This window comes from Phyllostomus hastatus, unplaced genomic scaffold, assembly GCF_019186645.2.
Source record: "Phyllostomus hastatus isolate PE091 unplaced genomic scaffold, TTU_PhHast_1.1 phas_scaffold_78, whole genome shotgun sequence".
NCBI classification, from domain to species: domain Eukaryota; kingdom Metazoa; phylum Chordata; class Mammalia; order Chiroptera; family Phyllostomidae; genus Phyllostomus; species Phyllostomus hastatus.
In genome coordinates this window covers 105081620-105203179 of record NW_025334041.1, presented here as the reverse complement: position 1 = coordinate 105203179, position 121560 = coordinate 105081620, and the positions used below count along the sequence as shown (strand labels likewise).

Genomic DNA, 121560 nt, shown 5'->3' with positions numbered 1-121560 from the left:
TGATGATATTCCTGGGCTCAATGAATTCTTCCATCTGATCTCCTGCTTCCAGGCTGACTTCGCTCAGGTGCGGTGATGGGCCTTTCGGCGCCTCTTTAGATGGAGGCCTCTCCTTGCCTCCATCTAAGAGAATTTGTTCGGTTCTTGGTTGGCCCAGGTGATCACAGCCTGGGCTTCCCCCTCTCCCAAGCTTCTTTCACTTACCCTGAAATAAGTATTTTAGGAAGAAGGTGCAGAGATTTGTTGTTATTTAGAGTATCTAAATGTACTACTTTAAGCCATAGCAATTTATGTTAGGAGAAAAGGCACAGCAATTTTCCTTTTCCACAAGATTTCCTTCTGATTGTTCACCTCACCCTTGTAACTCTCAGAATCATGGAGGGACTACACAAATTATCTCCCTTTAACAGCTGAAGATGACATGGCCCCATAGTGAATTGTTTGAGGCAGTCCGGAGAATTGGTGACAAACTTGGCATCCAGTCTCCTGTTTCCCGTTCTGGGGCTCTTTCTACCGATCTTCCTTATTCCATGTATTTGGTGTGGCAATAATATGAAAAGGTGCCCACTACACGCCATGGAAGAAACAGGTTTCTAGTCTTACCTCCCACAGCCCACCCACACAAACCATCTGTCCAGCCACACAAAAATAGCTGGTGTTTTCAGCCTCTGCACCTTTGCTCCTGTCATGTGACTTGCTTGAACTGCCTTCCTCCAATTCTCTGCTTAATGAAACTTAATCATCCTTTAAGCCTAAGCTCAACTGTCCTCTCCTATATTTCTCTCCTGATTATTGCAGCAGGAAGTAACTTCTTGCTGGGGATGAGGTTAATTTTAAAAAGGCAACTGTGATGCTCCCATGTACTGCTTGGGATTATAATATTTTGCAGGTGAATTTTATCTCCCTAAGGAAACTCTGAGCCTAAAGGGAGCAGAAACTGTTTCACACATCTCAGTGTTTCCCACAGAGTCTTGCTTAGAAGGGAAGCTCAATATTTATCAAATGAGCAGAGACACGGGGAGGCCAAGTGGCTTCTCTAAAGTCTGGCAGAACTCAGAACCCCAGGATCTGATCTCCATGTACTCTCTACTGTGCTGAAAATAACGCAGTTTCAACTGTGGTTAACCTCTTTGAAGGTCAAAAATGGTTGAAAATAGGCTTTTTCTTATAGCTCAGTCTAACACTATGCATATTGAGTGGTTCAGAAAGAACAGGATAGTTTAAATGGTTGGGCTTGAAACACTGAAATCCCTGTGCTGTTGGCTAGCGTGAAATGAGTAGCTCTCTCCCAAGGATGCCTTCTCCTTTCATAAACGTGAGTTGATTTTGACTATGAGTCAGTGTAATAATAAAGTACGGTGGTCATTAAGGCACCTTCATGGGTCAAACAAAGAAGAGAATCAGATAACCCAGTGTTATCTTCCTTCGATCATCCCTGCACTATTTCCATCAGCATTGAGGAAGCACGCTCTGTCTGCCCACACTGAGCTAGGTGTTGTGGATACAGAAGTACCACAAAATCTCTACCCTCATGGAATGCCAATATGGTGACCATGGTGACTGCTGTAGTAGTAGCAGCACTCTTCCTTTGGTTTCATCTGAAGAGTTGAATTAAGGCTGGAACTGCAGGCATCGTTCTGCACATGAAACATACACTCAGTCTGCATACTGAATGAGCAAGTATACCAAAGTGTAATGCAATAGAGATTGTTATGCTTACTAGGACCCTTCCAGGAAGTTTCTTGGGGTGGGAGACTTCTAAAAGAGTTGGTCAAGTAACAACAGAAGTCTACTCACTGCCTTTAGAGAGGGATAGGGTATAGATAACTACAGAGGTCTTCTGCTAAGCGGAGGGTACAAGTTTTGGTTGGAACTACACTGTTCAAGCCAACAGAGAAGAGACTGATCCTATCCACTTCCCCCTGTGGTTCTCAGGCTGTCTTTAAATAAATGCTAAGCACATATTTAGAGAATATGGGTTTAAGGCAATACCAAACTGACCTGTTAAGGCAGCTTGTTCTAGCCTTGTTTATTGGTGTTATTTTATTTATCAAAGGTAATGAAACATTTCTTGGGAATAGCAGAAGATGCAATGGAACTCAGGAGTTCTTAACCTAGTATCACATCCTACACATTAACATCCCATTGCTACTAGCAATTGATTCCATTTGTTTATTTATTAATGACAACTACCTGCATTGCTCAAAGGACTTCCTCATCCAATTAAATATTAAGATATTAAGTCAACAACATCAGCTTTCTGAAGGCTATACCTCTCTGAAGTACAAGAAGGATTCAATAAACCAAGCAAAGACCAATAGCCAACTTTCTACCAGGTACTGTGCTAGGTACTGGATGTCACAGTAGGTCAGACTTAGTGTGGTTCATTCGGAAGACTGCTCTGATAGACAAACCATGAAATGTTTCTGTAGAAGGGCAAAAATAACCCTAAGTACATCGTCTTTTAAAAAATTATAGGTATACCCTAAACAGCCCTAGCTCCCTTTAACAACTCATTATGTGTTCTTTATCTATGTGTTACTAATTCTTACAGCATTTATTTGTTCATGTTGCTAGCACTTCTGGTATGACAAATTTATAGCTCATCAAGTAGAATTTTCTCTTACATGTTCTAAAATTACTTCTTTCAAAGTTCAGGTGCTCCTTCTCTCCTTTAGTTGTAGTGCCGGTTAATCTGGTGACTCATTCTTGATTACTCAGTATATAAACTTCAAATTTTCATAAAATTTAATCGCACTTTTCTTCAGTCCTCTTTCCAAAGTGCTTTACCCACTGCAGCAAGCCACCAGTCCTCAAGTGGTTTCTGGGGCCTTTCTGGAACTTTTCTAGTTCTTCATGTTTGTAGTGATAAGTGTGTGCTTTCTGAAAGAGCAGGCAATAAGCATGTAAGGTATAGACTACCATCACTCTGTATATATCCAGGTTGGTGCCTACATGATTCTTTAATGATAAACAGGTCAGCATTTCACACAAGCATTTGTCACCAGTCCATGTTCTTATCCAGATGCTTCCTTGCTGTATGAACTTCCTCACTGCAATAACAAATAAGAGAGCCCTAGTGTAGCAAATACTTGCCTAGGACACGCCTTTAAAACTCCTTGCCTGGTCCTGCTGCATTCTCTTCCCTGATTTTGGTTTTCTTTACACACTTAAGCACTCATCTACATGCTCAAAATAAAGTAAAATAAAAAATGTGCAAACAAATCCCTCCTTTTCTTCTGCAAAATACTAAACAACAAACTGTCTCCTTTCCCTGTACACTTCATTTTCTCTTTAACTTTTTCTACTCCCTCACTAAATTCTATGTTCTTTTCTGGCTGCTAGGGGTTCTTTTTCATCTTTTTATCACAAAGTAAATGTTAAAAATACAACAAAAAGCAAGGACTTCTCATTCTCCAGCTATTGTGTAGCCAATGCAGCAAAGAGAAAATAGGTTTCTTAAGCCAAATAAATTTTAGCAATTAACAGTATATTCTGTTGTGGAACTTAAAAATACAGTTTTTGATACATCATACTTTAGGGATGCCAATTGGGAAACCTGCATTTAGGTAATAATCAACTGCTTTAAAACTGGACTCCAATGTTGTGGAGTAGAATTTTAAAGTAATTGATATCTTTGATGGATGGAAGGGGTTCACATGATGGACTGATGAGGAAGGGGTGGACGGTATGGGTTTTAAGTTGTTAGGGTGTAATAACCCCTTTGGGACCTTCAAAACAGTCTATGGGACAGTATTCTGTAGAATTGATACAACTAGGACAGCAATATACATCTAAATAAATGAATTAGTTCTAGAAATTGATGCTTGTTAATGTTTCATTGGAATGTCTTTTAAAAGGCAGCACTATTCCCATTCATTCAGGAAAAGCTTTTTAAAAATTGAAAAAAAAAGGCAGATGAGAATTGGTAGTACGGGTGTCCAGGGTGTCTTCGGTCTTTCCCTGATTTACCCATTCTAAGTACTTTTAGTCTAGAACCATCACTGTCCTCAAAACTTCTACTGAGCCTCTACTGAGCTTTCAACCTGAGTTTTCTAGTGGCAGGTTCAATGACAGCAGGCCTGCATGAAGATATAGTGAATCTTCATCGTTACATGATCAGGCTACTGAGTGGGTGGCATCGTATTTTGGTGAATTGGGAGTGAACATAACATTCACAAGGACAAATGTTGACCCAGGCACAAGGAAGGAGATTGCTGAGTCTAGTATTTTAAAATGGTAGAACTCTTCCACACATCAGTCTGGAAAGATACATCAAATACAGAATGTTTTCTTTCTCTACTTTAAATATCTGTACTAAATGATTAGACAATACTCTGTGGGCTGCTAATTTTAGAGGTGTTGGACTCATTTCTACCTAAATAAGAGGTCCAAAAAAAGCTAGGTGTTTTTTTTTTGAGAACCTAACTAAAAGTCCCTATCAGAAGCTGCCTGTTGTTAATGAGATGCCTGTTGAAATAGAAGAATATAATAAAAACCAACTGTCCTTCCCAGCTGACTTAATTTTTGAAGAAAGCTAAAAAAAAGACATGTGACCTGTGGTTTGAGAGATGCCAAATAAGCTCCTCCAACATATTTATATTCAAACTTGACCCTGCAGAGATCTTCAGCTTCTGCTTCAAAGATGCTATGGCTAATAGAGGGATTCATATGCATCTTGCCTCTGAATGGGTCTCTGAAAGTCAGTATGTTCCCCATCCTCCAGCTGCATTAATCATCTCAGAGCAGCCCACGAACATTCTGTGACAGTTCTACAGAATTTAAGATCCTTCCAGCTCTCGTTTACAAAGCTCTTTGATACCTATTCACAGACTTTTGGTTCAGAATAAAAATGCATAGGATGCATGGCCTCTTCCTAGAACATTCACTATTTTCCTTTTGCTGTTTATGAATAGGAGTCTATTAATTTAAAGCAAATGTCCACAGGAAGCACATAATCTTCTGGGTAGTTTGGCATCATCTACCAAATTTTTAAATTAGGAGGCGATTCTGGGAAGATGGAAGGGGTGGAAGCATAGCTGTGACTCTCCCCAGATCCCTTCATGAAAACAAAAGTAACTGGATAGTAAGACTAAAAAAACTCTTGGAATATTTACAGGAAAGCTAGATGTCAAAACATCTCCACGAACTTCAAAAAACAAGCAGAATGGGGTAGACACAGACCTGGATATTATCAGCATCCATGCAGAAAGAAGCAAAAGGAAGGAACAGTATATCCAAATGATTAAAGAACAGGAAAGCTCAAAAGCAGCCAATGGGTATTCAACAGAGAATATGGTGGGCCAATGCAATAACAGTACCTAAATCTGGAGGAATTTTGCCCTCCATTGCAGGCAAGGGCGTGGAGCTCACAGTATGAAAAACAGAAGGGCTTGAAGCTGTGTAAACCCTGTGAGCTCCTGAGACTGACCAGCCAGGGCATCTTTCCAGGACAGGGCTGCCCACCCCGAGCAGAAACTTTGGATCGTAGCATCAAAATTGATCTGGACGAGGACAATAGAGACAAGGAAGAGAAATTTCAGATAACAATGGGGAGAACAACAGAGCCAGAAAGCTGGCCACCTTGTTTTTCAGCACTTCATAAAAACAACAAAGAGGGGGACCCTGCTGGAGCTAGCTTTTCTAACTCCTGAGCCATGCTTTTTAACTAAACCATACCTTTTTCTAAAAGTTCAGAAAAACTAATCTTACGTAGAGACGAACAACAGAAAAGGATGAAGGTCAAATCCTGGGCCAACATTGTTAGAGAAAAGAGAATAAGGACTGGAATAGCATTCCTACAATGAAATTGCTCTAGTAAGGCAAGTCCTCAAGCAAGATAAAAACTAACTTACCATTTCAAAATGAAGTGAAAGACAGTAGGAAAGTTACACATGAAAGGGTAACGTAAATCAAAATTAGAACAAAACCAGAAGTAGGCAGAACTGAGGAAAAATTAGAAATAAAAAAAATTCATTTCAGAATTAAAAATGAAATCACAAGAAACACAAAAGGAAATAGATACAACAACAGTACTTTAACATAAATATAAAATAAAAGGAGGACAAAATTTTAAAATCTATATAAAATGAAGAAAGAAATAGAAAGGTTGCAGAGCAAGTGACCAGTATTGAAAATAGGCAAGCAGATTCAACATATAACGATGGGAGTCCCTAAAGAAGAAACCCAAGGCAAGGGACCAGAACAAATATTTCTTTTAAAATAATCATGAATCACGCTGGCTGGTATGGCTCAGTGGATTGAATGCTGGCCTGTGAACTAAAGGGTCACCAGTTTGATTCCCAGTCAGGGCACATGCCTGGGTTGCAGGCCAGGTCCCCAGCAGGGGGCACACAAGAGGCAACCACACATCGATGTTTCTCTCCCTCTCCTTCCCTTTTCCTCTCTGCAAAATTAAATAAATAAAATCTTTTTTGAAAAATAAATAAAATAAAATAGTTAAGAATCTTCCCTGAAATTAAAAAAAAATACATACAGAAAAAGCATGCCATGCACCTAAGAATATTGATTGATGACATAAGATGTTCTAATAAAATCACTGAATTTTAAGAAAAAAAAGGTCCTTTGGGCATATAGTTTTTAAAAGACAGTATTATAAAGGTGTTGGGAACCGCCCTGACTGGTATCAGAAGCTGAAACCCCCGCCCTAGCTAAGGCTAAGGGAACGCCCTTGGAACCGTAAGCAGGCAAGGAGACAAAAGCTTATCTCCCTGGCAGGAATGCTGCTTCTGCTGCTTTATTCATGACTGAACCCCCAAAAGCTTGGTCGGTTAGCCAAAGACGGGTAAGATTCCCCACGGGGGGAACGACCTAAGCCAGGCATGATCACTTTGGGAGGCCCCCCAAAAGAAGGACTTGGGGGGGCTGCAGCAAAATGGGGGTGATGGACCCTCACTCCTCGGCTTTGACAAAGTCTGAGTTCTCAGCGTCTGGAAGAAAATCTCCTTATCTCTCGGTGGCCTTAGTTCCCTTGCTCCACCTAAGCCTGAAACAATGACAGGGTGGTACAGCTCGGTACTCAGAAGTGCGGGTTCCCCAGGGTGATCAGGCCTAAGAAAGAACATGTAAATTACTGTGAAACCTTCTTTGTTTAGAATGCTCTCAGTTGAATGAGAAGGGTCTTAGGAGGAAGTTAGTTTGTTCCTCAGTCTTACAGCTCTTTGACCCCAACTCAATAGACCGGCAGAGTTCTTTGTTTTCTATAGTTCCTTACTTCCCCCTAATGAGTACTGTACTTTACCTGAATTATTATGCAAAATGAGCCTAATAAAAGCAGGTATGGACGGTAAATCAGCGCTCCCCCACTAGGAGGGGTGGCCATTCCGTCCCTACTTCCCCACAGAAACTAGTCTGTCTCTGTGCATGTGTTGTTTTTTCTCGCGTGTTTATCGTCGAGCCATCCACAGCGTTCCGTGGTCACTGCTGGCCGGTGACCCACGCGCAACATAAAGGAAAGAAAATTACGTTAGCATCAGATGTGTTAACAATAATACTTACATCTGAAGAAAATGGAGTAACATATTTAAGACTCTTAATTAAACTGAGAATTTTTGTATTCAGGAAAACTGACTACTGGGTACCAAGAACACAAGGGAACATGGTTCCTGTGAACCTTTCCTGTGTATCTATCAGAAAACAAGCTTCAGAGTGACTCACACCACTATCAGTAGGATTTATGAGGGTGAAAAGATATAGATACTTATACAATAAAAATAAGGGATAAAAGGGAAAGAGTATTGTATGCAATGGCTATACACTCAGAAAATGTAGATATAGTAGGAATTACTTTAAAAAATAGAAGTAAGTGTAGAGTGAAAATGAGAAAATGTAACTCTGAGCAATCATATTGGTGGTGGTGGTACTAGTATTGTTCTGAGCTTATTTTGTTTTTAAACCTATGGTTCTAAATTCAAATTAGAAATGTCAAAATTAACCTCCCAATGTATTTTATTTAAAAATATATATATATTATATATCTGCAGCACTGTTTGTAACTGCTAAAAAGTTGGGTTAGTGGTGGACATGTCTGTTAAGTGGGGACTCATTGAATAAATCATGATACATCATACATTGGAATATTACGCAGCCAAGAAAAATGAGATAGGTATCTGTCTCAGACATATCATTAAGTGAAAAAAAAAAGCAAGATGTAGAATATTATGATGATCTTCTGTGTGTATACATGTGCACACACATTGTATTTGCATAGAAAATATTTCTCAATAAAATATCCCAAACGTGAAAACACGAAGGCCAGAAAGGACTGGAGCAGGAAAAGCATGATGGGATGGCTGGCAAAAGTAAACCCCTGGTGAATTCTACCCTGAGAAAGCAGATTTCCTACTGTGTACAAATGAATCTTACTGTCTGCAAATCATATTAATTAAACAAGTTAAACTCAAGGTCATCTTACCACTGGTGGTTCCTTAGAGTCTTCAGGGTACGGTAATTCAACTTAAACTTGGAGGCCCAGTGCTGTTGGGTGGACAGGAAATTCAGCTTCAGTCAGTTCAAGCATCTTGGTACTCACTGAGGGCTCTGGCAGGGACCAGGCATCTTAAGAAGTACAAGAATATTTGGAGGCCCTTTCCATGATTGCTCCACGTGGGCACATCCCAATCTGCATGGTCCCTTGGGGTTTACTCCTCTGCTATTGTCTAGAAAAGAGAGACTCTTTGGCAAAAACACGGCCTCCCCGAGGCATACATAACAGGGGCGCTGTCAAGAAGCAGGGTGACATCCTTGCTGCTCCTGGGAGGTCAGATCTTACAGTCTGGGGAAGTTCAGCTCTCCTTGAGCCATAATTCTGTTCGAAGGGTTTATTCAGAACTAAAGCCTGGAAGTTCAGCCACAGGTTTCTCCTGAGGCAAAGACACAGAACCAGTTAGAATGGGAGAGGGAAAAGGGAAAACATACAGAGAGAGAGAGAGAGAACAGAAATCAGTATTTCTTAAAAGCCTTTCTCACCAAATTCCTTTCATTTTAGAGTTGAGGAAACTGAGATATGGGCATAATGCCCAAAGGCACACGATTAGTTACCAACAGAACTAGCTCATTCTACCATATTATAATGCCTCTTGCCTTTTTCTGATTTCCGACCTTTGTTCTACTGTAAATTACCCTTGTAAATTGGCACTTAACTTTCTGCACCTAGAGTTTTAGACATATTTGGAAACTTCTTTTAAACATGTTGATCCACTCAAGGGCAAGAACAGCTTCTCCCTGGGACACAGTCAGCAGGACAGGGGATTCAGGGATAAGTCACGTTGTGTTCTGTTCTTTCTGGCTTTTGATATTTTCATCAAGAGAAATGAGGTTCCTGAGAGAGCACAGGCCCTTTTTTTTCAAAAGGCCACCCTAAGTTGTCTGCAGAGGAAAAGGCAAAGTTCCATGGGTCCAGGATGACTGTAGGGAAATTGATTCCTCCCGTGATGATGATGCACGTGGACTGGATGACTTGGGAGAGGCAGGTGAATGAGCCTTTTGTATGTAATTGGTCCTTCTTAGTGACAGCTGGCAAGACAATGCCCTTTTTCTACTACCTCTGATAGTCGCTGTTCACCTGCTTCCGGGCAGGAAAAGGAAGAAGGGGTGGTATTGCATCTCGTTTTGAGAGTAATCACTACTGTATCAGCATACAAAGGACATGCTCCAATGGGCAGTGTATGAGAGCACAGGATGGTCTAGCTATTTTGCATATGAAGACATGGTCTAACACTTTCTTCTAATAATAAAATGAGAGAGGACAGGATGTACTGTGGTGTTTTATAATTGAGGTAAACAATATAGGTATTGGCTAACATGGTTTGACATGCTTTTTTTTTAAGCCAATCTGGCAGCAAAGCATTGGGAATTGCATTGGCCCTTCCAAACTTTTCCTGTCCAGTCCATTAATCAACAGCAGACTAGCCAAGAGACCATGTACTGTTCTGGAGGCCAAAGAGTTCTGTGGTTGTGAATGAGGTGACTGGGAACAAAGTTGTATCATTGAAATTCTGATTGATTAATGCTGGAGTCATCACTAAATAATGACTACCAGTCCCAGTTCCCACAAACCATTCAGTGGGTTAATAAGGACTGTTAGACACGCTTAGGCTTGTGAACACAGATTTTTCTTGCAGTGGAGGCAGAGGTGTGGAGATGGTGGGGAAGGGAAGAGAAAAAAACTAGATCTGACAATGAGTGAACAAGAGGGTTTGGATCCTTGTGGTGCCTGGGGCACGCCCCTTCCTGCCGCTGTTGCCCTCTCCTGTCGCTGCATTCCCCTGCTCTCTGCAGTCAGATGGCCTCTGAATGCTGCCACCACTGTCACTCCCCTCTGTCACCCTCAGCTCCCTCCTTACAGATTCCCATGACAAATCAGATGGAGTTACTGCCTCCTCAAATAGTTTAAACCTCCCCTCTCTCAACACTTTTCTATCCAAATTCTCTGACTCCCCTTACTTCTTCCCAGTTCCTTGTTTCTAGCAAAGTACATTCTATATCATTCCCCTTGTCTCTTTCCCTCTGTGTATCTTTTTTAACACTCCCTTGTCCAAGTATTCATATGCGTGAGAAGATAACATTCTAATATTGAATGCATTTCCACTAATCCTGAACAGAGCACAGGCAATATATTATAATCACAAGATTGTTTAGGATAATGTCAGATTGAAATCTTGTTTGTGGTTCATTGAGACATATCTAAACAATTCATGGGGAAAATGTTTTTAAGTTTTAGGTAAGTTCTGGTTGCTTCGGTGTCCACAGCCTCTAATGGCACTTCCTGACAGCTTTCTACTTGGTAGAAGGTACCTCCTAAGGATGCATTTATGTGAAGTCAGAATGAGCATAAACTAAGCCAAATTATGATTAAAATTCTTGCTGGCTGCTCCTTCAGCTGGTATAGTTCTGTGTTGCCACTTGTTGGAACTATATCTGCCTGTCAATGTTTGAGAATGTCGGTCCCTTTTTGAAATTACAAACACACAGTGTTTCTCTTCAAGAATGCCAGCATTCATAATGTTTGAGTCTCAAACTTTCAAGAAATGGAAGCAGTTGAATTTCTCTGCATCTTAGAGTAGAAAATGGTCATATCGTATGGATTGGTAATGACATTATATATGATTTCAAAAATGAGGTCCTTCTAAATTTATGCCTATGTATCAGTCACAAACTAATGCATTCCTTAATTTCCAACTACTTTCTTGTCCCAGAATTTCTGAATGATTACTACAGTGCTGAAATTTGAGTTGAAATGCAGTGTTTCAAAACTCAGGTAGACATAAATTATAATTTGTTAATGCGAAGAACACATTATTTGTTAATGCGAAGAATACTTATAGTTGCAATATCTCTTACAGGGAAGTTGCTAAATATTCTAGACAAATAAGACAAATAAAGATTTATGAGGTGTGATTGCACAAGTAGAAAAAGTATTTTGGTGAAAACTCCTTTTTTTGCAGGTAAAATAAGAAATCACGAGAGTATTTAGATGAACCTCCGTGGAAATCATCTGCCAACTTAACTGTGCAAATGGAATTCATTAATCTTTAAAAGTCAAACATGCATGTTTATTATTCAGTTTCTGGTGTTGAGTTCTTTCTATTTTCCTACAGAGTTGATTTGTGGGATCTAGTATTTTGAAAGCATGCTATTCTACCGTGGGTGGTCAGTAACCTGATCCTAGTAATAGGGTAGAAAAGGCATGAGGTCAGGCCCCGCAGGGCCTGGGTGTCATTGTCACTCTGTTTCTCACCGGGCTTGTGACTACAGTCTTTCTCTTTTGCCGTCTGGCCCTCCATCTTCTCCTCTCTTCAACAGGAATAAGAAATACCTGATCTCTTTGCCTCTTAAAGTTGTTGTGAGGATCAAGTAAGGTCCTAATTGTTAAATCACTTTGGAACTATAAAGTGTTATACAATATAAGGCGTTCTCATCATTATCACCTCAGAATTCCTCTCGGATTACATTGCTTCAAATGCATTATTTAGGAAAAGTGCGAACTTGAATGCCATATGGAGTCCTTGTTGACACTGCAGATGTTGGTTAATTTTAGATTCTGAAAGAACAAAAGAACAGAAGCACAACCAAGCAAATTATCCTCTTTAGCTTTTTCTTCGAAATCTCCTATTATACGAATACCAAACTAAAAATGGCAGGCTAAATATTACAGAAAATTACATCATTTGAAGCATTGAAATTCTGTATATCCAAGCTTTTTTGCAGAACAAGAGTTCATTCCCTTCAAAGCACATAGCCAATGAATTTAACCCTATCAGATAAATTATGGCTATATCTTCAAGGACCAAGTAAAAGGAATTTAATTTTCAACTTTAACTTCAAATAACACAGAGCCAAGGGAAACCTATAAGTCTCAGAAGAGTCACAAAAAGATATGCAATCCATTTTGGTGGTCATAGTTGCTCCTGAACTAATGGAAAACTGATCTAAGCTCATCTGGCCCTGGGTTCCAATTCTGAAGATCCGTACATATTTGGGAGGATTTCTTTGCAGAGCAAGTGTGGCAGACCGGCACCTACCCGTGATGACTGCTTTCACAGCCTCATCGGTTTGGGGAGACCTGTCCTGCCCACGTGGCCATCTGTAAGACATCTCTTCGTGTCTCGTCAAAAACGACTCCCTGCTCTCACATGCATAATAAACAAGATGTGTTTTTGCAAAGTATGTCGATGGCATCTGCCATTCTAGCTCTTGTTTGCACACCACTAACAACAAAATATCCTGAAACGAGCTGAGCATTTTGTGTCTTAAAATTATTTTTATAGATAATATAAATATTATATATTTATATATTAAATTATAAATAATATATTATTATCTTATATAAAATAAATATATTGCTTCATATACATATATGAAGCAATAAAACAAAGGATACTTCATATCAGAACATACCCATTAGACTACCTGAAGTAGTTTAAAAATTGTCCAGTTGATATTCTGAGCCTAGATTTTTAACGACATTTTCCTGAGAGTAGTAATCCTGTCTCAAAATTGTTTACTAAGTCTTAGTGCCTTAAGACATTGACAGAATATTACTCTAATTAGAAATAATTTTCAAACAGAGGCCATAAATATAAGACACTTGTTTCTCTAAAAGAGGTGAAAATTTCAAAAAGATGTTTCAACCTGTCTTTTAGAAATTTGGTTGATACTCTACAACATGATATTTCAAACTGTGCTCTCCTGTGGACTGGAAATATTACAAGTAAATCCAAGGGTAGATTTTATGACACTGCTTACTTTGGATGCAGTCTAGGCTGATGCTATTTTAGCATATAATAGCACTAATATAGCACTAATGCTATTTTAGCATTAAGTATAATATTAATTATCCCTCTCCTGCCTCCCTATCCTGCCCATATGCTACCTCTGTTAGCACAAAAGGCCTAATAAGACAGGTGCAACTTGATTCCATTTCACATACTTTTCTCAAACTGGAACAAAACTTTAACCCCCAAAATATTTTCCCATGTGAAGGACTTTGGATTACTGCAGATGATCACATGCCTGAACTAGAAATGGATTCAAACAAATTTCATTCACTGCTGACACTGAACTGGAACTGACCCCCAAAATAAATTGGCTTAATTCCCTGTAAGAGGAATATGAATCAGGTTGCCATCTGTTCCCTTCCTTCTTTAACATCACCAGCGGGCTGGGTTAAACATATAACTGAGGAGTCCTTGGGGGAGAGGGACGAGAACTCTGACTTGGTGCACACAGGGTCCGCTTCAATGGTAAAGTCATCCTAAGTGCAAGAAGAGAGGGGTCTGGGAATCATTTGGGGAAATCTTGCAATTTGCCAAACCATGGAAACAACATGAGTTTAATTTGCCTAATTTTGTTTGAAGGTATTGCATCAACAAAAGCTCTGTTGCTTGCCAGAGATGAAAAACGTAATCCAAACTAGCTTAATCAGAAAGGTAAATTTATTGACTCGTGTAGCTGAATAATTTAGAGTTTCTGGTTCAGGTGAAGCTTGATCCAGGGCTCAAATAGTGTGACCCAGGACCTGATTTCTCTCTCTCCATTTCTCTATTCAGCATCTTCAATACTGACTTCAGTCTTGGGCCAGCTCTCTCTTTGTGGAGCCAAAATGGATGCAAACTACTCATTGCCTCTAGATTCAAATCCAGAGACAACTTTTCTACTAGCAGGTCTAGGCTGGATTACTGGGAAGAGGATAAACTAGATGAGGGAGACTGAGGCTCATGTCCCCCCTCCCCAAGCCTGTGGACTGAGGGTAAGGGAGAATCATAGTCCCCCGCACAAAATGAGAGTGCGGTTAGCAGAAGCAACATTCTCTATAGATACTCAGGGACCAGGTGCACAAATAATTTCATCAAGTACTTATCTTAAGAAGATAATTCTGGCTATATCCTAAGGATAGTGTCCAAGTCTTACCAGCTGAGGGGGAAGAAAGGTAATGGCCAAATGAGAGACTATGACATGAGACATTTTAAAAATGAAAGATAGCTTTGACTAGAGCTGGGGCAGCTGCTCCTCAGAGAGACTGGACTGTTCTACAATTCATACATGTGGCTCCTGAGGAACAAAGCTTCAGCACTATGAGAACCTTTCTGGATAGCTATTTGCTACATCTTGTAAACCCCGTGGGTTATTTTTAAATGCTTTCTTTCCTTCTATAATTTTTTAAAAACCTCTACACATGGAACAAAACCAAAGAGAAGTACTATATGGAAAGGCAATTTTATTTTCTAATAATAATAGTAATATAGCTGAGTTATGGATTTTAAATGACAGCTCTCACTGCCACGTCACTTGCACTTATTTCTGCATCCATATATGTTATCCCAAATGTCTCATAAATTAACTGCCTTGGGATCCTTCCATCATGGTCTCATGTATCCAGAATTTTATTTATTAATAAGAAAAAGTCTTTGGGGGTCAGCTAGAGTAAAGATATAATACTCACTTTACATGACTCGGTGATAAAGCACACTTTACCAAGCCCTTAAACCTATTTTTCAAAAACAACTATGGGAAGATGAAGAATTACTAAAGAAAATGAAAAGGGGTGCTAATGAAAGGTAGCCAAGGGGCATTTGGCCCTGGGGATAGGGTAGCACTAAAGCTGTTTGGGTCACTGTACACCTTGCAAGTTCTAAACACCAAACCCATCATCCCCATGGAGACTTAATTCTTGACATGCTTCTATATATTGAATTAAGAAAACTCAAGTATTTTCTAGAGCTTGCAATTCATTAACTGGGGCAGTAATCAAACTGAATTTCATTCTGTCTTTTTTTTAACATCACGCCAACTATTTTTCAGGAATGGCAGATTAAATATGAAAAAATATTTCCTCATTGTAAAAAAATACAGACATAATTTACAGGCCAAAAGAATGAGGGCTATTCTTAATGGACTGTGAGAGTTAATCCTTGGAAAACTGAGGTGCTAATTTGGAAACTTAGTCACACTATATTAGAACATCTCTTTGGAAGATGTTACTAAGTGTTTGGGAAACTTCTGGGAATTTATCCTAATGATATACCTGCAGACATATGTGCCAGCTTATTCGTTACAGCACGGTTTGTAATAAACAGCAAAGCTTGGAAACACTTCAGGAGTTCATCGATAGGGGAATGGTTATATAAGCTAGGGCGTGTCCTGCAGTGCGGTGCTAGGCAGCTGCTTAAGAGAATAAAGAAGTTCTCTTAGTGCTGGGAGGAACGCTCTCCGAGAGGGAAGAACGAGATGCAGATTGGGGGATGTAAATATGCCACCTCTTGTGTAAGAAGGGGAAAGAGAAGAAATGTAATAATTTCTTATATTTGCATGAAGAAACCCTGGAAGCGTCTGTAGAAAAACCCATAGGTGGAGAGTTCTCTCTACCCATGAGGGTGGGTGGGCATGGACAACTGGGTGGAAGGAGCAGGGCAGGCGGTGACTATTCACTGTATGCCTTTTTCTTTTGACTTGATTTTTGAAACATGCAAATGTATCGGCTAGTCAAATATAAATAATTAAATAAATTCCAGAAAGAAAAAAAGCTTGAGAGAAGTCATTCAGGAATCCTATGGTAATTTTATTAAAGTTGCAGTTGCAATTCGAACAAACAAACAAACGAGCCTGAGTTCACCCTCCGAGGAAGGCACAGGTTGGAAGGGTTCGAGCAGGGGCTGCAACAGATGTCCAGGCCGTCCTGAGGCCTGTCCTTGTTAGCTGAGCACCTCCTCTCTTTCCTGCATCATTAGCCTCCTGGCTCTTTTTCCATATCCTCCTTTCCAGTTCTCTTAAAAAGAAATAACAGAGCAGAAAGCCCGGAAGATGCTTCTGACAACCATTATACTTTATGCATAGTTAAAGCTTTACCTAGAATATGGATTTCCGCACATATTCACCAATGCTGAGAAGGTCTTTAGTTATGTTCCTAAAAGAGTGGGTCTCCTGGTTCACTTAGCTGGACGGGGCCGGGGGCTCCTTCCTGTTGCTTTCATTGTAACCTACACGTAACTCTGTCATTGTGCTTACAGGGGTGTCCGACCTGCGGCTGCTGGGCTACCTGCGGCCCAGGATGGCTATGAACGTGGCCCTACACAAAATTGTAAATTTATTTGAAACATTATGAGATTTTTGTTTGTTTGTTTTTGTTAGTGTTTGTGTATTTAATGTATGGCCCAAGACAACTCTTCCAGTATGGCCCAGAGATGCCAAAAGGTTGGATGTCCCTGGCAGGGTAGGGGGCAGTCTTTCCCTACTAGACTGAGAGCTTTTTGAGGACAAGGACTGTGTCTTACTCATGCAGCTTTGTATTATCAGAGCCTAGCATAGCACTTCTATCTGTAAGCACTGTGTTAGCTCAGTGAGCTGAAATGTCATTCACCTGGTTGCTTAGACCATAGGCCTAAGAGTCATCTTTATCGTATTGTGTGTTCGCCACCCCAGTCAATTCTCCTTCCATAACCATTTATTCCCCACTATACCCTCCTCTACCTCCTCCTACCACACGTTCCCTTTTGTAATTACCATACTGTTGTCTGTGACATGAGGTATTTTTTTTTAATTGTTAACTTTTTTAGAGAGAAGGGAAGGAAGGGAGAAAGAAAAGAAGAGAAATGTCGACGTGAGAGAGATAAATGTGTCCTGACTGGGAATGGAACTGGTGACTTTCCCCACTGCGGGATGACACCCAACCAACTGAGCCACACTGGTCAGGGATGTTTTTTTTCCTCTTAATCCCTTGACCTTTTTAACCTGGTCCAGCAACCCCCCTCCCTCTGACAGCTGTCAGTCTGTTCTCAGTAAGCTGAAACTTATCCAGCTAATTGCTTAGACTATAGTCCTAAGAGTCAGCTTTAATGTCTTTCCCTCTCTCTCTGTCATTAAACCTACCATTTAGACATGACAGCTCTTTCTGCCAAACACACTCCAAAACCTACTACTCTTCACCAATTTCAGTACTACCTCCCTGATCCAGACCACCAACTTCTCTAGCATGGACCAAAACAACTAGTTTGCCTTCCATCCCTCTCTCCCACTGCCCCCAGAATGCATTCTTTATATGCAGTTTAGGGCCATCTTTTTAAAAACAAATCAAATCATACGGCACTCCTGCTTAAAACCCTTCAATGATTTTTATTACAATTAGAATACAATTTAAACTCTTCACCCTGAACTTCCAAGTTCTACATGATCTGATCCGGACCCTGTGTGCTTCTGTGACTTCCCCTCCTACCTCTGCCCCTCACTCCCTCCACACCACTCGGGTCTTGATCAGTTCCTCACATCTGCTTCGCCTGCTCCTGCCGCAGGGCCCCTGTCCGTGCTCTTCACCTGTGCTTCTTTCTGTGTGGCTGCCTCCTTCTCATGGCTGATGCTCAGATGCCACTTTCTCAGGGAGGCCACTCTGGCCACTGCAACTACATCAGCCTCACACTCAACATTGTTCTATTTGTAGCACCTTTAACTACATAGATCGACATCTTTATTTGCTGGCTTCTGCTTATTGTCCCTTCTATCATGTAAGTTCTATGAAGTCTCTTGTATGACCAGTGCCTAGTGCAAGGCTGGGTGTATAATGGCCCTAAAAAGTTGTTTCGAATAAATGTAGGAATTTAAAATTAATTGTGGATGGAACATTTATTTCATTTCCTTAGAAACTTTTTATTGTAATTATTTAATTATAAAGGCAATGAATAATTATAAAAAGAAATGAAGATGTCATAACTGGCTTTTGAAGAAACATTGTAGATAGTAGGCTAAAGGAGTTAATTGTGAGAATGTGATTCTAAAAAAAAAATGGTAACTTATGCCATAAGCCATTCTAGGCAACAAGGAGGCCTAGGCACTGTGTTAAGCAGAGGGATATAAAAATGGCCAGATGTTGGTTTTGAACTCCAGAAGTTCAAAACTTATCCCAAAACATAACTTTGTAATTATAATATATAGTAACTACATAATGCAAATCACATTCACATTTCTAATTGCTCCATTTGATCACCACAAGAGTCATATAAAGTGGAATATTATTATAATTGTTATTATTGCAATTTTATGTATTAAGTAATACATAAAAGAGAGGTTACATGACTTGCCTTGGATGACACAGCAAGTAACGAATGAGATTTTTAAGTTAGACCCTGATACTTTGACTGTCTCCTGTTCTACTTCACTGCTCTGTCTATTGGGTGTGGTAAATGTACGTGCAGCCTGCTACAGGAGGTCACGCATAATGAAGAGACTTCTCCCTGGAAAGCTCTGGGAAGGACTTACGGAGGGAAGATTAAATACATGGAGCTGTGAAAGGTGAGCAAGAGTTTTCAGGTGGAGAAGGAGGCATGTTGCAGACAGAGATCTGACAAAAAGGAAAGAAAGAGGAAAATGTATAGCATGCTCCGTGTGGTGGGGAGCAGAGGAGTCCCCAAGGAGAGGCTGGGGGCCAAACTGTGAAAGATTTTCAGTGCCATTTTGTGTGCAGTTGGATAATGTCTGAATGCAGAGAATTGAAACAGTCAAATCTGGGTTTTCGAAAGAAAATGAGAGTGGCAGATTGGTGGATGAATTGGAGCATGAAGAAACAAGTTAGGCATTTTTTTTTTGTGACCGTGCAAGCAAGTCTAAGTTCTGAGAGAGGATAGTGGAAATGGGAAAGAACAGATTAGAAAACGTGTTAATTTAGAATCACTTTTTAGGAAGTGGAAGGAAGGGAAAAGTAAAGATTATTTTTTAAACATTTTTAGCTTATATGACTTGGTAGATGATGATGATCTCAACCAACTTAAAGAATACAGAAAAATGATTTGAGGAGGGAGATGGGGTTTTTCTTGTAGCTCAGATTTATCTTTTACTCATTTTTGGTTTGAGGTGCCTGTTTATAAAGTCCAGTTAGATATGTTAAGCAGGTAGCTAAAATTACGAGCCTAGACCTTGGAAGCTATGTTGAAGCCAGAGATCTAGTTTTTGGAGTTATCAAATTACAAGTTGTATAAAAATTCCTATTGCAAAAGGGGCACAAGGGAACTTTTTGGCATGATGGAAATGTTCTATTTCATGGCTATGATCATGGTTACAAGGATATACATGTTTCAAAACAGATCAAACTCTACACATAAATGGGTGTAATTTATTTTATCTTATAAATCCCTTAAAAATCAAAGTGAACTGCTTTATACAACATAGTAAGTGATAAATCAATTGTTTGTTAATGGTTAATCTGTGGTTTTGGGAGAAAAAAGAGAATGGGAAATTGTTCTGCACACACTAGTTAAAAACAGCTGATTGGCAGCATGGAAAGCTGCCGTGGTTTCTGCTGCTCTGGAGCTGGTGCTCGCTGAGCCCGTTTATGGGCCACGTGGGAGCTCTCCACTCAGAACTGCATTCTTTCCCCAGCCATCCTCCTCCATCCTCAGCCCACCTTGTGCCACCTGGTTTGACTTCTCTATTTGGGAGAGGTGAGACAATAAAGGCACTTGAAGAATATATGACTCATTGCTGAACAAGAAATTTTCCCTTATTGATTGGTTTTAGGCTGAAGGCCAGTTTGGCTCTGGTATGGCACCATTCCCTCAGCATCACTTCCGAATTGTCCTTTCAGTGTTCAGCTTAAAATCTAGTTTGTACAGAAACCCATTTTTAATTTGACAGAAGGAGGTGAAGTCTGATACCTATATTCATCCACCAGTGTCGACACGCCTACCATTAGTATACAATTATCAAATTTGTATCTTTATCAGGATGTTCACATCTCAGCTCTGTTATTTACAAATTCTTTGAGACCTTGAAGAAAGCGAGGATAATAAAACCTACCTTGTGGAGGGATGTGGATTCAGTCAGAGAGCATAAGTGAAATGCTGAGTATGGCATGGAGTAGGCACTTAATGAAAGGAAGATGTCTTGTCAAGCTTGACTACACTTTCTGAATTATTTAGTCTGTATCATAAGTTTTTTGAAAGTAAAAGCACTCTTACCTGTACTCTGTACTCTCACCCTAACTAATACATCCTCAGGAGACATAAGGGAATGATGCTCAGGAAGCTGGCAGATCAAGAATAAAGTTGAAAAGGATTTACACCATACATATATAGATGAGATCATTCTGGGGAGATGGAGAAAAAGGAACTCAATGCAGAGGTGGTGGCAAAGGTCTTTCCTTACCTTTCCTCTTTCCACTTATTTAAAATGTTATCTTGCTAAAAAGAGGGCACAGAAGGACTCACCTCGATGAGCGGAGTTGCGAGCCTGTGAGGCCATCCATACACCAGAGAGTGGTTCATGCTAGCTGGGAGAGCAGCCTGGCTTCTCAGTGTTTTACTTCTGTGGTTTCCTGGGCTGGGCAGCTGGGTGTCGAATAATGATAAAACCATAATAATGCTTCATAATTATGTACTGCCCTTTGCCAGATCTTGAGTTTAATTACAATGACTATGTTGGAACTGGCAACATCTTCCTCCCTGTTGGGGTGCCATACCCAAGGGCCTGGAAATACAAAGTGGAGTGGCAACTGCAACCTTCTCTTACAGAGACTGCCCTGGCAATTCACCTGAAGTGCTCTGGGTGGGAAGCTCATCATTGGAAACAAAGATTACTTTTAAATTGTCCACATGTATTGTACTTGGCCCTGTCAAGTAAATAGCATTTATGAAGCAACTACTGGCAGACATGGGGCACAGCATCATGGAATCCCAAGCCTGGAAGGGACCAACCCAGATGACCTCATTCATTATTACTCTGACCCTGATTTGGGCCGGGGATGCTTTTGTGGCAGCGTGATTCAGGTGTCAGGGGATTCACCAATCCATTCAACACTCATTTTGTGAACTCCTATTCTGAGCCAAGGTGCTGAGGAGGCACAAAGATGTATAAACTAAGGTTATAACCCCTGCACTCAAAGTAGCTTATTTTCTAGTTGGGGGATTTGTATGCAGGCAACTGTAACATAAAGGAAAGTGCTGGGAGATGAAAGAATGAAATCAAGACTCCAGGTGAAAGGGTGTGGGGCTCCTTCTCTTTGAGAATAAGAAGAAAGGATGAGTGCTGGGGGTGTGGGGCAGACTGAGGTGAAGAGCTGGGCAACAGCTTCAGGAGGGTCTTGCAGGTGTCACTGTCTTTTGTTGTAGTGGTGGCTGGTTGTTTGATTTTTGTCTTCATAGCAATTAGCACCCCCTGAATTATCTTGTTTATTTGCTACTTTACTGATACACTGTTGTATGTGTGTCACCCCATTCAGGAATCTTGTCACTGCTGTCCATCACTATATCCTCAGCATCTCAGACAATGCCGGGTACATAGTAAAGTGCTTAGTAAATATTGGCCTAATGAATACATGGCCCAGGTGAGGCAGTGGCTGTCTAAATGGAGAGGAAAGGGCATTTAGTAATTATAATCAACAGGATAAGAATTGAAGGGGTAGGGTGTCCCATGGTCAGGGACAATATGCAGATAGGGACCTCTTGAAAGGTATACCCAGACTCCTGGCCAAGATGGAGGCATAGGTAGACACACTGTGCCTCCTTGCACAAGTAAAAGGACAACAACAATTTAAAAACAAAGAACAACCAGAACTGACAGAAAATCGAGCTGTATGGAAGTCCAACAACCAAGGAGTTAAAGAAGAAACATTCATCCACACTGGTAGGAGGGGTGGAGATGGGCAGCTGGGCAGAGAGGACTCGTGACAAGACGGTGGCTGGTGGACCCAGTGAGGCAGTGGATTGTGGAGCGGGGTGGGCAAGGCAGCAGCTGGCCAGCAAGGCAGCAGCTTGTGGACTGGGTGGTCCCACATTCATGTGCAGATAAACTGGGAGGAACAACTGGGGAGCAAGACAGACCACACAACCCAGGATCCCAGCGCTGGGAAATAAAGCCTCAAACATCTGATTGAAAACACCAGTGGGGGTTGAAGTGGCAGCAGGAGAAACTCCCAGCCTCACAGCAGAGTTCATTGGAGAGACCAACAGGATCCTAGAACTTACACAAGCCTGCCCACCCGGGAATCAGCACCAGAAGGGCCCAATTTGCTTGTGGGAAGAGGGGGAAGTGACTGAAAACCGCCAGAGAGCAAGCAAGCACCATTGTTCTCTCTTGGATCCCTGACCCACATACAGCATCACAACCCAGCGTTGTGGGTTGCCCTGCCCTGGTGAACACCTAAGGCTCCACCCCTCACTACGTAACAGGTGCACCAAGACGAGACAAAATGGCTCAAATGAAAGAACAGATCAAAGCTCCAGAAAAAATTCAACTAAGCGATGAAGAGATAGCCAACCCATCAGATGCACAGTTCAAAACACTGGTAATCAGGATGCTCACAGAACTGGTTGAATTTGGTCGCAAGTAGATGAAAAAATGAAGGCTACACTAAGTGAAATAAAGGAAAATGTACAGGGAACCAACAGTGATGGGAAGGGAACTGGGACTCAAATGAATGGTATGGACCAGAAGGAAGAAAGAAACATTCAACCAGAAAAGAATGAAGAAACAAGAATTCAAAAAAATGAGGAGAGGCTTAGAAACACCCAGGACATCTTTAAACGTTCCAACATCCAAATCATAGGGGTGCCAGAAGGAGAAGAGGAAGAGCAAGAAATTGAAAACTTATCTGAACAAATAATGAAGGAGAACTTCCCCAGTCTGGTGAAGGAAATAGACTTCCAGGAAGTCCAGGATGCTCAGAGAGTCCCTCAAAATTTCCAGTTCCATGACTGGAAAGAAGTCATGAAAGACAAGGACCTATATCCAAGATAACTCTATCCAGTAAAGCTTTCATTCAGAATGGAAGGGCAGATAAAGTGCTTCTCAGATAATGTCAAGTTAAAGAAGTTTATTATCACCAAGCCATTATTATATGAAATGTTAAAGGGATTTATCTAAGAAAAAAAGATTAAAAATGTGAACAGTAAAGTGACAGCAAACTCACAGTTATTAACAACCATGCCTAAAACAAAGACAAAAACAAACTCAGCAAGCAGCTAGAACAGGAACAGAGTCACAGAAATGGAGATCACATAGAGGGTTATCATCAAGGGCGTGGGAGGGGGAGAGGTGAGGAAAAGGTGCAGAGAATGAATAGCATGGGTGGCAGGTAGAAAATGGATAGGGGGAGGTTGAGAATAGTGTAAGAGATGTAGAAACTGAAGAACGTATATGTACGACCCATGGGCGTGAACTAAAGCAGGGGAATGCAGGTGGGAGAGGGTGTACAGGGCAGAGAGGAATAAGGAGGGGGGATTGGGACAACTGTAATAGCATAATCAATAAAATATATTAAAAAGAATAGAAAATAAAAGGTATACCTAGCCATCAAAATGGTTAGATCATGTATTACGCAACAGAATGACTATGTATTACTGAGGCTAAGGATCAAATGCTGGAACTTTCTTCAAGAGTCAACAGAGAATAGATGATTTAGTTTAACTGAAGAGAAAGACAACCTGAGAGTTTATGGTTTCAGGGAAACTGGGGTGAGGGGTACATTGGGGAGGTGAAAAAGCTTCAAGTGTATACTCCATAGAATCTACAGCAACAGAGATCAAGTAAGAACTAAAAAGTGACCCTTGAACTTGGTTACATGGATGTCACTGGTAGCTTTAAGAGGAGCACTTTTAGTGGACTACTAGGGGGTATAATTTAACCTGTACTTAAAACATGAATTAAAACAATGAGAGCTAGACATCATCTCTTAGGTAAGGGTTTTTTGTTTTTGTAGTTGTTTATGTTTGGAGGAGTTAGAACAGGATATTGAGCATGCCTAACACAGAAGTGGCCGTTAAGTTTATGAATGACAACAGGTTTCTAGAAGGCCACATGGAAAGAGTCCTGGCAGCGTCACAATGCCTCAAATATAATGCTTCCAACCTTTCGGCCATTTCTAGTGCAGGCAAAAAAGTGGGAGAGAAACACCTGACCCTCTGATGTGACTCATGTTTATGACAGCTGACAGGAGGGATAGAAATACTTGAGTTAAATGAAGTGCCCAGTTTCCAGCAGATCGTAGAATTCAGTGATTTGGAGGCCCCATGCTGGAAGCTAAGGAGACTCATTCACATTTTCCAACCCGGCGCTCACACTATTCATTCATTTTTCCTTTTCCTTTCCGTTTCCTTAACAGCGTTGAAAGAAAAGCCACGCTTTCTTCCTTCTCTTCAGGTTGACCTTCCTTCCCCAAGCCCACCGTTAGCCCTACTCCGACCACGTGACCATTCTCAGTCCCCGTGACTCGAAGCTGTCGACCCCTCCCCTCGAGCCTCAGCCCGCTTCACCCCGCCCCTCAAGCTCACGTGACCACTGCTCCCCCACTTGACTGGCTCCTCCCTATCCCCTCAGGCCGGACCGGGCCGCCGTCGCAGCTTCCCGACTCCAAAATGGCAGCCGCGCACTGCGCGCACCCGAACGACTGGACCTCCCTGACTCCCGGGCCACCCTCCTGCCGCTCCTTGCCACCCTCCTTCGGCCTTCACCTATATGCCTCCGGATTGGTCACTGGAAATCCCGCCCCTCCAGAGCCCCGCCTGCTATTGGTCACGGTAGGCTGCCCTTCAGAGAGGCGTGCCCCCACCGCCCCCCGCCCCGGGAGGTATTTTCCATTCCGGTGGGGGTTGGGGGGAGGGGGGAGGGGAAAAGGGTGTAGAGGGGGAGGTGGCCGGGGAAGGGGGTGGGGGCCTGGTGGGGGCATCCGGCGGAGCTGGGGTGTCCGCGCTCCGTCCGGAGGGAGGGAGATTGCGCTCGCTCGCTCGGGCAGTCGGAGGGGACGGGGCCGGTGGGCGGGCAGACTCGCCCTGTCGGTGACTGCACCGTCCGGGCCCATCCTGCCTGGCCGCAGGTGCCCCTGGATGAGGCCGCCCAGAGCGCCCCGACCGGTGAGTGTCCCCCCGGCCCGTGCCTAGCCTTGCCGGCACCCGCTACCCGGCCACTGTGCCGCCCTTAGCGGCTGCCTCTACGGTCCCTGGTGCCCGCGCCCGGCGCAGTCCGCCTCGGACCGGCGCTTCCACACCCGGGCGGAGGCAGCGACGTCCCTTCGGCCGGGAAGGAGATAGCTGGCGTGAGACGGCGACCCCTGTGCCGATCGTGCCGCGCGTAGTGGGAGCTTGTGCTTCGTAGGCTCTCGATACATTTCTATGGAATTATTTTCTGGTTGCAGGATCGCGGGGTGCCTAAGGGGAAGTGAGTCGCCCTGGTCTTGTAGGAGGGTGTTCGTGATTCGGGGATTCGGGTCGAGGTGGATGGGAGAGGCCACCGGGGACTGGGGCAATGCAGGCGCTGCAGGGAAGGGGGCATCCGCCAACTCGCTTGGGGCTCTAAGGCTCTGATCCGGAGGGGTCCTCAAGGTCGAAGAGAAGAGGTCCACTGGGAAATGAGAGGGAAAACTGGGGCGCTTGGATGTGGCAAGTGACTGTAGCACCTCCGGGGTTTTAACTCGAGATGGAAAGGGATGCGCAGGCGGGTGCTGGAAGACCCCTCTGCAACTGCTTGGGGTCCTAAGATTCTTGGGTGCTGGGATTTGGACATTCCAGTAGCTGAAGCTAAGTGACTTTCTGGGAGAGGGAGTTGCATTTAAAGAAGGATGCTAAGAAACAGTTTAAGTATACACCTTGGCTTGGGTCTCAACTTTGAAGGCTGGGGGATTGGAATCACGAGGTGATTTTGACATTTTCTTTTGGCATTCCCACCAAACGGTGGCTCGCAGCTAGACCTTGTCAGTTATCCTATATTTTTAAATGTACGTATGCATTTGATGGTGTTTTACCAGTTATTAGTTTTGCCGGAAATTTTCGAAACTGCACCTTGAAATGCTTGTAGCAGTCTCTCCATCTGCTTAAGATCCTTTCTTCAGGTCTCTCCATTTATAACGGTGGCTTTGTTCTCCCCAATTTAACATTTAGACTAGACTGTACTATTACAGTTTGCTACTGACTTTTCCTATGCAAAATGAATAAATACTTTGCATACTTTCATTCCCTTGCTTTTAATTGTTTCTTTACAAGGTCATGCAAAATCGAACCTCAAATTCTGTAGAAGTTTTAAGACATTTTAACTTTGTGTTGAACTGGGAAGGTGTTAGTAAGCTAGCAGTCTAGAAACCAATACTAAAATCAGTTTGAGTTTTTCTAACAGTTGTCTACTTCAATTTTAAGAATCTTGTATTTGCATAACACTCTTGAGAGTGGGTTAGGAACCTAGAAAATGCATGCCAGGGTTAGGCAGTGGCGGTCCACAGAATCCACCTCTCTGGCAGCCCATAGAGGTTTTTCATGCCACTGAGAAGCAGCAGCTAAGAACTGCACGGCTAGATTTTTAATCTTGTAAATATTTCCTTAACTATATATGTTATCTTACTAATTTCTCATAATTTATGAAATGAAAGCTTTTTTAGGGAATAAAGGTATTTGAGAAAATTGTACAGATCAGATTTTGCCTTTTAATGCAATTCATTGGTCAGAGAAAACATTTCCACAAAAAGTTAATGTTCTCAGTTGGCACCTCCTTAGTACTTGAATAATTAATGGATAATTACATTTTTTCTCCTGATTGTCCTTGAATTTTACTATTCGTCCTTAGGGAGAATGTACTGGTACACAAAACAGTAGCCTACAATTGAAATCTAACACCTTTTAACGTTATAATACCTTGTACATTTTTCACCTTGAGACTCATCTGTAGCAAACCAGTGGTGGGAAAGGCTATCCCCTATCACCTGTGTTTAGAATGGGCTGTTTTCTCCATTTGTAGAACTAAGGGAGAATGGGAAGCTTGGACAAGAGGTATATGTGTATAAGTCACATTTCTTCTAGAGCTGGAAGAGTAGACCATGGAGATGATTAATTTGCAGATCTGGAAACCAAGGCCCAGAGCCGTGGAAGGAACAAAATCGCTAATTAGTGGTGGAGCCAGGTTTGGTTGGACGGGTCTCTGGACTGTAGTCCAGGGTTTTTCTGTTTTATCATATTCACCGTGTTTATTTTGTTCTTTTTTTCCCCATTGAGACATTTTATTTGCACATATATATTATATCCCTGGAAAAAGAATCCCAGGATTTTCCCTCCTGTTTTTGTCTTTTTTTCATGGTCCGTGATGCCCGCTGAGGTTGGCAGTACAGTGAAACCAAACTGACAGGACCAGAGCAGGTTGTTCTTACACTTTCTAGGTCTTTGCACATTACATCTGGGGCTGATCCCTCCACACTTGTTTAACCTGCCCATGAGATTCACAATGATTTCCCCAGCTCTGTGATCATCAGTGACTTCAGATTTGCCAATGTAGCCATGCTTCATCATCACAGTGAGAAACCAGACGATGACTTTGGAGCACAGCCTAATAAAAACCTGGAGTTTGGGCCCTGGCCCATTGGCTTAGTCGATTAGAGTGTTGCCCTGATAGCCAAGGTTGCAGGTCGGGGCACATACAAGAAGCAACCATTGAATGAATAAATAAGTGGAATGACAAATCAGTGTTTGTCTTTCTTCCCTTTTCTCTCTCCCTCTCTCTCTCAAATCTGTAAATAAAAATTAAAAAAAAAGAACTTGGAGTTTGCCTCTCTTTTCAGCATTGTTGATGCTCTTGAGAGCATCTGCCAGTGCATTCATGCACCTCATTATGGTGGCACGGGAAGATGGTGGAAAAGCAAAATGTTATGTCTCAAGCATTCTAATGCTAACTATAAATGGTTTTTGTATTATTTGTGATGTTCTCTTCTAAAGATGGGGAAGTTTGAGTTGACTACTTTTATACATGAAATGATGTAAAACTGGATGAGTTTTACTGAAAATTTTAAAACAATATGCTGCATTGTTAGTGGAAGTGTTGATATTTCTCTTATTGGAAAGAGACAAACTATAATCCAAGTTTAAAATATTTGATAAATTTCTTAGAGTAGTCTAGTGTCCTATAATTTTAATGCTAAAAAATAATTGCTTAAAAATTTTCAGATTTCAAAAGGCTCATTTTCAAGATAAATTCTGTATTTAAGATATTTTCAGTAAGTGTGGGGGGTTTGTTATGTTAAAATGAATTCTAGTACCCTTTAAAAAAGAGCAGTAGTAGAATTACATGGTAATTATGAAAACATAATTCCTATTCTAGTTGTAACAGAGAAAAATTGGATTTGTTTTTCAGCCACTTAGTAACATAATAATCTCTGGGAAGTGATTTAACCACTGTGTACCTAGGCTTCCTCATCTGAAAAGTGAGGGTAATAAAAGAACCTGTCTCATAGGGTATTAGGATTACAAGTGCTTCCTTAGCACATGGTAAGGGTACAACACATATTAGACTTTATTCTTTATGGCTCAGTTGGTATATATAGGCATTGTATGCCCACTTCTTTCCTTGCTGTTAATGAAGTCACCTCGAGGCTACAGAAAAAATTCCTAGGTGAATGCATGATCAAATAATAATCTGCCTTAAGGGCAGTTAGTACAAATGATGCTCTCTCTTTTTTCCTCCTTCCTCTGTTCACCTTGGACCTTTAATTAGATGTGCACATTCAAGGTTGGCTGAATATGTCTGTTTTTCTGAATGGCATCAGGAAACCCTAGTTACAGTTTCATTATTCTAGAATCAAAACATAAAAATTGATTTGCAGATATTCTGCTGAGTTCTAGAGGCATACTTGATAAGCTTAGATGAGGAAGCCAGGAATTTATAAGGTCTGTTATTCATTGCAACCCCTCTCTGCCAGTGGAACCATGAGATCATTGAACCTTGCTTTCTACTAAGTGAATATTTTTATGACTTCATTCATTAAACTGTTAGGTTTTAGTGATAAAACTTGTGTGACTCCAATTTTGTAACATTTTGTTCTTTGGTTTACTCAGTGTCACCAGCGTGTGGTCTAGCAAATGCTTTTTGTGGTGACAGTGGTAGATTTCTTTTGGATCTTTGGTTCTACCTTAGGAAGTTCCTCTATTGCTTTTTTTATCAGCTCTTCTGTTTACAGTCTTTGATTCTCAAGCATCTTTGTGGTCTTTCCTTCTCACAACATCTTTACTTCCTGTAACAACAAGTAACTTCTTACCATCTGTCACGTGAGCTTATTTTTATGCCTTTTAACATTAATTTCAATTATTTTAAGTGTATTTCACATAATATTTTTTAATTGCTCTTATTTTTAGAGTTCATTAAATTGAATTTCTTTTATGGTTAGAGATTAAAATCAGAAACAAGTTATAGCTCCAAAGCCTACTCATTATGGCAATAGTAGATTCTTGATATATTGTTTTAGATCTCAGGCAGGCATTCTGTTGGTGGTACTTTGGATACATGCCCTCCCTTTAGTCTGAAATAATACTGGTGCTGGCAGGCCTAAGAGAGTTACATGGAGCCATCAAAAGTTTCCAAGGTTGTATTATTTTTTTTAACTGATAACAAAGTTTTAATGTATGAGAGTGACCAACTCCTAATCTTCTTTTGATTACCTCTTATAATAAATATTATGAAGTTATAATTTATTGTACTTTTTGGACTCGTGACATGCTTTTAGAAATTTTATAGAATTTAGACATATAGATTTTCAGGTCTGTTATCTAATTATATGAATAAAAACATTTAGTTAAGTATGGTTTCAAAAGGCATCAGAAATACCATGTTATAATAAAATGCAACCACTGATCACTTTTTTATTAAGTTGGAATTTTCTTAATATATTTTAAAAAATATGGCATTGCGAATTGCCTGTACTCATATTTAGAATTCATGCTATGTAAACTGGGTAGATATGGACCATGTAAGTTATTATACTTTCTTAGTTTCAGTGTAGGTGTTAGAGAATAACAGAAGGAAAATATGAATCATTTACCTTGCCTAACCTAATAAATTCTTCAGCTGAGTTAGCCAACTGTCCTCCTTTTAAGGGGCAAAGGGGCTTTTTGAATCTTGTTGGAGGAGAAATAATCTTGAAGGGTAAATGAGCTGTTGATTCATGTTAATATTAAGTAAATTTATATATGTTCTTTAACTGAAAAGTAGTTGCCTGGCTTTATTCTGCATGTAGGTGACAAATTCTAAGGAATGACTTGAGAGAGATCACAATTATACCATTGCCAAATACAGTATAGTGAGAATATATTTCCACAGGTTCTCTAATAGTTCGTAAGCATTTTACTTATATATTGTTTAGCACTAAAACAAATTTACCTTTACTTTGATAAAATATACAGTAATCTTTTATCAAATTAATAAGAGGAAGCAGTGATGATGATAATTTTGAAAAATTAATTTTTGAAGTGGGATTATCTGCTCTGCACAATAGGACTCTTTTTTTTTCTTAATTTGAAGACTACTATAACAGGAATACTATGCAGTCTTTTTACTCTGAGCAAGATTCTTCAGTTAGAAGTGGTAATCAAGTATATGATATGTTGTATTTCAAAGAATTGAAAAGGGTAGAAGCTTATTGAAATACTTTGCATACTTAGAATATGAAAGACAGAATGGAGATGATTTGGGAGCTGAACTTTCAGCCTACGTATATGGTGGGTAGTCAGAGGAACGGGAGCTAAGGAAGGAATTGGAGGATGGATAGAGAAAAATGTTGAGGAAAATAAGGATTTTGTGGGTGTTTAGCGCTGGCATAGATCCTGGGTTCCACAGATTAACATGTCTTTCAGGGAAACTGCTGAAGTATATTCTAAAGCTAAAGGATCAATTTACTAAACATTACATATGATCTGTTGGGAGAAGTCCAGGTGATTTCTTAAGGGTTAAAATATGCCTGTGGCCAAAGGGGAGTTGATTTATCTAATTATTTATTTAGTCTTTCACTTTGATTATTAACATGAGATATACAGTCCAGCCTCATTAACCTTCAGGTGATCAGTGCTGGGACCAACTTGATTTAACATTTCTTAACAAGTGATTAAAAAAAGACTGGCAGTAAAAGTCCCCAGATTCACAGCTGCCTCTGTGTGCTGTTCCAGGTAGTTAAAAGTCAGGCCAACAAGGAGAAGCTACAGGAAATTCTTTTGATGAGTTTTCGTGTGGAAGAGAAGAAAGTGATGCATTTGGGAGGAGATATTTCAAATTATATTTCTAGAACCTGAGTTATGACCCAGGAAGGGGATCTAGAAGTCATGGAAATAACTTCCCAGAAGGCATTTATTGTAGTTGCTGCTGGGCCAGAAAATCCAAGAACATACTAAGGGTTTTTGTGCATGGTTCTGAAAACAGAAATTATGCATATAAAAATAATCGTAAAAGGGTGACCATTTTTTGACTTTTAGGTTCCAGGCTAAGTGATTTGTAGTTATTCTTTCATTTAATTCTCTTAATAATTATGAAAGGTAGGTGGCATTATTCAATTTTATCAAAGTGGAAGTTTTTCTCAGGAAGGTTAAATGACTTTCCCAAGCCAGCCAAATATGTGGTAGAGTTGAGCTGTGGACTGAGCCTTTGATTGTTTATCCTAAATATTTTGCAGGATATTAAGAGGCATCTCTTGAAACATGTAATAGTTTAACTTAGGGTTCATGAAGTGCCGTTTTACTCCTTTGCTGTGGCAGCTTTGGATGTCATTACCACAACAGATAGTATCTAGATCTTTTCAGAGGATTTAGAGACATTCCTTAAATTCCTGATTTTTAAGGAAAGCTAGGGATGTTTTGGTATACAGTTTTACCCTTGAGATTAGTAAATCAATGCTGACTGCCCATAAAATGTTTCTCCTTTTGACTTTATAAAATTCTGAATAATTAATGGGCATAATAAAGGTAACAGTAGTTAATAAGGAAAATATTGTTTGGTAGGAAAAAAAAACACCCCAGAACAGGAGTTCAGAGACCTGTATTGTTCAGTGGTGTGAAATAGTGGTATGAAAACATTCCGATAGCATTGAAACGGGCATAACGTTCTTCCTCTGGGAGGAGCGGAAGGCAGGAGCTATGTCTTAAGAGAGGAGCAGGTGAAGAGGTGTTATGGAGTTCTAGGCAGAAGGAATAGCAGTATGTTAGATGAATCACTGAACTTTTTGAACTGCAGTTTCCTCAGATTTGAGTTAAAATGTAAGAAAAGTGTCTTACATTTTACTTACAAGGGTAGCATCTGCTGTGTATAATATTTTATAAGCACACACATATATATTTTATGTTTGTTGATTTTGAGATCCCAAAAAATGAGGCTGTAAGAACCAAGTGAGTAAGTAGATGTGAAAGTGCTTTGTGAATTTTTAAGTGCTCTGCTGTTAAAAGTGATAGAAGAATAGTACTGATGTTCTTGTGAAGGGTGGACAAAGAAGATGCAGTGAAAACTTAGCCGGAGGAGAAAAGTACAAGAGGAGAAACAGGAGTGGGGAAGAGAGGTGTTGAAGATGAAAGAAAGGAAACAGATAGACACACAGAAAATTGAATGATGTATAGTTCTATTTGTACCTGTGAATCAAAAGGAGGGCAATAAGCCTGTAACTGAAGACGTTTAACATTAAATTACAGTAAGGAAGAAACTCAGCAGGTAGTTGAAACATTCACTTGTCCATTTAGTCTATACTTACCATGTTAATAAATAAGCTGAGGGTTGGCTGTATCACCTGATTGTTACTTCAGGCATTACTGCTGTACAGGTTTAGCTAATGGCTTTAAATAGTGTAAGGGTGCACATAAAAATAAAATAAGCTGGACTGAGTTACTGTTTATTCTAGATTATTAAAAAGAAGGGGCATAGTGTGTTTAAGGAAAAGGGTAAAGTTTGATCTGCTGAAATGAGTGCAGAAAAAAAAGAAAGTCAGACTAGAACCAAGGTAAAATGGGAACAAATTATGAAGTTTTATATGCTATACTACGAGTTTGGATTTTTATTTTGCTTTGTAGGTGGGGCAGTGACACAAATATTTGGTGTTTTATAAAACTGATTATAGCAGTAGTAAAGAGAACAATCTGGAGGAGCAGAGGTGGAAAGTATTTCATCAAATAGTACTATGGCAGGGTGAGTGACTGAGGCGGTCTCTCTGGCCTCTGGTAGGTAGATCACAGTCAAGGATGTCATTTAAGGTCCTGCCCTAGTTCAGGAAAGAGATAATGATGGTCTGAATGAAGGAATTTATAGTGGGGGTAGAAATAAGAGCACTGATTTCAGAGATACTTAGGAGTTTAAGTCTTTCAGACTTGGTTAGTGTTTGTAGGAGACAGAGAAAGTTGAGAATGAGTCTAAGGTTCCTGACTTGGCAGTAGAAGAATATGTGCAAGTTTGAGAGAGGGGAGATACAGAGTTTGCTTTCAGAAAACTAGTTATGCTTTTTAGATAAGTAATGACACGATGAAGATATCATTTGGAAATAGGGGTCTAGCTCGGAGCGTAGTCAGATTTATAGGTAGGATTTGGAAGGCATACTTTCTAGTTGAAAGTTGTAGAATTAGATGAGTAGTTCCTAAGTAATAATGTATGCAGAACAAAAAGTATTGGCACTTAGTTTGAGAGCAGAGACATTTTTTGATATTTACCTTTTGTACACCTCCAGTCAAACCCCCACCCCCCAACCTTATAAAGAACCCATAGAAATTAATTTGCTGCCAGGAAGCCAGAAATATTTTAGTGTCCTTGAAACAGTGTACTGCATTCTGTCTGGCCATCCAGTACAACGCAGGGAATTCATACACAAACATAACTTCCTTATTCCTCACCTAAAGTCTCTTTTTGGAATCCTTTTTGCTTCCTGGGGCTGGAGAGGTAGCCTAAATAGGTACTGAAGCATAATGGCTTTTTTCACCTTCTTTAAAATCTGGTCCGGAGTAGACCTAATCAACCATCTCTTTGCCTTTCTTTCTGTTCTTCCGCTCCAGAGCTATAGAGTTTAAGCCTCAGGCAGATAGAATTCCAGAGAGAAAAATAAAAACAGCAAAAGAGAATGAACCTTGAAGAGGACTGTAATGTTTTTAATTCATTGAACCCAAAGGTTATACTCTCTAAGCCAGGGTATGGACTTAGTGAGTCCATCAAAACAGAAGAGATGTCCAAATTCTATAAAACAAATACATATATTAAGGCCAAGATCTTCAAGTGCTGAGAGGATTTGGAAAGTATTTGAGGTGGTTTAGCACTTAGTGGAAAAGATGACTTTTGGTTCAGTTTTAAAGGAGGTAGAAAGACAAGTCTGCAGCGAAAAGTAAGGATAACACTATGAAAGAGGTGGGAAAAACAGTACCAAGGAAGTGGAACATTAAGGAAGATAAAGCAAAGGAACTGGGGAAGAGGATTCCTTATCTATAATGCACAGTATGGGTTGGGATTAATGAGAATTTGGGGTTGTTAGTTGATTGAAGACTAAAATTTGGAATTAGAACTCCTTGAAGCACGTTAAGTAGAAAATTGAACATGAGAGGAGTATTGTAACATGATTTAAATGGCAATTAAACACTTATGGAAGATGACAACTGTTATATATAATTTAAATGACCTAAATCCCTTGTTTTCTCTTTGTTTTCTTATGTACTTCCATAACCATGATTCTCAAACTTTCCTGAGCATAAAAATTATATGAAGCTCTTGTTTAAAATACACATTCATCCATGTGTACATGTAATTTCCTTTTAGTTGCTGATGAGTCTTTAATTATATGCATATACTATAATTTGTTATTACTGCAGAAAGGGTTGATTCCAGTTTTCAACTGTTAAGACTAAATTTGCTGTGAACATTCTTGTACAAGGCTTTTTGTGACATCTGTTGTCGTGGATGAATACTAGAAGAGGAATTCCTGGGTTATAGAATATGTGTATATTTAATAGTGTGAGAAACTGACAGAACAAATTCCAAGGTGGGTTACCATTTTACATTTCTACCAGCAGTTTTCCTTCATTCTTTCTTTTCTGGAAGAATTTGGATACAATTGATGTTCTTCCTTAAACATTTGGTAGAATTCATCAATGAAGCCATCTGGGCCTATAGTTTTCTTTATGAAAATGTTCTTAATTAAGGACTCAATTTTTAAAAGAATGGGTATAGGACTATTCAGATCTTCTATTTTTTTTAAGCCTGTTTTGGTAATTTGTGTCTTTTGAGGAATCAGTCCATTTTATCTAACTTGTCAAATTTATTAGCTTGAAAATAAATCATACATTTTATGAAACAGTATTTCCTTTTTATGTTGGTAGGATCTGTATTGATGCTCCCTTTCTATTCCTGATATTGGACTCATTTTCTCCTTTTCCTCCTTGAGTAGTCTAGGGTTACCAATTTTATCAGTCCTTTACAATAACCAACTTTTGGTTTTGTTGATTTTTTTCCCCTGTGGTTTATCTGTTTTCTGTTTCATGATTTGAGCTCTCATTAATTCCTTCTTCCTTATTTTGGGTTTAATTTGCTCTACTTTTTCTAGTTTTTTAAGATAAAACCCTGATCATTGATTTAGAATTTTTTAAAATATAAATATTTGAAGCTAAATAGTTTCATTATCATTCCATTCAAAGTATTTTCTAATTTGTCTCGTTCATTTTTTTTTTTGACCCATGGATTGTTCTGAAGAGTGTTGTCAAACATTTGGGATTTTTCAGGTATCCTTTTGTATTGTGCCTTCATTTAATGCTGTTGTGGTCAGAGAACATATTCTTAGTCTAGGGTGGGGCAAAAGTAGGTTTACAGTTGTGAGTTTCTGAAACGCAGTTTTTCTTGTATTATTTAATTATTGTGTTATTTTCCATATGACAACTGTAAACCTACTTTTGCCCCACCCTGTATTTTCAATCCATTGAAGCTTTCTGTTTTATGACCCAGCATATGGTATATGCTGGTGAGTGTTCAGTCTGTGCTTGAGAAGAATGTATATTCCCCCGTTGCTGGGTGGAGCGTTCTGAAATGTCAGCTTAGGTCGGGCTTCATATATCTTCTTATATTTTTACTGATTTTCTATTGACTTGTTTTATCAATTACTGAGAGATGAGAGTCAAAGTTTTCACCTACGATTGTGGATTTGTCTGTTCTTCCTTTCAGTTCTGTCAGATTTTGTTTCATATTTCTAGCACTGTTACAGCATTTTAGATGCATGCACATTTAAGAAGGTTGTCTTGTTGATGAATTGACCCCTCTGTCTTCATGAAGTGTCCCTTTTTATCCCTGGCAGCTTCCTTTGGTCTGAAGTCTCTGTTACTGGTACTAAAATTCCTTTCAATTAATATTTGTGTAGCATATCTTGTTCTATCCTTTTACTTTTAATCTATTTATAGGATTATATTTAAAGTGGATTTATTGTAGCGAACAGAGTTGGATCTTGTTTGTTATACAGTCTTACAACATTTCCTTTAATTTGGTGTGTTTACATGGTGAGTTGGCAAACTTTGGCTGGCAGAACAAACTCTACCTACCACCTGTTTATGTAAATAAAATTTTATTGGAACATGGTTGTGCTCACTCATTTACATATTGTCTATGGCTGCTTTTGTACTACAGTGGCAAGGTTAACTAGTTGGGACAGAAACCATATGGTCCTCAAAGCCTAAAATATTTTCTGGCTCTTCACAGAACAGGTTTGCCAATCACTAGTTTAGACCATTTATATTGTTATGTTTTCACTGTTGACACGATTACAGATGTCCCCCATTTTCTCCCCTTTACCGCCCTCCACCCAGTGCCCCTCCACCCCCTGACCTTCACCACGTTGTTGTGTCCATGGGCTATGCATATATACATTTGTGTTCTTTGGCTAATCTCTTCCAGTCCCTCCCCTCACCCACGAGATCTGTTAGTGTGTTCTGTGTATCCATTCCTCTGGTTTTATTTTGTTCATTGGTTTATTTTTTCATTAGATTTCATATATGAGTGAGATCATATAGTACTTGTCTTTCTCTGACTGGTTTATTTCACTTAGCATAATAATTGTCTCCAGGTTGTTGCAAAGGTTAAGAGTTCCTTCTTATTTACTGCTGCATAGTATTCCATTGGGTAAATGTACCACATCTTTCTTACTATTCTTTTTTCTTTGTTTTCTATCTGTTTTTGGATGGTTTTTAAATTTTTTTTACTTGATATGACTATTTTATTGAGTAAGAAACAAACTTTTTTGAGAAAATGGGTTATTTTTTATGATTCCATTTTTACTTTTTATATTGGTTTATAACAGCTCTTAAAAATTTTTAGTATTGGCCCTTGTAATTAATTAATTAATAACAGTCTGCACTGAAAGTTACGTTACTTTCTGTGCAATGCAAGAATCTTACATAATAGTGTACTCCCAATCCCTCCCATCTTTTGTGCTTTGTTGTACATTTTGAATTTATGTGCGCTTTAGCCATATTGCTGTTCTTTCTGCTTTTCTCAGGCAGTTACCTTTTAGAGCAATTCAAAATAAAAAAATTAATATTTATCTTCATTTTAACCATTTTTTTCAGACTTTCATTTCTCTATGTAGATCCAAGCTTGTGTGTGGTGTTATATATCTTTTGCTGGGAAAAACTTCCTTTTATGTTTCTTATAGTGAAACATTCTCTCTCCCCCCATTTTGTCTTCTGTTTTGGAAGTTATTATTAGTGCACATAGAATTTAGGGATTCCTCCCGCTTTAGCACCTTAACAGTATTATTGCACTATCTTACTTGCATGGTTTCTAACCAGAACTCTGGCATGATTCTTACATGTTTCCCTGTGTGTAATCAGTGCTGGTTCCTTTTAGCTGCTTTTAAGATTTTTCTGCCACTTGTTTTCAGCAACTTTATGATGATGCCTCTTGGTGTGGTTTTGTTTCTGTGTATCCTTGGGGTTTATTGAGCTCCTTGGATCTGTGTATTTTCTTCATCATATTTGTAAAATTTTATTTATCTATCTTAAAATTTTTTAATTTCCAAGTATTTTCTTTCTTCTCATATTCTAGTGTTACATGTTTGACCACTTAATATTAACTCACAGATCACTGAAGCTCTGTCTAGTTTTCTTTCTCTTTTTTATTTCCTTCATTTTTAAAAGTTTCTGTTGCCCTGTCTTCAAGTTCACTGATTTTAAAATATTTCCTTTGTCTAATAATGCTGTTAGGCCCATCTAGTAAGGCTTTTTTTTAAAAAAAAATCAGTCTTTTTTTTTAGTTCTAGAATCACCATTGATGTTTTTAAAAATAATTTCCACTTCTCTGTTGAGATTTTTTTCTTATTTTCATTATATTCATCTTTTCCTTTAAGCCTTTAAATTCTTTTCTAAAAGCTATTTTAAAGTCCTTGTATTAAAGGACTTTCTTTATCCCTGCCAGTTCTGGATTTTGATGATAGGTTACCACTTCTTATTTTTTATTATGTCTGGTAGTTTTTTATAGAGTTATTATGTTGAGTTCCTGATTTTTTTTTTCTTTCTTGACTATTAAATTTTGTTTTGGCAGGCAGTTAATTTATTTGTGGATTATCTTGATCTTTTGATTTTTGTTTTCAAGTTTTTTTTTTGTTTGTGGCAGTTCTAGAATAGCTTTCAATTTAGGGTCTAGTTTCTACCTACTACTGAGGCATGCCCCTTCTGTGTCTTCCTTGATTGCCCCATTCATTCTCCCTGGCTGGAGGAAGCTAAATGATTCTGGTGCTGTGTGAACTCTTGGAGTTGTTTGACTTAGAGATCCCCAGTATTTGTTATTTTCTTGGGAGTTTGTCTAGCCTTTTAGATTGACACACCACACATGCAGATTGGTGTTTAGCCAGAAACTCGAGGAGACCCCTTTTGCAGATTTTTGGAGCATTTCTGTTTAGTTTCTTCCTTTGTAGTAATATGCCCTGAAAATTCTAGCTGTCCAGATGCCACAAACTCTGAATTGTCTCCTTAATCCAGTGGCTATATTTGGGTTCCACCTCCCTGTATTGTAGTTCCAAACAGAGCTGGGACAGTCTTGGGGATCACCTCATTTGTTTCCTTTCTCTCAGGGATTGTTTCTACTCTGCAGGTCATCCAGTGTCTGAAAATAATGGTTTCATATTTGTCTAGTTTTCTATTTATGTCAGAAGGACAATTCTGAATGTTTTTACTCCCTTTTGCCTTCATTTTTGCAGGCTATGTATTCTGGATATTGAATTTTAAGTTGACAGCTACCCCCCCCCCATGTGGTACTTTAAAATCATCTCAGTATCTTCTAGCTTAAAATTTCTTATTTATTTATTTATTTATTTATTGTTGAACTACAGTTTTTCCCATTTTCCCCCCACCTTAAATTGCTTCTGATGAAAGTAGTGGTCATTCTTACCATTGCTTTTATGATGAAATGTACCTACCTCCCTGCCACCCTCTGGCTGCATTAAAGATCTGTTTTTCCCTCTCTTTATTTTAGTTTTTTAGCAGTTTTATTTTATTCTAGGGCTAGTTTAGCCTTAATACAGAGGCATGGTCTTTCTGGGGTTTCTATCAACTACATGTAATATTCATTGAGTTCTCTCCACTCTAGCTGCCGGGAATTTGAATGACTCCCAGACCTTTGCAAGCTCAGGTAGTTAGTAGTTCAGCTCACATTTCATAGGTGTTCTTTCCCCAGCATTTATTCTTTGACTGGTCTCACTGAGCCTTGCTTCATGCATATGCAGCTTAATCTCCAGCCAAAGAATTAGGAGATCTCTCTACAGATTCCTAAAACCATTTTTCTCCACAGTTCCCTAACTGTATTCTGTCCCTTTAATTATAGGTACTTTGTAGCCTCAAACTTTGAGAGCTCTGTTTTCAAAACTCAGCAAACTCTGTGCTCTTCGGGGTTTCCCTTCCCTGCTGCACAAGCAGAAAGCCAGGAATTAATGAGTATTTGTTTTTCTTGTCTCAGAAATTACCATCCTGTGTTCCTGTTGTCTAACACCTGAAAATAGCGTTTTATGCATACTGCCCAGTTTCATAGTCATTCGCAGCAATAGTTCTAGCCCAGTATTAGTTACCCTATCACAACTGGAAACAGAAATGTAGAATTTTATTTTAATGATTCTTCTTTTAAAACTTTTTAGAGTATGGTTTCATTAAAAAATATAATATTAACTAATATTTTAGTTTTCAAGCCATACAGAGAAATTCAAAGAAGCAAATTTGGAAAAAAAAAATTCAGTATCCTAAAATGCGAAATTTACTGTGTTATCTTCATCATTTCAGACATCTTTTATTACAAATTTATACACAGAATTTTACTTTTAAAATGGATTTATGCAAATAATTACTATTTTTAGTTCCAAGCATTTAAATTTAGTAGGTGAATTTATTAAGTAAAAGTGACACTGGAAAAATTGCTCAACCACAGATAAGTATTTATTTACTTAAAGAGATATTACTTTTTTTTTAAAGATTTTATTTATTTATTTTTAGAGAGGGAAGGGAGGGAGGGGGGAGAGAGAGGGAGAGAGAGAGAGAGAGAGAGAGAAACATCAATGTGCGGTTGCTGGGGGTTATGGCCTGCAACCCAGGAATGTACCCTGGCTGGGAATTGAACCTGGGACACTTTGGTTCCCAGCCCGCGCTCAATCCACTGAGCTACGCCAGCCAGGGGTTAAGAGATACTACTTTTTAGAAGATTTTCCTCCAAGCTTATGAAATAAAATTAAGGGAAAAGCTTATAAAGCTAGAACCATTATGTTATAGATTACATGCTTTAATAGGTCTCATGTAAAAAAGAATCAAGCGTTGACAAATACTTGCTGTTGGTGGGAGTTTAAATTGGTACAACATTCTAAATAACTATCTTAGCTCTGGACTGCTATTACAGATTACCATAAATTTATGGTATTATAAACAACAGGTGGCTTATAGACAACAGAATTTATTTCTCACAGTTCTGGAGGCTAGGGTCCAAGATCAGGGTGCCACTGTGGCTGGGTTCTGATGAGGGCCCCCTCAGGGTTGTAGACTACAGACTTCTTGTGTTCTCACCTGGTAGAAGGAGAGCTGGCTAGCTCTCTGGTCTCCTCGTGAGAGCACTAATCCCATTTATGAGAGCTCCACTCTTGCCCACTTCTACATCCCTGCACATTGGGGATTAGACTCAACATATGAATTTTAGAGGGACACAAACATTCCACTACAATGGCAATTTGTCAGTATTCAGAATCTTTACAAATGTTCAAAACCCCTTTGTCCAAAATTCCATTTTTTTGGTTATTAAAAGGAAATAAGAGAGGCATACAAATTTATATGTGCATGTGTTACTTACTCATAACAATGCTATTTATAATGTTAAAAATTGGAAGCCTTCTAAATGATTAAATTATGCTATAGTCATATAACCACTACAAAACCATTAAAAATTATGTTCTTAAAATTTTTTGTTTAGTATACTGTTGATAAAAATAATTGGCAGTTGGTAAAAATCTTGAGCTTCAGGATCTTAAGAGTATATGGTATAATAAAATGTTTATAATACAATAAACTTAAAAGAATGAGACTTTTGAGTTCACTAAAAAGGAAACATTAAAAAGATAGGATAGAAAATAAAATATGCTAACTTTGAGTAATTAGATTTTTCAGTTATCTCATACAAGGTGGGGCAAAAGTAGGTTTACAGTTGTCCATATGGAAAATAATACAATAATTAATAATACTACAAGAATAAACTCTTTTGCATACTCACAACTATAAATATTGTAAACCTACTTTTGCGCCACCCTGTATACTGTTTCATATTTTTTACATTTTCTATAAAACATGTACAATGCTCATAGTCACCCAAAAAACAAATATTTTAATTTTTAAAATTCTGATAAAATGAATAACAATTGGGAGGATAAGGGAAGATGGATTTAAGTTATTTTAGTTTTTCTCATCTTAACCATGCCTCTTTTCCATTTTTGCAGATACTTTAACCTAAGCTTTATCAGTGTAGATTCAAAAAGAATCATTTGTTCTTACACTATATGTGTAATGTATCTTCTAAACTTTTTCCAAACTGAGACAGTGTCCCATGTTTCATGGTTTTCAAGTGTGGGTCTCTATCAGGTACTTCTTCATACATTTGAAGATATTTAATATTGCTTTCTTTTTTCTTTTTTTCCAGAGCAGTTTTTTAAAGAGATTTGGTCCTGGTTTCTCAGCCACTGTTACTGCCCACCTCCTTGCAGATGTGGATGTCCTTCTGTTCAAGAAAGAATGGAAGTCATAGTCTTTAGTTTTTTTAATAAAATACTGTATTTGCTGTCTCTGTCCCGGGCGTCTTAAGCATATGGACCTGGCGCTCTTCAGGAACTCACTCTAAGGTAAAATTGTTCTTTTGAAGAATTCAGTAGTGTTTGCTTTTCCTATTCAGCATTTCTAAAACAGTTTGATATTTCTAGCAGAACAAACAAAGTCCAGATAACAAATTTAATAAGCTGTTTTACTCATAGCTGACGACTTAGTAAGGCTTGTGTTCTATGGTTAATACTTCTAATTTTTAAATTTATAGATTGTGATGTTGTAAAGGACCTGATCCAATTCCCTTTCAGATAAGCTAACCAGACTGAAACTAAGCCAGACAGCTGATGCATCATAGTGTGTGTGTGTTGGGGGTGGGGAGGGGTTCCCTGGGACTGGGAGGTGCCAGTGCAGCTGGGCCCAGGACAGAGAGGCCCTTGATAGAAGAGTCTGTGCTCTGGAGGAGGTAAGGAGAGCTCCTCCTTTTGGGTGTCAGAGTCCTTTCTTTCACATGGTTGTGAGAAGGAGGTAGTGAATTCAATCAGCGAGCTTGCCATAGTCCTGAGTTGCAGGCATCCTCAGTGAGTCCCTTCTAGAAGGAGCTCCTGCCTTCCTCTCCTTCCTTGTTTAGTCAAATCCAAATTAGCAGTGAATGAACCAAATGTTCTTTTTGTGTCAGGTACCATGCCTACTAACTATGCAGTGTGGAGTAGGTGGTACTTCCCCAGGAGTTTTTAAGGGCTGAGACAGGTCTCGACACCAGTGTTCTGTGTTCACTGTATCCCAGCGCCTCTCTACATCATATGCAATTATTTTCTCTTCTCAGTTGCCATTTGACATATATGGGAAACTGGTTAAAGAATGTTTTCATGTCTGTTTAGATATTACTCTCTAATTGTTCTCCATGATACTTTCCTTGCTACAGTTTCAGTGTCTATTTCGTGGGTCTGTATTATCTCCTCAGCTAAGTCCTTAAGGACCTATACAATTTTTTAATCTTTTTTGTATGACCCTTAGGACCTAGAATATTGAAGTACTCAGTAATTAACTTGTTTAGCAGTAGGTAAATTTTTGTTCTCAATTTTTTAATTGCCCCAACTTTACATATTAACATACTTTGGGCTCTAGAAAGAGTTGGACTTGCTACTTAAAGCACATATCCTCAGAAGATTAAAGATTGAAAAGTTGTTAAAGTGCTGTTGTCATTTGAAAGGAATTGAGTGCTCCCACAGATACCTTACATTTAATGCTTTAAAAACTAGGACACATTTAGGAATGGTGAGGTTGGTTATTTACTTAAATAAATGGCTTTGGTCATCCGGTTGTGTTTTGTTTCTTAAAACCCACAATCTGAGATCTACTAAGTTTTATGGCAGCCATCCAATAATATATATAGTTGTAGAGAGTAGCTGTCTCAAATTACAGTTCTTTGTGTTTTTTGGTGAACTGGTTTATTTCTTGGGGTTAAAAAAAAAGAAATATTTCATGTCTTCTTAGGATGGCTTACAAAGTAGTGCGATTATAAGCAGTCTTAGTACTTGGTCCCGGTCAGCATTTCCTCCCCAGCTTTATTGAAGTATAATTGAGCAATAAGAATTATATACACTTAAGGTGGACAGTGTGGTGATTTGATACATACAAACATTGTGAAGTGACTATCACAGTCAAGCTAATTTACATAGCCATCACCTCACTCCCTTGTTTTGGTGAGAACATTCAAGATCTGCTGTTAGCAAATTTCAAGTATACAGGATAGTAATACTAACTGTAGTTAATGCCATATATTAGATCCTCAGAAATTATTCATCTTATAAATGAAAGTTTATACCGTTTGACCAATATCTCCCTGTCCTCCCTCACCCCCTCCCAACTCCTGGCAACCACCATTCTACTCCCTGCCTCTCTGAATTTGACTTTTATAGATTCTGCATATAAAGTGAGATCCTACAGTACTTGTCTTGCATATCTTGCTTATTTTGCCTAGCCCTATGTCCTCCAGGTTCATCTATATTGTTGTAAGTGGCAGGGCTTCCCTTTTTCTGGCTGCATAATATTCCTTTATCTAACTATGTATCCATGTTTATATATAATTTTCTCTTTTTTTGGTTTTATACTTTTATTTTTCAGTTACAGTTGATGTACAATTTTATATTTGTTGCAGGTGTATAATATAGTGATTAGACATTTATATAACTTACAACTTGATCACCCTGTATATCACATTTTATTTATCCATATAGCCAGTGTTTTTAGGGTATATTTTGTGCCAAGGAGGATCAGATGAGAAAATATGGATAAACCATGTAAATTTGTAACTACTATTAGAAAAAACAAGGAACATGTATAAAGGACACATGGACAATGCCAAAGGGGGGGGTAGGATCAAGGGTTGAAAGTGGGGATGACTGAGGTTGGGAGGAGTGGTGCAGGGAGAATGGAGACAACTGTACTTGAACAACAATAAAAAAATGTGGAAAAAAGAAATATGAAAAAAAAAAGGCATATACTGTAGTGATAATGGATAGTAATGTCATTTCTATTTGAAGGACCAAATGAATAGGAATAATGTAGAATCTTCATTTAGACTTTCTTTTGATTTGATGTACATTGGTTTTATCTCATATTTAATTTTTTTTATATAGTGATATTTGCTGATAATTAGGTATTAATGGCCTCTGTGGTTGGTTGAAAGATATAGTTTCTGAGTTTAGAATTTGTATCTATGACATATGTTCTTAGGTGATTTTTAAAAATTTAAGTCTGTTGGCTGTCTTCATGCTCTCATTTCACTGATGTACACATACACAAAGCATTTACTTTTGAGTCTTAATTTATAAAGAATTAGAAAGTTCTAAGACAGTTTATGCTATATAGTCTTGAAAGCTTAAACCTTTTAAGTTAACATACAGTAAAATTGACTTTTGGAGGGGGCACATAGCTGTATAACTTTTAACTCAAGTATTGATCTGTGTAACTGACCAAAGTCAGGCTTCACAACAGTTTCATCCCCTCCAGTGTCCCCTTGTGCTGTCCCTTCGTGTCAGTCCCCAATCCCTGACTGCCCTGTCTTCACCTCGGACAGCCACTGATACCATACACTGTACTTTTTGGACTACAAGATGCCCTCCGCTGCCCCGCCCCCAATTGGGGAGGAATAATGGTCGATAATGCTGCTGTTGAGTTCTGTTTACATTTACATTGGTGAAATACATTATTTATGTTATTAAATATTTTACCACATTTTTGCTTCAAAAATTTTTTTCCATTTTCCTCTAAAACCTAGGTGTGTCTTATGGTCTGAAAATACAGGTAAATGGAATCAGACATATGTAACCTTTTGAGACTGACTTCTTTCACTCAGCATAAAGCTTCTGAAATTCATCCAAGCTGTTGCATGTGTCAACAATTCATTTATTGCTCAATAGTATTCCATTGATAAACTGTACTACAATGTGTTTATCTAGTCAACTGTTGAAAGACATTTGGATTATTTCCAGTTTGGGGCAATTATGAATAGAACTGTTAAAACATGTACATACAAGTTTTTCTGTGAACATAAATTTTCATTTCTCTAGTATAAATATCAAGGAGTGGGATTCCCAGGTCATCTGGTAAGTATATATTTAACTCATAAGAAACTGCCAAACTGTTTTTTAGAATGGCTGTCCCAGTTTTCATCAGGCTAGCGATGTATGAAATTTGTAGTTGCGCTGCATCTTCTCCAGCCTGTGGTGTTACCACTTTTAACATTTTTTTTAGCTGTTTAATTTGGATTTCCCTGATGGCTAAAAATATTGAACATCCTTTCATATAGTCAGTTTCCTTCCCTTTATGCTCTTTGGCAAATGCCTTGTTCAAATCTTTTGCCCATTTTTAAACTGGGGTCTATGTTTTACTACTGTTGAGTTTTGAGAGTTCTTTATGTGTTCTATATACAAAGCCTCTGTCAGATATATCATTTGTAAATATTTTCTCCTGGTCTGTAGCTCTTGACATTGTCTTTTACAAAACAAAAATTTTTCATTTGAAGTCAAATTTATAACTTTTTTCTTTTTATGGATTATGCTTTTAGTATCATGTCTAAAATTCTTTTGCCTAACCCATGTCATAACAATTTTATCCTATAGGTTTAAAAAGTTCTATAGCGTTGTGTTTTATGTTTGGATCTACGATCCATTTTGAATTAATTTTTGTGTAGGATGTTAGGTTTAGATTAAGGTTCATATATTTTTGCCTATGGATGTGCTGGTGTTACAACAGTGTTTTTGATGAAAGACTGTCCTTCCTTCACTAAATTGCCTTTACATCTTTGTCGACAGTCAGTTGACCATATTTGTGTGGATGTCAACTTCATTCCATTGACTTATGTGTCTCTCCCTTCCCTGATACCATACTGTCTTAGTTACTGTAGCTTTAGAGTAAGTTTTAAAATTCACATGGTTCTTTCAGTTTTATTCTTGTTCAAAATCTTTAGGCTATTTTAGTTCCTTTGCTTTTGATTTTAGAGTAAGTTTGTCTGTATCTACAAAAAAATATCCTGGTGGCTGGTGGTTTGATTAGAATTCATTAATCTATAAATCAAATGGGAAGAATTTGTACCTTTAATAATATGTTGATATTTGATAAATGTGGTATGTCTTTCCATTATTTCAGTCTTCTTTGATTTCTCTAATAGTGGTATAGTTTTCAGCAGTTCTTTTACACGTTTTGGTAAATTTATACCTCATTATTTCAATTTTTTGGATCTATTATAATGCTATTTTTAAATTTTAGTTTTTAATTATTACTTGCTAGTACAAAAATATGATTGATTTTTGTTGACCTTGTAATTTTACTTAGTGGTTCAAGGAGATTCTGTGTAGATTTTTTGATATTTCTATGTAGCCAATCATGTTGTCTGCAAATGAAGCCTTTTTCTCTTTCTTATCTGTATGCTTTTTTCCCCTTTCCTTCCCACACTGGCAAGGACTTCAAGTACAATGTTGAATAGAAGCAGTGACAGTAGATACCATTGACTTGTTCCCAAGTAGAGGAGGAAAATATTCAGTCTTTCACTATTATAATGTTAGCTGTAAGGATGCCCTTTCTTCTACTTGATTTGAGTTTATTTTGCTCTTCCCCCACCCTTAACTTCTTAAGGTGGACATTTAGATTATTCTTTTGAGAATATTCTTCATTGCTCATATAAGTGTTTAATACTCTAGATTTTCCTCTGATTATTGCTTAACTGCATTGTACAAATTCTGATGCATTTTAATTTTCTTTCAATTAAAAATATTTTCTAGCTCTGGCCAGTTTGGCTCAGTGGATTGAGTGCTGTTCTGTGAACCAAAGGGTTGGAGGTTCAATTCCTAGTCAGGGCACATGCCTGGGTTGTGGGCCAGGTCCCCAGTTGGGGGCACGCAAGAGACAATCATACATTGATGTTTCTCTCCCTTTCTTCCTTTCTCCTGTCTCTAAAAATAAATAAATAAAAATCTTTAAAAAATATATATTTTCACCCTGGCTGGTGTAGCTCAGTGGATTGAGCATGGGCCTGGGAACCAAAAGGTCACTGGTTCAATTCCAAGTCAGGACCCATGCCTGAATTGTGGGACAGGTCTCCTGTAGGGGGCATGAGAGAGACAACCGCACATTGATGTTTCTCTCCCTCTCTTTCTTCTTCCCTTCCCCCTCTCTAAAAATAAATAAAATTTAAAAATATATATATATATTTTCTAATTTCCCTTGAGACTTCCTTGACCTGTGCATTATTTATAAGTTCATCATTTCATTTTCAAATTTTAAGAGGTTTTTCTGTTAGGTTTCTGTTACTGATTTCTAGTTTAAGTTCATTATGATGAAAGAACATAATTTGTGTTATTTTAGTTCTTTTAAGTTAAGATTCATTTTTTGACCCCCATCATATGGTCTGTGTACTTGAAAAGAAAGTGAATTGACCATTTTATCGTCAAATAAAACCCTTTTTTATGCCTGGCAATTTCTTTTCTTTGAAGTTTACTTGATATTAATATAGCCACTCCAGCTTTCTTTTGATTAGTATTTCCATGATATATCTTTTTTCATTCTCTTACTGCTAAACTATCTATATCATCATATTTGAAATAAATTTCTTTCAGGTGACATATAATTGGATCCTTTTTGTTAATTCATTCTGATAAACTTTTATATTTGTTTTATCTTTCAATTATAATTGACAATATTATATATGTCATATATATTATATTAGGTTCTGTACAACATAGTGATTAGACATTTATATAACTTTTGAAGTGATGATCCCAGTAAGTCTAGTACCCATCTGACACCACACCATACATAGTTATTACAGTTCTATTGACTGTATCCCTATGCTATACTTCTAATTGGTGTGTTTAGGTGTTTTACATTTAATATAATTACTTCTATGTTTGGATTTAGTGCTACCATTTTGTTATTTGCTTTTTGTTCTTTTGCTCCTCTTTTTCTTCTTCCTGCCTTATTTTGAGTTATTTGAACAGTTTTTAGTGTCCCATTTTAGTTTATTTCTTTTTAACTGTATCTCATTTTAGTGTCTTTGTGTGTGTAGTTGCTCAGGGATTATAACATACATGTTTAAATTTTTATAGTCTACTTAGAATGAATACTTTACACTTAAGTGGGCTGTAGAAATCTTCACTACACTTTTTTTGTTTTATTGTCTTATATATGTAGCTGCCCCATTGTATTTTCCTGAATCTCATCAACAGTCTGAAATCTCTTCCCTTTCAAAGGTGATTTTAGTTTTGGGAAAAGCCAGAAGTCACAGGGCTTCAAATGTGGACTGTATGGGGGCAGAGTCATGTGGGTTATTTGATACTTTGCCAGAAAATTCTACATGAGACGTGACACATGAGCTGGGCACATTGTTGTGATGAGGCTGCCAGTCACCATTTGCCCATAGCTTTGGCCTTCTGAATCATCTGAATAGCAGAGGAATGTTCAAGCTTGCAGAATTTGATGCATATTCACTGCTGTACCCACTCAGTCAGTTTGAATGTGATGGTCACACAGTACACATGCTCACTCAGTGGTGTCTACTGCCCCCATTAACTAGTACAGTGAAGTCATCATTGTTCATGCATGTGCATTCCAGTCCACTCTCCTTGGCTGCCAGGTTACATCGATGTCATGCAAACTATTCTCATTATATTAACAATGGCAAGACTTTTTTGGACAGCCCCTGTATGTAATGCATATACTACACACACATTATTTTAATTCATAGTATTTATATTTAAATTACTGTTATATTGATTATAGAAAAGTGTAACTTTAAAGGTATATGTTTGCAACCTCATTAAAAAAATTATTCTTAACTCAGCTTACTCCCAGGTGTCTCAAACATCAGTAAGCTACTTCAGCTTGTTATGTTAAAGTTTTGCTAAGATAAATCATACCTAGTGCTTGTGAAGTCCTAAAGCATTGAGAAGTGACATCCAAATTTAGCATGTATCAGGATAACAGAAGCTTATCAATACAAGTTACTGGGCCCCAGTCCCAGAATCCTGATTTAGTAGGTCTGAGGTAGGCCCAGAGATTTTGCATTTCTAACAAGTTCTCGTGTGATTCTGATGATAGTGTTCCCAGGACCATACTCTGGGGTCAGAAATACCTGTGTTTAAATACCAGCCTGTCAGAATGCTATGAATGTGGTGTTGTTAGAGCCAGGCCGGACCAAAGAGCCCAAGTATTAGTATTTCAAATCATCTGTGGTGGTATGTGCACCACAGAAATCAGCAAATGCTACATACACTACAGTCAGTTCTGCTGTAATGGGACTTGTACATTCCTAAAAATCACCAAGCTTAGGGGAAAATGGGATTGGACACAACACTCAGAAATTTATTCAGAAACACGTTTTTTTAAGGTAGAAACCTAATAAAAATGGTATCAATAGTTTACATGTAAAAATGGTTAAAACATAAATGTTATAATAAATAATGGTGTTTTGCCTTGAAAAAGACTCGAAGTTTGCTTGTGGAAGTAGACATGGGAAAGCTTGCCGCTTGTGAGTTACTGTGAAGTGGTGGAAGGAGGGTGTCTGAAATCTGAGGGGTGGGTGAGGCTCCCGACCAGGGGGTGAACTGAGGTGGCTGGGAGATGTTTGAGGCATACGTGTGCTGTTTATTCCTGTGCTCACAGCTAAGTGTGGCTGGGCACAGCTTTCCGTATTCATCTAGCGTTTAATGGCACATAAGCAACTGGGATTATGTTGTACTCGTGTGGTTCCCTAATGTAACAAGCACATTGAAACAAATTTGAGGTTTCAAAACAAATGTTACAGCAGAACTGACTATATTAAGGCTTTTTTATCCCCTTTCTGAAAGCTAGTTTACCAGCACACTACTGAAGAAGGAGCTCTTCTGTCGTCCTGGAGGAGTCTTGGAGAGCTTGACAGAAAAGGTGGCCATCGAACTGAGACTTGACAAGTGAATGTGTAGATTTTGCCAGGTATAGACTAAGTAGGAGGAGGACATTCCAGGTAGCAGAACAGTAGCACTGTGCAAAAGCATGCGGAGGTAAGCCTGGTGTGGCCTTACATACCACTTGAAAGAATGTACATTTCAATCCCTTGGGGCATAAAAATCACTGAAAACATTTTTTAAAAATTTTGAACAGAGAATTATAGTTTCTAACACTGACTTACTTGGCACTTCCTGGTGACAGTGTGGAGGGTAGATGAGATTGAAGGAGACCAAACCTGGAGTCTGGGAATCTAGTGAGGGGACTAGTGTGGATCTTTCATACACTTGTTGACCCCTTTGAGAGTATTATAAAGGTGTTGGTGCTCAATAGCAACCACGTCCTTTCTGTGTTCCAAGAAATCACCATAATCCTGTTTCTTGATTTCAAGGGCTAGGGCCATGAGAGTTAGTCTTCTACATGGTGGTGGGCCAGGTGAATTTATAACCAGCTTTCACAGTAGTTGGTTTCACTGTTAGCTTCATTTTTACAATGTTTAAAAATGGTGTGGTGAATCATAAATGGAGGAGTTTTATTATTGTATATTAGTTGAGAAATAATTATGTGGGTCAAAGGTCTCTGCTTACTGGATTCCTATGTCCATTATAATACTTAATAACCATTGTAAGGGATAAACATCAGGTCAAGATTCAGGGATTCAAAAAATGGCGTAATTACAATTTTCAAACAAAAATTATATTAGATTATTTGAATAACAAGTCTCAGTTAAGAAAACCATCTATCCCACCCTTTAAAAAATTAAATCTTTCCTTAGTATTCTTTAGCAAGTGTTTTGATGCCTATTAATAGAGTAGGGTACTAATAAAACTCATAATCTAGTTCAGAATACCAAAGTCACTTTCTAAAACGAATTTAAAGTGAATATTAGTATAAAACATAAAAAATCATGCCCTATAATTTTCTAGTAATAAACTCCAGTATCCCACAGGGTATTTAGGATATGATCGGCATGTTATAAATACTTGTTAAAAGGCTAAAACACAGTATTTAAATTTAGAAAGAGCTAGAGATAAGAATAATGGAAACATTTTGAGACTTCAAGAATTTCCTGATCTTTAAAATTTTAGAGAGTATAATTAGTGGATGATAGATGCACCGAGGCCATAACCCCTCTGAGTAATTTGTCTCTCATACTTGTATGAGGTAATAGTTGCTGCCATTTTTAATTTTTCTGATGGAGCATAGGTGGTTTTTTAAATTATAAAATTATAAATTTACAAAAGTAATACACGAGTTTTGCAGAAAAATAAAAGTTTACTACTTGGTTGAGTAAAAATTAAAACTCAGCCTTAAGGAGCACTGATTTTTTTTCCTTTCCTCACTCATATTTGATAGGAAAATGTATTTAATCATCAAATTCTAGGTTCCTACCATAGACTAGATGCTGTTCAGCTTTGACAGCTACTAGTGAAAGGAATCCCTGGGTATAGGTGTATAATTAAAATGTATTGTAATTAGATGCTCATAGTTATACTGTATTTCATTGATCTCAGTTTACTTTAAAGGGCAGTATTCTAATGTTTACCTCAGCCAGGCATTGCCAAATTGTACGTATGCTCTTTGCCTTGTTGTCCGGTTTCCTTTCCCTTAACTGTCTCAAGAGTACTAGTCTTTTCTTTTTGCCACATATTATTTTTTTCCAGTCTTCTGCACTTACAGAAGTATTAGTGTGCCTTTCACTTATAGAAATAAGCTTTTCTTTTTCTGCCTTGCCATACTTTTATCCATACTTTGTTTTCTGACTGAAGCATTTGGCTCTTCTAAACTATTCAGATGATCACCAGTAAATTCATAGTCATTTAATATGACCAAGTACAGGAGTAAATGCATCTTTTTTAGCATGGCACAGAAGGAGACCCTTTAGGGCCTATTTTTCCCAACCTTCACGTTGCTTTTTCTTTTACTTCCCTCCACCTGCTTTACACTTCAGCCATCTTAACCACTCCTCATCCTTTGAAAAGCCAGACCCTTTTCTGAGTCTGTGCCATTGCATTATCTCTGCCTGAAATTCCTTTCTCCACTTGGCAGGTACCTATTCATTCTGCAAAACCTAGTTCAAAATCATCTTTTCAGTGAAGCCATTCCTGACCCTTTGCATTCAGTAGGATTATGTACAGTGATGTAACTGAACCACCAAAATAACAATGACCTAAAAGCAAGAGAGAATTTATTTTTCTCCTCTAAACATTTGGAATTTGCAGTGTAAGGCTGAAATGATAGCCCTAATTCACAAATTCACTAGGGAAGTAATTTCCAGTTTACTGCTTTAGAATTTCTCGTATCCCTCAGACCTTCGTCCCTTCGGTCCACGATTAAGGTATCTTTGTTTTAAGTAGCATGAGTACGAAGGACCAAAAAAAGGGATTAAGGTCATATGTAAGCTATCTCTTAAAGTTTCCCTAAAGCTTCCACACTACATTTCTGCTTGTATCTCATTGGCCTGAAGGAAGGCTGAGGAATGTGTCTTTATTCTTGTTGACTTGGTGCCAGCTAATTATATTATTATGGAAGAAGGGGAGAACAGGAAGGGGGTGTTGTAACTCGCAGTGTGTCACACTTTTCCAGCTAGAGGCAGTTGTTTTGTGCATTGTGTTTCCGTAGCACTCTAATTAATTAGCATTTAGGTTGTGTTGTAATTTGTTTGCCTTTTCTACAGATTGTGGGCTTTTTTTTTATCTCCAGCACCTTACATAAAGTTTATCACTTAGTCTGTGGTCATAAAGTGTTGAGTGAATGGGTAAGACATTTAAGAAGATTGCAGCAAAATTATCAGAGACATAAGCAGGTAATGGTATTTTTTAAGTATTTTTTTATTGATTATGCTATTACAGTTTTCCCAATTTTTCCCTTTTTATCCCCCTGTCACCCTGTACTCCTTCCTGCTCCTCCAGCTTTTCCCCTCCTTAGTTCATGTCCATGGGTTGTACATATAAGTTCTTTGAGTTCTCTGTTTACTATACCATTTTTTATCTCTCCCAGTCTATTTTATGCCTGCTAATTATGCTGCTTCTTCCCTGTACCTTTCCCCCCCATTCCTTCCTTGCCACTCCCCACTGAACTCCCTCCACGTGATGTCCATTCCTCTGATTCTGTTCCTGTTCTGGTGGTTTTCATTGTTTTTCTTTTCTTTTAGGTTCGTTTGTTGATCGTTGTGAATTTGTTGTCATTTTATTGTTCATATTTTTTATCTTTTTCTTACATAAGTCCCTTTAACATTTCATATAATAATGGCTTGGTGATGATGAACTCCTTTAACTTGACCTTATCTGCGAAGTACTTTATCTGCCCTTCCATTCTAAATGAAATCTTTGCTGGATAGAATAATCTTGGATGTAGGTCCTTGCCTTTCATGACTTCAAATACTTCTTTCCAGCCCCTTCTTGCCTGTAAGGTTTCTTTTGAGAAATCAGCTGCTAGTCTTATGGGAACTCCTTTGTAGGTAACTCTCCTTTCCTCTTGCTGCTTTTAGGATTCTCTCTTTATCTTTAATCTTGGGTAACTTAATGATGATGTGCCTTGGTGTGTTCCTCTTGGGTCCAACTTCTTTGGAACTCTCTGGGCTCCCTCGAGTTCCTAGAAGTCTTATTTCGTTTGCCAGATTGGGGAAGTTTTCCTTCATTATTCGTTCAAGTAAGTTTTCAGTTTCTTACTGATGTTCTCCTTCTGGCACCCCTGTAATTCAGATATTGGAATGTTTCAGATTGTCCTAGAGGTTTGTAAGACTCTCCACTTTTTTGAATTCTTGTTTCTTCATTCTGTTCTGGTTGGATGTTTATTTTCCCTCAAATTGTTGCTTTGAGTGCTGGTTTCCTTCCTGTCACTGTTGGTTCCCTGAGTATTTTGCTTTATTTAATATTGGGTGTCTTTCATTTGTCTTTTCATTTTTCGACCAAGTTCAATCAGATCTGTGAGCATTTTGATTACCAGGGCTTTAAATTCTCCATCCAGATAGGTTGGCTATCTCCTCATCACTTGGTTCTCGTTCTTAAGTTTTGCTCTGTCTTTTATTTGGGCCATATTTCTTTGTTTCAGCACACCTGATATGTTGTAAGGGAGTGGGGCCCTAGGTATTCACTGGGGCAAGGCAACCTTCCTTGCTGCGCTGGCGCGGCTGTGGGAGGGGCCAGAGAGGGAACTGTGCGGCCCGCCTGCTCAGCTCTAGGGCACTTTCCACCGAACTCTCGTGAGACTGGAAGTTTCTCTCACCGCGGGAACCGCTGTAGTCCACAGCCACTTCTGAGTCTCTGTTTCGCCTTCTGCCAGCCCCTCCGGAGTGGTCCACCACCTTGCAGCCAGACCCTGGTCTGCCACCTCCCGCAGGTTCTCGCAGCCAGTGGCCTGGTATGCCTGGTTTGCCACCTCTCGCGGCTTTTCTCAGCCGTCCTGGCCTGTGAGGTGTGCCGCCTTGCCATGGGTTCTTTCTGGTCTGGTTGTTCTGGTTGACTGTTTCTTTAATTCCTTGGTTGTCAGATTTCCATGCAGCTTGATTTTCTGGCACTTCTGGTTGGTTGTTGATTTTAAATTGGTGGTTATCCTCCTTTTGGTTGTACCAGGAAGTGAAGGGTTTCTACCTACGCCTCCATCTTGGCTGAAACTTTCAGGTAATGATACTTAAATACCATGTGAACAAGGATAAGTGCTTATGTAGATGTTGATTTCTTAGACTTTAATTTTTTTCTCTATTACATGGGGAGAAATGGACACTGTCAGTAATAGAGGCTGTAGTTTCTTCTTTTCAATAATGCCTCAAAATTGACTGATCATACACGTGCAACACAAGTTATTTAAAAGGTTGTATATTCTTCCTGTGTTATACTGGCTTTTTCGTTGTGGTAAAATATACATGAAAATTACCATTTTAACCATTTTTATGTATACCTCTCTTTGGCATTAAGTGCACTCACATTATTGTTCACCAGTTACCACCACCTATCACCAGAACTTTTTTCTCTTCCTCACTGAAACTCTGCACTGTGAAATAGTAACTCCTCATTCCCTCCTGCCCCTAACCCTTCTTCCCATCTGCAAGTGAGAGTGCTCTAGGAATCTCAGTAGGAGGAGTCAGACAATATTTGTCCATTTGTGACTGGCTTACTTCATGTAGCATAATATATTTGAGGTTCTTTCTAAAGCGGAATATATTTCATTTTATATATATAAATGCATCACAGTTTATCCTTTCATCTGTCAGTGGATGCTTGGGTTGCTGTGTTACATTGTTTTCTGCAAGTATTTTCAATGCAAATAATGTCCTATTCTATTGTAATTTCTCTACCACTATGCCCAAACAGAAACCATTTAATTACATACCTTTTTGTAAGAAAATTTTTGAAAAGTACAAAGATAATAAAATCAATCATCTACACTAGGAACTTATTTTTATGGGAGGTAATCCATACCTTTCCCAATCATTAGTTTCTGAAGTATAAATTAAAAAATAAAAATGAAGTTATGAAAAACATCTTGGTGTCAAATCTGGGAAATGGGTACAAGAGAGGAATTAGAATAAGGTATGGTGGCCTTTCACAAGGAAAAATTAGATTTTGCTTCAATGGAGAATCTCTTGATTATATGGTAAAGACACAAGAGAATACATCCTGTGAATCCCTATCCTTTTGAAATATGGAGACTCTACTGTAGCTGGACAATGAGAAAGAAATTATTATAGCTGTGGGTTGGGGGTTTTGCTTTTATAAAATTTCTCTAACATTGAAGGGAAAAGGATGAAGAATGAGTGGAGCGGGGAAAATTAGACCCATTCCTATCACCTGACCACTTTTGTTACCAGATGGATGTTAGTTTAGTGACAATAATTATTGAATGTTTCATTGCCTAGTAAACTCTGAGTTTTGGCCTGTATCCCACTGGGCACATCTAAATTAGCAATCAAATTCTTTTACTATAATTTTCTCAAGCTTTAAAATAATTATTTACGTAGAATACATGCCCAGTGGCTTAAACAGAATCTCATAGACACTTTCCCATTGCAGCTAATTGTTTAGTGCATTTGGCAGGATGATGAGTCATACTTCACTAGCCAACTCACAGACCAGATATTGATTTACTTAGTTACGTGAGCTGCAATAGGACCAGAATAGAACAGAGCACCTTGGCTCTGATACCTTTTTGTCTTTTCCTAAGAAATTTGGATGTAAATTTCCATCTCTCCCCTAGGGGTACTGTTCTAAAGATAAAGTTGACGTGCCTGAAATGATCTAAAAAGAAAACAAATTGTGGTGTTAGTAGTAAACCCTTTTAGAGAAATTAGAACTTGATGTAGACATGAAAAATAGATTAGTGGAATAGATTTTCTTCAGAGTAAAGAAAATCAAGTTCAGATAAAATGGAGAGCAGTCTGTGAAAGTCAGGCACGAAATGTGTGCGCCTGTTGGATGTTGCTGAAAGGAAATGAGTTGGTGGTGTCCTGAGTCTAGGAAGAAAGGAGAGACTAAGGTGTTGTAGAAATCTAGGAATGTGGCAGTAGAAATCTGGACAAGGTTACTGGCAGTGAACGTGCAGAGAAAAGGTAAATTTGAGAGCCATTCTGGAAAAAGAAACTGTTGAACTAGGTAACATTAAATATAATGGTGTTAAGTGGAAAAGAGTAAAAGAAAGTTCTTCTAAGACATTCCATAGAAACATAGTACTGCTATTCCACTTTGGGGAAAAATCTTAAGTTTAGGTATAGTGAATATAAGGTGCAATGAAGAACAGCTAAGATTGAAAGAGATTTTTCAGGCCATTAGCAGACTGAAAAATTGGTGGAATTGTGGACTGTAAGTGTGCTTCATATACATATCCAGGTAGCAATTGGTTCTAGAAAATACCTGATTATAACTGTAAAAGCAAGACCATATGTTCTTACAGCTTCTAGATATATGTAAAAACTCTTAAAAATCAAATAAAAATTTTTACCCCCATTAGCTTCATTTCAACTGACAGGACTAGGTGTGTTAGATAGATGAAATTCATAATTATATCCAGGAAACTGAAGTTCTCACATACTAAGAAGAAAGTAGCCAAATTGCCTTACATTGGCTAGTAAGTTTCAGAATGGGGCAAAAACTTAGATTCTCTCATAAAGAACATCTTTGAGTAGAAATTGTGGCAGGAAAATATCATATGAAAGAGAATTACGTTCTTAAATAATGTAAATGTTATTAAATTAACTACTTAACATGCAGTTTAACTTCATAACATTTAAAATAAATCTGCCACTATGTAATTGAATGTTTTATGGGTCATTTTTAGTGGAACATTTAGTTGAATCTTCTGTGCCAAATGTTTACAACTTTCTCTCTTGGAATGACTCTGTGTATATAGCAACCAACATATGGAGTCAAGTAGGAAAAAAACTTGGCAAAGGAGTATTTCTCTTATAATTAGATTAGAAATTGTCTTAAGATATAATGTTACAGTAATGATAATGATAGTACAATGAAATAAATAATAATCTAGGATAGAGATGGACTGAAGATACCTGAAGTGGTTGTTAAGTAGCACTTTGCCAGTACCTACAACAAGTACTGCTTTCTGCTTTCTTTGTTCTCTCTCGTGTGTACTTTTTCTTGGTCTTTATTTCCCCTTTTTATGATGAAATCTAACATGTATAGAACAGTGAGTAAAATAATAGAGGTACAGCCCTGGCTGGTGTGGCTCAGTTGACTAGAGTGTCATCCCATAGACCGAAGGGTGGCAGGTTCCGTCCTGGTCAGGCACATGAAAGAGGCAACCAACTGATGTTTCTCTCCCTCCCTTCTCCGCTCTCTAAAATTGATAAACATAATGGGTAATTATAAGGGATATTTATATCCCTTATTGGGTATGACCCATAATGGGTCATAATGGGTAATTATAAGGCATATTTACCACCCAGATTAATAGAACATTGCCAGTATACCACAAGTGTGCGATGTGCCCTGCCCAGTCACCCCACCCATCCATCTCTACCCTATTCATTCCCCAGAAGTAACCGTATTCTTAACTTCGGTGATAATCATTTTTCCTTCACTCTAAAGTTTACCACTTATGTGTGCCTCCTAAATATGCAGTTTGCTTTAGCCTCTTTTAAACACATATATACAGACATATGTATGTATGTCAACATATAGTCTTTTGCGTCTTATTTTTGTGTCATTTCATTCATGTGGTGTATGTATATAACATTTTCATTTCTCTATCAGGAATGTCCAAACTTTTGGCATCGCTGGGCCACACTGGAAGAAAAGGAGTTGTCTTGGGCCACACATTAAATACATTGAAACACATAATCACAAAAAAATCTCATAATGTTTTCAGTAAATTTACCATTGTGTTTTGGGCTGTATTCATAGCCATTGCTGCATGGGGGCCATGGGTTGGACACCCCTGCGAGTCCATCATGCACATACTTCCCACCATATGAATGCGCCATAATATGTGTATTCTGCTTTGGTTCATAACATTGAAAAACTCAACTATGACCATGCCTCTGTGTTTTTCTTGGTGTGCATGGGTACCAGTATCTCAAGGTCTTTATTTGGGAGTGGAAATGCTGGATCATAGTAAATTTATATCTTCTAATTCAGTGAATAATGCCAAACTGTTTTCTAAAGTGGTTATAACAATTTATTCTCACCCAACAGAATAGGAACATTCCTGTTGTTTCACATTCTCCCCATCACTTAGTACTGACACACTTAAATATTTTGGGCAAGAAAATGGTCTCTCTTTTGGTTTTACTGAAGAGGATGAGCCCATGTGGATTTCTTCTTGTGAACTATCAAAGTTCTTCACCCATTTTTCTACTTGGTTATCTGGTCTTTTTAAACTCATTTTTAAGGAGTTCTTTATGTTATCTGTATATTATTAGTCTTTTAGTCTCTGAGTCAGTTTTGTGTGTTGAGAATTTTGTTTCCTACCCTGTGTTCTTGATAAATAGAGTAGTTCCTAATTCTAATGTGATGTAATTCATCATTCTTTTGTCTCACAGATCATGTTTTTTTTAATGTTCCGGTAGAAATTTGCAGATTTTTTCTTAGATTTGTCTTAGGTACTTAATAGCATTGATGTTGTTGCAAAAATAGTACATTTTTTTTACATTTCATTTTCTCTTTGTTGCTGACATACAGGACCGCAATGGATATTTTATATACTAATTTGTATCTACCAGCCTTTCCAAATTATTACTAGTTCTACTAATTTTTTTAAATCATTTTGGGTTTTTAAAATGTGCAATTATTTTATCCAGGAATAATAACTGTTTGTTCCTTAAAAAGCTACAGAAATAAAAGTTAATAGGTGCCTTTTATTTCTTCCCTTTGCCACTGACTAGGACCTGTATCACAATATAGAATAGAAGTTGTGGTAATAAGCATCCTGTCTTACTCCAAACTCAGCATTTCATTAAGGATGAAGTTAGCTGTTATTTTTTGGAAATGCTCTTTATTGAATTAGGTAATGTTTATTTCTCACTTAGTTTGCTAAACTTTTCTCCACAAATAGATGTTGAATTTTATGGAATGTTTTTTTCTACATATAATGAGATACATTTTTTGTTCTCTAACTATCAGTGTGATAAATTATATTAATTGATTTTCTAATGTTAATTCAACCTTGTATTCCTAAGCTATATGTAACTTGACTATTTTTATATAGTGTTGGATTTAGCTTGCTATTATTTTGTTTAAAGAACTTCTATCTATATTCACAAATGAGGTTGGCTTGTAACCTTTTTTCTCATAGTGCCCTTGTTAGGCCTTGGTATAAGGTTTATATTAGCGTTATATAAATCGGGGATTTATAAATAGTGTAATATATATTTATTTATAAATAGCATAATATATATTTATAAATATGTTTATAAATAGCATAATATATTACATAATAAATATATATTGCGTAATATAATAGCATAATATAAATGTTTCTCATTTCTGATCTTTGAAAGAGCTTGTTTAAAATTTAAAATTTTTGTTTTTCTTTAAATAATGATAGAATTCACCAATGAAGCCATCTAGGCCCAGGATTTTCTTTTGGGGAAGAATTTGGCTACTAATACTTTCATCTCCTGGGGACTCTTGTGTTCACTCCTGTCTTTCACGTGCTTATGTTTGTGCCTACTGCTCATTATCTTCACAATTACTTGTGGGTATTCCTTAAGTCCCGGGGTGATGTCGTCTTCCTTCAGTGAGGGTTTAATCTTTCCTTCTTGTAAAATATGTGCAGGTATCACTGACTCAGGAATATTTCAAAAGAATTTCACAGTTTGAAGTTCCCTGGATTAAGAAGTCCATGCAGACCCAGATTGCAAACACTCCCTAGGCTGCTCAGACTTCTTAGGAATCTGTAATATATCCTTGATGCTCTGCCCACCATTCTTTTTCTTCTTACTTCTGTCTGTCTAAAACAACTTTCTCTGCAGTCTCCAGGGGGTGGGATTAGAATTTAGGTTTAGTTGTCATTTACCTCTACCTGAAGTTATAGCTCATGGGATCCCAGTTTAATGTGGGAAAGAGTTCCCTTGGGCCCTCCACCTTTTGAGGAATCTGTACTTGGACATTTGTGCCCCTAATCCTGAGAGGTCATTGAAACTAAAGACCTAATTTGTTGAACTCTCTGTGCAAGTGCCCTCAGGGTCAGGGTCATTGTCTTCACAGGGTTCTTGTTGCCCCTCTGGGTTCCCAGTTGTCCCTCTAATTTGGTCTGACTGTTTCCTACTGTCTTGTCAGCTTTTTATTTTAAGGTGTTTTGGGGATTTTTTTTTGATCTAAGGATTTTTGTTTTTAGCAAGGAGGTTGGTCTGAAAAGTCCTAGTCTGTCATTACCAGAAATGGTAGTTCTCTTGATTTTTTTCCCCACATACTCTTCTATTTACCATTTTTTCTTCAGCCTCCATGTTAATGACTTAGTGTCAGAAGCATTCCTGTATTGAGCATCTAATTCACATATTGAATTAATATGTACTTTTAATGTATACTAAGCATGACATAAAACAAAGCCCCTCCTTTCTTGAAACTAACATTGTAGTAGATTCTGAACTATGGGGAAACTTGAAGCACAATAGAACAGATGTTTCCAAACTGACCCACAGAGCATTAGTGTCCTGTGAAATCTTAAAAAGGCTGCCATTGTCAAGGAATGTTGAGAAATAATGCTGAGGAGGATATCCTTTTTAGAGAACCAAGACATTAATTTATTTGAACTGAAAACTTTATTTGTAGAATACCCCTTAATATGTTGTAGCATACTAGAATTCCAGGGAACATGGTGGATGAACTGTCAGAGAAGGACTAAAGCATTAAACATCTCTTTATTATTACATGTTGTCACAGAGTAATTTCAGCTCCTGCTTCCCCATGGTCATGTCTACAGGGATCATTTGCTGAGGGAGGAAACCACGGCACCTGTGCTCCTCATTGTGCATGACCTTCCCTTACTTGGCTATAGGTGGCAGGAATGGTGTGAGCATCCACTTCAAAGATGCCAGTCATAGGTCATCCACTAGCCAACCAGGTGCACTAGCACAAAATGTTTTGTCAAATTGGGAACAGCTGAACCAATCAAGGTCTCACAGATTTCATTGGCTGGTTAAAGAAATACAGCTCTTGCTTTTAATAGTCTGTCTAGGTGTATTCAGGATTGACTAGGGGAAGTGGTGGTTACTATAAGGATATACAGTCCATGATGATAAGGACTACAAAACTCAACAAAAAGATTTGGCAGTTTAGCAGTGGAAGGAAACAGACTTTTAAAAGTTGATAAGAGAAAGAGATAGGAGGGACCTGTGAGAATTGAGAATTAGCCAAAGGTATGGCAAAGTGGCAGCTGTGTGGTAGAAAAAGAAGAGAGTGTAGGAGCAGAGAGACCAGCTGTGACCAAGTTGCTGAGTCACAGTAATGGCAGGCGCACTAGAATGGGACCCACCAACTCCTACTGTTTGGTCCCAGCAGCCTTGGAACTTGACCAGGCTCTCATTTCCAGTATCCTTGAGCCCTAAGTCCTCGTGTATTACTGATTTGTTCTTGAATTTCAGTGAGATTTCTTACTTCCCTTAATGTATTCATACTTACAACCAGTACTTCTCCCCCACTGCACACAACTGCATTTGCCAGCATGAGTGTCAGTACCCAGTAGCAAGAAGAGACTGATACATAAGGGAAGAGTTGAATACATAAAAGACTGGTATGTAAGAGTTGAATTCATATCAGAGTGCTACTTTTTGATTAACAAGTAGAAAACATTTTATAACAATGGAATGAATACCCACATTCCTGCCACTGCTTTTTCCCTTCTCTTTTTATTGCATTTTGGAAACTAAGCTTAGCTGTACTAGAAGTTTTAATGTTATAGAACCACACAATCTATTTCTGTTGGTTATCCTGTAAGTAGTATTTCCATTTGCAAAAGAATGCACATTTCTTGCTATTTGTATGTGTTCTTTTGGAAAGGGTGTTTCTTACTTCCCAATCTAATGTTACTGCTCATCCCCACTACTGTTTGAGAAGATCAGACTGGCTTTAGTGGAGATCTCTGTATTTGTTATTCCTTTCACCAATGATTGTGTTCATCAGCCCCTCTAAACCCCATTTTTGGGGGTGTCTTTTCCTTCCTCATTGTCCCCCTACCTTTTCTTAAAAAGTTTTTTAAGATACTTCATTATTTATTTCTTCTGCACTTTATACATAATTTTGGGTTTATAATATGAAAATACATTGGTCTTTTTCAAGGTCTTCCTTTTTAACTAGCATTTTCTCCCAACTAGGAAATTAATATATTTGAATGTAATGTTTTGGAAAATACCGAAAAGAAGAAAATGTAATTATAATAATCAAAAACCACCCAAGATAACCACAGTGGTGTTTCCTACCCATAATGTTTTTATTAAAGTACATGTTTGTGTGTATGTGTGTTGAGGTCAAATACATACTGTTTTAAAACCATACTCATTTAATATCATGAATATTTCCAGAAAATTAAGTACTTCCAGAAACATGGTTTTTAATGTCTTTCCATCCATTATTCCAGCATATGAAAGTACCACAATTTACTTAACCAATACTCTATTAACTGAACACTACAGTTATTGCCAATTTTTTGCTACTATAACTATGATGAATATCTCTTGTATATAAATCTTTGTGGCATCTATTTTTTTGGAATAAATTTCTAATTGTGAAATCTGGGCTCAAAAATTCATCTTTTTAAAGCTTTGATACACAATATAAAATTTCTTGAAATGTCATGTGGATTTATGTTCTCACATTAATACATGAAAATGCTAGTTTCACAATACCTGTGCTTAGATATTACCTTTAAAATGTAAAAGAAAAAAGTAAACATTGCCAAGTCGATAAGTGAAAAATCTTATATCACATTTTAATTTGGATATCTTTCATAAATTACAGGAATGACCCTTTTTTATATATATATTGGCCAAGTGTATATCTGACTTTGTGACTTTCCTGGGCATGTCCATTCCTGTTTTCTGTTGTGTTGCATTTCCTCTTTTTCTTATAAATATATAACACTTTGTTATATATTGAATATGTTTTATCTGGCTTATTAGTTGCCATTTAAATTTGTGGCATATTTTTGACATGCAACAGTTTAAAATTTTATGTCATATAAGTATTTTTTTTATCTTTGCCCAAGGATACATTTATTGATTTTAGAAAGAGGAAAGAAAGTGGGGTTGGAGGGGAGACAGAGAGAGAGACAGAGAAAGAGAAAGCGACATTGATGTGAGAGAAAACCATCGACTGGTTGCCTCTCGTCCATGCCCTGACCCAGGATCAAACCCACAACCTAGGTATGTGCCCTGACTGGGAAATGAACCCGCAACCTTTCAGTGCATGAGGTGACAGCCAACCAAGCCACACTGGCCAGGACTCATATAAGTATTTTGATTTCCTTTTGGTTTCTTTCTTCAGCATTTTCTTAAATAGGCTTTCCTTTCTCCTCTTTGGGAGGTCATATTGTTTCATATAACATATGACTTTTTAATGGTAGGTTTATCTGATTTACAATCCATTGAAATTCTCACCCAATCCTCTATAGGATATTTGAGATTATTTGATTTTAGGCTCAAAAATAGAGAGTTTTCAAGTTTCAGAAAATTTAACCATTAACTTTATTTCTATTTCCATCTATTTCCAAAGAGAAGAAGAAAAAAGATGGGTATCTTCTAGTCTATCAGAAATTTATAAACTAAGGCCTTCCATTTGGATTTCGTATTGGTAACAGCAAAAAAAGAAGAGGAACACAATGGATTATATTTCTTAATTGTCTGCTTAAAGGAAGTATATAATTTTTTTAAGAGAGAAATCTTAGCAGTAAAGTCAAATAGGAATTTTTTATGTGCCTCTTTACATGAGGAATGATGTTTTTGATACCATTTTTTGGAACGTGAAATGATCCAAAGTCATTTATTTCATAAACTCAATAAAAGTTAAGGGTAGAATATTATGATGTAATTCTGGTATAGTATATCTGTAGGGAGTCATAATAATACAAACCATATAGTTATCTTTCTGGTGGAGTAATTTGATAAGGGACAGAGAGCATAGAAAATCTTTGTGGATGGTTAGCAATTCCTTAAACTACCTTTCAACATAATAATAAAATTTTTTCAAAATCAGATTTTGATTTATATATGTTTGTGGTTTCTGGTTAGAAATAGCAATTGTGGAGGGTTTATCCACATTAGATCCAAGTGTTAACTGGAAAGTTGGACATTTTCTGAAAACTAGAGCCTGTTGTTACTTGACAAGGTGGAGAATTATCTCATAAAAGTGAGTTTCCAGGATGACCTGTGAGCAATAATAGACTGTTTTTACCTATTGCACATTTCAAACAATTGAAATATGAACTATTTAAATAAATAGTAAATCTGACAGAAGGTGTGAAAATTTTTTGAGTTTTCATGAAGCACTGCTTTCTTCATATAAAAGAATATTGAGAATTAACTGTGCTTTAAACTATGCCATTCATCTTTGAAAATATTTAAACTTACTTTTCCTCATCTGGAAAAGAGTCCTCATTTTAAAGTTGTGTTTATGGGAAGTAACTATACCTTAAACTGTGTAGGAAGTTTTTTTAGGGGGAGACAGGAAGGGGAAAGTTTGTGTTGACAGAACAGTATTGCTTTTATTAATATTTTGCAGCTGGACTAAGCTTGTAGTGTTTAGATTGAACATTAAGTTACCACCTGACTGAAACATGACTAGCTACAGAGTATAAAATATCAGACTATTTAGATCAGTGTGTCAGACCTTACAATTATACTTTAGTTTAATTAGACAGTAGTGTGGTTAGGAATCCTTAAAAGTTATAACTGCTAGCTAGACCTTTAAATGACTTGAGTCTGTTTGTAAAATGATATGCCTGTTTTTAAAAATTCTAATATTTTTTTAAATCACAGATCTTTGAGGTTAGTTAATTCAGTTTCTTGTAGAGGAAGAAGTACTGAGGCTGGCTAGAGACAGAGGGTTACTTATTCTCTTTAATGTCTTCCATGAAAGACTCCTCACAAATCTCTTATGGTTGTTTATTTACATTTTTTAACTATTTAAAATATTATTTTTTTCTAAGAGATTTTTTGTGGGGTCTTCAGAAGGATTGATGAGTGGCCAGTCAGGATTATCCTTTTTATTTTTATTATTTTAAAAATTTTATTGATTATGCTATTACAGTTGTCCTGATATTTCCCCCTTTGACGTTCCTCCATCCAACACCCCCCACTCCCTCAGACAATCCCCCCAACATTATTCATGTCCATGAGTCATGTGTGAAAGTTCTTTGGCTACTCCCTTTTCTATACTGTACTTTACATCCCCATGGCTATTTGTTAACTACCTATTTGTATTTCTTAATCCCGTCACCTCTCACCCATTCCCCTACAACCCCCTCAAATCTGACATCCATCAAAATGATCTCTGTATCCATGATTATGTCTCTGTTGTTGTTTGCTGAGTTTGTTTTTTAGATTAAATTGTCGATAGATTTTTATTTTTTTCCATTTTACTCATGGTTTTCATCTTCTTTTTCTTAAATATGTCCCTCTAACATTTCATATAATACTGGTTTGGTGATGATGAACTCCTTTAGTTTTTTCTTGTCTGCGAAGCCCTTTATCTGTCCTTCGATTCTCAATGATAGCTTTACTGGGTAGAGCAGTCTTGGCTGTAGGTGCCTGCTTTTCATGATTTTGAACATTTCTTGCCAGTCCCCTCTAACCTCCAACTTGCAGTTTCTTTTGAGAAATCAGCTGACAGTTTTATGGGAACTCCCCTTTAGGTCCCTAACTACTTTCCTCTCTTGCTTTTAAAATTCTCTTTTTATCTTTAACCTTTGGCATTTTAATTATGATGTGTCTTGGAGTGGGCCTCTTTGCATTGGGACTCTCAGTGCTTCCTGCACTTGCATGTCTATTTTCTTAGCCAAATTAGGGAAATTTTCTTTCACTATGTTTTGAAATAGATTTCCAATTTCTTGCTCTTTCTCTTCTCCTTCTGGGACCCCTGTGATGCAAGTGTTGGACCTCTTGAAGTTGTCCCAGATGGCTGCTTATACTATCCTCATTTTTTTTGGATTCTTTTTTCTTGTTGTTCTGATTTGTTGTTTTTGTTTTTGTTTTTTGCTTCCTTATGTTCCAAATAATTGATTAGATTCTTGGCTTCATCCACACCACTGTCGTTTCCCTGTAAATTGTTCTTTATTCCAATTAGTGTATCTTTCATTTCTGACTGGATTTTTTTTTATGTTCTTCAGGTCCTCACTAAGTTTGTTGCACATCCTTATAACCAGTGTTTGGAACTCTGTATGTGATAGATTGTTTATCTCTATTTCATTTAGCTCTTTTTCTGGAGTTTTGATCCATTCTTTCATTTGGGCCATATTTCTTTGTCTCCTCAATTTGGTAGCCTCCCTGTGTTTGTTTCTATGTATTAGGTAGAGCTGCTTTGACTCCATGTCTTGCTAGTGTGGCCTAATGTAGTAAGTGTCCTGTAAGGTCTGGTGGCACAGCCTCCCCATCACCCATGCTGGGTACTCGAGGTGCGCCCTCTTTGTGGGCTGAGTATACCCTCCTCTTGTAGTTGAGCCTTGGTTGCTGTTGGCAGATCAATGGGATGGATTTACCTAGGCCAGTCAGCTCAAGTATTGGCTGTAACTACTTAGCACCAACCTCTGCCCTCTGTGGAGGATCAGCTGTGCGGGGAAGGGTGGTGGTGCTCCATGTGGTTTGCAGCTGTCCACTGGATGAGCTGGCCCTAGGGTTTCCCAGGTGGTGTAGGCCAAGGTCAGCTTCCACCTGTGTTTTGCCCAGGGCCACCCTACCTGAGCTGTAAAGCAATCTGAGATGGCTGCTATTTGCACTGGGCTTGGAGATCCCAGGTAAAGCCAAGCTGTGAATCTAGTCTGGATGTTGCTAGTGCTGGGTCTGGGGCTCACTGCAGCCAGCTGTTGCTTGTTTGATGGGATTTAGGAAGTTGTGAAGCTTGAGCCAAGGTCAGCCATTCCTATGGGAAAGCAGCTTGGGTGGGCCCATAAGTTGTGTGGGGCTGAGTCTCTGGGGATCTTCAAGGTGGTCAGTGTTAGCAAGGTTGATGGATTCTCATATGGCACCAGCTTGCCAGGTCTGGGGGGAGGGAAGGGTTTAGAGAAGAGACAATGGCCTCTGCTTGCCTTGTTGCCAGATGATTCAGTTTCTCCCTGTATACCACTAGTGCCTCTCAAGCTGCTACCCAGGTGCTGGAGCTCAGTGGGAGTGAATCTGAGTAGGTGAGTCCGTGTGTGGGTTCTTGAAGAGGAATTGCTTGGGGCTCCAGCAGTTTCTTCCATCGATTCAATCCCTGCTGGTTTATGTAGACAGAAGTTATGGGGCCTTATCTTCCAGGCACTGGAACCCTGGGCTGGGGGGCCTGGTGTTGGGGGGGACTCCTCACTCTCAAATTTTTATCCACCGCACATGGATGAGGGACAAGCCTGTTGCACGTCTGCACCCCTCCTACCAGTGTGAATAGATATGGTATCTTTAATTTTGTAGTTGTCAGACTTCCATTCAGTTCAGTTTCTGACGGTTCTGAGTGATGACTGTTCTATTGATGTGGTTTTGCAAAGAGGTGAGCCATGTCTGCCTGTGCCACCATCTTGACCAGAAGTCTAGAATTATCCCTTTTAGAGAAAGATTCTGTATACACACAAACAACCATTTGGTCACCTTTTTTTCTCTAGGTGACATAATTTCAGGTATGTTATCTCTATATTCCCAAATTATAATGCTGACAATTGTTGTTTTGTTGCTCCTTTCATGCCACCAGTTTAAAGTGAAGGAAGTAGTCAAACTCAGAGTCTCTTGACTTCTTTGCGTGAAACCCTGTGATCAGTATTATGGAAGATGTTCTAGCGGGGAAGGAGAGTGCAGGAAGATGGACTTTTGAGGCAGCTGTTAGAATAACTTGGACATGTACCTGATGATGAAGACTGAACCTGGGAGAGGGGCTGTGGAGATAGGAGGGATGAACCAGATATGACTATGGAGTGGACTGTGTGTGGACCACATTTCTTACAGTACATACCCCCATCTGAATCTCATCCTTCTTGAGCATACAGAAGTTAAAACTTTTGCTGAGGGAATTATTTTCCTTGCCCTTTAAGGTCATATTCTTTATTGTATCTCTTAATTTCATTTTCCACATGTTTTATTCCACATAGATATGGTTTGACTTTTTTTATTGATCTTGTATTTTGCGACTCTGCTGAACTTACTAATTCTAGGATTTTCTTGCCTTTTTAATTTTTTTAAAGATATCTTCAAGATTTCTATGTGGATAATCATGTCATCTGACAACAGAGTTCATTTCTTCCTTTCTGATTACTATGCATTTCTTTTTTTAGATTTTATTTATTTATTTTTAGAGATAAAGGAAGGGGAGGAAGAAAGGGAGAGAAATATTAATGTGTGGTTGCCTCTCATACATTCCCTACAGGGGACCTGGCCTGCAACCCAGGCATGTGGTCTGACTGGGAATCAAACCAGCGACCCTTTGGTTCTCGGGCCAATGCTCAAATCTACTGAACTACACCAGCCAGGGAAGTTTGCATTTCCTTTTCTTGCCTTGTTGTGCTGGCTGTTGCTTCTCGTTTCACCAGCCTCTTGCTGTGACCACCAATGATAAATCATAGTCATTAAGACAAATAGACTTCTGCCTAGAACACTTGCCTGAATAGGTGCTTTTTTTGTGCAAAGATTTTAAATTATTGATTCAAAGTTTTTAAGAGTTACAGGCTATTGATTTTTTATTTCTTCTTGAGTCAGTTTTAGAAATTTATATTTTTCTAAAAACCTATTAATTTTTGAAGTTTTTTATATTTATTGGCATAAAGTTGTTCACATGGTCTCTTATCTTTTATATCTGTTTTATATATCCCTATTTCTTCTTTTTTTAATATCTTACAGTTTATGTCCATGTAGTCTGTGATCCTAGGCCATTCTGCTTTCTAAGGTTTTTGGTCTTTTCTTGTTTTGGTTAGCATACTTGCTCCCAGCATTCCTTTTCTCTCTGATTGTGCCCCAACCTCACCTTTTCTAATCTGCAGTTTCTAAACTGCTATGCACTTGGTGTCCAGAGAATAAAGTTTACTTAAACTATGAGTCATTTGAGAGTAAGTATGCATAGTGCAAGTATTAAGTGCTTTAAGTATTATCATCTAAGAACTTGAGCTTTATTATAATGTTCTCCACATGTGGTATAAGTAAATGTTAAAATGAATAAATTTTATCGTCTTTTTAGCTTGTTTCTCAGCTTTTGATAGGTGAGGTTTTATTATGTTAATAAGTGGAAGGATTTTTCATTTTTCTAATTTTTTAAAAATAAAATTATGTTATGGTAATATATAACACAAAACTGGAGTGTATTACTTAGAGTTCCTAGTCTATAATTTTGGTCAAAATGGTTCTCTTGGTATTAGTTTTTTTTTTAATAGTTAAAAGGTATCCTTATTCACCTTTACTTCTTTTAGTACCTTTCCAAAATATTCTTTTAAAGAATAGACTAATTTTGAAATACTAAATTTTCTTTTTTTGTTATGCTGGTGGAAAACCTAGATTTAAAAAAAGGGAAGTAGTCCTGATTATGTTTTCTTTATTTCCTTCCTTTTTGGATTCACTACAGGCCTAAACCTAGGCCTTTCTTCAGGCCTAAACCTTGACATAGAAGAGAGTAGTATCCTTTAGTTTGTAAAAGGATGACAAATGTATTCTAAGTAGTTTTAGATAAAAGGTAAATGGAAAGCATTGTTATAAAAATTATTTTATTTTAGTCCATAGAGTCTTTGTATTTCTTGTGCTGTGAAACTGCTGAGTGTATAAAATGGCTATCCTTAGAGAAGGAAATGGTCCAGGTTATAATTGCCTACTCACCATTGGTAACTGAGTATTCTTTATAAATTATTAGCAGGATCACAATGAGCTCATTGTTAAGCATTTCCCCAAATTAGAGACTTTTTTCTGGATTAAGGCTAGCCAGTGTAGTATCTTGATCCACTAAATTCCTTAACTGATAGTTGTTTTGCCCTTGTCAGTGTGTGTGTGTTTGAGGTTTGTGGGAGGGTTTGATGCTCTGTGCTGTAGAGAGCATGGTCCATAGAGGCCATGCCTGCAGCACTAATCACGTGCAGTTGCAGTGCTTAGTAAAGTTGCTTGATTTGCTTAACTTGAGCCTCCCTTGAAGTGGAGGATAAAGGCAGGACTAACTCACCAGTAAGCTCTCCCTAGACGTAAAACAGCTTTGATTTTTTCTGCTAGCACCAACATGTACCTTCCCCCTGCCTTGGACTGGTTATATAAGAGAAGCTACATTTTTGAGACCCTATTCACTCAGCTGTTCTTACCTCATATCACATTATCCTCTTAAAACCCTTTGTAAAAAAGGAGGCAATTTTTTCTATTTTTACATGGTAAGACTGAGACTTAGATTTATTTCACACAGCCAGTGAGTGTTTGGATTTGATTTTAGGGCCCTCAGAAGCTAATGCACATGTTCCTTATGTTCCATCCCACTGTGTCAGTAGTACTGGCCACATAAGAAGCATTTCAATGACTAGTATATTTGTTAGTATCTTCATAAGATACTTTCTCCACAGAAAAGGAAGCATAATTTATTAGGATTTATGCTTCACTAGTGTGCAATATCTCTATATGGTAAAATTTAAATTGTGGCAGTGTTTTTTTTAATAGACTAAAAAGTAATTTTGAATAAAAGAAGAAGAACAAGGATTATGTTCCTGGACCTTTCCCAGTACTATCCAGATGACCTATGCTTAGTTTAGGTTGTAGATCAGCTGTAGCTTCAACTGCCAAGGAACACTGAAACCCCCATAGTGCTTCTAGGAAATAACATAGAAGTTCAAATGATCAATAGGACCTGAAATCTGGCAGATAGTATGCATAGGACAATATTGGCATTTAGGGTATGACCCAGAAGAAATGAAAGGGAGAATTATTTTAAAGGGGAGAAAAGCTTAAAGCTTCATACTAGATAGTACAGATAACATTTTTAAAGCCACTGTCTTGAGTATATCCTATGAGCCAAAGGCTTTATTAGATACCTTTTCTAATTCTCATATCTAACCTGTGAGGCTAGATACTATATTTTACCAAGAGACAAAGTTAGGCTCAGAAATATGGAGGAATACATTCAAGTTCACAGTATTCTTAAGTGGTAAAGCTGGAATTCAGCCTCCTCCCCGGCCATGGACTGTCTTATTATGCTTGTGCCCTAAGCAAAGCTTGGGCAGTGTAAGTGATTTAGGCTTAAGAACGGGATTTTGATGGCCTGGAGTGCCTTCCTACATGACACTGGAAGTTAGAACTGTGTAAGTAAAACTGAAGAAATGGAAACATAAATTTTAGATGCTTGTTTTTATTAGAAAAAGAAATTGCCCTTAAATTGTCATTTTTGGGAGGTGTTAATGCGGGATCTGTATAATACTGTGACTCTTAGTTTGATTTTATGTCGTTTTTTTTGTTCGTTTTAAATGGACTACTATATTTTTCTTAATATGCAGAAAAACTAGAAGACCTTCTTGAGCTTTATTCCTTGAATTAAGTATAAGACTTCAAACACATTCTTAACTGACCATGTGGTTACAAGTAGTATTCAAGTAAAGAAATAAAGCTTAGTCTTATAGATCCATTAGTTGTAATAATACCAGAACATTTCTGAGCGGTATACAAGTACTCAAAGGGTGGCTTTCATAATAGATAGAGTGTAGACATCAAAATATTCACAGTAGGCTGTGAATGGAGTTTTTACTCTGGACTATTGGTCGAAGTATTGTCACACATTATAATAAAATGGAACAGTAATATTCTTTTGAGCATGCATGTACTACCTTTTCAAATTGGTATACAATTTCATCAGCTTTATTGCTCTGCAGTAGTGAAAATATATAGCAATGCTATGTTCCTTGAGGTTTTAAAGTGCTTATTAATGCTACTACTACTCAGACTTAGAGTTGTTAACATACATTTCCAAACTGATTCAAGAAGAGGTAGCAAACCTGAATAGACTAATAAGGAAAGAAACTTAAGTCCAGGTTATTATTAATTTTTAGTTGTATCAGTTTCTACATCTACAAAATTGAGATAATTTTTACTCATAGAGTTGTTGGGAGAAGTATAATGCTTGTACCAGTGCCTGGCACATGGTTAGCATTCAGTAGCTGAATTGTCGTCATAGTCATCATTATCATTATTACTCCCTTTTTCAGCTTTCCAAGGTTTGTCTGTTTTGTTGCTTACTCCAAATACTCTTGGATTTATTTATCAATTTAAAAAATATAGCTGTTAGTGGTTTTTCTCTTTTACTAGTCTGATCCCATCTCTGGCAGAGCTAACTAAAAAAAATAAGAAAAAATACTGTTCAAGAAATGAGAAGGGATATAATCACATACATGAAGATCTTTTTAATTATAAAGGAAGCTGACATACAGTTTTTTGCATGAAAGAGAAATTATGGAAAGATGTTCACCAAAATAGTAACAGTAGTTAGCTCGGGGTGGTAAGATTTCAGGTGAGGATTAGATTTTTATTTGGTACATTTCTGTAGTACTTTACATTTTAGAGTATTGTTTCCCCAAATTGTACCCTAGAATGAACATTTGTTTTAGTAAATGTAATATCAAAGGTTTTATGATGTACTTTATGAGAGGTTGGCAAACTATGGCCTATAGGCCAAATCTGGTCTGCTACTTGTTTTTGTACAGCCTCTAAGCCAAGAATGGATTTTACATTTTTAAATGGTTGAAAAAAAATCAGGAGAATACTTTGTGACAAGTGGGGATTATATGAAATTTGAATTTCATTGACCATAGTAAAGTTTTATTGACAAACATTTATGCTTACTTGGTCACAATGGCAGAGTTTGATAATTTCCAGAGAACATATGGCTTGCAAAGCCTCAGGTATTTACTTACACTGTGACCCTTTTCAGAAAAAGTTTGCTAGCCTCTGTATTACATTAGAGAAACTGGTTTAGTTTAATGTTTTTTTCTGGTGGTTCCTTTTTTTTTTTTAAACTTTGCCTGCTTTAGGGTAACTATCTAGTCTAGAATAAATGATTGCCAAGTTAAAGAGTAAAAGCATTTTGATAAATATTGCCAAATTGTCATGCAGGAAAAAATTGCAATGTATTAATATGTTATTTTCTAAATAGTCTATGATTTTCAGTTTTGGATTTCTCTTTTACCTATGAATTATGAGAGCTTTCTATTTTCCTAGTGGCTTTTTTTTGTATACTACTTGGTTATTAATTCCCACTGTGGTCAAAATGTGGTCTGTATAATTTAAAATTTTATTATGCAATATATCATGTACAGGAACAAGTGTATAAAATGTAAGTGCAGTCTAAAGAATAGTTTATAAGTAAAAACCATGTCCCCAGTACCCAGGCTAAGAAATAGAAAATCACCAGTGTTTTAAAAGCTTCCTGAGTGCCTCTCCCTAATTCTATATCCATCCTCCAAATAGGTAACCATTTCCTTTTTATATTTTTATTATATATGTATGTATACTTAAACAGTACATTTTGGGGTTTGCCAGTTTAAAAGGTAAATGAATTCATAATGTACACATCATCTGTAAGATTTATTTCTCTAAGCATTATGTTTTTGAGATTCATGTGCATAGATGCAACTACCTGAAGTTTATCATCCTTGCTGTGTAGTAATCCACTATATGAATGTACATTGAGGGACTAATGAGGCTTCACTTAGATGTCTCAGTGACAGTCTCAACTGCAGCATTTTCTAAATTGAAATTATTAACTCTCTCCAGTCCCTCACTTGCCAAATCTGCTCTGTTGTTTCCTGTCTCCAAAATAGCATCTCTAGCATCTGTTTTCTCAAGTCAGAAACTTGACATTTATTTTTGATACCTCCCTTTTTTTCATTACCCACTAGCTGTCAAACATTAATCCTGTGATTTGACTTCGTAACATTTCAAATCCATCCCTACTATCACCACCATTGTCCATGTTTCACCCACATCTCTGCGGTAGTCTCCACCACAGTGTCAGTACCCATTCCTGTTCTCTTATCAGGGGTTACAAGGCCTACCTCTTCACTTCGTCTTGGCACTCTTCCCGTCACACACTAGTCTGGGTCATTAACATCAGCTAGTATTCATGCCATGCTCATTCCTGCCGCAGAACCTTTGCAAATGCTATTCCCTAATTCATTTTTAATCATCCCTCAGGACAAAATTTTGAAATAACTACCTCACAAAGAAGTGGTTCTTGCTTACTGCTCCTTAAATTAGATCTTGCCTCCCTGTTACCAGTAGGACTTTGTATATGCTATTCCCTCTGGCAGACTATAAACTTTAATTAAATGGTTATTGAGCACGACCTCTTGTCTGATTCAGTCAGAACCAGCAGCCTACAAAGTCTAATAAGGCAAGAAATCATTAAAAGGATACATACCTTAAATATTTTATTCTAAGAATAAACCTGCATGTTCATTTGTCAGTCCTTTGATTAAGGGGCCAAAGTCTTTTTTTGGATACTAGATCCACCTGTTGCAGTTTCATATTGTTTATCTTGCAGAAACCATACCCATAATGTATGATGTAAGATTTCCAGTTTGTGTTTTTTATTTTTATTTTTTAAAGATTTTATTTATTTTTAGAAAGAGGGGAAGGGAGGGAAAAAGAGAGGGAGAGATAGAACAATGTGTGGTTGTCTCTTGTGTGCCCCCTGCTGCGGGCCTGTCCTGCAACCCAGGCATATGTTCTGACTGGGAATCAAACTGGCAACCATTTGGTTTGCAGACTGGCACTCGATCCACTGAGCCATACCAGCCAGGGCCAGTTTGAGTGTTTTACATAGAACAAGAATTTAGGCTATTCTGATGCACTCTGAGTTTAGAATTCTTATAGATCTTTGCAATACTTTTCCTAATATTTTTACTATTTCTTGCTTATACCTACTTCAGTAGCATAAGTTGCTTTTATTAAGCATTTCAAAGTCATTGAATTCAGTCTTTCCCACTCTCCCACTTTCATTTGGTTAATGAACACTTAATTAAGTCACATAATTACAATGATAAGTGTAAGTGACATGAACAGGTTTGGAAGCTAATATAACTAACTCAGTAAAAATACAACTCATCCAGTGGGAACAGAAGTGCTTGGGCATACTGGATCAGTAGGCTCCACATGTTTTGAGTGCATACATACATGGATTGGGTTGGCCAAAAAGTCCACTTAGGGTTTTCCATAAAATAAAAGGCACACTTTTCATTTTCACCAATAACTTATTGATTTGGATGTTTTGAGTATGCTGGCTATCTCCCACATAGTATAATGTTGACTGTTTTCAGTTAAAGCCTTGATTCCTGTCAACTTCAACTGGTCTACCCAACCGTGGAGCGAGAAATCTCTAGCATGAAACTCCGCAAACGACTTTTGACACGTTCAATGATAGCACTTTCTCCATATACTGCACAAATCTTTTCTTGCATTTCAGTTGCATTTTTACCTTTCTTGAAATAACAAAGCATAATATGCCAAAAATGTTGCTTATTTTCTTTCATCTTCAATATTAAAATGACTACACAAAAATTCACCAATTTTGATTAAGTTATTTTCATATGTGCCCTGATAGGACAGCTGTCGCAATACAATCTAATAGGATCGTTTCAAATGAAGTCAAAGACAAACTAAATGCTACTAGAGCCATCTTCTGGAAAAAAGAAACAACTTTATGGCCAACCTAATACATAGTCTACTGCAGTGATTTCTAATCTTTTTCATCTCATACCATACATAAACTAATTACTAAAATTTTTTAGCACATCAAAAAATATTTTGCCCATCTAACAAAATAGGTATAATTTTTATTTATTTACACCAGACAGCTATTGTTGACCAGTGTTGGCTGTTGTCATTGCTGTTGACAGCTATTGCTGTCTAGTGTTGGCTGTTGTCATTTTTAATTTGACAGTCTATGAGAAAAGAGGTCAATGCCCCTGACTAAATAGTCAGATATTGCATGTTTTAAAAATTCTTGAGGCATACCAGTTGAAAATAGTAGTTCTGTATAAATGCTATGTATGTTGTAAGAGTGGAGTTCTGAGGTTGAATTATATGACTACTTATTACCCACAAAACAGTAATTTTATATGGTTGAACATAATATTAAATAGCAACATAAAAGATAAATAGACATCCAGTTGGATAGTCACAGTAAAGTGTGTAAATAATGATTAAAAATACATATATTTTTAAACAGCCCAAGTAGTTCTTGGTTTTTTGAAGGGACATAGCAATGACAGCCACATATCCCTGAATTCTGGGTCAGAAGTATTTGACATGGTGTTATCTTTTTCTAAAACTTGTTGAAATGCCTTCAAAATATCAGTCAAAAGTTGAATCCCCTAAAATGCCTTTGTAACCTGAACTTGGCACAGAACCACTTTCTTCAATCAGTGTGTTCCAAGTTTTGTTACTGTGGCTGGAGGACTTTCTGTCGGAAGGTGCTGTCATGACTCAGTGGTCTAGATAGACTACACAGGAGAGGGGGAATTGGAGTTGTCATGTTCTTCCTTTTTAACCACTATGGCATGCTATGTAGTCTTAAAACTTGTTGAATTAATTTATTTCTAATAAAGTATGGATTAAGTCCCATTGAAATGAACTCCTGGAAACTATTTCAATTATTTTGTTTTGTGGAAATTTTGTAATAGATACAACTTGGCATTATGAGGTCCATTGACTGTAGTCTTTAATATTCTTATGTATGTACATTTTTTGGTAATGGAATTTGACCTCTCATTTTCATAATTCTGGTTTATAGCTTATCCTTTTAAATGTCAGTTTTGAACAAAAGCTATTTAACTGATAGCGACATTATAAAGCCAGTTTTAAATTATGATTGTCCTTGGAGGAAGGAATGAGTTTTAGAAACTTGTTTTGGATAGTTTCAAGATAGCTATGCAGGTATGGAAATATGAAAGGTTGTAATGGATGAGTACCTTTTATTCTAGAATCAATATAGTTGAAATTTAATGCTTTTTAAGCCATGTGTAACTGCACATAAGGAAATAGAGTTGTAATTTAGGTCTCAGAGGGTTTCAGCTAAACATATTTCCTAAAATTTAACAGCAAAACAACCTCAAAATGGACATCGTAAACATTAAGATAGTTGAAATGCCTTCCTGATTCTTACATGGACTCTTCTATGAATCATTATCAGAATTTTTTTTTATTGCCAGTATTACAGCCGCCCACATAGCATTTCCCACATCAAGAAAAATTCTGCTCTGTATTCCCAAGGGATGTGGAAGCATAATTGTCTTCCTTTAAATTAGAATTTTTTGTCACAATGTAATTTATTAACAATATTCATATTAGAAATAGAGAAATTATTAAGTTTTATGCTTTTTATTAAACTGAAAGCGTCAGAAACGTCCTTTTGTAACCTGGCAAGTGCAGTTGTTTTCTACATGTCCTGCCTGTTTATTCAGTTTATTCAACGTACAAACAACTCTCTAAGGAGATGAGCGGTTTTAAGTTTGGTTGCTTTCTAAAACAGTCATTTTTCAGGTGTAATTTGCTTGTCAAAAAATATTTTTAGATAGCTACAAAATTTTTGTTGTAAACATGGAGAGAGAGACTCTGGAATCCTTGAATATTACTCTTCTAACGTCTACCATGGCGTGGTTTATAATCTTACATACTGCTGACCAGGGTCAGCAAACTTTTTCTGTAAAGGGCCAGATGGAAAATATTTTAGGCTTTGCAGGCTACATGTGGTTTCTCTCGGTGTTCTTTGTGGGGTGGGATGAAATCTCTTTAAAAATGTAAAAACGATTCTTAGCTAGGGTCCATCCAGAAATAGTCCACTGGCCGTATTTGGTTCTCGGGCTAGTTTGCTGACCCCTGTGAAAGAAATATAATTTGAATCATACATGGAATTTTAAATATTTTAGTAACCACATTGAAATAGTAAAAAGAAGCAGATGAAATTAATTTTAATAATACTTAACCAATTATACCCACACTATGATCACTTGAGTAGGTTGCACTAGCCAAACTTCAGGGACTCAGTCGCCACATGAACTGGACAGCACAAGCTGGAGACCAGAGCTGCTCAGAGTATAGGCTGTGGGTTGGGGCCCGTCTGCAGTTCATTGCCAGTCTGTTTCAAGTTAGGTATAGAAATTAAAAGTAAGTATTTAAAATATTTGATAGTGGTTTGACAGTTACTTTATGCCTGTTCAATCTAATAATGCACTTGCACTTCATGCCTTTTTTTGTACATTTTATTCCAGTAATTTATTCTTACTATATCTTACAAAAGAATAAGTCTGTGAAATTAAAGAGAAACTGGCTGTTCATTGCAGATAGTTTAAGAGTCACTGTTCTAGACGGTCTCTACTGAGATCCTGTAGGCCTCTGGTATATATGGCACAAGTAAAAAGACGAGAAATAGTGATGAGATTGTGGCACATAGTTTATCTAGTATTATTCACGCCCCCAATACAGAGCAATGTCCTTTTTCTTGTCTCTTTTGGAGCTACCATTGGAGCACCACCCAAAGCTTATACAAAAAATAGCAGTGTTCATGCTCAGCTCCAGACCAGTTAAATCAGAGTCTCTTGGGAGGGACCTGCGCATCATGCAGTTTCCAGGTGATTATATTATGCAGCCAGTGTTGTTGCATGGACCCCTCATCTCAGAAAACTCTGCTCTTCTCCATCTAGAAAGGCTCACTGATCTGGGTGGTGATTTTCTGTGTGGTACCATTTGTTTCTTTATCAGTCGGAAAGGGGAATTTCCAGTTAAATGTGTCAGGTTGAGTGAACATTAACATTTTTATTTTTATGCTCTTCTGGAACCCACTAAAACAAAAGGACTAAAAAAGTCATAAGGCATAAACTCAGAAGTAGAAAGCAAATGAGAGAAGACAGAAATCGTCCTGATTGGTTAAGTTCTTGGTAAAAGCAGGTAGCTAGAAATGGACAGAACTGGGAGAGGTGGTCTGAGTGCCTGCAAATGAGCACGCTGGGGGGCAAACCAGTTTGCACTGCCGGCTCAGAAATTAGAGGGACCAGCTGCCTCGGAGGGTGAGAGTGAAGTTCGGAGCTGGAAACGGGTGGTTGAAAGTCTGTGTATATCAGATCCCACGAGTCCTCCCCTTTAAGCTGACTATTGTTCTTTTACCTTGGATGAAACTAGAAGTTAGAGCTTGGAGAAGTTTAATCTAAGAGGTTCAGTCATAGCCGGAGTTGGGATGTCTTTTACAAATAAGGACACCTTTTGAAAAGTGTGGACTTAAACTAAAGTCTGAATATCGAGGTTAAGACCCCACTGTTCTCTTGCCCTCTGCTCTCAGAACACGGCTGTCAGGTATATACAGGGGTGGGCAAAGTAGGCTTAACAGTTGTGAGTATGCAAAAAACAGAGCTTATCCTGTATTATTACTTATTTATGAATTATTATATTAATATTAACCTACTTTTGCCCACCCCTGTATGTCCCAGAGGAGAGATAGGAACGTTTCTCTCTGAGATGAGGACAGACTTAACAGATACTGCTTTGGGGGATTCCTAATAAGAAAACTTAACTCATTGCTTCATCACCTGTAGTAAAGCCAACTAGTTAACAAACAACCCCCACAAAGCAGACAGAGTTTCTGATTAGCATGTTAGTGCTAATGAATAGTCAGGGACCATCAGATATTTGTGGAAGGCCTCTAAAATAAAAAAGAGACCTAAAGACTTAAAAAGAAAAAGGTACTGAGAAGAAATAGATAAGAATATTTAAAATGTTACAAGGAAGAAAATAATGAGAATTTTTGTGTCTTTAGCAAAATAAGATACTACATCCAAGAAGTTAGACTAGGGTGCTGTTAAAAAGAACATTCAGAGAAAAAGAAAGTCTTGGAAATTAAAAGTATGATAGAAAAAATTGCAAGTGAATTAGAAGTGTTAGAAAGTAATGCCAGAGAAATCCATCAGACAGTAGAAAAAGAAAAGAAGTACAATATTGAAAAGAAAATATATGATAATCAAAAGGTGAATCTGAGAGGTCTAGTATCTACTAAAAAGGACTTCCAGAAGAGAAGGAGGGGGACAGTGGGAAGAACATCTAAAGGGCCCAGCACAATGAATGGTCAAAGAATACAGGGAAGCTATAGTTTTTCATGAAACAAAATAGGTCACATAAGAAGATTTGGAATTGGCATGACATTGGACTTTTCAACAGCCACACTAGAAGCTGCTAGAACAGTGGAGTGATGCCGTCAAAATTCTGAGGGTAAAATATTTCCAACCTAGAATTTCATCAGGTCTTTCCATTTCTTTAACACTGACTTTCAGGTTCCTGAATGAGACCGACTGTGTGCCTGTCAGTGTTGCAGTCTTGAAATAATTCATTTGCAAAGCACCATAAACTGCTTGCGGTATTTTTAAAGGAGCAAGAAAAAAGATGCTAAACTGCATGTATTGTTGTTTTTCTTTTGCTATTTATTATATCATGACTTTTTTTCTATTGCTCTATTTCTTCTAAGCTCTTCCAGGATAAAGAATTGGGAAGCTTAAAGACACCTTTCCATTTAAACCCAAATACCGTCTTTTTTTTCTCCTATCCTTCTTTCTACTCAAACTGTTTCTTAAAAATCATGGATAATATTTGATACATTGTAGAATTAAGGATTCTTTACAAGTGATTAAACTGTAAGTTTTAGATTGCTAGATGAGTGGAATAGCAGTTGGTAAGTGGAATTGGGAAGATAGCTCCTAAGGTTTTTGAACTAATTTTAATGTGCTACACAAATGTGGTCCTGCGTATAACTTTTGAGAAGTTGAATACTGATATGTTTCAACAATACACAATATATTTTCCCTTTTCATACCTGAGGCAAGTACCTAAATTACTCACAGTAAGGAGACAATCAGTGTCATAGTGAAGTTAGATTGACACATGGGAAAAAGAAACCAGAGTTTAATTGAGAGGGTTTATTTTCTTGCCCCTGAGTTCTGAGTGTCCTGTCTGAAAGGAAATGGGAAGTGAGAACTAGCTTGGGTAAAGATGCAGTGCCACAGAAGGGCCTGGCGACCTTGGCAGCTGCCAGACAGAATGTGTGCCCCATTCCTTTACAATGCAAGGCAACTTCCCCACCGGTGTTGCTGAAAGTTCCAATGAGAAGGGAGTGGGGTTCTGCCTTTTCTGTTTTTTGCGTATCACTTTAACTTGTTTTTCTCCTTCTCCTGTTTTGTCTTTAGATCTTACAATCAATGGATAAAGTGGGGAAAATGTGGAATAATTTCAAATACAGGTGTCAGAATCTCTTCAATCATGAGGGAGGGAGCCGTACTGAAAATGTGGACACGAACTCCAACAGATGTTTGTCTATCAAAGAGAAAAACGTCAGTATAGGAGACCTAGTTCCTCAGCAACAAAGCAGTCCCTTAAGAGAAAATGTTGCCTTACAACTGGGATTAAGCCCTTCAAAGAATTCTTCAAGAAGAAACCCAAATTGTGCCACTGAAATTCCTCAGATTGTGGAAATAAGCATTGAAAAGGATAATGATCCGTGTGTCACCCCAGGAACAAGACTTGTCAGAAGAGACTCCTACTCCCGACATGCTCCATGGGGTGGGAAGAAGAAACATTCCTGCTCTACAAAGACTCAGAGCTCACTGGATACTGATAAAAAGTTTGGTAGAACTCGAAGTGGACTTCAGAGGAGAGAGAGGCGATATGGCGTAAGCTCTGTGCACGACATGGACAGCGTTTCCAGCAGAACTGTAGGAAGTCGCTCTCTGAGGCAGAGGTTGCAGGATACTGTGGGCTTGTGTTTTCCAATGAGAACTTACAACAAGCAGTCAAAGCCTCTTTTTTCTAATAAAAGAAAAATACACCTTTCTGAATTAATGCTTGAGAAATGTCCTTTTCCTGCTGGCTCAGATTTAGCCCAAAAATGGCATTTGATTAAACAGCATACAGCCCCCGTGAGCCCACATTCAACATTTTTTGATACATTTGATCCATCGTTGGTTTCTACAGAAGATGAAGAGGATAGGCTTAGAGAGAGAAGGCGTCTTAGTATTGAAGAAGGGGTTGACCCCCCTCCCAATGCACAAATACATACATTTGAAGCCACTGCACAGGTTAATCCATTATATAAACTGGGACCAAAGTTAGCTCCTGGAATGACTGAAATAAGTGGGGACAATTCTGCAATACCACAAGCTAATTGTGACTCAGAAGAGGACACAACCACACTGTGTTTGCAGTCACGTAGGCAGAAGCAGCGTCAGGTCTCTGGAGACAGCCATGCCCACGTTAGCAGACAGGGAGCTTGGAAAGTCCACACACAGATTGACTACATTCACTGCCTCGTGCCTGATTTGCTTCAGATTACAGGGAATCCCTGCTACTGGGGAGTGATGGACCGTTATGAAGCAGAAGCCCTTCTAGAAGGGAAACCTGAAGGCACATTTTTGCTCAGGGACTCCGCACAAGAGGACTACCTCTTCTCTGTGAGCTTCCGTCGCTACAACAGATCCCTGCATGCCCGAATTGAACAGTGGAATCACAACTTTAGTTTTGATGCTCACGACCCATGTGTATTTCACTCCTCCACTGTAACAGGACTTTTGGAACATTATAAAGATCCCAGTTCTTGCATGTTTTTTGAACCATTGCTTACTATCTCACTAAATAGGACTTTTCCTTTTAGCTTGCAATATATCTGCCGTGCAGTAATCTGCAGATGCACTACATATGATGGAATTGATGGTCTCCCTTTACCATCAATGTTACAGGATTTTTTAAAAGAGTATCATTATAAACAAAAAGTTAGAGTTCGCTGGTTAGAACGAGAACCAGTCAAGGCAAAGTAAACTCTCCTGTTCTAGATCTGCTTTTATGTGCATTAGACAGTACACCTATAGCAAGCACACGTGTCAGTGTTAGGTTTTTTCAGTAAAGTATGTGAGCTTAGTGTTAGTATCCGTCAGATGTGATCTGCTGTCACTCAGAATCATGTGGTGCCTATTGATACAACACGATAAGAACTACAGGAGTTCGCTAAGGCTACAGCAACTTTGTGCAGATTTAGCTGTTTGGTTTTTAATGGCTGTAGTAATGGAGTGAGGCAGTTCTGGGGCATTTGCTATGAAGAATTCTATTTCTTACTGAAGAACAAATTGTTAATATTGGATGAGTATTTCAACAGTGTGACTAATGTTTGAAATTATTTTTTCTAAGAATTTTTCTATACCCTTCCAAAGTAGTGATATTTGTAGTTACTATAAATCAAGCTTTGCAAGTCCAAAAAATAAAGACTGCCTTCCTTTTAGATAAGAAATAAATGCAATTTTCTGGCCACAAGGGCATAGTGCAGTTCACTTAAGTGTTGACATAGTTTATAGTCAGTCTCCTTTTCTCTTCTGCAAAAGGTACTGTTAAGTAAACCAGTTTTTCTAAATAGTAGTTCTTAAAATCTCAGACTTCTAAAGTTGGTAGGAGAATTTTATTTAAAGGCCTTAGGTGTTAATTTTTTTTAATGAGTGCTTTAACTTAAAACACATCAGGAGTAGCTGCTGCAGTGTAGTCCTGTGTGTGGTTCTCAGAGCTGGCATGTGCAGTCCGCTTGTTGGTTTGTCACTGTCGGATCTTCCCCTGTGCCCGTGACGCGTCTGTGAGCCGTGAAGACCGTGAGCCTAGAAGATGCCCAAATGAGTCAGAAATGATAACTACAGTGGTTGCTGGTGTTGATATTATTGTTGAACTGTAATAATTTGGATGGCAGTATTTATTGCTTTGTTGTAAATGCTCATAGCTGAATTGCTTAAGTACAATTTATAGAATTTCAATGCAGTTAATTTTTAATGGAAAATCTGAAACCTAAATTGCAGACGTAAAAGGTACTGTACAACCATTGTATCTGTAAATAACTTTACTTAGCACCTTTTTGTCACTTAGAATAGTATGCAATACTACTTGAGTGAGCTATTTGGAAGTACTATCAAGTTCTCGTGTTTGCTTCTTAGTATTGAACTGAATTTACAGTTCTGTCTAGACATTTTGCACTAAAGTAGTCGAGTCCATTCTTGTGTCCTTTTGTTAATGTGCTCTGTACCACTGGTGAGTGTTCCTTAGTTTCCTTACCTGCTGCTACAGAAAGTTATTTTACAACCTGATGGCCATTGCCAAGGCTACAGAAAAGAAAAGCTATATTTGTATGCAACACTAACCCTTTGACTGCTAATGTATGTTTCTGCTTGCCGTGCCTTGTTATGGCTGCTTTTTTGTGCTAATAAAGTATGTTTGGTGTTCTCCTTGTAGATCTGCTGTTTTATACATTTGCAACAATTTCTCTTGTAAATGGAATGGTTTGGGTTTTTTAAATAAAGCTTTACCTGACAGCCTACTATAGTCAGTGCAATCCACTGTACAGTCTAATACTGACTTATTCTGAGTAAGCTAACTCTAAATTTAATGCCATACGTCTTTCCAATCATAATCACATGTACTGTACAACAGTATATATAGTTACTGCAAATTACTGTACAGTTTAGATTATAACAAAATAAACAGAGAAATGCTGACTAAACCGATTGATTTCTCTGCTTATCAGTAAAAAAGTGAAACCATCAATGGCATGTCATAGTAAATGAGTGTGTATAGCTTCCTACTGCACCAGGAACAGGTTAAATGAAGTCTTGTATATCAGCACCATTTATTGGTTTGGGGACCATTTTAATTAGAAAAATGCCCAAAATATAGAACTATAACCAAAGATTTATCCATTTTAAAGCAAAATGGGGATTGAAGGGACTCATAATTCCTGTTATTTCTAATAGAAGTCCCTGAAGAACACATACCAAAGTGTTTGAGAACTTCATCCAAACCTACTTTAAAGCATTATGTGCAATTAAGTTGTTATGACATAATTATATTGAATAATTGTTGGGTTTGTTTTCTTGAGCTTATAATGTACCTGGAAAATAAACCTCTTGAAAATAAAAAGTCCACACTGCTTTTTGGAGACAGACTATATATATGCAAGCAAGATCTTGTTTTAAAGAGGTAACTTGAAACTCCAAGAAAGCACTTGATGTTTTATAGCAAATTGCTTATAGCAAATTGATGTTCTAATTGTAGTTTTTGTAGAGAGTATTAATTCTTTTATGTATTTCAGAACTTTCATATGTTCTATGGAAATTGTTTTAAATGTGTACATATTTGAGTTTATGTAAGCATGTATACAGTGTGCCGAAAGTCACCTCTGTTTCAGTTTGTGTGTAATATTAATATGCAACTTTTGGTTTAAAATTTTTTCTTATAAAATTAGTGGCTTACATTTTAAAAAAGAAAAATCACCAGCATGAAATCGCACCTTAGTCTATAGTCACTGTGTCTTTTTCTAAATCCCATTGTAGTCTGTCAACTAAATTTGTGTTTTCATGGTCTTTTGGAAGTGCATTTTAATACGAACCAGGAAATTCTTTATATGTTTGGACACATCTTCAGAGTGAAGTAATTGACCCAAAGACAGGTTGCTCTGATTCATACATTCTCATCTTTCACTCATTCACTCAGCCATTCATCCTCTCTATATGTGCATATATGTACGCACACATACATACATTTATGATATTACCATCTGATTTAAATCATGCAGAAGTCTTATTCGATGTATATTAATCCTTGTACCATTCAAATTTGATTATCTGCACCTAAGGTTTAGTCTTGCTACTATTAATCTTGTTTGTAATACAGTCACCTTACAAAGACAATGCATTCGTCAGTATTTTCTGGCTGAACACAGTAAAAAAGTATTTGAAGAAGAAACAGTTTGGTTTATATAGTTATTAAGAGTCATAATTAAATTGATATATCTTAGACAAAAATTTAGTCCAATGTACAATAATTATACCACACAACCAATCTGTTTTCTTAAAGTCTGTTAAGAGGTTTATATAAGATTTATAATGGCTTGAGCCATAAAAATTGATACTTCTGAGTATTTTGACAAATGGAAAGTTTATGAACCTTTTTATTTGACTTTTTGATCTGGTTGCTATTCATTTTTATCCCAACTTTCCTTTGCTCCTTGGCACTGAACAATATTTTGGTAAGTTTTATTGACATTGGTCTTAGACCACTTATTTCGGTAGCAAAGACAGCTATCATAGTGCTTTCTGGTGGAGGGAAGGAGGCTATACGTGAGTCGGGTCTCTGCTAGGAAAGATGTAGAGACCCTACCCATCTCTGGGAGTGTGTTAACACAGCAGATTTACACCAGTGGGTTCGTTTGTTCTGTACCCCAGCACATACAGTTTCACTAGATGGAGTTAGGTTTAAAAACACACACCAAGGGCTGACTTAAAGGTGAGAAGAGTTTTCGAAGGGGGCAATACTCCTTGGTTGGATGCATAAAAACTACATATCAGTGAGGCCAGATTTTGTTTCCTGATTTTTGCAGCAGCTGGTATGGAACAGACTTTCTAAACGGTATGGTCTGAGGAGGTTTTTGTGGGAGGTGGGTGGTGGTTTTGAGGGGTATGTAAAGGGGTTGTTTTCCATTGCAAAGTATAGATCACTTGGAACAATTGTTTTGGTGCCCTAGATGCTTGATTGAATAGACTTCATCCATTCATTCAACAAATACTCATTGAAGACCCATGTGCCAGTCACCATTTTTGGTGGTGGGTCTACATTAGGCTATAAGACAAAGTTACAGGGTCATTGGGGAATACTGAGCTTGAGGGCTGAGAGGAGAATGACCAAGATCAAAGAACATTTTGATGAAACAATAGAACAAAGTCTCCGGGCAAGAATGAGCTTATATGCTGAGAAAGAAAAGGCCACTTAGACTGGAATCCAGTGAGGGCGGGAGATGGGGCAGGAATGGTAGGTTCTAAGGTTGTAGAGAAGGGCAAGGGCCTGTCCACTGAGGACTGTGAGTCCATGGTAAGGAGTTTGGGTTTTATTCTGAATATGTTGGTAAACCATTGGAGAATTTAAGTACGGGAGTGACAGGAGTGCTTTCCATTCCTCTGGTAAAGGGAGAACAGGCTATAGTGGGACAAAATAAGGGAAACTTTGTTTATTTTCTAAGCACATACGTTTTAACATTTAAAAGACTCCATCATCCTGACAGCCTTCCCAGGCGTGGCTACCCAGTAGGTTACACACACACCAGGTACTTGGAAAGCTGTTGCACAGCTCTTGAACTGATCAAGTGAAGGCCAAGGGGCCATTTAGCCCACAATCGACTCTGAGTTCACTTTCCACAAGAATACCTTGCTCACAACAGCCTGTGAGGCAGCTACACGTGAACCTTGCTCCTGATGATGGAACCAGTGAAGGTAGCACGATTCTCATGGCTACTTTCACTTCAGAGTGTCACAGTTACTGAAGTGGAACTTGGTGAACAGGTGAGAAAAGGTGGGAGCCTGGACGGGGTGGTAGTCATAGGGAGAAGGCAGGGTCAGGATGTCTTTCTGGTGGTAATGAGAAAGAATTTTGTGATGCATTAGATGTGAAGAAGAAACCAAAGCCACCAATTTTTTTACCTGAGCAAGGATGGTTATGCCGTTAGCTAAGATTTCAGAAACCCAGTGGAGGAGCAAATCGGAGGGTGTCAATGTGAATCCTGCCTTTGATATGTTGAGTTCTGAGGTTTCTGTTAATTATCACAATGGAGACATTGAGGAGACAGTTGGATGTATGAATGTAAAGTCAAGGGGAGAAGTGAAATATGGGGGGTAACTATATGGATAATATTTAAAACCACAGGGCAGGATGGCAACAGCTAGGAACTTTCCATGGAATAAAGCATATCTTTGGGGGAAGTAATTATGACAACGTTTATCTTGTAAATTCAAGATTCTGCATCAATAAGTCTTTTTAAAGCCAACTACTTAGTGGGAGTCTTGCCTTTCAAGTAGTTTTAAAATACTGGGGTCATAAATCTTGCACTCAATTTTAAAACTATCCATGTCAAATTTCGTCTTGCCTTCCATGTCAAGTATACTTGTGAATTTTTAGTACAGATTTTTATATGAGAAATGCAAGTTCACTGTGAAATATTTAGAAAATACTAAAAATTACAAAGAATCAGAACCAAAGAGAAAAAACCAAGTCCATTCTACCGTTTTCTCTAGCAATCACCATCCCAGCCGCCACCTCCCAACTTCCGCTTGGTAACCTTCCAGCAGTGACTGATGTTAACATTTATTCTAACATTCATTCCCTTCCACTATTTTTCCATGCATTCTAACAGTTAATAACACAGAGATGGGGAGGGTCTTAGGCTTCTAATCACTTTTTTTTTTTAAGATTTTATTTATTGAGAGAAGTGGGGGAGGGGGAAAAGAGGGAGAAAAACATCAGTGTGTGGTTGTTTATCACATGCCCCCAGTTGGGGACCTGGCCAGCAACCCAGGCGTGTGCCCTGACTAGGAATCGAATCAGCAACCCTTTGGTTCAAGGGCCAGCACTCAGTCCACTGAGCCACACCAGCCAGGGCTTGAATCACTTTTAGAGAGTACACTCAGATGTGCTCCAAATTCTGCTCTTCGCCTGATTCAGTGTGGACCTTGGTCCCTTTGGTCACTTCAGACTTGGAGGCAGGTCTTTCCGTGGATAGAATAACAGAATTCTATCGGACTGCAAAGGCCTGATCACTGGTGGTTTCTTGAAATAAAGTTTCAATAGAAGATGAGAGCCCTCGCCTCACAGAATTTATAAACTAGTAAGAACACGGGCAAATATATAAAAGTATAATGATGCAAATATATGGGAATTTTGACCAAGCAAGAAGCAATTAAGCAAAAACTGGTTGCCTGCTTGATAAGGAAAAACAAACATGACGAAAGTGGAGGCAGGACGATTTGGTGTTTTGGATTTGTTTCATTACAAAAACATCTAAAACTCTGACTTAGAAGATGGTGGGGAAGTACAGTGGTAAATAGCAACTGGAGAGGGGCAGGGTTTCCATTGCTTGTAACATTTGAACACAAGACTGAAGAGTCTGGACTCATCTAGATTCTGAAGCAAGCTAGAGCTAGAAATGATGACAAAAGCTGCAGAGTGGATTCTAGCAGCAGAGGCTGGAGGCAGGAAGCCCTGTGAAATTGGCCTACATCAGACTGATAGCACTGGAAGTGAACTGTAAAATAGATCTGTGGGAAGTTGCAAAAGAAAAAAATAGCACAATTTAGGGGAAGGGAAAGCAAGCAATTTGCTTGCCTAGGAGATTTTTTGTTAGACATGTCATAGTTTCTTCAAATTTAAGCAAATCATAAGAAAGCTGAATTAATATCTCCCATTTAATATGAACATGTATCTTGTTTTAATGCAAAAAAAACCCTAATATTTCATCAAATAAGGAAAACCTCACCTCTAACTCTACCTACGTAGAGAAAATAGGAAGATTAGGTAAAACTTAAATGTCAAAAAATTTACTTGACCAAACATGCCAAGAAAAGGTGGCAAAATAAGGTTTAAGAGGGAGTTACTGAATTTTATCCCCCCAAACCTATTGTGATTGATGCACAGTAAGTTGTCACTTGTAAGGGAACCAATCTGACATGGGCTAATTAATATATTCTTCAGCATCTCAGCATTATAAGAAAACATTGTTATTTGAGGACCTGCTATAGTTTTGTCATTAAATTTAGTAGGTGAAAACTGCATTGAATATTTGTTTAGCCAATATTATACTTGGAAATGCATGGCATTACTGCCTGATACTATCCTTTCTCCAGGCATGTACTAAGCATCCCTTTCTAAATAGAAACCCAAAATTTTAGGGTATTTTTTAAACAATGTAAATCAACCACAACACTGAATTGTTTCAACTTTTCTCATAATTGTATGTTAAAACACATACAATTATGCATTTAATTCCACTTTTTACTTCTAATTTTTAGGATGAATGATATTAAACTTATAGTACTTTCCTTAAACCCCTTAAGATATATTTAAAAATCAAACGAATAATTTAAAGCTTTGTCACCTAATTTTATAAATATTTTAGGTGCCCTTGGGTGTATAATAGAGATTGAACTTTAATACCATTATGAAAATGGAGAAATATTTTGATGTAGTTCCAACACTGTGAATGATATACATTTATAATTTGTATCTTTAGAATATCGTCCTAACTTTTTGCCATTTCTTACCTAATGACAATAGGATTCGAAGATTCGAAGGTCAAAGTTGATTTCTACAATTTGGCTATGCTGAATTTCTCATTCTTCAAACATAAGCTGAGAGGCAGTGTAGTTTATTGGTGACATGAGCAAAATACCTGTAAGGACCCACACTTGATCTATAAACAGCTGTGTCAGCAGCTGGGTGACGTGCCTAAATAATGGCCTCCTGGCCCAGCGAACAAGCCACGTTTGTCCTGACGTAGCAGATGGACTACTGTGTCATACGGAAGGTTAGCCGAGCTGCCTGTGTCTACTCCTCTACTGGTCTTTGGCACCTTTCTTAGAGGGGTAAAGTGATTTGTCCAAGGTCACAGAGAAGGTGAATGTTGGAGATAGAATTCAAACACAGATCTGAGGCCAGAACCTAAGCTCTTGCCCACTCCACTTGTCGGATCCTGATTTTGTCAGCCAAATTAATATTTCTTTTGAAACTTTGTCCTTTTTTATCTCCAGATGACAATAGATTACAAAGAACCAGTAAAAATAGATTCTTAACTGTTGAGGCAAGTGTTGAAAAGAACGGTCCACTAGAGTCTCCATCCACACTCTCCTGCCATCTGGAAGTGCCTCCACCCATTTCTCCAACTTCCCCAGCACTATTCCCGCCTTGCGCACTCCTGTCCTGTCGCATGGGCTTCTTTCTGTAGCTCCCGCACCTCAGTACCTTTCCCACCTCAGGGCATCTGCACACGTAGCTCCCCCCTGAAATTCTCAGCTCCCCACTCGTTCACATAGCAAGATGGATTCTCCTCAGTCTTCATGGCTAGGCTTAAATGTCACCTCAGAGGGACCTGATTGTGCCATCTAAAGGAAAATTCCCCTTTTATTTGTCTCTATCTTTGGCCCCTGCCTTTTCTTCATAGTTTTCATTACAAAAACTTGCAAATATTTTGGGTTTTGACTCTCTTAAACCCTCTGAGAACAGATTGTATCTATCTTGTTTGCTATTTTATCCTCGGTGCCTAGTAAGGTGCTTAACACAGAGCAGTGCTTCTTGTTTGTTATAAATGAATGAATTAATAATCCATTTGCATTTATTTCTCCATTTTGCGGACAAAAATATGACAACCTTGTTTCGTGTCCCACTAGGCTGCCCATCATGGTTCCTAAAGAGTGCCACTTTCCTTTCTAATTCCCACAAGCCCTGCCCTTAGTGATCCATCCCAGAATGTGGCGCAAGATTATCCCAAGTTCATGGCCTGCAGTTTGTGGAACCACCTGCCTTCCCTTTTTTAAGATAGAACTCAACACCTTTGGTGACTCAGCCTTCAGAGACCCTCACTGGAGACTTCGTTCTCTGGAAAACACTAATCCAGGCCAGGCTATTTGGTCATATTTATAGCAGCTGTCTTTTTTCTAGAATCTTTTCACCCATTGGGACCACTGACTCCTTCTTGTCAACATTTGTTCTGCGTCTTTCAGAAAAGGTAGAAATGTAACAGGAGTAGGTTAGCTGCGCTTTCCCATCACCTATTAACATTATACCATTGCCTCTTGGGTTCTAACCAAGTGTGCGGCGGCATGGCTAAATGCACCAATGGTTAGAATCATTGGTAACTATGGGACCTATTATGGCACCTCCCTCAGGAAAATGGTGAAAAAAATTGAGATCAGCCCGCACGCCAAGAACACTTGCTCCTTCTGTGGCAAAACCAAGATGAAGAGACGGGCTGTGCAGATCTGGCACTGTGGTTCCTGCAAGAAAACGGTCGCTGGTGGTGCCTGGACCTCCAACACCCCTTCCACCGTCACAGTCAAGTCTGCCATCAGAAGACCGAAGGACCTGAAAGACCAGTAGGAGCTCCACAATTTGAAGCATTGGTAGCCTATAGTAAGTGGGTTAATGTACGTAACAAACAAACAAACCATTATACCCATCATCTACTTATCTCAAACATAACAAATCTTACGTGTTTAAATCAAAGTACTTTTTTGGTAGTAAGATCAGATATCCTTGTCACTGCGTTTGGATCAGCATCTGCAAATGTGCCACAGCTGTGTAGCAAAAACAGGTCACTAACATAGTACCTCTTGAACAACTTGCACTTTAAATGAAATACACCGTTGTAGATGCTAAAAGTACATCTGGATACAGATTTCTCTGCTGTCTAAAAGGACAGAGTTCCTGTGAAACCTTTTATAAACAAAAATGAAAGAAAGTGAAGGAGCAATTACCTTAACATGTGTCTTGCTAATGAACATGCAAAGTAAATGGGGACAAAGCACAGATGCTCAGAGACACAGTCAAAGCTGTGGCAGCTTGATGCCCAGGTGCTGCTGTCTGTAGTCCCTGGGGAAGGAGCCTGGGGGCCCCGCGCTCATGGCTCTGGGTGTGCGCTACCTGTGTGACGGCTCACCGCAAAACAAACGCTGCATGCTCTGTTCACTTTTTGTCTTTTATCGTAAAAGCAAAAATCATTTTTGGATTGATTTCAGTGAGCAAAATCAGGTACTAAATGTGGGTCTCTCACAAAAGCGAAGTGACGTGCGTGATGTGGACTTCTGAAAATATCTGCATTTGAAAGAATGCAGTTAGATCTTTTATTAAAAGCAGAAATTAGAAACATGCCATATCTGAGATGTTTGCAAGTTGTTTCAGAGTAGATTTCCTACAAAAAATATAAATTGTGTTTTCTGCCTGAATACCCAGAATGCAGTGCACTGAGTATGATAATATCAAATGAGCACGTCTCTACTCCCCCCACCCCTGCATCTGTTTCCCCAGTTTTGCTTTTATACTCAGTGTTCAAATCATCTTTCTTTTTTATATGTTGATTTTTTTTAAGCCTGCATATTTTTTCCAAAGGCTTTTGGGTAGCTTCTAGTGAGTTCCAATACAAAGATGATAGATGGATAGATAGATAGATAGATAGATGATAGATAGATAGAAGTGATTGCTTTTATACTAACATCTTAAGCCATTTAGAATGTTTAGTAAAGCCACGAAAGAAAGCTGCTTTGGAAATGGAGAAACACTCACAGCATGGTGTCGTGTTTTCAAACACATTGTGATTACAGCCTCAGTCACTGAAGTGAGTCACTGGTGGGCAGGTGTAGGATTACTGTTTCTTCAGTTCTTGTTCAAGGAGGGAAGAGACCCAAAGGGACTTTTGATTGTGTTTGAATGGACCAAATGGAGACTGTTCTCTCTTGTGGTGTGGGCGCAAAGCTACCAGGTAGCTTTTTCAAAAGACAGGGACACAACTAATATGATGGCCTTCCTGTGGTGCATGGGGACACCCACCGATAGTACCCAGAACAAATGAATGCCTTAGGAAACACCATGGCAACGGCCGGCCTGGTGTCCTTGAAGGCAACTCTATTGTGGAACCACGTATAGGTCCTAAGTTATATGGTCCTAAATGTCATTTTTGTAGTGAAAACACTATGAACTTAAAGGAACATTGTATGAGACTTTATGAGATTTGGGGGGAACTGGGACATGAGGGGAAGTAGCAAACTTGGGTTCAGGTTAGAAGACGTGGCCACTGCTCACGTCATTTTGGTCAAATCACAATGATCCCGTGGCTTGTGTTTCTTCTTGTCAAAGAAAGTATCTACCTATCTCACCAAATCATCTTTTGAAAATCCCCTCAGCTAAGAAATGGCCGATATAGCCCCGATCATCTTCAGAACTCCATGGCATTTAGAAAAATGAACATTTTGTAATTTGCGCATATGAGTTAAGACAGAGATTTACTTAAAATAATTTTTAAGCTAAGAACATTGTTCTTTACATAATGTTTTTCTTCTAATAAAACTCAAATTTCATAGCAGTGTAGCTATTGTTAGACTGCCTGGGGTGTGCCTCAGCTCAGCTGCCTATTCACCAGTACGTTTCTTAACTCTTCTCACCCTCCTCATCTACCCATCTCACGGTGGTGTGCAAGTACTGTATGCATCATCCTGGAGACGTGCATAGCACAGTACCTGGCACATAGTAGGTGAAGTGCATAGCACAGCTCCTGGCACATAGTAGGTGCCCAGTACAGGTTGTTACTGTTTTCTGTATCCTTATATCCATCCTGCATGTTATTCCACTAGCAGAATTGCAGCACTGAAACCTAGAGCCGCTGATCACGATTGGTCTTTCTTTGTTCTGCTGACAGCTTGACTAAAACGTAGTAAATTCAGCCATATATACCGGTGGTTTCATGTGGAGTTTTATTGAAGGACATAGTGAAAATGTTGAAACATTATCTCTAAACCTTCATGAGGAATAAATCTATAAAACTTCTTGCTCAGAAATTACTTGGAAGCAGGATAAGGCCAACCAGAACTCTATTCAAATTTTTATTTCAGTGCTCATAAAATGTTTTAGTTTTTCCATAAAGTGAAAGAATTTATCTCTGGAATCAATATGATGTATGGTTATTATAAATTTAGTTCATGTTTTTACATCCTGGTAGAAATGTGGCAACCCACAAGAAAAGTTTTATTGAAGTTTAATTATTTTTCTCTAAATGCACCCTTCTGTGTTATAACCTTGGCTATGACCATAGGACTGGTACATACACATGCGCACACACACACGGCTGTGCATATGTGTGCACACACACAATTAAGACCTGTATGTAGCCGTCTTCTACCACTGATACAAATGACTATGTCATCCTGTGGGAAGTCCACATTGTTATCAACTACTGGCTGAGACTTTGAAAACCAATATGACTCCTTTCATGATTGAGATTTCTGGAAAAAACTCCCTGCATCCATCCCTTTTCATCATATTTGTTCGCCACTCGCCGTTTTATGCCCGAAACCATCGCTAAGGAGGCCCACCGTGGGCCTCCCGAGGGCGGAGACCTGCCAGTAGGGCCCCAGCTGCACACCTGGTGCACGCCCAGCACTTAGCTCATGGCAGGCACTCGGTAAATGGTTGAAAGAATGAATTGATTTTCAAAAATAAAGTAATTAAATATCTATTAAGCATATATTTAAAAAGCATAAAACATGGTCTTTTGGCCCCAAACCCAAACCTCTTCAATTTGGAAGAGTTAAAGAAGAAAGAGAGTATTGTATAATTGCTAGTTTTATCTTGCCGTATGTCCAAAGCTTTAATAGAAGGTCGCTGTGCTTTATTCTAACCTTATGACTCAATGAGCTGATGGCTTTATAGTTAAAATTTCTAACTTTATTAATTTTCAAATTAAGACCCAACAGTTTTAGGCCTTGTATCATTCTGCTGATTATATACCCTCACCTCTAAACCATAAAAAGACTGTGTTCACATCTGATTCCAGGACTGCTGGGGGTTTAGAGGATGTCAGTTTGGCTTTGAAGGAGAAGCACCTACTTTTTGCTGAGAAGTGAGGCTCAGAAGACCGACCCGTAGTGCACCACTTAAAGGAGGAAAGTGCTTCTGCCTAATTAGCGTCAAGTTTCTTCTGAAAAAGAGACAAGATACAGAGGGACATAGGTAAAAGTCCACAGAGCCATCCCTCCTGAGTGCATTTATTTATGCCTATGGATGCCAGGGTGGTGCTTCCGTTCTCCAAGACAAAGTGTTGAGGATCTTGTCCTTGGGACCTGAGCTGCAGCGGTTCCTAGCAGCATTCTGAAAACTGTATTGCCTTTTTGCAGGTTGTAGCTGAACACTACAATGTATAGATCAAGCCAAAGGAAGTGGTACTTTGATTCTAATGGTCTGTGACCTGTAGGGCATGTCTTGTCCTTGGGTCCCGGTTTGAGTAACAGTGTGTGTGCTATTCAATGCAGAAGCCCACGTTTCCCCCAAGTCTGGCAGCGTGAGAAGGAAGGTCAAGGTGAATGAAGGGAATTCCAAAACAAACTACTCTGGCCATATGCTTGGAACTGAAGCTCAATTCTATTTTAAATTATTTTATTCTTCTTTAAGTTCAAGAAAGCTATCGCCATGGGGTTTTTTGTTTGTTTTGTTTTGTGTTTTTACATACACTAGAAAAATTTTGAGAACATAGTCCTAATTCCAGTTTACCACTGATCTGTTGTTTACCCAAACTAGTTTACCCATTCTAGTTCTTTTAGATTTAAAAGATTTATAATTTTTGATCCTATGGTTATTTTATTCTGTTACTGAATAAAAGATAAATGTCCCAAAATATACTAAATAAAATTGATATTTTAGTTAAATATTGTAAGTGATTAAAAATAATAATAACCATCTGGAATGTCCCAACCTCATATCTTAGAAAAAGAATATTCTCACCCCAGGAAATCTCTGTGCCCAATAAATGACTCCTCCAAGAAAGGACATGGCCCAGCCCTACTGAGCTCTGCTCCAGTGCCCACCAGACAGTCCGGCATGGTGGTCGTGTGCCTTTCACCTGGGTCTGTGTGCTCTTGTCTATTTCTGAATCAGTTGCCTGAGGCCACTGGAGTCCAGTTCCCAACACATCCTGGGTTCCCATTGGTTTAGGACAGTGATTCTCAGGCTTTTTGGTCTCAAAACTTTATTACACTCTATAAAACTATTGATGACCCTCCCCCAAAGCTTTTATTCATTGCTTTATTTATCAATATTTACCATATTAGAAATTAAAACTGAAATTCAAATGTATATTTCTTTTTAAAATGATAATCCATTATCATTTACATAACCCATTATAACATAAAGAACACTTTTTGAAAAAGCTGTATTTTGAAAAGTAAAATGGAGTGAGCAGAGCAACATCGTTGTAATTTTTGAAAGTTTCTTTACTATCTGGCTTAATAGAAGACATCTGGCTATTCTTAGCTGCCTCTGGATTCAGCCGGTGGCAATGTGTCGCTCTGGTTAAAGAATATGAAGAAAACCAGCCTCACATAGACACGTAGCTGTAATAGTAGAGGAGTATTTTAGTAGCCTTTTCAAATAATTGTGGATACTCTTCAACGATGCTAGAGCAAAACTCAGCAAACAGAGATTTTGTAAAGGCTCATTGCAAAGTGAAATCTGAAACTCCATCAGTGAATCTGTAAAATCATTACATTAAAATCCAGTGGTTCCTCTTGCACTCTGAATTTGAAACACCGTGGACTGGTCATTTGGAAAGTATTAGTTCACCAAGTTATGCAGTTCTTCCAAATGTTTACTCATTTCAATATACAGTATTGAAAAAAAACACATTTGGTAGTAGCACCCCTGATGTCATCTTTAAGTATTGGCCAACTGATAATATTGGATACAAGTACTCCAGAGCTCTAATTTTCGCTTGAGAGCTCACATTCTACCGCCACAAACTCAAGCCTGAATAACCAGAGTGTGCCTGTCAGTCAAGGGAAAATGGTTTTCCATTAAGCAGCAGAGACTTCAGCTTGAAATTCTAAACAGTCGCACAGGTGCTTTTCTTGGAGACAACCGTTTCAGGGTACAGTTGGGTGCACTTCCAATTTTGTCAGTCAAGGAATTGAAATTTAATAAGACTAATCATTTGTATTATTTCATCAATGACATTCTGAGCTGAAGCTGGCTTTCCCTGCCCCGCCTGCCCTCACCCCAGTGCATGGTGGTAAAGAATTCAGTGACTCCCAGTGCAGATCGGTGCCTGGATTGATGTGAAGGCACCTTGTCACCCACCGTGGCTTTTGCACCATCGATGCAAATTTTGATGCAGTTGTGTAAGATAAACCCTGAGATGCAAAGGCTTTGACTACTTCAGCACACATTTGTTTCCAAGCATGCACATAATAAGAGACCTTCCGTGATTCATCAGGGCTGACGTGGACAAAACGGCCAATCCAGCCACGTCGGCAGGTCTGTGTGTTTTCAAGGCACAAGTGCAGCTCTGCAGCCCACACAGTGGTTTAGCCTTCGGGTCCGCAGTGCAGTCTGTAGTGTGACATGTAATTGCGTCCTCGGGAAGGGGTCCTGGGCTCCTTCCCCAACTTTCCGACCAGCTCTGCAAGGCTTTATTTCTCTCTCTCAGCTGTTGTGTGTGCTTCTCCAGCCCCTGCAACATGACAACTCGCCCCGAGAGACAGTTCAGTCTCTTTTCCAGTTCCAGGTTGAAAACCTAAATTGTTTTTTAGCTTTTAAATGGCATATCATGCCTGCATTTAAACTACTCCTTTTCTTCAGACTCTGGTCAGTCTCAAAGTGACCACTTGCAGTTGTTTTGTTGCAGAAGACATATGAAGGGGACTTATTAGCATCCATACAGGTGAGGAGAAGGTGGCTTTCATCATATTTTCATTTCTCTGTAATAGCTTCATCTGATTTCTTTGAGGCTGATTGTTTTTTCCATGAGCCAAGGAACTCTATTTGTTTCATCTTCTTCAGCATCTTTGGCTACAGAGGTTACAGGTGTGGATTAAGAAAGCAAGCCTTCTTTTCTCTTGTATTTAAGCCAGTAATCTGTCCTTAAAGATACAAAAATATCCTATAAATAATTTTCTCTTTATTTTAGAATAAAATAATGAATTCTAAACTAATAACAGTTTTAGATAAACTTTTCAAAATTTGAAAAGTTTAAAATTTTTTTAAAATATTATTCCAAAAGCAACAAAGGATACCTATTTCTTGTTGAGTTTCCAAACAGATGCAAGGAAAACTCGGGGGTTTTAAAACAATGCATGGGACAATAATGAAGTTATAGGAATTATAGTGAGTATAATAAAATAGAGTAAGAGCATAAAGCATTAAGAACAAACTGAGTTAAGCTCTAAAAATGCACATATTTATACCTTAAACCTATCACCTTAGAAAATTCTTGAAAACACAAGAAGTCAAAAAACATGCATCCCATTAATTGCCAGAGCGATGAGGTCATTTGCCATGCAGCCTCCGGAAAATTCCACTGCACACTAGTAATAGAATGAAAGTGAAAAACGTGAATTATTATAAAATAGTTTTGACATCATGGACTTCCTGAGCCAGCGAGGTGGAGGTCTGGAATCGTTCCTTTCTTCTTCACCCTCCTAGCCTCAATTTGCCTTTAGCTTGTTGAAGTGGGATGAAAGTCAAACCAAGAGAAATGGGGGAGGCAGCAGAAGGAGGTGGGGGGGACTCCAGAGTGACTGATAGTCAGCCAGAAGAGAGTGTCATTGTCGGAATAAAACGACCAAGAGGATCAGGGCACCATTGTCTGTGGTGGATGTGGAGGGGCACTGCCCAGGTCCCTGTCCCTGTGCCCTGTCAGCGGGGAGCAGGAAGTGTGGGCAGTGGTCAGTCTCCAGCTGTCAGCTCCTTCAGGGTGGCCTCAGCTGCAAAGAGACACCTTGCTCCAAAGGGCTGCCTTGCTCACGGTCATGCTCTTCCTGGGCAGTTTGCAACTGGGAACAGAGAGCTAGGGATGCACAGGCTCAGCCATTTCAGACAACTGCAGAGCTCCCTGAGGGGCCGACTGAGGCCTGACTGCAACTCAGCGTCTCCCTCTGTCCCACCCGACTGGCTCTTTTTCCTTCACAGGTGGTGATCCTTAAAAATATCTTGCACCCCAGCCCTGGCTGGTGTGGCTCAGTGAATGGAGCGCTGCCCTGCAAACCAAAGGGTAGCTGGTTCGATTCCCAGTCAGGGCACATGCCTGGGTTGCAGGCCAGGTCCCCAGTTGGGGACACCTGAGGGGCAACCACACATTGATGTTTCTCTCCCTCTCTTTCTCCTTCTCTTCCCCTCTCCTTAAAAAGTAAATAAATATAGTCTTTAAAAGAAAGAATATCTTGCACCCTAAATTCTGCCTTAGTTTCCGATTCCAGAAAATCTAAGGTGTGACCATTCTCTCATCCCGAGCTGAATACCTATTTACATATATATCATGTATAATATACATATGTATTTATATTTATGTTTACATGTCCTATAATATTTATTAGTTACTTTCTTCTATTCAATAGCACACTGTCCACCAATTATCAGCAAACTGTATTTTCAACACATTGGCTTATTTATTCTAAATGTAGCTATTATGTTTCTCTAATAAAAATCTTTGTTGCCAAAAAACTTTGTAGTGGCAAAATAATTTACTTTTCCCACTAATCCCAATGTAATTTTTGCCCATTTTTGAGATACTAAGATCCTAAATACACATCATTTGTTCAGAACAATAGGGTGAGACACAAACAGATACAATCAGCTGATTTCCTGGTCACCACAAGCCTTTGCTGCACCTTCCACATGACCAGGGTGGAGCAGCAGACTCTCGAACCCAGCCCAGAAGGCCGGATAATGTTCACTTAGAACAGGGCTTCCGAGACTGGTAGTCCGCTCAGGTCCCTGCTCCCGGCATTACTGTTTCGGCCTCAGCTGACTGTGTGGGTCTGTTTGCAGGAAACCTTAGCGAGGTCGAGAATTTTCTGGAAGACCTGCCATCGAATAAGGAGTTGGACTAGAGGATCCCTAAGATCCCTTCTTATTCTGACACCCCAGGTCCCAGGTCTGTGCTGTGCTGCCACATAGGGTATTTGGGGTCCTGAGAAGCAGATTATTGAATGATGCCTTTTATGTTTCATTTTAGGCGAGGCTTTTTATGTAAAACAACAACAAGCAAATATGACATACTTAAAATTCTCCAGGGGAAACAAGGGTTCCTTTTATGAAACCTAGGTGGGCGGGCGGGTGTGGGGGCGGTGCGGCTGGCATCTCTGGGCCGGACTGTGAGGCAAGCGGGGGCGGTCTTCGCCTTGCCCTGGCTGCTTCGGTCTGGCCCTCTCCCCACAGCTCCCCACAGCTCCCCACATCCCCCCACATCCCTCCTGCAGATCACTGCCCCACTGACTCCCCAGGGCCACGAGCGCAACCCAGAGCCCTCAGTCTGATCCCACACAAGGGCCTCTGTGGTCTGACCACTGACCACCTTCCCAGCCGCCCTCCAGCCACTCCCCCACCCGTGTACTCCCTGCTCCAGCCGCTCTGCAGTTCTCGCAGCCCTGGGCACACCAGTCCCTCTCTCAGCTCCCCCGCCTTGTGCCCACTGTTCTTCCTGCTTAGACTGCCCGCCCTTCCCTCTCTCCGCCCTCCCCCAGCCGCCTGGCCGCCTGGCCGAGCCCTGCTCAACCCCAGGCCCTGTTATCTCCTCTCTGTTCTTTTCTTTGACACCTTCCACCCCCTCTGGATTCTGCATATTCTGTGCACACCTCCATTATCACTGGGGTTCCTTGGGGGTGTTGTTTTACATTAGAGCCCCTTTATTTTCTCTTGGTTGTGGGTGCCTGGAGAACGTCTAGTCCCCCTTTGCACCGCCAGTGCTGCCACAGCCCCCCACACGCGGTCAGCCTCAGGAAGTCCTGCATGCTGCCAGCCGAACGGAGGGCTTCCCTGCACCCCCTCCCCAGCCCTACTGAATGAATCGTTTTTGTCTTGTTTTGTTTGCTCATTTGGATGTCTCATTCAGTGTCCAGTACAATAAGAAGAGAAGGAAGAAAGCCCTCTTGACTTTTCGGCAGGCAAGCACTAGGGTGAGACTGCACTTTAGAGACTGGTCATTTTCTGGGTGCTGGTAGGAAAGAGAGAAAAGAGAAGAGAGAGAGGGAGCCGAGGCCGGGAGATCATTCGGGATCAAGCACGAAAGATGCAGGCAAGCAGCAAAGCAGCAGGAAGGCACCGGAATAGCCACACCGGTTCTTATTGAGATGGCAACTTCCACGGCGGTTGGTCAGCAGTGTGACAGTAACTGCGTGCAGCATGTGCTAAATGAACCGAATAATACAAATTTAGGCATGCATCATTTATTTCAAAAACTACACAGCTATTTTTCTGGTTTGAGCAATGGCGTTCAGAGCTGGGGTATGGGGACCGCATGGAAGGGTGGCGGACATCCTGCTGTTTACTTCAGGTGTTGGGGACGTGCTTGTTCTCCACGGTCATTCATGTTTCCAGAGCCCATGTCAGCAGTTACATCCATTTACTCCTTCGGGGCTGGCGGTATTCTTGTGGGAGCAGGTGTGAGTTCTCCTGCCCCCCACCATTCCAGCTGAAAAGGGAAATGAGTCCTAGAGGTAGAGAGAGCTGCTCAGGGGTGGCCCTGGCTGCAGAGCCAGTTTCCTGGGTCAGCGCAGATGACATTAGCACATGCAGGGAGAGCCAGCCTGGGGACTTTGGTCGATGTGGCATGGTCTGTGTCCCACGCACATACCCTTGGCCCACCAGAGGTCACCCGCAGGCTCAGAGGACTGTTCCTATAGATGCATGCAGATGACCTCCCGCCCAGTCACCTGAGAGTCCCCCTGGGGGCCTTCTCTGGTCCCAGGAGCATGCTCTGTCCTCCGGTAGGTCGGACTGAAACCTTGGGGAGTCGATGGCTATCAGGGGCACCCCTAAGTCTACAGAGGACCATAGTAGCTAGAAACACCCAAGCTTCCTCGCTGCTCCAGCCTCTTTTCTGTGAGTGAGCCCACAGCAAGGTGGCTCCCAGGCACAGTCTGCACTGACCCTCAGTGGGTCTTCGGCAGCGTGGCCTCTCAGTCGCCCAGAGCTCACAGGCGTGTCCCTCAGCGGCTCTCCCTTCCTTGTCTCGTTCCCTCACTCCTTCTCCTTGCTTCTGAGAACCATTCCCAGGGCTAAGTGGAGCACCCCACAGGCATGGGTGGGGCCTCCCAGAGCCTGGTGTATGACAGCCCCCTCAGCCCCCCATGTGGAGCCAGTCAGCACTGTGGCCGTAGTGGGCAGGGCTGACCCCTGGGGCCCAGGCCAGTCCTGCTCACCCCGATTCCTCGGCACCTGCCCTCTCAGGCCCCCACTGCAGCTGGCCTTGCTAACAGAAAGCTCTCTTTACCAAGCAGATTGCCAAGTTCTAGTTCTTGCAAGCGGTTCTAGAGATGACACCGTTTGGATGGAGCATGGGAACTTGATCATATTGTGTCTCTCTGGCCTTGCTGAGGCAGGACAACCTGGTGACATGGGATCAAGCTCGGGATCAAGTGCGACAGGTCTCAAGTCCATCTGAACCTCTTAAAGCCCAGACAAGTAGCCAACTCTTTGTAGGCATTGTATTTTTATAACCTCCTGTGGCTTCCAAATACGTGATTTTGGATGTTGAAAGTGCTTGTTATTCCTTGTGTTGATGCGGTGAAGGCAGTAGTCATAGAGTGTGGGCTCTCAGAGGCTGCGTGAGCAGCGCTGGGCTTCCTGCACTCCCGACCTCGGGTGAGGTGGGCGGCTCTGCGGCCCTGCTGGCTCCGGCTCTGGCAGAATCCCATGGCCCTTCCAGCAGCTTTGATGCCCTGGCTCAGAGCTATTAGCCTGTTGCGTCCCGGGCCAGGGAGCAGCAGCTCCAACCCTTCCTGGCAGGGCTGCTTGTGGAGCTGGAAGTGAGGGCCCTGTCTCACCCCCACTGATGACAAAGCCACATGGAATGGGGCCTCCAGTCCTGGATGGGACAACTCAGAATCCAGAGGAGGCCTAGGTCTCCTGCTTGGGCGGCGTGGAGCGGGGGGAGAGACAAATAGGACATGTGTGTTGTCGGTCAATACCCTTTGTACTGGACCCCCTGCCTGTCTGTCGTGTCCATCACGTTCAGGAAATTACAGCCTATCCTGACCAGCATTTTACTCTAACCTTCTCCGTTTTCTTCCACAAAAGTGAGGATTTGACAAAGCACATAATGGAACTCCCCTGCTGGAATCAGACAGAAAGGAGGATCTTTAATAAGAGAGTCAATGATAAATGTAATGCTGTTATGCCTAGTTCTCCAGGAAGGCAGTGATAAAATCCTGTTCTCCTAGCTCCTTGTCAACCCTTCACGGTCTAAGTCTAGCTGTTGCCACACAAACTTTTTCTCCTTGAATCCTCAAACATTCCAGTTGTCACAGAATTACCCTGACCTTATCGATGACATTGGTCTCCTCTTTGGAGAGTATTGTGAGAAAGCCATTGCTAAATCCTCAAAAGAATGGCTTTGTCTCCTCTGTTCCCATTAAGGACAAAGGTGTCAAGTGAGAGGCCAAACTAGTTCCACCCTCCCACGCCCATGCCCACGCGCAGAGAACCTGTCCCTCCTCCCACCTCAGGTACAATTCACTGGACCAGGTGGGCCTCGATCCTAAGGACACCCCTCCCAAGGCCACTGCGCTGTGACCTGGCGAAACAGATGATCTGGGCCAATAAGCTTCATCCTTCAGGACATCAGTGCAGGAAACCAAAACTGTTGACATTTGGAATCGGGAGCCAAAGCAGAGGGTGGTGGACAGCAGGAGAGAGGAGCAGGTGATGGCCAAGATGGCTGCATACCTGCAGGGGACGTGGAGGAACCAGAGGCAGCAGTAGGGGACTGGAGCACGGATGCTCAGGCAACAGCAGCAGCTGAGGCCGTGGGTCTCTGGAAAGATGGGGAGTGTGGTCTTAGCTTGGGATGGCTCTCCTGTCTCTGTCCCGGCTCCCGTGAGAGCCAGCTGGGTCAGGCTCCAGTTCTAGAAGTCACCATTCCCTCCACATAGATCCCTGCATGAGCCCCCCTCCCCTGGACCACCTCAAGGGGAGAGGGGGGGCCTCTGCTTCTGAAACACTTCTTCTCGTCAGAAGAAGGTGTTTAGGTCATGTACATTTAATGTCATTATTTTCTATTTGTCTCAGCTGTTCTGTGTTCCCTTTTCATTCCTTTTGTCTTCTTTTGCATGAATTGTGTATTTTTTTAGTATTCCATTTTATCTGCACTACTGACTTGCTAACAACATCACTTTGTTTTATTTTTTTAGTAGTTGCTCTGGGGTTTAAAATACGCATGACTGACATTGCGCAGCTGGTCTTTGTATATAGTGTCACACTGCCCCGCAGGTGACGCAGAGACCTCCCGACGGCGTCCTGCCGTCCTGCCTGTGTCTTCTGCTATTGTCGTCACGCGTGTTACAGCTGCGTATGTTATCAGCACCACAATACATTCTTTTGCATCAAATCATTGTTTTTTACTTTTCAAATGAAAAAACAAAGGACTTTTCTTTTTACCCACTTATTTACCATTTTCTGATCTCTCTAGTCATCGTGTCCACCCAAGTTTCCATCTGGCAGCATTTCCCTACGGCCTGGAGAATTTAATATTTTTTAGGTTCAGCCCTACTGGCAACAAAAGCTCCTTCTCATCTTTTATCTGTCTGAAAAAGTCATTTCACCTTCATCTTTGAATAATATTTTTGTTATATTTAAAATTCTGGGTTGACTTTTTTTTTTCTTTCAACACTTTGGATGCATTTCATGGCCTTCTGGATTGCATTGTTTCTAACAATAAGTCTGTGGTAAGTTCCAGCTTTGTTCCTCTGTACAAAGTGTGCCTTTCTTCTCTGGATGCTGTAAAGACATTCTCTCTGTCACTGTTTTTCGGAAACCTGACCCTACCGTGGCATGGCATAAGACATTGGGATCTGTAGATTTATAGTTTTCATCAGTTTTCATCAGTTTTTGGAGAAAAAATGGCCATAACTTCTTCCAACACTTTTTCTGTCCCCCCCCCCTTCTATCTCCCTGGAACACCAACTTCATGAGCACTAGACCGCCTGATACTATCACACAGGCCACCAAGGCTATCCTGTGCACTGCAAGCGTGTGAACTTTCTTATATGGAAATGAAAACTAAACAGAATTTATTTCAATAAATGAAATAATATATACAAGCTCCCAGCAGCATTCATGATAACCAACAGGCACTTAATAAATATTATTTCTCATCTCCCCAACTACACCTCTTCACCTTCCCTCTGCACCGTGCTTTTTACACACTCTCACCTCTTGGGCTTCTCACACCTTCTGCCTCTCCCAATTCCTCCTATCCTTCGAGGTACAGCTTCAATGCCTCTGCCCTGAATGTTTTCCAGGTTACTCTGGGGCACAGTTTGGAATCTTAAAGCACTCACCTCTCGCTTCCCCAGACACAGACATGGGCTGCATATTGACCTGTGTCGTTCACAATTCACGGATGCACCTGGGTCTTGCCTCGCCTTTGGTTTTGAATTCCTCAAGATGAGTACTACTTTTTCCCCTCTGTAACCTTGTCACCACCTGCTCCAAGGCTGCCAGGAGGTGTTTCTCCTTGTCTGTTATCTGGAATGAAGCCCCAAAGGTCTCCTGCCCTGGCCAGTGAGTTGGGGCGGTGGGGGCTGAGGGGGAGAGCCTGGCTGGAGAGAATGTGGGACTCTGAAGGCAAATGGGCTTTGGAGCCCTGTCACCCTGGTCTGAATCTCAACCCAGCTGCTGCCTACCCGTGTGACCCTCTCCCACTTCCTTAGCCAGACTGAGCCTCGGTTTCCTCATCAGTGTTGTGGGTGTGATTGCTGGAGTGAGATGAGAGAGAAGTGTGTCTGGGCCTGGCTAGCATCTGCTGTCCTTGAGAGCTGGGGCACGGGGTTCAGAGCCAGACCCTCAGCCTGGCAGACGGTGTGTGGAGCTGGACTCCTGTTCAGAGAATACCTAGACCCATGGCTTTTTGCCAGTCATGAACTCATGTCTCCAGGGAGAGAAACAGGCTGCATCGAAGGCTCTGCAACCCTCACAAAAGCTTGTGTTTCTTCAGCCCCATCCACGCATCTGGTTGTACTTACTGATCTAAAAATGCATCCTGCTTGCCATGTCACATTTCGGAATATGGTAAGGCTCAGGAGGGAAAAAAATTCATAAATACCATGCATTAAAAAAAAGTAATGCCATGCATTCATATACTTCCAAAAGATGAAGGTCAAGGACAAGGAACATAGCACTGTGCCATGCTGGCATGCTGACAGCTCTGCATACCAGAGGCTGTCATGCCAGGGTCCTCACACCTTGAGCCTGGTGGTCTTCGGCTAGGAAATTCCCTCCAAAGCAGTGAGGAGAACTCCCTGGCTAGGGAATCCAGAAAATAACTCTGGCAGTCTAGCAAAGGCTCACTTCCAAAGATGGGAGGAATAGCACGGAAGTACCAAGAGCCAGAACACCTGGTTTGGTCTTCAGATTTTTGGAGTGACCAAGAGCATGCCTCCCACTCAGTGTCCTTGGGCCCCTCTTACTCACCTGTGCACAGCTGCTCGCCTCTCCACTGCAGCTTTGACTCTGTAAATGCCCGTGATATGAGCCAGGCAGAGATGTTTGTCTGTGTGTTGGATCTGTCCATGTTCTCAGTGCCTCAAGCAGTGCCTGGCATGTGGTACATTCTCCACAAATGTCTTTGAATAGGTGAATATTATAAGGATGAAATCTTAAGACTCTGCTTAGATATGTGCTTTGCCCTCCGCTGCTATGCCACCTGACGAGTGGCTTCACCGCTGAGCTCCAACCTCCCCATCCACAGACAAGGAAACGAGGTTTTCCGTGGGGATCAGAGGAGATGTCTGTCAAGTCCACAAAGGGCGCCTCATACAGAGCAGGTGCTCACTGAATGGGAGCTATCGTGGTTATCGCTGCAGCTATCACAATTCTGCTTGTCAGTTTAAAAATGACTGTAGGAGTTTCTCCTCTTCTTTCATCTTCCCCCGCCCCCACCCCCCTGCCACTCTCCTGCTCCCAGTGTCATGGTGTGGAGCCTGGACTCTCTCTCTCAGTGGGCTATCTCTGAGGCTCAGACCAAGAGAACTGGCTTGTGTTATAGTGAAAGATTAGATTCAGGTTAAAGCTGAACAAGAATGTCAAACCTGTAGAGTAGTTATGAGAAGAATGGGGAACCTTTTCCCAGGAAATCTGTTAGGCTACAATAGATGCTATCATCCGTGACGGGCTCCTGTGCTGACTCACGAGATCGGTCTGGAACTATATGACCTTTTACCTGATAGCTGCCACCGGCCAGGCGCAGCTCAAGGACATTGTGCCTGGGCTGCGGGCTCAGCCAGAGATGTCCTGAGTGCGATCTGCTCCACAGTGACCCACAGGTCCTTGAGGTTAAAGAGCTGCTGCAATGCATTCCTGCTGCCCAGTGATGGAGGAGTGAAGAGAAGTAGCGCCCTACCTAGTGCCCAACCAGCCCTGATGCCTGGCTCTCCTCTGAGCTGAACTGACTTGCGTTGAGCTGAGCTGAGTTGAGCTGAAAAGACAGATCCTGCCCTGGAATGAGGCATCCTTTCTGTGCTGCAATTGAGTTTGTTCTACTCTAAACTGCTCCTGGCAACTAAGGAAGAAAAGTGCTTCGCTTGTGGACAAAACAGCCAGGGTGATCCTCTCAAGGTTGTCTCCAGTCCCCAGAAGCAGCACTCCCACCCTCCAGGGTCCCCGTGAAGCTCCTCCCTGCAGCCCCTCCCCCGGCAGCCTCCATTCCCACCAGGCTTTCCGCACCCCCCCCCCTTTCCAAAGCGTCCTCTGCTCTCACTCCTCTTCCCCACGGGACTGACTCCCTGGAGCCCTCCCCAGGGGCCTTCTGGAATAAACCTGTGCCACCCAGGGTATGTGCCCGTACCTGGCCCTATGTTTCTTAGGCTGACCTCTGTTCTCCATTTGTTGTGCTATTCTGGGTTCTCTCCCCTGAATGATTGTGAACCCCTTCAACGAGGAACTTGTAATTCTCTAGTGTCTCCCAGAGTTCCCAGCTCAGGACACAACAGGTAATCAATACATCCTCCTTGACTAAATGACTGAAAGGCTCTGTTACCTCATCTCTAAAGATGCACTTTTTAAAAGTTTGTGTCATAACAGGTGTGTACTCTCAACTTATAACTTAACGTTTGTTACTGAGAAATCTGAGTTTCCTCCAGCTCCAGGCTCCGAGTGCGCTGAGGTTGCTGAGAGCTCTGCACTAGGAGTTAGATATCTGGGCTGCATCCCAGCCCTACTGCCAATTTTTGTGCGATCCAGAGTAAGTCACATAGCCTTTCTCCCTTTCCCTCCCCGTGCACTGAGTCATCACCTACTCTTACAGAGGGCTGTGAGCATAAAATGGGACAGAGTTTTGAAAGAGGTTTGGTAAATGCTGAGTAAATGAAGGAGATTATTTCTCCAAGGGGCTCACAAGAGATTCATGCAACAAACCTTTCCTGAAAATCTGCTCTGTGTCAGGTACAAAATGCGCAAATATGGAAGCACTGCAGAGCCTGTCCCTGGCAAGACGGGGAGAGAGACTCTAATACGAACAATGAGATAAGGGTTACAGCAAAGTGCCAGGAACATAAGGAAGATGGGGGAAAGTGTCTCGGGGTATGGAAGGGAGTGTCCCTTGAAGAGACCTTGAAGGAGAAGTCAGAAGTCACCAGGAAGAAAGGCAGATAGGCGGTAGCCCAGTCCTGACTGTGGGCTGAAGGCTGAAGGCATGGACGGGAGCAGCGAATGGTGCCTGGTGGCTACAGCACAGAAGGGGGGAGCATGATCAGAGACACGAGAGGTGGCAGCAGGGCTGGTGAGCTCTGCCACTGCGGCGGGTGGGGCGGGGCACCACCTGAGTGTGCACGGAGGGGAGAAGCTTTCAGAGCTCCTCTGGGACTCTGCCGGGTGCAAGCACGGGCAGTGTCGGGAACCACCAGTGAGCAGGGACTCCGGGCCCTTCAGGGAGCTCTGCTGGGCATGGGCAGAAGTGCAGGGTCTGGTCCTTTCCATTCTTGAGAAGCTCCAAAGACAGAAAGGGCCAGGAGGGGACCCAGGGTCTTGCAGAAGGAAGGTGGGAAGGAGGCCCAGGGCCACAGCGGTGTCCTGTTCTTCAGGATGCAGAGCTCATCTCCGAGACTGGACAGACTTTCCCTCTGTGTGCAGTGTGGTTAGTGCTGGAATCCTGCAGGCCCCAGCTTCCCCGCCACTCCCCAGGGGCCCTCCCTGCCTGCAGGTCCTCCTGGCCATTCCCCTTTCTCTATTGTGTTGCTCAATCTGTTCCTTTCACACAATTTGTCCTTCTTGGTGTTTCTTGTCTGTCTCTCCCTCCAAAGTGTCAGTGGCATGGGGGTGGGGACTTCATCTCTCCGTCCAAGGTGTCCCTGGTGTCTGGCACTCAGTCTCTGGCACAGAGCAGGTTCTGAAGAACTGAGCCAACGGTCTGGCTGTGCAGCATGACTTGGAGGGCATTGCATTTACACATACAGTATCGTCCCCGGGTTACAGAGGGCTCAACATCCTCCACAGTAGAGATCCAGAAACTGGGAGCCTATGTTAGTGAGTCTTAAAGGCACATCACTTTACATTTCACAATAAGTGACAAGGAGCATCAACAAGGAAGCCCCAAGGCTGGGATTCTGGCTTTGTAACCCCCTCCAACCACTCAAGGACAGAGCACCAGGTCCTAAATCTGAAATGCAGCTAGAGCAGATAGTCCAGGGTAGACTCGGTCCTAAATCCGGCCTGGTCAAGGGGCACCCAGGGATGCACACGGTGGTCTCCCGTGGGGCCACAGCCAGCTACAGAGAATGGAAAGAACAGGCTTCAATGGGCAAAAGCTGCATCTCCTTACTTAGCAATACATGTGTCTTTTTATATAACAGATTTAAATAAGTAATGCAAACTGTGAAAATCTGTGGTTAAAAATGAACGGGGAGGGGTGGGAATAAGGAATCTGACAGATGGCTGCCGTGCCTCCCTCTCCGGCAGGTGAGACAGAATCAGCTGCATGAGCACGTCTCTGAAGGTCTTTTTTATTGGCACATGTGCTGGCATGCTGCAGGATGAGCCCTGCACATGCAAACTGCACAGTCAGCCTGGCCCAGCAGCTGTGGAAAGGAGCTCCATGGCCTTGGCCACGCCTCACCTACAGCCAGAGTGGCCCCTCGCCAAAAGGAAGAAAAAGAGAGAGAGAATCACGCAGACCTGGTCAAAAGCATGGCGATCCAATGGAAGGTGGGGAGGCAAGACCTGAAACTCATCCTTGGGTGGCCGAGCTGGGTCCCCTTTCCCCGTGCTGCCTACCCAACCCCTTGGCCTTCTCCCTGCTGCGCTGCCTGCACCTGCTCTCTGGCCCCCGGGGCCTCCAGGCCCTTAGGGAGATCCTGCCTGGCCCACTCATTGGTTTGTGTAGGAAATCTTTTGCCCTCACTTGCAGGTGAAGACCAGCCCTGTCCTCCAGCATCCCTGTGGCCAGTCACAGGCTGTCCCTATCTGAGCTGTTCCCACAGGCCTGGCATAGCCATCCTCATTTCCCTGCCTGGCCATCAGTTCAGGTCCCGGCTCCATGGGTCGGGCCCTCCTCATCAGCATTCTGCCTCCCTGTCCTTCCCACCGCGTGCTGTGTGCCGGCCTCCTCCCCGGCCTCCAACCCTGCAGGTTTGAGTGCTGAAGGCTGGCTACTGGTGCTGCGTCGGCACAGTCCACAGGGCATCCATGAAGCCCCCAAGGGGGTGGCAGGGGCTGTCCCAGGAAGGAAACTGCAGTCTCAGGAAAGCCTGCCATGCACCAAGCATTCACTGGGCCAGGCCCCCTGTGCCAAACCCTTTAAACGCAGGATTGTGTTAAATCCTTACAGCTACCCTGTGAGGTATCGTAGTTGTCATCATCGCCATCCATCCGCATTCAATGTACAAGGAGACTGAGACACAGAAAGGGTAAAAACCTGTCTGAGGCCACAGTTACACATGGTGAGCCAGGATACGTGCCCCGGCAGCCCCACTCCACAGTTTCTGCTCTGCACGGCCTACCCGGTCCTCACCTGTCCCACCAGGTCACAGGCACTGGAGCAAGCGCCTAAGTGCGGGCTCAGGTGGGAGGCTGCCTCCTGGTGGCAGAACCGTGGGCCAAGCCACTGCCCCCTCTGAGCCCCTGGTTTCTCATCAGTAACACCAAGTTCGTGATTGAAGATGCCTCACAGGGCACATAGGAGGGTTCAGTGTGCTAACATGTGTGACGAGCTTCAAACAGTGCCCAGCACTGGACACACTCAGCACACATGAGCCTTCGTCACCGTCACTAAGGATTGTTCCAGCTAGAACATTCCAGCTCTCTGTCTGACCCCTGATCTCTTCTCCAGGAGACTCATGTATTGGCTTCCAATATCCAGTCTCTTTTGTTTATTCCTCCTTCTCCTTCTTCCACCTTCTCCCTGTACCCTCCTTCCAAGCCCGACACGTCATCGGATATGGTTAATTCATTTTCATGCTCAGATCCCTGAATGTGACAGATCGAGGCGCTGGGGGTGGAGGCAGAGAACGGAGGAGCTTGTGTAATGGGACATAAATAAACTCGCACATGCGTCTCTTTTTCAATTTCAGCTTTTATCCCATCATGGGGCGATTTTTGCTTTGTCTTCTCTTGAATCAGAGGGAAGATGCTTTATTCAGGCACCGCTCCCCAGCACACAGACAGTGGGTGCTCAGTGCGTCTCGGTGCATCTGGTTCAGGTCGAGGCAACCTTTATGCCTGAGGTTCTCAGCACCTCCCAGGCACTATTTCTTTGAATGTTCTCATACCCTTTGAAAGTCCCCAGGCCTCGCAGATAATGAGCGCTCAAATGCCTGGCTAATAAAGGAGATGTGTTCAGTTTCTACCCTCTTAATGGACACATCATTGTAAACCCCCAACTTGACCCTTGTGGCTCCTTACTGTTGCCTCTCAGCCTCTGGTGTCACTCCCCACTACCATGTAGGAAGGGGGTTTCAGCACAACTTTCACCTTGGTGAATGGCAAGGCCCAGGTGACAATGACAAAGATGAGCAAAACACCTAGAGACACCTAATGTTTTCCCACAAGGTTTGATTTGAGCAGCATCCAGAAATTCCCCCAAATCATCTAAAAGCATCTCCCTTGCCACGGGAAAAGGCGTTCCTTTGGGTTACCTCTCAAGGTGCTTCCTGTAAACTCCAGATCACAGAGACTTAACACACCACACCATGGCATAGCCAGATGGGCCCCAGTTCAAATCCTGCTCCCACGAGCCATGGAGCAAATTCCTTACAGTCTGCTCCTCAATAAAGCTGTGGGGACATCCCCCAGTTCAGGGTCTGACATTTCGTGGGTGCCTTCCTCCCTCTAACAGCCCAGTGAGCACAGGCCACTGAGGAAAAGAAGAATTGTGAGGAAGAGAGCAGAGAGAAAAGAAAGAAAGGAAGGATGCTTCTAGAGTCTGTCAGGCCTGGGTGGGACGGGGTGGTGGGTGGAAGCTGGGAAGGGAGGGAGCTGTTTACCAGCACCATCGACCGATGAGGGCTGAGAATATAAAGCAAGGCATTGTGCTAAGGGCTGAGGAAGTAAAAAGGAATTTTTATTTATAAGTTATACCCACCTACTTCCAAAGAGATTTTGAAGGTGACTCACAATGAAAACCACATACACAGCAAGATCACTGAAACAGAAAAATCAAATCCATGGAACTGGGCAAAAGAAGCCGACATTTATTATCACCGTGCTCCCAGTTCTTGAGCGCATTCCGTCCTTTAATCCAACACCCCCAGTTTACAGACGAGACAGGCGTGAGCCAAGAAGTGAGCCCAGGGCAAGCACAGGCACAGGGAAACCTCCTCCGTTAGGCTCGGCAGGCACGGGCCTGGGGCCCACGATACTTTCAGGAACCCGGGAAAATGTTTTGCAATTTCTTTTAAAATCAGAAGATGAAATAAAGGACATGTAGGTTGGAGAAAATGTTTTAATATATAATATTAATGTATCCTCCTTTATACCAACGTCATCGCAAAATATAGTTTTATAAGAGTTTTAATGGAGGAAGGGCTCACACAGGTGAAAGTGCCCAGGACCCTGCAGAGCCGGGACGCAGCCCAGGGTCACACACCCCATCTGCCTGCTCTGCGTCCGTGCCGAGGCAGGAGTATCTGCCGTCCCTGAGTGCAGCGTGTGAGTCGGCTCTGGAACTGGAGAGACTGTGATGCAATGATGCTCAGTTTCATAAACACAGTGTGTGGCTGGGCACACGTACTGACTTTAGATGTGCATGTGGAAAAATGTAATTTTCTTATTTACTTTATAACTAATCTACTTTTTCTCATCAGTTCCATTAGGTATCAGCAGTGGGGAAAAAACCTAAATTTTGTCCAGTTTGGTGAACTTCCAATCTGATTCACTAACCAAAATTGTCATTCCAGGTGCCAGTAATTTGTATGATTCAGGTGAATCTCAGCCTTCGGGAAACTGCTTTCTCTGCCTGCAGAACCCGATCTGGTGAGTGATTCTGACGGGAGCCTCCTGGCAGCCGGGGAGAAGGTCCCTGGATTCCTGTGGCATGACCCGAATCCTCACTGCCATTCACTGCCAAGGGCAGAACTAGCCAGCTCCCCAAACACAGATGGCCACTGTGGTGGGCGGGGCCCCATCTTGCTTTCTGGGATGCTATGCCAGAACTGGGGGACTACTTGGTCCCATTGCCAGGCCTATCCTCTGCCACTTTGCTGGCTCTCTCAGCACCTGCTCAGGTGCTGTCTTGGGCTCCCTTAGCAACCACTGCCTGCCACACCTCCATGCCATGGTGTGGGTGCCTCTCCTGGGCTTGTACTTCACCCTCACCTGCCTGGGTGAAGACACTCCTACCCCAGACACTCACTACCTCCTTCATGCTTCTCTGGATGCTTCAAAGCTCCTGACGTGCCAGGTTGTGCCCTGACACATCAGCGAGGAAGGTGGTAGAGGTGACAATGGCGGTGACAGAGAAAACCCTGGTGCCTGACTACCTGTCCCCCTTCTCACAATCTATCTGAACAGAAGGGTTGGCTTCCTTCCCCTCTTCATTTTCTAAGATTGAGTCAGGCAGACATAACTCTTGATATGTTAAATGAGAGTTCAAAAAATCTAGAAAATCTCCCCCACCTACCACGGTGCCCAGCCAGTCTAGCGATCTCGTCACGCCTCGGGCCAAGACCTCACCAAAATGCCATCTCAAATGGAACACACCACAGAAACGATGATGTTCACGTTTCACAAATTCACTGGGGATAAAGGCTACTTAACAAAGGAGGACCTGAGAATGCTCATGGAAAAGGAGTTCCCTGGATTTTTGGAAAATCAAAAAGATCCTCTGGCCGTAGACAAAATAATGAAAGACCTGAACCAATGCCAAGATGGCCGAGTGGGCTTCCAGAGTTTCTTTTTGCTACCTGCTGGGCTCACCATCTCGTGCAGTGACTACTTTGTAGTGCACATGAAGCAGAAGGGAAAGAAGGAGGTAGCTGAGCAGCTACTTCCTTCCCGATAAAGAGTTCTCCCAGTGGGTCACTTAAGGAATCTCTGCCCCATAGCTTCCCCCTGTATGAGGATTTCATGAGCAGACTGGGACCCTTAAAACATGTGCAAATAAAACTCCATCCCCATTTGACAAGAGAAAGAAAAGCTAATTAAAGCCAGATAAGCTTTTGATTTTTATATCGCTTGCATCCTCATGCCCTCAAGAAACAAATTTTTAGTTCATAAAAAAAATTAGAAAATCTTTTCTCTTGACAATGACTAGCTTTCCATCTGAGAATCTTTCCATTTGAGAATCTTTCCTCCTGAGAGTGAGACTCGGACAAAATTTAATCTGCGTGTGTTGCGCTAGCGTCCACCTGCCTTCCTCTTACCTCCTGCCCCAAATATGGCTTCAGTAGACAAGGAACCCCAGAACAGTAATATTTAGGACATGAAATCTCCTCTAATAATATTCCAAAAATAATTCCACTAATTACTTCATGGCACAAACATATTTATTCAACAGGAGAGACCAACTATGCCAATATTAAATTACAAAAAAAAATAGTATTCTGTGGGTCCTTACACCAGGAACATTGATCAACATGGTGAACGCTGTCTTCAGTACCTATTCAGGAAAACTTCCAGTACTGTTCTGTCAATCCTCAATGCTGTAGATTAGAGCACTAGGCATTCCTCTAGTGAAAGGGGGCTAACGTGGTGATTTCATTGTGCTGTTCCTGGTGTTCTTACACTTGAATGCTGCATAGACACCCAGAGAAAACAGCATAGAGTAGCACACCTCAGTTCTCTTGGGCAGGGTTTAAACTTGTATATCCTGCTCTACAGGAGGTCAGGGAGCATTTCAGAAAGGGTGGGTGGGCACTATCAACCTCTCAGCCACCACAGTTTTTCTCAAGATGGGTTGTGATTCAAAATGTGAACTAGAAATGGTATGGAGTTTGGAGAGGAACTGAGTTTCAGAGGAAATGACTCAATAAGTATGAACTGCTGGAAAACAAGAAAGCAGACTCCAGGATCTTCTAGATTTAGGCCAGAGATAGGCAACTCTTAGAGGTTTGAATACAAGTTATGAGTCTTTCTCTTGGACCAGGAGAAGGATGAGAAGGCTGTGACTAAGAATATGATGGTAAGGAAAATCAAGATCTTCACATTGCAAGAGATTATTTAGTCCAGCTGCTGCCTTTGAGATGGAGAACAAGACAAGAATGGTTACTGTCACTACTGTCAACATTTTATTGGACGTCCTACCCATCTCAATGAAGAAAGAAAAAAATGTAAAGGAAAAGATTGAGAAAAAAACCCAAAACTTTAAATATGTACAGATAAAACTAAATATTATTAGGCCTGATAAGAGAGTTTAGCAAGATTGCTTCGTATAAGATTAATGTATAAAAATGAACTTATTTCAACACATGAACAATAACCATTGTGAAATATAATGTTTTAAAAGTGATTATTTACATTTACAATAAAAATGATGTATTTATGAATGAGTCTAACAAAACTGATGCTAGACTTCTACAAAAAAATTAAACTTCATTGAGAAACTTTAAAGAATGCTGTAAGAAATGCAAAAGTATACTATATTCCTAGATGCATGAGTCAGCATTGTAAAGGTGTCATTTTCCCCAAATTTATATATAGATTCAGTGCATCCCAATAAAACCAACGAAGTTCTGCATGCAGAATTTGCTAAAGTTATTGTAAAATTTATATGAAAGTACATAAGAAGAAAAACAAGGTGAAGGAATTGTCCTACCATGTATGGTGACTTTTATAAAGCCATAGTAATTAGCATGCTTTGGCATTAGTACAGGCACAGAGAAATTGGTCAGTAAAACAGAACAGAGAGCCCATGAACAGATCCACACGTGTATAGACACTTGATATATGATAGAGATATGGTTACAAAGTGGTGGGAAAGAGCACATTTAAAAAGAAAATGCTGGGGGAAGAAGAGCAATGGGGAAATGTAAATGGGAAAGTTGCTGGTGGGGTCTTTAAAGGCCACCCAGCGCCTACAGAAGCTCCACTCAGAGAAGCACAGGAAATGCAGGAAACTGTTGTACTCACGGGTCCTAGGACAGGCACGCACGGCAGGCCACACAGAGCTTGTTATATCTCAAGTTAAAAAAAAAAAGAATGCAGAAGGTATAATACTTATTTACCACACCTAAAAATACACTAAGCTCCTAGTTTAACCTATATAAAATTGCTCATATTCAACCATTTTGTTTCCCCAAAATGGCAGTGTTCTACAGTTCACCCTAATATTGTTTAGGGTGCATACATAAATGGTAAAACCATAAAGGAAAGCAAGGTAATAGTGAGCAGAAAAGTCAGGATATCATTACATCTGGTGAGGGGGTGGAGTTTTGTCTGGGGCAGTGGAGGGGCAGGGACCTCTGCAGGGACTGGAGATCTAGTCTGGTTCTTTATCTTTTGAGTGGTTACAAATATTTTTGCTGTATAGTCTTTTTTAAACTATGAATAAGTTTTATGCATTTTTAAAGTGATATTTTTTAAAGATTTTATTTATTTATTTTTAGAGAGGGAAGGGAAAGAGAAAGAGAGAGAGAGAGAGAAACATCAATGTGCAGTTGCTGGGGGCCATGGCCTGCAACCCAAGCATGTGCCCTGACTGGGAATCGAACCTGCAATGCCTGGTTCGCAGCCCACACTCAATCCAAGCGTGGCCTGCTACACCAGCCCGAGCTATACCAGACAGGGCGTGATATTTTTTTTAAGTAAGAAAAATGTAGATGCTAATTCTGAACTGAGGTCAGGCTAGCCAAATTTTCTGTGTACAGTTGAGTGGCAGAGAGAGCAGGAGAGCAGGGTGTCTGCCACAGTAGATTTTGTTTTGTTTTCTCCAGATAACAATTGATAATGCCCTTTATTATTCCACTTACAATGATGCATTACTATAAATTATTTTTGTGTATTTCCCCAATAGAGGCTGAGCCCCTTGAGGGCAAGGATTGAGAAGTTTTTGCAGTTGACCCAGTCAAGTAGAGCACTGGGCACGCTGTAGATGCTCACCTAAAAGTCGACTGAAAGGATGGACTCCAGATAAATGGATAGATGGATAGATAGAGGCTTCAATGGTTGCAAATCTTTAGTAAATAAGGGATTTTATTTTCCAAACCAGTGAAGAGATTTGAAAGCATATTTAATGATTTTGGTGACTGGAACAATGCATGCTGTATTTTGAGTATTCACGCATGTCTCCATCTAATTATGCTACTGGGACTTGCTCTGGTCCTTGCCAGCCACCCAGGGCCTGCTACTTCCTTACACAACTCCAGGGCACTGGCTCACTTTGCATTTTAGGTAATAGCGCTCCCAGAGTCTCGCAATGAAGAGGTTCAGAACCTGCCTTTGTCAGGGAACAGTGATGACCTAGAAAAGGGGTGTCGGAAATTCACCCCATGTGCAGGCTGTTCCTGACGTGCCCTCCCCACCCCTCAGTCATGGAGTGCAGGTACTCAGTTGGCGCTGTTTGGGAATACGTTGTCCTTCTTCACCCTGTTTCTTTCCTCTTGTCTGCTTTCCTCTCTCCCCACCCTTACTTCCCTTTTTCTCTTCTCCCTCTCTTTTTCCCTCTCTTCCTCTTTCCCTTCTTTGCTTCACTCTTTGTCCCCTCTGCCTCTCTCCATCTCTGTCCTTGTACCTCTCTTGCTCTTTCTACTTTTCTAACCCCTGCACTTGGCAATCCCTCCAGTCTGCTATTTATACCTCCTACTGTCAGTCAGGTGGCACAGTGGTGAGAAACACAAACATTTCAGCTATCTTCCTCTTCCCTCCCCAGGAGACTAGCTCTGACTGTGGTTTTTAGAAGGCTGCATCCCCTCCAGGCCCTTCACCCCATGTACTCTCCCCACCCCCAGTCCCCCCTGCAGTATGGACATCTCTGGGTGGCCTAGACCTGCACCACCAGGGGACCATGAAACCCCCTTGAGCTGGCCCCCCTTCCCAAAGCCGCAGTCAGAGAAGGGGCCATTTGTTACTTCTAATCGTATTCATCCGTAGCCCCATGAGCAAACGCCCGCCCTCCTTCCTGGACCCCATAATAGAAACACACATTTTGGCTGCCCTTCTCTTCACCCCAAAGAAGGACTGCTTTTGCAATAAGGGGCATCAGAAGACTGTCGTCTGCCGGGAATGCATGGATGTTTTCTCCACAGTCTCTGCCCTGAGCTGCTCTGGCCTGATTGACAGGAGAGGTGGAGATTATAGGAAGAGAAGGAGAGCGGGGGAAGGAGCTGGGGTGAAGGCAAAGCCCAGAGGGTGGAGAGAATCAGAGAAGGAATGATCAAGTTCCCGAATTTTAGAACTGGACGAGCTAGAGGATCACCCAGGAGCACTCCTCCCTGGACCCCCACACACACTACCCATTTTTCAGAGGAGGAAACCGAGGCCTCAGAAACAGGAGGCAACTTGCTCCTCCGCGTTGGTAATTGGCAGAGTTCAGAGCAGCAGGCGGGTCTCCTGATTCCCGTCCCAGCCCAGCACCACCCTCCGCCTGACTCAAGGCAGAGAAAGTTGACTGTCTTGGCAGCAAAATGAAACCTTTGATTTATGAGGAACTCTGAGATATCTTCCAGTTGACAGCCTTTGGAGAATTGCATAAGCCCACACTTTTGTGGGGGCAGCACTTAATGAAATGAACACGAGTTATTCATTTTTCATTAAGGATGACATGCACAGAGTCTGTATCTAAGGATGAAAAATAGGTCCCAGCCTGGCGCCCCTCGGTCGTAGGGAGCACTTGTCTCAAAACCCAGGAATGGGGGGCGGTGGTAACGCCTTCCAGACACGCTGTCATGTTCACTATCTCTTGTAATTCTCACAGAGACACAGAAAGCTAGGTATCATTACTCCAGTGCTGGAGATGAGAAAACAGGGTTTCAGAGAGGGTAAGCAACAAGCCCAAAGTCACCCAGTTAGTGAGCGGCAGTC

The 121560-nt window shown here is 40.1% G+C and overlaps 2 protein-coding genes across 3 annotated transcripts; both read left to right on the top strand.

The window, feature by feature from the left end:
- Positions 1 to 25146: 25146 nt before the first annotated feature.
- Positions 25147 to 86533, top strand: SOCS5 (suppressor of cytokine signaling 5). Of its 2 annotated transcripts, none has more exons than XM_045827565.1 (3): positions 25147 to 25346; positions 42387 to 42580; positions 82770 to 86533. In XM_045827565.1, the coding sequence occupies exon 3, from the start codon at positions 82782 to 82784 to the stop codon at positions 84390 to 84392; it is 1611 nt and encodes a 536-aa protein (XP_045683521.1). In that variant the 5' UTR covers positions 25147 to 25346; positions 42387 to 42580; positions 82770 to 82781; the 3' UTR covers positions 84393 to 86533. The 2 variants fall into 2 exon arrangements, with proteins under 2 accessions (XP_045683521.1, XP_045683520.1); XM_045827564.1 differs by having other exon boundaries at positions 42382 to 42580.
- Positions 86534 to 116269: 29736 nt separating this feature from the next.
- Positions 116270 to 116605, top strand: LOC123811350 (protein S100-A10-like). Its single transcript, XM_045827300.1, has one exon. It carries the CDS (start codon positions 116282 to 116284, stop codon positions 116603 to 116605), a length of 324 nt encoding a protein of 107 aa, XP_045683256.1. The 5' UTR covers positions 116270 to 116281.
- The last annotated feature ends 4955 nt before the right edge of the window (positions 116606 to 121560 follow it).

Excerpts from the sequence above, each read along its gene's own strand:
- SOCS5 (XM_045827565.1), top strand. The coding sequence starts at position 82,782 with ATGGATAAAGTGGGGAAAATGTGGAATAATTTCAAATACAGGTGTCAG.
- LOC123811350 (XM_045827300.1), top strand. The coding sequence starts at position 116,282 with ATGCCATCTCAAATGGAACACACCACAGAAACGATGATGTTCACGTTT.